The sequence below is a fragment of the Pseudophryne corroboree genome, chromosome 5, assembly GCF_028390025.1.
Source record: "Pseudophryne corroboree isolate aPseCor3 chromosome 5, aPseCor3.hap2, whole genome shotgun sequence".
NCBI classification, from domain to species: Eukaryota; Metazoa; Chordata; class Amphibia; order Anura; family Myobatrachidae; genus Pseudophryne; species Pseudophryne corroboree.
This window is the reverse complement of record NC_086448.1, coordinates 244,947,791-245,091,969: the sequence shown is the minus strand read 5'-3', so window position 1 is coordinate 245,091,969 and position 144,179 is coordinate 244,947,791. Positions and strand designations below refer to the sequence as shown.

At 45.2% G+C, this 144,179-nt stretch overlaps 1 protein-coding gene across 2 annotated transcripts; it reads right to left on the bottom strand.

Annotated features, from left to right (window-relative positions):
- Positions 1–58,417: 58,417 nt before the first annotated feature.
- On the bottom strand, positions 58,418–126,743 carry NR1D2 (nuclear receptor subfamily 1 group D member 2). 2 transcript variants are annotated; one of them, XR_010177673.1, is made up of 9 exons: positions 126,351–126,743; positions 84,276–84,584; positions 82,384–82,472; positions 81,220–81,364; positions 69,989–70,665; positions 69,447–69,632; positions 65,275–65,485; positions 61,697–62,048; positions 60,256–60,338 (listed from the first exon to the last, which is right to left on the bottom strand). XR_010177673.1 is itself a non-coding variant. In XM_063922217.1 (8 exons), exons 1-8 carry the CDS (start codon positions 126,364–126,366, stop codon positions 60,142–60,144), a joined length of 1,830 nt encoding a protein of 609 aa, XP_063778287.1. In that variant the 5' UTR covers positions 126,367–126,742; the 3' UTR covers positions 58,418–60,141. The 2 variants fall into 2 exon arrangements, 1 of the variants encoding a protein (XP_063778287.1); XM_063922217.1 differs by lacking the exon at positions 61,697–62,048 and having other exon boundaries at positions 58,418–60,338; positions 126,351–126,742.
- Positions 126,744–144,179: the final 17,436 nt, after the last annotated feature.

Sequence of the window (144,179 nt, the reverse complement as noted above, 5' to 3'; positions counted from 1 at the left end):
TCCACCTGTAAAGAAAATATTTTTAAAAAAACACTACACATACTTTAAAAAAAACCTTTATTAAACAGGGTCTTCACCTGGGGGCGGCGGCCTTTAAGCTCTTTTGCGTGGCCGCCGCCTTCCCAGGGCTTCTGGCATCTTCACCTGGGGGGGCGCCACCTCCCCAGGGCTTCTGGCGTCTTCCTCCGGCGTCTTCACCTGGGAGGCAGCGGCCTGTAAGCTCTTTTGCATAGCCGCCGCCCATCCAGGACTTCCGGCGTCTTACGGTCTTCAGGAGCGCTTCTCAGCTCCTCCTCCGCCGTCGGACTGACAGCCGCTGCCTCACGCTGACTTATATAAGTCAGCGGAGGGGGCGGGGCGATGACGCGGCGAGCCATGATTGGCTCGCGGCGGCCATCTTGAATTTAAAAAATTACGCTGAGGCGCCATTTTTGAAATGGGTACCGCTTCCGCTGCCAAACTCTGCTGAACTGTACGTACTGCCGCGTCCCGCCGCCGCTACTGCCGCCCGCATCACCGCCGCCAGCACCTCCGCCGCCCGGCCCACCGCATCCCGCACCTCCGCCGCCCGCACCTCCGCTGCCACCGACGCCCACACAGTGATTGACAGCGGATCCAGTGACGGATCCGCTGGCCAATCACTGTGGCCTCACTGACAGGGGACGTGCTTTCATAGGTTGAAAGCACGTCCCTGTAGGAAAGCGGCACCTCTAATGGTGCCGCTTTCCCATACAATTTCAATGGGCTTTTCCTGCCCATTGCTAGGCCCCGCCCGCGCCCGCCCCCTGCTCCCATATCTTTTATCAATCACTACGGGAGGCACCACGATCGGTGCCTCCCAAACTGATTTTACACAGTTTAATCATGAGTAAAATAATAAAGAAGATACTTATGTGTCATAAGTATCTTCTTTGTATTATTTTACTCATTAATGACAGGGGAGGCACTGCCTCCCCTGCCTCCCCTGACTGCACGTCCCTGTCACCGAGGCGCCAAGGACTGGGGGGAACCCTGACCGAGGTGATGACCCAATACAGACATGGGGTCTAATTCAGACCTGATTGCTCCTACGTTCGCATAGTCGCCGCCCACAGGGGAGTGTATTTTAGCTGTGCAAGTGTGCAATCGTATGTGTAGCAGAGCTGTACAAACAGATTTTGTGCAGTCTCTGAGTAGCGCAGGACTTACTCAGCTGCAGCGATCACTTCGGCCTGCCCAGGACTGGAATTGACATCAGACACCCGCCCTGCTTGGGAATGCCTGCGTTTTTCCAAACACTACCAGAAAAGGGCCAGTTGACACCCACAAACGCCTTCTTCCTGTCAATCTCCTTGCAAACGCCCATGCAAATGGATATTTCGCACAAACCCATCGCTGAGCGACGATCCATTTTGTCCCTGTGCAATGTGCCTGCGCATTGCGGTGCATACACATGCGCAGTTTAGACCTGATTGCCTGCTGTACGAAAACACAGCCTAGCGATCAGGTCTGAATTAGCCCCATGGTGCTGCGTGATCTGACCACACAACCGGCAGAATGGAAGCCTTTGAAATCTGCTGTAATACCCATTTATCAGAGATAGCCAGATCAATACGGGAGTAAGAACCATGAACTGGAGAATAAAAAGTATAATCCTGTGTCGACGGGTTTTTGCTTTCCAGACATCGTACAAATCATATTCACATGGGATCCGTTTGAATGCAGAGGAAGGGTCATGAGTGGGTCGTTTACCAAGCCTAATGCCACGTAAAGATTTATCAAGGGGTGGGTCGAGAACCATATTAAAATTGGAAATTAGAAATTCATAGAATGATAATAGTTTTCATCCCTTTATAACCTGTCCATATCATGTGTTGGCCAATATAGTACATGTGTACAATCTATTGCACCTAAAATATTAGGAAATTTTGCAATTGAATAGAATCCTTTTTTACATCCTGTAATTTAGATGCTGTTTTGGGGAAAAAAATATTATTTACATGCATTAGCATTGCATAAATAACTTCTTTAAAAAACCTGCAAAAAGTAGACTGAGACTAGCCTCTAACAACGGATGCAGCAGGTTGAAAATACCCAGTGGCAGAGTAGGTTGAAAAGACCCAGTGGCAAAATAATGAAATGTGGCCAACAATTTAGAGATTCCAGAAATTACATGTGACCTCTTTGCTTTGGGTGCAATTTTATCCTTTATAATTTGATAGATATCCTATATTTCTCTTCTGGGCAATCTATATCATTTAGTTATTTCTTCCTCTCTTTGCTCTTCAAGCGTCTGTGACTTCCTACAAATTCTTTCCTTTGTTTTCCTTCTTATGTGAACAGAGGCTTTGCTATTGATTGTCTAGATTTGAATTAGGGCCAGATGAATATGTTAATAATAAAATAATTCTCATACAATCCAAGTGGTTACGGGTCAATAGATCTACAGTAAGAAGGTCTACAATCAATAGGTCAACACCAAATGGTCGACAGTGAAAAGGTCTACATGGACAAAAGGTGAACATGGTCATTAGGTCAACCTATGAAAGATCAACACTGGAAAAGTTCGGCAGGTACAAAATGTCGACACAGAAAACAGTTGACACAGAAATATGTTGACACACCATTTTTGCATGTTTTTGGTGTTATTTTTGCTCTCTCATCACGTGGACCCTCAATTAGTGTATTGCGTCCCCTCACATGGATTGCTTTGTAGCCATGCTTCGTTCAAGGTGCCTCACTCGGATACCTCTGCACTCGGCACAGGTTACTATTCCCAATCATACTCCACATGGATGGTAAAGTAGGAAAAAGTTGAAAAAGAAAAGAAAAGTCATGTTGACCATATGTGTGTCGATCATTGGCATGCTGACCATATGTACCTGTCGACCTTTTGTACCTGTCAACCATAAGCACTGTCAACCTTTCATAGGTCGGCCTAATGACCATGTTGATCTTTTGACCATGTCAACCTTTTCACTCATATGGTGTCGACCTATTGACTATCTAACTGTAGATCTATAGACCACATACCATCCAAGCCAACCTCCATTTTGACATAAGTTATATGAAATCTGTTTTGAGTTTATCTATGGAAAATATTTTAAAATACAATATATTAGAAAAAAATATTTAACAAACATATTTATTATAATAAATACTAATAAATCAAACAAAAAAGTTTTTTTTTTAAATTTTGAAACATTTCATTATGCTTAAATAAATATATTATAAACCATAATTCAAACCAATCTACCTAATCCCACATTTCATGAAATTACATCTAACACATGCTAAGTAATAGTAGTTTACTCTATATATTAACTTCCAGTACACGGGTCTGTTGCAGTCAACGTATCAGATGTTACTCCTTTATCAAGACAGACAGAAAACACAGAGAAATAATACAGTGGCTTACCTAAATAGGTCTACACAGGAAGGGGATCCATGTGAACGATTCCATGGCCAGGTCCGGGACGTCCTCCGCTTCCAAGTGCGCATCATTACTGAAAATGCTCGTCCGCAGCTACACGGGACTCCACCAGGTGGAAGTGTGGCTATGGTATCCAGGCAACTAGGCACATAGACGTCACTATAGAAACCCAGAGGATTTAGAATCCGCAACACACCAACCATCGGTAGATACAGCAATGATTTTTGCAGGAGATGGGTGGTGGTCCTTAATAATTACTCACTTGACCTCATTACGCTTGTAATAGAGGAATCAGCGCAGGAACTATCTGTAATAAAAGACGAAATTGATCAATATGAATCTCTGCACATTGGCACTTTAATTAAGGACAACTCATGTAATTGGATAGACAAGCTTGCACAACAGATTGCTGTATATAAGAAATTCTTATAAAGATTCTTTATGGAACTTTCTTGAAGTTATTTGATCAAAGCCTTATACCAAATTCCTCTGTTATGCAACCTTTACATATATTTATGAACATTCTGTCATACAAACAGATTAATCAACTAAACTGAAAGGAAATATTCATCAAATTATTAAAACTAGATTTGCTTACATATCTTACAGAGAAGTAGATAATATTTCAGTGAGTACATCTTCATCGCCAGTACTCTAATAGTGACATCTTGTGGCCATCTTTGGAGGGTGTCTAAGTGAATTCTAACATTTTTTCGTACAGTCACTGAAATTTTACACACAGTGGAAGCTGCCTATTAGGAGTTAAACATTATTCACAAAGAAACAGTAACAACAGTGATGGAAGCCTCTGTGATGTCACCGGCTCTTAAAGAATATGCAGGCTGCATTACATGAATTGTTCAGACTCCAAAATGGCTGCAGCAAATGTTATTATGCCGTATATCTGAAACATCAACAAATTATGCAGCACTATACAATTAATATGAGGTTCACAGACCTAACATGCTAAAACCAGAGACTATAAGTCATATGAGAATTTAAAAAATATGAAAAACACAGTGGGGCTGATGAGGAGTTAAATGCAAGTCGGCATTGTGTGCATCGGCTCCTCATCCTGTAACATACACCTTGTTGCATTCATTTTTTGGGTGTAACTGAGCATCAGACCTCTGTTCACCTAGGGCATGGCACTACCCAACGCACTTCATCAATTGCAGCAGCAGTGATAGAGTGCCCCCTCAACCTCCCCATGTCATCTACCCCCAACTCGACCCCCATGGACACTACGACCCATGCGTGGGACAGCAGGACAGTGCCACAAAAGCATGGCAGATGGGAGGTATGTAGTTATGTACATGGTTTTATATTATTATCAGAGTGCTCTTGCCCCAATAATATACTAGATGACATGATCAGTCTGAAAACAGTAGTATTTAGCATTCCTTACAACAGGCATGTCAAACTCAAAATCCCAACTGGGCCGAATGATCAAGGTCTAAGTTTTGTGTGGGTCGCAAGATAAATAAATATATAACATATATATTTAACTGTCTCGCCTATTTAAGCAAAGTTGCTGTGAGCTTTAGACCAGGTAGTATACCCAAAGCTTAACACTAATGTGATAGCTATTTTCATGATAATTATTTTGAGCAATAGCGTAGGACCTGCAGTATAATGGGGTCCCTTGCCGGGGCCTGCAGGCTTAAATGCATTGATCAATACATGAACTAAAACTCCACAGTTTTCTCCAGTATTCCTTGTCCAAAATGATTGGGACCAGAATCATTTTGGATAATGGATTATTCCTTATTTCAGAGTATTTGTATTTTTATGCCCCAACTATAGTGCCAGTTATACATAATGCCCCCAGTATTGTGCCAGTTACACATGTCTCCCAGTATAGTGCCTGTTACAAATAATGTCCCCCAGTTTAGTGGCAGTTACACATAATGTCCCCCAGTATAGTGCCAGTTACACATAATGTCTCCAAGTATAGTGCTAGTTACACATGTCTTCCAGTATAGTGCCTGTTACACATAATGTCCCCAGTGTAGTGCCAGTTAAACATAATGTCTTCCACTATACTGCCAGTTACACATGTCTCCCAGTATAGTGACAGTTACACATAATGCCCCATTATAGTGCCAATTACGCATAATGTCCCCCAGTATAGTGCCAGTTACACATAATGTCTCCAAATATAGTGCCAGATACATGTCTCCCAGTATAGTGCCAGTTACACATAATCTCTCCCAATATAGTGGCAGTTACACATTATGTCCCTCAGTACAGTGCCAGTTACACATAATGCCTTACACTATACTGCCAGTTATACATACTGTCTACCAGTATAGTGCCTGATATACATAATTCCCCCATTGCACCCCTATCCTCTGTGCAGCATGCCCCAGTGACTTACATTTGCAGGATGATCCTTCGTGGGCATGCTGCTCCAGGGGTCTAGGCTCTGGCTGTAAGGGCTGCACTTTAAGGGCTGTGGTGGCTGTGGAGTTTCAGAGGCTCCTTAATGGCTGCTTCATACCGCTGCTGGCCATGACTCATGGGTGCCAGTGGGCGGTGCAGATGCTGAGGTAACGTCATTGTAGGTGGACAGAGGCGGAACGCCGGGGATGCAGTTCTGCCCCAAGTTAACCCCTGCCAATGTGGCCGCAAAAGGTATCCTGCCTGTGGGCTGCAAAAGGATGTGGTACAGTCTGATCTGTTATGGTATATCTCGCCCTCAGCATCTGTTTTAAATTTATTGCTCTCCTCACTACCCCTCAGTGGGTGATGGGTAGTGAGGTGTGGCCTTAATCAGGGAAAATTCAAACACTTGGTATTTGGTCTACATATTAAGGGATACAAGGCTGACATAACCTGGCTGACATAGGCAGGGTGTAGAAATCAAAGTGTAGAAATCAAAGTGTTTTTCAGCCTATGCTTATCCTGTATTTAAACTGTACGAAAACTGAAAGAAAACATAAAGCACCTAAAACAACTACAAATTAACTTTTTTGCAACTTCTAATGTATGTATATATTACTGTGCAACCCTCACTTTGTGATCACTATGCAATCTATGCTTAGCAACTTTTGCTATATCATGATTTCCATGAAATTATAATACTTGTACTCAAATTTTACTTATTAATCCATACTTATTGAAGGTCTATATGGCTGTTGTTTGCCTAGTCCAATACAGTGTAATCTATCGCCTTTCATCAGCATCACATTTTTCTCATTGGTAGCCTGTATCAATTAGCCATAGTATTCATTACATGCATTCTAGGGTCAGCTGTGCTGGACAATGTGCATTCACATTCATAAGGTGTTTGTAAATGAACAGCTGAACACCAGTAATCAAGTATTTGAATGTTCAGCTTAAAAACTTGCAGATACATTCATGCTCTAGCCTAAATACCTTCCTTCACACACACACCATGCACCTCAAATTGTTGTACTTAATTGCACTCCATGGTATTCTCTTCAAAGCAAATACATTGTCTACTCTCCCTGCAACCAACCCCTCTGTACACATTGTTGCCTCAATTATCCACACACCTCTTATTAACACTAATGAACTTTTTACTCATCTTTGTACTTTAACAATAACATCCACAACTGGACACCATAAAAAACATTCACAAACCTCATACAACTATATCTACTTCTCTCTCCTACTGCTATTAGCTGGTGACATTTCGCCTAATCCAGGCCCCAAACACCTGGCCCACTCACATTCACCTGATTCACAGCAATATAGAAATACAGCTTACCTTATAAACATCACGTCTCCCATCACCCTCCAAATCACTAAAATGTGGCTTATGTAATGCACAAACTAACATCTGTTCATGACCTCTTCATATCTAACAACTTCAACCTGCTGGCTATTACAGAAATATGGCTCACACAACCAGACACGGCCTCATCTGCGGCACTGTCACATGGTGGTCTCCACTTCTAACCCCCCTCCCCCCCCCAGACCTGCTAACAGTAACGGAGGTGGGGTTGGATTATTACTATCCCAATCTTTAGCATACACAGTTCTGCAACAGGTTCCATCACTCACATTTACATCATTTGAAGTACATTCTATCAGAATTTACACTTCTTCTCTGCGTGTTGCAGCTATTTCTCGCCCACCTGGGCAACCCAAAAATTTTTAGATGATTTTTCTGCCTGGCTCCCTAACTTCTTATCCTCTGACATCTCCACCATTATCATAGGAAATTTCAATATTGCTATTGATAGTCCAAAATCCGCTGCTCATGCCTCAAATCTACTCTCTCTAACCTCCTCTCTCGGCCTCTCACAATGGACTGACTCCTCTACTCATCAGGAGGCCCACTGCCTTGATCTAGTATTCATCGGATTATGCTCAGTTTCTGATTTCACTAACACGCCTTTCCCTCTCTCAGATCACAACCTTATCATCTGCGTGCTCTCCTCTAATACTTCAAACTCAGTGTCGCTGACATCCTCCAATCCTCCTCAAACCCGCTGAAATATTAATGCAATTAATCTTCAAGAACTTTCCACCTCACTGCAACAACTGCTTTCACCTATTTCTGCATTCACTTCTCCTGAGATGGCTGTATCACATCTAAACCAGACTCTATAGATAGCCTTTGATGAAGTGGCTTCAGCTACCCAGCACACTCCACGTAGGCCTAGATGTCAACTATGGCACTCCAAAGTAACAAGACATCTACAAAAACTGTCACGTAAAGTTGAACGCCAGTGGCATAAATCTCGTATTCCAAGTGACTTCCTCACATATAAGACTCTCTACCATTCTTATCGTAATGACCTGGAAACTGCCAAACAAACATATTTCCAAACTCTCATCTCTGCTCAAGCCTCTAACCCCAAACGACTTTTTAATACATTTAAATCACTTCTCAACCCTCCATCACCCAACCCACCAGCCACTATCAAGGCGCAAGATCTTGCTTCCTACTTCAAGGACAAGATTGATAAGATCCAAGATGAAATGGTGTGCTCTTCCTCAACCTGTGACCTACTCAATTACCTACCTGAACCCTCTGGCACTTTCTCTTCATTTGATCCCACAAGTGAAGATGAAGTATCAACACTCTTCTCATCCTGCTACTCTACTACCTCTCCTCTTGATCCTATACCCTCACAAATAAGTAAAGCTCTGTCTCCTATGCTCATCCCAACCTTAACAAACATCTGTAATCTCACTCTCAACTGGTATCTTTCCTTCACTGTTCAAGCATGCAGTGATTACTCCCATTCTGAAAAAAACTAAATTCTGACCCTAACTCTCTCTCAAACTACCATCCCATCTCTCAGCTCCCATGTCTCTCCAAGCTACTTGAGAAACTTGCCTACACTCGCCTCACACACTTTCTTAACTCATACAACTTATTGGACCCACATCAATCAGGCTTTCGCTCCCAACACTCCACAGAGACAGCACTGACTAAAATAATGAATGATCTGGTCACTGCAAAGTCTAAAGGTCATTACTCACTACTTATTCTTATAGATCTCTCTGCTGCTTTTGGCACTGTTGACCATTCTCTTCTCATACAAACGCTGCAATCCCTAGGTCTTCAGGACACAGCCATCTCTTGGTTCTTATCCTACCTATCTAATTGCTCTTTCAGTGTCCATTTCTCTGAATCTACCTCATCTTCGCTACCTCTTTCAGTTGGAGTACCGCAGGGCTCAGTCTTAGGTCCTCTGCTTTTCTCAATCTATACCTCATCTCTTTGGAAACTAATCAGCTCTTTTGGATTTCAGTATCATCTGTACGCAGATGATACTCAAATCTCTCCTCCCCTGATTTGTCTCTATCTGTATTGTGCCGGGTAACTGAGTGCCTCTCTGTCGTTTCATCTTGGATGTCATCTCGCCACCTCAAACTTAATATTTCTAAAACAGAGTTAATTATATTTCCACCGGCCAATAGCAGTTACCAACCTGATACCTCTATCACTATTGAGAACTCTACAATCAACCCTACACCACAAGCTCGCTGCCTATGTGTCATACTTGACTCTGAACTGTCCTTTGCTCCCCACATTGAATCTGTCTCAAAATCATGTTACATACATCTAAGAAACATATCCAAAATACGATCATATCTTACACAAGACACTGCTAAAACTCTAATCCATGCTATCATTATCTCCCGCATTGATTATTGCAATAGTCTTCTTACTGGTCTTACTAAGAAGAAACTCTCACTATTATAATCCATTCTGAATGCAGCTGCGAGGCTAATATTCCTCGCTAGATGTACATCGTCTGCAGACCTACTATGTCAGTCCCTCCATTGGCTACCTGTATTCTATCATATTCAATATAAAATACTGTTTCTTACACACAAGGCAATTAACCATATTACACTAACAAACATCTCTTTACTTATCTCAAAATATCTCCCAACCCGCCCCTTTGCTCTTCACAAGATCTACGTCTCTCATCCACACTCATTACTTGCTCCCATGCAAGATTACAGGACTTTCTTCGGGCTGCACCCACTCTGTGGAATGCCCTACCACATACATTAAGACTCTCCTATAGTCTCCTCTAGTCTTCAAACCTTCAAGCGTTCCCTGAAAACTCATCTATTCAGACAAGCTTATCAAATTCCAGAACCGCTCATATTACCGTCATAGCTTTCCTATCCAATTATATCCCCACAGTACAGTCCAAACATATCCCCCACATATTTAATTCTTCACTCTCAGTTCCTCTTGACCCTTGTTCATCACTGCTGTGATGTGCTATCATGCAGCCCACCATGAACCTTTGCAATCTGGTGGACAACCATGCAATATATAGCACCTATCCTTGTGTATAAATGCCTATTTCCCCATAGATTTTAAGCTTGCAAGCAGGGCCCTCCTACCACCCATGACTGTTTGTTTTTACCCAGTTTTGTCTTCTATTTGTGTCCAGTTATAAAGCGCAATGGAATTTGCTGCGCAATATAAGAAATTGTTAATAAATAATAAATATGGTAGGGGCCGCAAGTTTGACACCCCTGCCTTACAACTATGCAGTCATTTGGATGACATGTCCTCACTGAACATTGTTTACATGAGAGTGCCCCATTACAGCTCACTTACACTAATTCAGTAGAAAATGGAGATACAATGAATTACACACACCCTTTCATCAACTGGAATTGCAAAACATGTAAAAACATTGTATATATTGATAGAAAAGACATAAAAATTAAATTCTATAAAATTCATAAAAATAAAATTGATAGCAATTACAGTTAGCAAAAATATAGTTTAGAATGTGTGTATGTTTATGACTGTGTTGTATGAATGGGTAGCGCCTTACAACAAAAACTATTAAAGGGTCCTCTACACGGGAGAGATGTGTGCTGAGCGAACCGCTCAGCACACATCTCTCCCCCAGCTCAGCACAGCGCAATGTGTGCTGAGCGTGCGGGGAAGGATGGGGGGGCCGCTCTTTTCACGCAGGTGAAATGAGCAACGTGCTAGATTGAGCCTGCATGCAGGCCAATCTAGCACCGGCAATAGCGATGCGTGGGGCCACGCATCGCTGTGGGGGATACACACGAGTGATCTGTGCTTAAAATCTAAGCAATCTAGTCAGATTGCTTAGATTTTAAGCATGGACCTCTCCGTGAGTACCCCCCTTTAGGGTGGTATACAATCTTTAGATTCTCAATGGGGTCGATTCTATTCGGCAACTAATGAATAGCGCCGGGAATTAGCTCCCGACGCTATTCAATTCAGCAACTAATTACCTGCAATTGTCGGGAATTCTTCTCTCATCCCCGGGGGATGAGAAGAGAAACCCGACAAAAGTGCTGCCTCGCGGCCGGCGCGAGGCTGATTCTGTCGGGAATCAGCCTCGCGCCGGGGAGTTAAGTCGGAGAATGCCCGTTCTCCCGACAATTCAACCTGTTTTGTCGGCGAGAACGGGCCATCGCCGACGTAACTAGTTGCTGAATTGAATAGCGTCGGGAGCTAATTCCCGGCGCTATTCATTAGTTGCCGAATAGAATCGACCCCATTGTATATCAGGACTTCACAGATAACAAATATCTCCCTATTTGAGTTTCTTTGTTACTGCAGAAAATGAACTTAGACATATTTATTTTGAACGTAAAACTATGGTTGAGGTACCAAAATAAATGTCTTACCCTGTAGATATGCCAGTTGGAGAGAAAAATGAGATTGTGGCAAGGTCCAGCCAACACAGAGCTGCAAAGTTCCCATGTAAAGTCTATGGGAGAAACATGCGTGAGCAATGTAAACATTTGTTCTACTGCTAGATCCAAATATACACTTTATTTGTTTACCATGTGAAGGGGAGATGGCGGTCATTAGGTCAACATGAGTTAGGTCGACATACATTTGGTCGACCACATTTGGTCGACGTGGTCATTAGGTCGACATGGAAAAAGGTTGACATGAGTTTTTCACCTTTTTTTTTTATTTTTTGACCTTTTTCATACTTTACGATCCACGTGGACTACAATTGGGAACGGTAACATGCCCGAAGCATGGCGAGCGAAGCGAGCCATGCGAGGGGACACAGTGCACTAATTGGTGTTTCCCATCACTTTTCGAAGAAAATGACACCAAAAAAAGTAAAATAACTCATGTCGACCTTTTTACATGTCAACCTAGTACACGTATACATAATGACCATGTCGACCTAGTGATCATGTTGACCTAATGTGGTTGACCTAATGTATGTCGACCTAACTCATGTCGACCTAATGAAGGACACCTGTGAAGGGGATCATTGCCCTTATCTATATAATGAGCTCAGTTCAGTATCTCAGTATCAGACATGGTGTGTGCAGGGTGTTGTGTGATCAGTCCTAAAGTAAATACTTTACTGCATACTTACCCCTAACAAAATGTCTCCCCCGCAGCAGCAGCACCCCCCCAAAGAAAAGAAAAAAAACACCATAAGAGTCTTAATGGAAGGCATGAGCCTTTTAAAAACTAATCGTCTATTTCGATGGGTTTCCACTAGTTTAGATTCTACTTCTAGAGAGGCAACTGGGAGGGACATCAGAATAGGGGCCCATGATGCAGCAGTATGGAGAGACATGCTAAGCAGTCAGTGACTTGCAGAGAGAAGTAAATGAAATAGTACATAAAATATACTAATAACAAATGTGCCATACTGCAAGCCAACCTGAAGGCAGGGCAAAACATAGCCGCTTTCTAACGGCAGGTATTGTATACATTGGAAGTGACTTGCCTGGTTAAATACCTGTACATATGTATCTATATCTGCAGTGATCTCATGCAGTGAAACTACATACATGGGACTTGTAGTTCCACAAACATATTTCTGAGTATATGAAGTATACAACACCGGGCATATAGAAAAATTGGATTATTCCCAGCACAAAACCACATAGTTAATGGTAGAATTTATTTTAGAAGGGCTGAAAATTGCTTTTATATACAGGTTGAGTATCCCTTATCCAAAATGCTTGGGACCAGAGGTATTTTGGATATGGGATTTTTCCGTATTTTGGAATAATTGCATACCATAATGAGATGTCATGGTGATGGGACCTAAATCTAAGCACAGAATGCATTTATGTTGCATATACACCTTATACACACAGCCTGAAGGTAATTTTAACCAATATTTTTTATAACTTTGTGCATTAAACAAAGTGTGTCTACATTCACACAATTCATTTATGTTTCATATACACCTTATACACACAGCCTGAAGGTAATTTAATACAATATTTTTAATAACTTTGTGTATTAAACAAAGTTTGTGTACATTGAGCCATCAGAAAACAAAGGTTTCACTATCTCTCTTTCACTCAAAAAAGTTCGTATTTCGGAATATTCCGTATTTCGGAATATTTGGATATGGGATACTCAACCTGTATAACGTCTTCTTAAGAGTATAAATGAAATATATTTATTATTGTGATAATATACTAATAGAGTACTACATTTTTCTATATCATTTTTTTCACTGAATCTTGATTTTCTTCAGCTACTGTATATTGGCGTGGTAATTCTAAATAGCCATGGTCCATTTTTTAATAAATTGTCTTTTTTGTCCAAGTGTACCTTATTGCACTAATCCACAGTTGGACTGCAACATCTTAAAAAATGAAAGTATAAATGGATTATATATATTAAAACATTCAGCAGCCAATTATGTGTGTGTTCTGAGCAATTGATATGGTGGATAGACCCTCTGGCGGTACTCGTAGTGTACTGCAGTGGGGATAGTTTGTTGATTGGGTGGCCATTTAACAGAGTAACAGTTATCGATTTAATGAGAGCATGAACTAAGACTTTGATGGTTTTATGTGCCAGAAATAGGCTTGTATAAGTGAAAAGGTCAGGAGTTGGTCATCCACCTGTGGATCTTTTAAAATGTATCAGTGAGTAATGAATACACCTGTGCACTTGCTAGGTGACCTGGAAAATGTGAACTGTGTGGGGTCCTGAGAACCAAGTTTAAGAACTACTGTCCTAGATCAGTGAGTTTCAACTCCAATACTCAAGTGTTCCCGTTAGGTCAAGTTTTCAGACTTTCTTTAATAATCCAATGGTGAGTTATTCTACTTTGCTTGGTCAGTACTACTGACAGACAAACTGAAATCATGAACTGTTGGGGAAACTTAAGTATTGGAGTTTAAAAAAAAAACCTATCCTAGATTGAATTTATGCCAGCCCTGGCTTTTGCTGTATTCCTGACTCTGCTTGTGCCTGCTAATATTGTACTCAGGTATCTGACCTGATACCTGAATGTGGTTTAGTATGAGACGTCTGTTTGCCTAATGCGTAATGATTGTCTCCTCCTCCTTTTATCCATACTCTAATCCTGAGTTGTAAACACTAGAACTTCTATGGTGCAACAGAGTACCAGTGCATTAAGTACATTCCAGAGTACATTCAGCTACAGGAAAAGGTGTAGAGCACAAGTAACCTGATTGTTAGTGTTTAGAGAAATAAATCTGCGGATCTGACCTTGGTGGACATTGCATGTGACCTAGACATCCAAACAATGATGGTAGGTAAGAAATCAGTAATATGACATAGGAAGCATGGGGAGCACAGATAGGAATTTCAGCATGATTAGCAGAGATGTGGTACTGGTTGGAAGCACAGATTCATAACAGAAGGGAGTATGGGACAGACCATCGATGTGATGGGAATGTGGGAGAATTGTTTGTATGCACCAAGCACACTTTACAACAGGTTTACGTTTATAATTGTTTTCACTTTTTTAGATCATCAGACCAATTATTATTCTCTCATTAGAGTGTCATTTTGAGTATGCAATTATATATTCTCATCTTGCTAGCATGTTATAATATATGAGGAAGGGGGCTTGGACTGCACACCCCTATTTCTATACATAATGAGAGGTGCTACCATGCTAAGACTTGTAGTCCCACATATAAAAAAGAGGGGACCCATGCTTTAAAATTGAACCTTAGGAATGTTAGGACCCACTAGATAAGGTCACCTGGTTGCGGTTGGTGGGCCTTATTTTTGGCCAAAATTATGGTAAGCACCTCAGTTTTATTCTATGTTGTATTGCAGAGTTATTATAATTATTCTGATTAGCAGTGTTCAGTACTACAGAGAGCGCATTTTCTCTTTTTTTCTAGCATCTTATAATGACATACGTATGCCCAATGATCTTATAGTACAGCTTTGTTATTTATTACATAATCACTAAGGGACCACCATGTATTTAAGAAATAGACAGATGGAAAATCTTTTTTTCGGGGCATATTTAAAAAAAAAAAAAAGAATTGCAGAACATCTCAGTGATATTCCGCTAACAAGCAATTCTGGGTGGCAACAGTAAGAGTTTACCACATTGCCATCCAGAATGCATTTTGCACATGCTGTTATGATTCCCGTACTCCAGACCAGAGGAGATCTTATGGCAGAGGTCTGAGTACTGGAAAGATATACTGGTTGTGGGAGCAGGAGAGCCTAGTAACCCCTGGCGCCCTAACTCCGTTGTCTCGCCCGTGTTATCAGAAATCCCCTGCGAGACTATGGTTGCTTGAGCCCATGGCAGCCGCGTTCGAAGGGCGGATTATGTCTGCCCAACCCCGATGCCCCCTCAGGTCTTAATGGGAGACAAAGGGAAATCCGAGACAGGGTGATAACAAGGGGCCCTCTGACTAAGCAACCAGGCCAGGGGTTACAAGCTAACTAACTAAACCAAAAAGTATGTGCGGACTAGCCGCCAGGGAAAAGGACAACCAAAGATCCACTGATCCGTAACTCCTATCCAGCACCGCTGGATACCAGAGTGGATCAGGGGGAGCGGAATCCTCCGCAAAAGCTCCAGAACACAAAGATACAAAATAATAAACAGTAAGCGGTCAAGCCGCAACACACGGCTACGCCGCGACTCACGAACACCACAGGATGTTAAAGGTGCTCGGTCAGACTCCAGGAACAGATGACAACTTCCGAGTACAGGATCACTGAGGACAGGAACAACCGGATTGAGCAGGACTGGAACTCTCTGTAACCGACACAGGCAAACAGGAAGCTATCACCGGCGTCTGTGAGAAGTCCAAAGGGTGCTTATAACTGTGAGCTCCCCAATCAGGAGCCAGACTGGGTAATCACAAGTAATGCCGTGCAGCTTGCATGCTGCACGGCCAGCACACCATTATACAATTAGAAAAGACCCAGCAACGGGGAACGCGGCCCGAACGTGGCGTCCCCGTTGCTAGGGTCTGAGCGGCTCCGTGCGCCCGGCGTCTAGCGTTGCCAGGGAGCCGGCGGCTGTACGCGCACGGCGTCCCTGGTTGCTAGGCGCCGGGCCGCACCGACGAGCGGACCCCGGCGCCTAACAGTACCCCCCCCTTGAGGAGGGGTCAAGGAACCCCTAAAGCCAGGTTTCCGAGGAAATTCTCGAAAAAATGCCCTCTTGAGCCTCGGGGCATGGAGATCCTTATCCAGGACCCAAGACCTTTCTTCTGGACCATAACCTCTCCAATGCACCAAAAAATAAAGCCGACCCCGGGACAACTTGGAATCGAGAACCTTCTCCACCAAGAACTCCTGCTGACCCTGTACAACTATTGGTGATCTCTCCTGAGATATCTTACGAGGAAATCTACTGGACGAAACATATGGTTTCAGTAATGAGCAATGGAAAGTATTTCCGATCCGTAAAGTTTTTGGTAAACGTAACCGGAAGGCAACTGGATTGACTTTTTTGATAATGTGAAATGGTCCAATAAATTTAGGACCCAATCTGGCTGAGGTTTGTCGAAGTTTAATGTTGCGAGTCGACAACCACACCCTATCTCCTAATTTAAAAGTGCACGGCCGCCGGAGCCTGTCAGAAAATCTCTTTTCCTGAAATGCCGCTTTTCTGAGAGCCAGGTGCACTTTTCTCCAAATGAGCCTAAGATGAGAGGTCAAGGTCAGTGAGGAAACAGAGGAATGTTGAAAAAAGGAATTAGCTCTGGGGTGAAAACCAAAAACTGCAAAAAATGGAGACACATTGGTGGAGGAATGACAGGCATTATTGTAAGCGAACTCCGCCAATGGAAGAAACTCAGACCAGTCATTTTGGAGTTTGGCCGAGTACAACCGCAAATATTGTTTTAGTGATTGGTTAACTCGCTCAGTCTGCCCGTTGGATTGGGGATGGTAGCCTGACGTTAAAGATAATTTCATCTTCAATGAGACACAAAAAGATTTCCAAAACTGTGCAATGAATTGTGGACCCCGATCGGAAACAATATCAGTGGGTAACCCATGGAGTCTGAAAACATGGCGGAGGAACAAGACTGCCAATCCCTGGGCAGATGGCAATCGGGGAAGAGCAATGAAATGGGCCATTTTACTAAAACGGTCCACTACCACCCATATGACTCGGCATCCGGCTGACAGAGGGAGGTCCACCACAAAATCCATGGAGATATGAGACCATGGCCTAAGAGGAACATTCAAGGGCATAAGCTGACCGATAGGCAAAGAACGGGGAACTTTATGCTGTGCACAGACCTGACATGAAAAAACAAACTCCTTAATGTCTTTGGAAAGACCAGGCCACCATACTGAGCGGGAGACTAATTCCAAAGTCTTAGCGATTCCCGGATGCCCGGCAACTTTGCTATCATGAAACTCCGTCAAAACAGTTGCTCTCAAAAACTCAGGGACAAAAAGACGACCAGCAGGAGTATTTCCAGGAGCCTGATGTTGAAGCAGCTTTAACTGGGTAAATAAATCCTGTGTGAGGCCTGCCCGAATGACTGAAGACGGAAGTATGGGAGTAACAGGACTGTTGTCTTGAACTGGAAGAAAACTGCGTGACAGGGCATCTGCCTTGGTATTCTTGGAACCTGGCCTGAAGGTGATAATGAATTTGAAACGAGTAAAAAATAAAGCCCAACGAGCCTGCCGGGCATTCAGTCGTTTAGCTGATTCAATGTATTGAAGATTTTTGTGATCAGTCAAAACTGAAATGATATGAGTCGCTCCCTCAAGCCAATGCCTCCACTCCTCGAAAGCCCATTTAATAGCCAGCAATTCCCGGTTACCAACATCGTAGTTGGATTCAGCAGAAGAGAATTTCCTGGACATAAAGGCACAAGGGTGTAATTCAAGGGAATCCGGATCCTTCTGAGATAGGATAGCCCCTACTCCAACCTCTGAGGCATCAACCTCAACAATGAAAGGCAATTCTGGGTTGGGGTGTCTGAGGACAGGGGCTGAGACAAAGGCTTGTTTCAAGGCCTGAAAAGATAGCTCGGCTTCACGTGACCAATTGGTAGGATCCGCTCCCTTCTTAGTCAGTGCCACAATGGGAGCAACTAGGTCAGAGAAAGAGTGAATAAATCTTCTATAGTAGTTCGCAAACCCTAAAAAGCGCTGAATTGCTTTTAAGTTGGTGGGTTGCGCCCAACTAAGAATGGCTTGGAGCTTCTTTGGTTCCATACGGAATCCCCGAGGGGAAATAATGTATCCTAAAAAGGATACCTCCGTGACATGAAATTCACACTTCTCCAGCTTGGCATATAGGTGATTTTCACGTAATTTTTTTAGAACCTGACGCACCTGGGTAACATGTTGTTCTACAGAGTCAGAATAAATCAAAATATCGTCTAAGTAGACTACAACGAATTTTCCAAGAAATTCACGGAGCACATCGTTAATGAGATCCTGGAAAACTGCCGGAGCGTTAGACAGGCCGAATGGCATAACCAGATACTCATAGTGGCCTGACTGAGTACTGAATGCCGTTTTCCACTCATCCCCTGACTTGATTCTGATGAGGTTATATGCTCCTCTCAGGTCAATCTTGGAAAAAATCACAGCCGAACGTAGCTGATCAAAGAGGACAGAGATCAGTGGCAGAGGGTAAGTATTTTTTACTGAGATTTTATTCAAGGCTCTAAAGTCAATGCAGGGTCTGAGTGAACCATCCTTCTTCTCTACGAAGAAGAAGCCTGCACTTAAAGGGGATTTAGATGGCCTGATAAATCCTTTCCCTAGGCTTTCTTTAACATACTCATTCATGGCCACAGTTTCAGGTCCGGACAATGCATATAACCTTCCCTTAGGCAAAGTGGCACCAGGAATTAGCTCAATAGCACAATCATAAGGCCTATGGGGAGGCAGAATATCCGCATTGCCCTTGGAAAAAACATCAACAAAATCCTGGTATTCCACAGGAATGGGTGCGGGAATGGCAGCAGCTATTCTGATGGGAAGCGTAATACATTCCTTATTACAGATGGTACCCCATTGTGAGATCTCCCCCGACTGCCAATCAATGATGGGATTATGAAAGGCCAGCCAAGGGTGACCCAGAACCACTGGAACTGCTGGGCAATGGGTGAGGAAAAACTAAATTTTTTCAGAATGCAGAGCTCCTACCGAGAGTAGAACAGGAGGTGTACAGAGAGAAATAACCCCATTGGACAAGGGACTCCCATCTAAACCATGCATGGTGATACACCTACCCAAGGCTAACTGAGGAATACCTAAGGTCTTGGCCCATGTTAAATCCATAAAGTTCCCTGCAGCTCCACTGTCCACAAAAACAGAGACCGAGGAACAGAGGCTGCCAAAGGAAACTTTAGCTGGGACTAACAGTGAATTATTTGAGGAGATAAGCTGCAGACCAAAGTGAACCCCCTCACAATTCACTTGGTCGAGACGTTTCCCGACTTGTTCGGACAACTACGGGCAAAATGTCCCTTACCTCCACAGTATAAACAAAGACCAGAATTTTGCCTTCTGGTTCTTTCTTCAGGAGACAGTTTGGAGAGACCTATCTGCATAGGCTCCTCTATGTCCACAGGGATGGAAAAAACACAAGGAGTTGACCCGACAGATGCTCCTTTTTCAGCCCTCCGCTCTCTGAGCCGACGATCAATCTTAATAGAGAGCTCCATGAGTTTATCGAGAGTCTCAGGAGCGGGATACTGAAGGAGACTGTCTTTTATAGACTCAGATAAGCCGAGGCGAAACTGACTGAGCAGGGCTGGGTCATTCCATCCACAGTCGTTCGACCAACGGCGAAACTCCGTACAATAAATCTCTGCGGGATTCCTACCCTGTCTGAGAGCACGCAACTGACTCTCGGCGGATGCCTCTCTATCAGGGTCGTCATACAATAGCCCTAAAGACTTTAGAAAGGCGTCTACAGAAAATAAAGCCGGATCGTCTGTCTTTAAACCAAAAGCCCAGGTCTGAGGATCCCCCTGAAGCAGAGAAATAATAATTCCAACCCGCTGAGCCTCCGTACCTGAGGAGACTGGTCTCAAACGAAAATAAAGTTTACAAGACTCTTTAAAATTAAAAAACTGTTTTCTATCCCCAGAAAAACGGTCAGGCAGATGCATTTTTGGTTCAGGAATGACCCTCGGGGAAGTCCGTAACAGATCTTCCTGTGACCTCACCCGAAGGGACAGATCCTGAACCATCTGAGTAAGTTCTTGAATCTGGCTAACTAGAAGCTGGCCAGGATTTGGCCCGACACCGGTGGGATTCATGAGGCCGACAAATCTCCCAACTGAACAAGGGAAAAATTAACTCCTGTTTAATTTTAAATTTTAGTCTGGCCGGTGATAATGTTATGATTCCCGTACTCCAGACCAGAGGAGATCTTATGGCAGAGGTCTGAGTACTGGAAAGATATACTGGTTGTGGGAGCAGGAGAGCCTAGTAACCCCTGACGCCCTAACTCCGTTGTCTCGCCCGTGTTATCAGAAATCCCCTGCGAGACTATGGTTGCTTGAGCCCATGGCAGCCGCGTTCGAAGGGCGGATTATGTCTGCCCAACCCCGATGCCCCCTCAGGTCTTAATGGGAGACAAAGGGAAATCCGAGACAGGGTGATAACAAGGGGCCCTCTGACTAAGCAACCAGGCCAGGGGTTACAAGCTAACTAACTAAACCAAAAAGTATGTGCGGACTAGCCGCCAGGGAAAAGGACAACCAAAGATCCACTGATCCGTAACTCCTATCCAGCACCGCTGGATACCAGAGTGGATCAGGGGGAGCGGAATCCTCCGCAAAAGCTCCAGAACACAAAGATACAAAATAATAAACAGTAAGCGGTCAAGCCGCAACACACGGCTACGCCGCGACTCACGAACACCACAGGATGTTAAAGGTGCTCGGTCAGACTCCAGGAACAGATGACAACTTCCGAGTACAGGATCACTGAGGACAGGAACAACCGGATTGAGCAGGACTGGAACTCTCTGTAACCGACACAGGCAAACAGGAAGCTATCACCGGCGTCTGTGAGAAGTCCAAAGGGTGCTTATAACTGTGAGCTCCCCAATCAGGAGCCAGACTGGGTAATCACAAGTAATGCCGTGCAGCTTGCATGCTGCACGGCCAGCACACCATTATACAATTAGAAAAGATCCAGCAACGGGGAACGCGGCCCGAACGTGGCGTCCCCGTTGCTAGGGTCTGAGCGGCTCCGTGCGCCCGGCGTCTAGCGTTGCCAGGGAGCCGGCGGCTGTACGCGCACGGCGTCCCTGGTTGCTAGGCGCCGGGCCGCACCGACGAGCGGACCCCGGCGCCTAACACATGCATGACCAGGCATTGCTAGGTCACACATACACATTGCAACGAAAACCCATTTTTTAGTTAAATATAATTTTAATAAGAAGGACAAAATGCTTTATTTCAATAATACACCATTTTTTCTTGTTTATCTAATCTGTTATTGCCAACCTAAAATGGCAATAGTATAGGACAGCTGGCAGTACAAGTACAGAAGAGACCCGGTGGTAACTATCGCCTGCAGGCTTAATAAATAAATATTAGCCCCAAAGCTCTTTCGGCCTGTATAAATAGGTTGGGTATGGGTGGCCGGCGTTTTGGATCCTGCTGGTCACCTTACCGACACTGGAATCCCGTGGTTTAGAATGCCGGTGGGGGAGGGGAACGAAACTCCTTGCGGGCTCGCTGTGTTACTCCCCAAAGTATTTGCTGGTATTGGGTGAAAACTCTGCCAGCATCGGGGCTAATAAGGTAGCCACTGGAGATCCTATTAGCATTGGGAAAGTACCGCTGCTAGTAGGATACCGCCCAAAGACAGCACTGTCATAAATAAGACCCTATATCACTCATCAAACAATCACATTTTATTTTAGTATTAGTAAAATGGACTTGGCATATGCTGCAACTTTAGCATGTGGTTCCCCCAACAGCTCCACTGCACATATCGGAGAGATGACAGACATCCACTATTATTATATAGATAAGTAAATCACAGTGCAATAATTACATTTTACTTTAATAATACACTTTAATGAATTGCAGGGTATTTTTCTATAAGGTCTATATAATCAACAATTATAGATTTATAACTTTTGATAACAGTTTCCCTTTACAATGTATTTAGTACATTTATAAAAAGTATTAGAATGTATCACTGATAAACCAGCCCTTGTGTATTGGCCAGTCCAAAATAATTAAAATATTTATTTATTATTTATTAACAGTTTCTTATATAGTGCAGCAAATTCCATTGCTCTTTACAATTGGAAATACCAATGATATAACAAAACTGGGTCATGCTGGATAGTAAACCTGATCCAACGAGAAATTGTCTGCTTAGAAGCAGGACACCCAACCTTGTTGGGATCATAAAGGACGAATAAAGCGTCCAACTTCCTGTGACGAGAGGTTCTCATCACATAAATTTTCAAAGCCCTCGCCACATCCAAGGACTTTGAGGTAATTGAGGAGTCAGTAGCCACTGGCACCACAATAGGTTGGTTGATATGAAAAGCTGACACAACCTTTGGAAGAAACTGCTGACGCGGTCTGAGCTCAGCCCTATCTTCATGGAAAATCAAATAGGGGCTCTTGCATGACAATGCGCCTAATTCGTCTAGCAGATGCCAATGCCAACAGTGTGACCGACTTCCAAGTAAGAAACTTGACGTCCACCTCCTGCAAAGGCTCAAACCAATCTGATTGCAGGAACTGCAGCACCACATTAAGATACCAAGGTGCCGTAGAAGGCACAAAGGGTGGTTGGATGTGCAGAACCCCTTTTAAGAACGTCTGAACCTCAGGGAGGGCAGCCAATTGTTTCTGGAAGAAAATGGACAAGGACGAAATCTGGACTTTTCTGGAGCCCAAGCGTAGGCCCACATCCACACCTGCCTGCAGAAAGAGGAGAAACCATTCCAGTTGAAACTCCACCATTGGAAACTTCTTGGATTCACACCAAGACACATACTTTTTCCAAATTCGATGGTAATGTTTAGACGTAACTCCCTTCCTAGCCTGAATTAGGGTAGGAATGCCCTTTTTCGGAATGCCCTTCCGAGCTAAGATCTGGCGTTCAACCTCCATGCCATCAAACGTAGCTGCGGTAAGTCTTGATAAGCAAACAGCCCCTGTTGAAGAAGGTCCTCGCAAAGAGGAAGAGGCCTCGGATCCTCCAGGAGTAATTATAGAAGATCCGCATACCAAGCCCTCCTTGGTCAGTCCGGAGCAATGAGGATCCCTGAACTCTTGTTCTTTTTATTAGTTTGAGAATCCTTGGGATGAGTGGAAGTGGAGGGAACACATATACTGACTGGAACACCCACGGAGTTACCAGTGCGTCCACTGCCACTGGCTGTGGGTCTCTTGACCTGGAACAGTACCTGCGAAGCTTGTTGAGGTGAGAGGCCATCATGTCTATCTGAGGTATGCCCCACCGGCTTGTCACCTCTGTCAACACTTCCGGGTGGAGGCCCCATTCTCCTGGATGGAGATCGTGTCTGCTGAGGAAGTCCGCTTCCCAGTTGTCCACTCCCAGAATGAAGATTGCTGATAGCGCCACCGAGTGCTTTTCTGCCCAGAGGAGGATTCTTGTTACCTCTGACATTGCCGCTCTGCTCTTCGTTCCGCCCTGTCGGTTTATGTACTACACTGCCGTTACATTGTCCGACTGAACCTGAATGGCCTGATCTTGCAGAAGATGTGCCGCTTGTAGAAGGCCGTTGTATATGTCCCTTAGTTCCAGAATGTTTATCAGAAGGATGGATTCCAGACTTGACTACTTTCCTTGGAAGTTTTTCCCTTCGGTGACCGCTCCCCAACCTCTGACACTTGCATCCGTGGTTAGAAGGATCCAATTCTGAATCCCGAACCTGCGGCCCTCGAGTAGGTGAGAAGTTTGCAACCATCAGAGGAGTGAAATTCTGGCTTTTGGTGACAGGCATATCCGCTGGTGCATGTGAAGATGTGATCCCGACCATTTGTCTAGGAGATCCAGTTGGAAGGACCTCACATGGAATGTTCCGTACGGAAGAGCCTCGTAGGAGGCTACCATCTTCCCCAGAAGGCGAATGCACTGATGAACCGATACCCGGGCCGGCTCCAGGACTTCCCGTACCATTGATTGGATCACCAACACTTTCTCTACCGTTAGAAACACCCTCTGCACCTCCGTGTCGAGTATCATCGCCAGGAAGGGCAGTCTCCTTGTCAGCTCCAAATGTGACTTTGGAAGGTTCAGGATCCATCCATGATCCTGGAGTAGTCGAGTTGAGAGAGCAATACTCTGCAACAACCTCTCCCTGGAAGATACCTTTATCAGGAGATCGTCCAGATATGGAATTATATTCACTCCTTGGGGGAAATTTACTAAGATTCGTATTTTCCAGAATCATGTCCAAGTTCAATCACGAATGACATCGACAGTGTAAAATTGCAACTTTTTGAATTGATTACGACTAATTTACTAAGCTGTCGTATTCGTGTTTTTCATTTGTTCCGATGTCGATGTCATTCGTGCTTTTCTGCTGTAGAATGCGGCCGCGTTTGTTGTTTCGCGGCCGCGTTTTTTTTTTTTTTTACGACTGCGTCACATGTCTGTTACGGCAGTGATTTAGAAATTGCTGCCGCGTTTTTAGTCCTAAGTTTCGTTTTCGTCACGCGTCCGTGATTGGTTGTATTCGTGAAGGAGGAGTGTCTGTGCATATTACTATAAAACCGCCCCAAACACACCGCACCTCGTGGGTTTAGCTAGTGGAGAGGAGAGAGGAAGGTGTATTTGGAGTTGGTGAGTTTGGTGGATTTTTTGTTGGATTTGGAGAGGAGTTTGGTGATTGTTGAGTGCTGTACTGTGTGTGTAAGTAGTCTTGTCATATTTGTAGTATTGTGTTTTCTCAGTTTGTCTACTTTTTTGTCCTTGTATTTTTTTTAAAGTCTTTTGTCATTGTTTGTGAGTGAGTGAGTGAGTGAGTGAGTGAGCGTGTGTGTTGGCTGTGTGGTGTGTAGTAGTAGTAGTAGTGGAGGAGTGTGTTTTGTGTTTTGATTTTTCAGTGTTTTTTGTCGTTTGTCATGTCTGACTCAGAGGTCAGTGTGGTGGCGGAGGTTAGTGAGGTGGAAGCTGGTAGTGAGGTGGAGGCTGGTAGTGAGGTGGAGGCTGTTAGTGAGGTGGAGGGGGGTAGTGAGAGGGAGGAGGTTAGTGAGGAGGAGGAGAAGGGGGTGCCTGTTGCTGTATTCTCCAGTGATAGTGATGGTGTTGTGGCTCCGCAGCCACGCACCACTACCAAGACTGGCAGGAATATTAAGTTCAGCTATGCTGAAAACATGGCGTTGGTGCGTGAGCTGATGAAGCACCATCGCCAATTGTTTGGGCAGGATGCTGGCAAGGTGTCCTCCCGCAGGAAGTCTGTCCTGTGGGGGCAAGTAATAGTTGCCGTCAATAGTGAGGGTGTGGTGAGGCGGACTGAGGACACGTGCCGCAAGAGGTTCTATGATATAAAGCGGCGTGTCAAGGCCAAGATGGCCAAAGAGGCTAAATCTGCACGAAAAACCGGAGGTGGCCCCCCTTTCCGGGCAACCTATCGGGACTGGGAGGAGCCTGTGCGGGCATTGATTCCTGCAGAAGTGGTGTCTGCTACTCATGTCCGGGATTCGGACCGACCCACGCAGGATGGTGAGTTTGAATTGTTATATTTTTATTTAAATGTCCTCTACATTTTTTTACAAACATTTTTTAAGGGTAAAGGATGCATAAATTGTGGGTCAGATATTGCAGGCCTATGCACCCTTAAGGTGTGTTTGTGTTTAGAATTTGCTTTTTCCATCTTGCATTGGCTGTTTTGTAAAATGAATTAGGCGTTAAAAATGGTGCAATGCCTGCTGGTATGTGTATGTGCATTATTTTTTTTGCAATATTGATTGGACATCGGTGTTGTATTTTTTTTTAAAAATTAAATTTTGAGTTATTTACTTCAGAAAAAATGTGCAATTATTTCAACATTACATTTTGGGAACATTTGCAAGTAGTCAATCTCTGCAATATCTGACGCATAATTCACAAATGTAACATATTTATTTTGTGCAACACCATGTACATTTTGATATACAACACAAATAAATGAAGCTTGAAGATCTTAATCAGAAATTAATTGTTTATCCAATACCTAATAGATGGTTACAGTACACTTTGGCTTTGCAGTGGTTATTTTTACACAAAGCATGGTAATAATGTTTGCTCCACTTTTTCATCAGTCCCACAGACCAGCCGGCCAGACAGGCCTCAGACAAGTCAAGATGAGGCTGGGATTGCAGGTAAGACTTCACTGTAGTCACATATTCTGAAAACACATAGAAGTACAAAATATTAATGTTTATATTTTCACATAGGTTCTGCTTCTGTAAGCCGACCTCCTGTAAGGCGCCCATCACAGGGCTCGGGCCACTTACCCAGGAGGCCAAGTAAGACACGGCGTCTTGGCACGGAATCTGCGGCTCCATCTTCCCCACCCAGGCGGCGCATTTCTGCAGTGTCACCCCAGCCACCACTGGCACTATTGGCGAGTTCACAGAGTGATGAGCCCCGATCACCTCAGTTATCTGGTGAGTCAAAACAGAAAATAAACACATAGCCAATAATCTACACAGTACAGTTAATATGTTGTGAGTTGGATTTGAGATTACATGTTTGCCATAACCAGCAATGTGATGTTACGTCTTCAATTGCTAAAGGTCAAAATGATTTATTTTTCAAGGTCTTAGTGGTTGATCTCGCCAACATCATTTTTGCAAAAAAAAAAAAAAACATTTGTAATAATTTAGGCCACACACATGCACATTTTTAAAAAAAAAATAAAAAAAAATAAAAAAAAACACCCTCCACAACATTATAGTGTTCACACATCTCCCCTGTCCAGTATGTAGACTGCTTACTTGCTCCGCTCCTCTGGACTATCCAGGTAAGCAGTCTATATCGTGGTCAGGGGAGGTGACATAACACTGTAATGCTGTGGATGGGAGGTAGTTAGGTGAGGATTATGCAAATCTGTCTATGTGGCCGCCTGTGTTGGTATATATGTTTTTGCAGACAAAAAACATTATAAGTTTAGAAAAACTACTCCAAAAACTATACAAATGGAGTATTATGAATGTAGTAATGTGTAGAACTAGCAAAAAAAAATTTGAAAAAATAAACATTGCATGTTGGCCACCCCATACAGAGCCCAGCTTGATGGCCGACGTGGACCAGCAGGGACAAGACCAACAAGCAACCATCACACTGCAACTTACACCTGTTGACCCAAGCCAGCCAATACAGCTGCAGGATATCCCCCAAGCATCCATCAGTCCACAACTGGCACAAGCTCCACCCCAAAGCCAAATACCAGATGACTTTTGGGCCAGTTGGACAAGCCAACAGGCACAAAGCAATGCCAGCCTGACCGCACATACCCAACACCTTGCCAGTCTGCCCCATCATCTACCGCGCATTAGTCGCAACTCGGGCAGACTGATTGTACAAGTAGGCCGAATGGCTACCTCGATGGAGCAAATAAGGGCTGACAACAGCCAAATGCTGGCTCTTTTAACACGCATCATAGATGAGCAACAGCGCCATCAGCAGGCACTCGTTCAGCTCATTCAGCACAACCAGGTTGTGAATGAGTCGTTATCCCGGATTGTAGCCAGCCACACTGCAACCAACACTCAACTGATTGCTAGCCTTAATAATTTGAGCAACAACATTACATTGATGGCAGCTCAACAAGTAACCTCCAGCTCGGGGACCACGACCCCTATCCAAACGCCAGTAACCTCCCCTGTTCGGCGTTCCTCCAGAGCACGTGCCAGTGAGCCAGCACAAAGCACAGCACCCAGCACACACAAGCGGAAAAAATAAAAAATAACACCAATGTGATTTTCACAATAAAAATTTGGATTTGAGCAACACACAACTTCCTGTGTCTGTCTCAAACATTGTAGAAGCTGCTATGTATGTATGTATGTTTTTCATGGGTAATGACTGAAAATGTATTGATAACATAAACTAAGTACAATGTACACACCACTATAAACAACAAACAGTAAGTAACAAAACACACAATAGAAAGTAGTGCAAAGTGTTTAGTCAAGGATAATTAAATCCTACTAAAACTTACCAGAAAAATAGCGCAGGATCACTTCTTGCCGTACCTGCCTCCCTACATATGTACTCACACTGTCACCAGATGGTTCTAACTCCTCTGCTTGCTGACTGCTTTCTCCCTCATCATGTGCCAGATGTTGGGTTAAACACAGATTATGGAGAAAACAGCAGCAGAACACAATTCTAGTCACCTTTGAGGGACTATACAACAAAAGGCCAGCAGATTTATCCAGACACCGAAACCATGACTTCAGCACACCAAAACATCTTTCTATCACATTCCGCGTAGCCTTATGTGCATGATTGTAACTGTGTTCAGCAGGAGAATCAGGTTGGGACAATGGAGTAAGGAGCCAAGAGTAGCAGCCGTAACCCCCATCACCTGAAAAACAGAAATAGTCAACATTAGTACATGTGTTAGATTATTCTTTCACCTACTCAAAACTAGAGTTTGTGGTTAAAAGACATACACACAAAACATTTTAAACATACCCAACAGCCAGCCATCAGGCATTTGTCCGTCCTCAAATTTATCGAAGAGCGATGACTGACTGAGGATGAAGGAGTCATGGCAGCCACCAGGGTAACCTGCAACAACACTCATAATTTTAAAGTTTGCATCACAGACCACCTGGACATTAGTTGATTGTGCCAGATGTCTATTCGTATATATATATTGACGGCCCCTAGGTGATCTCAGCTGAACGTGTGTGCAATCTATGGCCCCCAGCACATTGGGCATGCCAGCAAGCTCATAGAAAGCTACCCTGACAGCACGCCACTCCGACTCCTCGGTAGGGAAGCAGATTGAGGCATTAATGTGTGGCTCCAACACATCCAAAACCTGAGTGGACATTAAACAAGCTAAGGTGAGTGTCATGTTAGGTATTCTATACAATACTGTGTTGTTTGTACTTACAGAAGCAACACTTAGACATAACCGCCTATGTATTTTTAGACTCACCTGAATCAAATATCTTGAAAAGGTGGGCTGTGAGATACCAATGACGTCGCCTGCCACAGCCTGGAAGCTCCCAGTAGCCATAAAGTGTAACACAGCCAGGAGTTTGTGTAGGCCTGAGACAGAGCGAGAGCGTGCTGTCTCAGGGTCTAGGCCCAGTTTGACAAGGTCATACAGGTGGAAAATGTTGGGTCTATTTAGGCGGAACATCTGTATGACCCTATCATCGGACAATGCGTTTAAGTTTAAACGCCCTCTAAAAAAACGAGGCTGGCGCAGCCTCCGCGGCACCTGGACAACCTGTTGACCATGTTCACTTACCTGGGCCTGATTCCTGGAAGCCTCATGGAGCAGTCTAAGGTATCCCACAGCAAACAAAAATTCATTGGCACACACCACAGCCGCCATTTCAGAGTGAGAGAACTTCAAAATGTGCCTGGAACACTTTTATAGGGCCAAACATTCAGGTGTGAGTAATGGATAATTGAGTACACATGTAAACACGCTTTTCAAATGCTGGCGCGTTTTTTTTTAGGACAAAATTACGATTTGTAATTTTTCCCGGCCGCAAATGCATTTTCACGGCAGCAATTACTATTACGAATGGTTAGTAAATGACCGAGATTCATATCTAAACAGGCGTAATTTGACCGATGGTGTATTCATTCGTAATTTTTCACATGAACTTCCAAAATATTACGAATGCCCTCATCTCTGCCGTGATTTGAGTTTAGTAAATGACCGAGATGACACTTTGAAGAAAAAACGGCATCTCGGTCAAAATCGGGAGCTTAGTAAATTTACCCCCTTGTCTGCGGAGGAGTAGCATCATCTCTGCCATGACCTTGGTGAACACTCTTGGTGCTGTGGAGAGGCCAAATGGCAGTGCCTGGAACTGATAGTGACAATCCAGCAGCGCAAATCTGAGATAAGCCTGGTGAGGCGGCCAGATCGGAATGAGAAGCTACGCATCCTTGATATCCAGGGATACTAGGAATTCCCCCTCCTGCAGACCTGAGATCACCGCTCTCAGAGACTCCATCTTGAATTTGAATTTCCTTAAGTAGGGGTTCAATGACTTTAGGTTTAAAATCGGCCTTACCGAACCATCCGGTTTTGGCACCACAAACAGGTTTGATTAATAACCCTTGTGGTATAGGTGAGGTGGAACTGGGACAATAACATCTGTTTTGACCAATTTTTGAATGGCTTCCTGTAGGATAACACTTTCTGTCAGTGAAACTGGTAAGCCTGAATTGAAGAATCTGTGAGGTGGGAGTTCCTCAAACACCAGTCTGTAGCCCTGGGTAACAATGTCTGTCACCCATGGGTCTAGGCATGATGACGCCCAGATGTGACTGAAATTTTTTAGTCTCACTCCCACCTGCCCGATCTCTAGGCTGGGAGGTCCACCGTCATGCTGAAGATATTGGGAAACAGAACCTGGTATCTGTTCCTGAGAACCTGTTGGTGCAGGTTCATTGGATTATCCCCGACCACTCCTAAAGAAAGTGGAAGGGGATTTGGATTTTTAAAATTTTGCGGTCCGAAAGGACTGCAGTGTGCATGTAGGATAAGATTTCCTAGTTGGTGGAGCTGCTGAGGGGAAAAAGGTTGACTTACCTGCAGTTGCAGTGGAAATCCACGCATCCAATGCATCCCCAAACAGAGCCTGACCTGTGCAGGGTAGGTTCTCCACACTTTTCTTAGATTCTACATCCGCAGTCCATTGGCGTAGCCAGAGTCCTCTGCGTGCTGAGACTGCCATGGAAGTAGCCCTTGCATTCAGCATTCCAAGATCTTTCATGGCCTCCACCATGAACCCAGCAGAATCCTGTATGTGATGCAAAAACAAATCAATGTCACACCTATCCATAGTATGTAAGTCCTCTAGTAATGTGCCTGACCACTTTACTATGGGTTTAGAAATCCACACACAAGCAATAGTGGGCTTTAAAGCCACGCCTGTAGCAGTGTATGAGATTTGAGCGTAGTATCAATCTTGCGGTCAGCCGGCTCCTTTAGGGCTGTTGAACCAGGTACAGGTAAAACTACCTTTTTAGACAACCTAGATACAGAAGCATCTACTATAAGTGGGTTTTCCCATTTCTTTCTATCCTCTTCAGGGAAAGGAAAAGCAATGAGAATTCTTTTAGGGATCTGGAATTTCTTCTCTGGGATTTCCCAGGATTTTTCAAATAAAGAGTTCAGCTCTTTAGAAGCAGGGAAGGTGAGGGAGGATTTCTTATTTTTCGTAAAATAAGATTCCTTTTCCGTCTCAGGTACCTTCTCAGTAATATGCAAAACATCCCTAATGGCTTCAATCATCAACTGCACATCCTTAGCAAGGGATGCAACCCCCCCTGCATATCACCGTCCCCTGTATCAGAGTCGGTATCAGTGTCAACTTGCATTATTTGTGCAAGTGTACGTTTTTTAGGGTACATAGGTGGGGTATTTGAGGGAGTAGGAGCTGAATGATGCAAACCCTCTACAGACTCTCTCAAAAACTGCGTCTTTCTCATTATGTGACATCCGTGATGAAATCTGTAATATCATTCCCCTTAAAGCAGGGGTGGGGAACCTCCGGCCCACCCGCTTCTCCCAGTGAGACACGCTGCCGCTCAGTCCGGCGGCAGCGTGTCTCAGCTGTCAGTGTCAGGACAGGGAGGAGAGCGCGGCGGCGGCGGCGTGTAGAACTTGAAACCAGCCGCCGGTTGTGAGCCAATCAGAGCTTGCGGACCGGCAGCCAATCAGGAGCCGCGGCTGCCGGTCCGCGAGCTCTGATTGGCTCTCGAACCGGCGGCTGGTTTCAAGTCCTACACGCTGCCGCCCAACATAGCCGCGCTTTCCTCCGTGTCCCGCCGAAAGGAGCGGTAAGTAGCACGGAAGGGGGGGGGCACTGTGGGGGCATCTGTATACCTGGCACTGTGGGGGACATCTGTATACCTGGCACTGTGGGGGCATTTGTATACCTGGCACTGTGGGGGCATCTGTATACCTGGCACTGTGAGGGGCATTTGTATACCTGGCACTGTGAGGGGCATCTGTATAGCTGGCACTGTGGGGGCATTTGTATACCTGGCACTGTGGGGGCATCTGTATACCTGGCACTGTGGGGACATCTGTATACCTGGCACTGTGAGGGGCATTTGTATACCTGGCACTGTGAGGGGCATTTGTATACCTGGCACTGTGAGGGGCATCTGTATACCTGGCACTGTGGGGGTATCTGTATACCTGGCACTGTGGGGGGGCATCTGTATACCTGGCACTGTGGGGGCATCTGTATACCTGGCACTGTGGGGACATCTGTATACCTGGCACTGTGAGGGGCATTTGTACAACTGGCACTGTGAGGGGCATTTGTATACTTGGCACTGTGGGAGCATTTGTATACCTGGCACTGTGAGGGGCATCTGTATACCTGGCACTGTGAGGGGCATCTGTATACCTGGCACTGTGGGGGCATCTGAATACCTGGCACTGTGGGGGCATCTGTATACCTGGCACTGTGGGGACATCTGTATACCTGGCACTGTAAGGGGCATTTGTACACCTGGCACTGTGAGGGGCATTTGTATACTTGGCACTGTGGGGGCATTTGTATACCTGGCACTGTGAGGGGCATTTGTATACCTGGCACTGTGGGGGCAATTGTGGATCTGGCACTGCACTATTGGGGGCATATGTGTATCACGTCCCATTTTAACTGGCCACACCCATTTTTTAGGCGCGCGCACCTCCAGCGCGCACACACAGTACCTCTATGGGGCAGACCTGCTGGGGGGGCAGGGTAATTTTTTAAGTTGAGAATTTTTGTATGTCCCCCGAAGGATTTTATAAATATCCAAATGGCCCTCGGTAGAAAAAAGGTTCCCCACCCCTGCCTTAAAGAATCCACCCATGAGGGTTCGGATTCGGTAGGTTGGGAAAGCACATTGCAGTCCTGAGTTCTAGACTCTTGAGAAGAAGATACACACTCTGCAGCACAGGACACAGAGCCCTTAGACATGGTAATGTGGATATATACACATACATGAAAATGTCAGACACAGTTTCCCCCAGAGTACCTTCAGAGAGTCACAGAGTATAAGGAGCCAGCCACATAGCGCCCCAGTGAGCAGTTATTATGATGTGCAGACTAAATAACCTTAATAGGTTAAATAGTACGAACTACATTCTCCCCCCTGTCCATAACTCCCTGGTACCACAGTAACTGGAGTTATGTGGAGGGTCAGCGCTCCCTGTCAGTGTGTCTCAGCGTTCTGCAGGGAGAAAATGGTGCAGGTGAGTGCTGGATCCGCTTTGAGGAGAAGCCTCGCCCCCTGAAATGGCGCGCGGCTTCCCGCACACTAAGATTATACTGGTCTGAGGTCTTCAGTGCTAACAGTGGGATTAGCCCCTGTTAGCTACATTACCAGTGTCAGGGTGATCGCGCTGGCCCAGGATGCCCCTCAGCCGCGTCTACATCAATATGTTGCTGAGCCTTCATAAAGCGCAGCCTGACAGAGCTGCGCTCCCACCTTTGTGCCGCTATTCCCGCCGGCGACCCACTAACCAGGCCGCCGGCGCTGAACTCACCACTCTTCTTTCTTCTGGCTCTGTTAGGGGGTGGTGGCCATGCTGCGAGAGTGAGCGGTCACCTCGTGGGCTTGCAGTCAGCACCCTCAGGAGCTCAGTGTCCTGTCAGCGGAGATAGAGAACCATTAACTTCAAGAGTTGGTTCCTACTCCCCCCCCCCTAAGTCCCACGAAGTAGGAAAGCTGTTGCCAGCAGCCTTCCTGTACCTAACAACTCTTAGAAAAACAATAAAACTAGAAAAACTCCTAGGAGCTCACCTAGCTGTGACCGGCTCCTCCGTGCACATATTCTAAACCGAGTCTGGTAGGAGGGGCATAGAGGGAGGAGCCAGCCCACACTATTAAATTATTAAAGTGCCAGTGACTCCCATAGGACCCATCTATACCCCATGGTAGTAAATGGAACCCCAACATCCTCTAGGACGTAAGAGAAATATAATTAACTCTGTTTTTGAAATATTAAGTTTAAGGTGGCGAGATGTCATGCAAGATGAAATGGCAGAAAGGCATTCAGTGACATGGCCCAGATAGAGACAAATCAGCGCACGGATGATACTGAAATCCAAAACAGCTGATTAGTTTACCAAGACATGAGGTATAGATTGAGAAAAGCAGAGAACCTAAGACTGAGCCTTGCGGTACTCCAACTGAAAGAGGTTGCGAAGATGAGGTAGATTCAGAGAAGCGAACACTGAAGGAGCCATTAGATAGGTAGGATAGGAGCCAAGAAAGGGCTGTGTCTTTAAGACCAATGGATTGTAGTGTTTGTATGAGAAGAGAGTGGTCAACAGTATCAAAGGCAGCAGATAGATCTGGAAGAATTAGAAGTGAGTAATGGCATTTAGACTTCGTAGTGACCAAATCATTAACCACTTCAGTCAGTCCTCTCTGTGGAGTGTTGGAAACGGAAGCCTGACTGAAGTGGGTCCAATAAGTTATGTGAGTTGAGAGAGTGCATGAGTCCAGTGTGGGCAAGTCTCTCAAGAAGCTTAGAGAGACAAGGGAGCTGAGAGATAGGGCGATAGTTTGAGAGAGAGTTAGGGTCAGAATTTTGTTTTTTTCAAAATGGGACTAATCACTGCATGCTTGAACAGTGAAGGAAAAATGCCAGTAGAGAGAGCGAGATTATGATGTTAGTTAAGGTAAGGATGAGCACCGGAGACAGAGCTTTACTTATTTGTGAAGGTAAAGGATCAAGAGGAGAGGTAGTAGAGAAGCAGGATGAGAAGAGTGATGATACTTCATCTTTATTTGTGGGAGTAAATGAAGAGAATGCCAGACGGTTCAGGTAAAGAACTGAGCAGGTCACTGGCTGACGAAGAGCATACCATTTCATCTCGGATCTTATCAATCTTCTCCTTGAAGTAGGAAGCAAGATCTTGTGCCTTGATAGTGGCTGGTGGGGTAGGTGAGGGAGGATTCGGAAGTGATTTAAATGTATTAAAGAGTCGTTTGGGGTAAGAGGCTTGAGCAGAGATGAGAGTTTGGAAATGTTTGTTTGGCAGTGTCCAGGTCATTTCTATAAGAGTGGTAAACAGTCTTACATGTGAGGAGGTCGCTTGAAATACGAGATTTACACCACTGACGTTCAAGTTTATGTGTTTGTTTTTGTAGATGTCTTGTTAATTTAGAGTGCAATGGTTGACATCTATGCCTACGCTGAGTGTGATGGGTAGCAGGAGCCACTTCATCAAGGGCTATTTCTAGAGTCTGGTTCAGGTGTAATACAGCCATCTCAGGAGAGGTGAATGGAGAAATAGGTGAAAGCAGTTGTTGGAGTGAGGTGGAAAGTTCTTGAAGATTAATGGTGTTCATATTTCTCCAGGTTTGAGGAGGATTGGAAGAATTCAGCAATACAGATCGCATGCAGGCAATAAGGTTGTGATCTGAGAGGGGGAAAGGAATGTTAGTGAGTTCATAAATGGAGCATAGTCTGGTGAATACTAGATCAAGGCAGTGGCCCTCCTGATGAGTAGAGGAGTCAGTCCATTGGGAGAGGAGGTTAGAGAGAGAGTAGTTTGGAGGCATGAGCAGCAGATTTTGGACAATCAATAGCAATATTGCAATCACCTATGATGATGGTGGAGATGTCAGAGGATAGGAAGTGAGGGAGCCAGGAAGAAAAACTTCCAGAAATTTTTTGGGATGCCCAGGTGGGAGATAGCTGCAACACGCAGAGAGAAAGGAGGGTAAACCCTGATGGCATGTACTTCAACTGATGTAAATGTGAGTGATGGAACCTGTGGTAGAACAGTGTATGAGAAAGACTGGGAAAGTAATAATCCAACCCCACCTCCTCTATGGTTACCAGGCCTGGAGGTGTGTGTGACGTGGAGACCACCATGTGACAGTGCTGCAGGGGAGGCCGTGTCTGATTGTGTGAGACATGTTTCTGTTACAGCCAACAGATTGAAGTTGTTATAAATGTATCTGACAAATTACTCCATGATGTTTAAAGGAGATGAATATAAAGTAAATGGCCCTTCACTCTCTTCTAACGCCCTCCCTTATATAAACATAATAAACCACAGGGATTTCACTTTGATAAATGATCCTTTAAAATAAAAATTTACCCCTTTTTGTAACAGCTGTATTTTGTCCATTACTGATTTAAAATATGTGCAATCTAGTTAGAATCTAGGAAGAGTGGCTGGTTCTTTTTTAAAAATATAATCATGTACACAATGTAATATAAAATGTGAATGTAGGAAATTAAGCAAGTCAATCATAAAAAATGTTATGCATATTGACAGTGTATCTATAAAAACAGCAGCTTTCTACTGACAAGGTTGTTCAGTGAACAGACCCATGGAAAACCGTTTCTCATATGTACAAGACATTGGTGCAAAGTTTATGGTGATATTCAGTAACATGCTCCAGTTACCATGTTGACATTAATAATGTCAACACCACAATGTCGGCATAGTTCAAATTGTCAACAGGCACAATGTTGACGACCTCACATTGTTGACTTCTGAAATGTTGCCATGTGAAATGTCGACATCCTAATAAGGAGGTACAGTAATCCTATGTATTTAGATGGTACTTAACCACTTGCCTGGCATGGTTGCATCAGATGCGACCACACCAGGCTGCGCTTTACGTGACATGGTCGCATCTGATGCGAAAAGTCAAAGTGCCCACTGTGCAGCAGCAGGAAGCAAAGCTTCCTGCAATTGCTGCTGTCAGAGGGACCTCAGGTCCCCCTGCTTCCTGGTTCCCTCCCCCCACTGCCCCCTGTGCTGCCGATCACTGCTGATCGGGCAGCCCAGCAGTACCCCAAACACTAGCAGCCGCTGGAGAAATGTTAAAAAACAGCCCCTCACCTTACCGAGGGGCTCCGTGGCAAGCTGAGAGGAACTGCTGTTTAAAAATGGAAGTCGCGATGTTTCGACCATCGATGTTTGCTCCGATGTTTTTTTTTATTTTAAGAAAATAGTTTTGGTCAATGTATATTTAAATATTAACCTAATTCCATCATAAAAAATTACAATTTCTGAGCGTTTTTTGGAAAAAATATTAGTCAGTTAAGTGGTTAATTAAGGGACGAAAATAATTTACAAATATATTTATATGAGCGCAATTATTTAATTAATCTATTATTTGGGGCAAATTCATAACAATATCAAAATAATATTCTATTAAGAGTACTATATAATATTTAATAAATGTTAAGAAGCCAATATTATTAATTAAATAGAGGGGCAATAAAACTTATTTATTGAGGACATATTAAAGAATTAGGGAGGCACATGTAGTGTCCCAAGTGCTGATTTTTGAAAATTATTATTTATTAAATTATTGTGCCTTTTAAATATATTACTTGTTTTGGCTCCATAATTAAGTATTAATTATTAACTCCTTAATACATAATTTATGTTGGCCATCTCTTTTATATTTGACAACTTTCAGCAGGTTGGGTAGCTTTTTATGAAATCGCAGCTTAAAAAATCTGATTGTAATCAGAATATTAAAAAAAAAAGGTATATCGATTTGCGGTAGGTTTTATTAAAAATGTGGGATTTTCCTGGTAAACATGAAAAAAATAAGATTTTAAACCTACCGGTAAATCTATTTCTCCTAGTCCGTAGAGGATGCTGGGGACTCTGTAAGGACCATGGGGTATAGACGGGCTCCGCAGGAGATAGGGCACCTAAAAAGAACTTTGACTATGGGTGTGCACTGGCTCCTCCCTCTATGCCCCTCCTCCAGACCTCAGTTAGAGAACTGTGCCCAGAGGAGATGGACAATACAAGGCAGGATTTAGAAATCCAAGGGCAAGATTCATATCAGCCCACACCAATCATACCATGTAACCTGGATCATACATAACCAGTTAACCGTATGAACAACAACAGTAACGGTCCAAGACCGATTTCAACTGTAACATAACCCTTATGTAAGCAACAACTATATACAAGTCTTGCAGAGTTTCCGCACTGGGACGGGCGCCCAGCATCCTCTACGGACTAGGAGAAAAAGATTTACCGGTAGGTTTAAAATCTTATTTCTTCTTACGTCCTAGAGGATGCTGGGGACTCCGTAAGGACCATGGGGTTTATACCAAAGCATCCAATCGGGCGGGAGAGTGCGTATGACTCTGCAGCACCGACTGAGCAAACGCTAGGTCCTCATCAGCCAGGGTATCAAACTTGTAGAATTTAGCAAAAGTGTTTGACCCCGACCAAATCGCCGCACGGCAAAGTTGTAATGCCGAGACGGCTCGGGCAGCCGCCCAAGAAGAGCCCACCTTCCTAGTGGAATGGGCCTTAACCGAATTTGGTACCGGCAATCCAGCCGTAGAGTGAGCCTGCTGAATCATATTACAGATCCAGCAAGCAATAGTCTGTTTCGAAGCAGTGCGCCAATCTTATTGGCCGCATACAGGACAAACAGGGCCTCTGTTTTCCTAATTCTAGCCGTCCTGGCTACATAAATCTTTAAGGCCCTGACTACGTCCAGGGATCTGGAATCCTCCAGGTCACTTGTAGCCACAGGCACTACAATAGGTTGATTCACATGGAATGAAGAAACCACCTTAGGCAAAAATTGCGGACGTGTCCTCAATTCAGCTCAATCCACATGAAAAATCAAGTAAGGGCTTTTGTGTGACAAAGCCGCCAATTCTGATACTCGCCTTGCCGATGCCAAGGCCAACAACATGACCACCTTCCAAGTAAGAAATTTCAACTCAACCTTGTTCAGCGGTTCAAACTAGTGTGATTTTAGAAACTGCAACACCACGTTGAGGTCCCACGGTGCCACTGGAGGCACAAAAGGAGGCTGGATGTGTAGCACTCCCTTTACAAACGTCTGGACTTCTGGAAGAGAAGCCAATTCCTTCTGAAAGAAAATCGAGAGGGCCGAAATCTGAACCTTAACAGAGCCTAATTTCAGGCCCATATCCACTCCTGTCTGTAGGAAGTGGAGAAAACGACCCAGATGAAAATCTTCCGTAGGTGCATTCTTGGTCTCACACCAAGACACATACTTTCGCCAGAGACGGTGATAATGCTTAACCGTCACCTCCTTCCTAGCCTTTATTAAAGTAGGGATGACCTCTTCCGGAATCCCCTTTTTCGCTAGGATTCGGCGTTCAACCGCCATGCTGTCAAACGTAACCGCGGTAAGTCCTGAAATACACAGGGCTCCTGTTGCAACAGGTCTTCCCTCTGAGGAAGAGGCCAGGGATCTCCTGTGAGCATCTCTTGTAGATCTGAGTACCAGGCCCTCCGAGGCCAGTCTGGGACAACGAGTATCGTCTGTACTCTTCTTTGCCTTATGATCCTCAACACTTTTGTAATGAGAGGAAGAGGAGGAAACACGTAGACCGATTTGAACACCCACGGTGTTATCAGAGCGTCTACTGCCACTGCCTGAGGGTCCCGAGACCTGGCACAATACCTCCGAAGCTTTTTGTTGAGGCGTGACTACATCATGTCTATTTGAGGAGTTCCCCAAAGACGTGTTATGTCTGCAAAGACTTCTTGATGAAGTCCCCACTCTCCTGGATGGAGATCGTGTCTGCTGAGGAAGTCTGCTTCCCAGTTGTCCACTCCCGGAATGAAGACCGCCGACAGAGCGCTTTCATGATTTTCCGCCCAGCGAAGAATCCTGGTGGTTTCCGCCATCGCGACTCTGCTTTTTGTCCCGCCTTGGCGGTTCACATGAGCCACTGCTGTGACATTGTCTGATTGAATCAGAACCGGTAGGTTTCGAAGAAGACTCTCCGCTTGTCGAAGGCCGTTGTAAATAGCCCTGAGTTCCAACACATTGATGTGTAGACAGGACTCCTGGTCTGACCAAAGTCCCTGAAAGTTTTTTCCCTGTGTGACTGCTCCCCATCCTCGGAGGCTCGCATCCTTGGTAACCAGGATCCAGTCCTGAATCCCGAACCTGCGACCCTCCAGCAGGTGAGCACTTTGCAACCACCACAGGAGAGACACCCTGTCCCCAGGGGACAGAGTTATTTTACGTTGTAAGTGCAGATGGGACCCGGACCACTTGTCCAGAAGGTCCCATTGAAAAGTCCTTGCATGGAACCTTCCGAAGGGAATGGCCTCGTAGGCTGCCACCATTTTTCCCAGAACTCGAGTGCATTGGTGAACTGACACCCTTCTCGGTTTTAGCAGGTCTCTGACCATGTTCTGGATGTCCTGGGCTTTCTCTATTGGGAGGAAGACCTTAATTTGTTCCGTATCCAGTATTATACCTAGGAACGGTAGTCGAGTTGTCGGAATCAACTGTGACTTCGGTAGATTTAGAATCCAACCATGTTGCTGGAGCACTCTCAGAAAGAGTGCCACACTGCTCAGCAATTTCTCCCTTGATCTCACTTTTATCAGGAGATCGTCCAAGTATGGGATAATTGTGACTCCATGCTTGCGCAGGACCACCATCATTTCCGCCATTATCTTGGTGAAAATCCTCGGGGCCGTGGAAAGTCCAAACGGCAACGTCTGAAATTGGTAATGACAATCCTGTACAGCGAATCTCAGGTATTCCTGATGGGGGGCATATATCGGGACATGAAGGTACGCATCCTTTATGTCCAGAGACACCATAAACTCCCCCTCCTCCATGTTGGCTATTATCGCTCTGAGTGATTCAATTTTGAATTTGAATCTTTTTATGTACAGGTTTAGGGATTTCAGATTCAAAATAGGTCTGACCGAACCGTCCGGTTTCGGGACCACAAATAGGGTTGAGTAGTAACCTCTTCCCTGCTGGTGCAGGGGAACCTTGATTATCACTTGCTGTATACACAGCGTTTGAATTGCAGCTAACACTACATCCCTTTCTGATGTGGAAGCTGGTAGGGCCGATTTGAAAAATCGGCGCGGGGGCACCTCGTCGAATTCCAGTTTGTACCCCTGGGAAACTATTTCCAGCACCCAGGGATTCAGGTCTGATCTGACCCAGGCCTGACTGAAAAGCCGAAGACGTGCCCCCACCGGTGCGGACTCCCTCAGGGGAGCCCCAGCGTCATGCTGTGGGTTTTGGAGCAGCCGGGGAGGACTTTTGTTCCTGGGCACCTGCCGAAGCAGGTGCTCTTTTGCCTCTGCCCTTACCTCTGACGAGGAAAGAGGATCCCCGACCTCTTTTGGACTTGTGCGACCGAAAGGACTGCATCTGATAGGGCGTTACTTTCTTTTGCTGTTGGGGAATATATGGTAAAAAATTTGATTTACCTGCTGTAGCTGTGGAAACCAGGTCCGTCAGCCCATCCCCAAACAATACATCACCCTTATAGGGTAGTACTTCCATATGTTTTTTGGAATCCACATCACCCGTCCATTGGCGAGTCCATAAGGATCTTCTCGCTGAGACAGACATAGCATTGGCCCTAGAAGCCAGCAATCCAATGTCCCTTTGAGCATCCCTCATAAATAAGACTGCGTCTTTTATATGGGCTAGAGTTAAGAATATAGTATCCTTATCCATATTATCAAATTGATCTGTCAGCTCATCTGTCCAAGCTGCAATTGCGCTACACACCCATGCCGACGCAATTGTCGGTCTTAGCACAGCCCCCGTATGAGAATAAATACACTTTAAGGTAGTTTCTTGCCTGCGATCTGCAGGGTCCTTAAGGGCCGCTGTGTCAGGAGACGGTAGCGCCACTTTCTTGGACAAGCGCGTCAGGGCCTTGTCCACAGTGGGAGATGATTCCCAAATCTCCCTGTCCTGCTTAGGGAAGGGGTATGCCATATAAATTCTTTTGGGGATCTGCGGTCTCTTTTCCAGAGTCTCCCAAGCTTTTCCAAAGAAATCATTTAATTCATGAGATGTGGAAAAATTAATAATCTGTTTCTTTTCCTTAAACATGTGTACCCTTGTGTCGGGGACCGAGGGTTCATCCTCAATATGCAACACATCCCTTATTGCCACAATCATACACTGAATGGTTTTAGTGACCCTAGGGTGCAATTTTACTTCATCATAGTCGACACTGGAATCAGAATCCGTGTCGGTAGTAGTGTCTTGTGTTAAGGGACGCTTTTGAGACCCCGACGGGCCCTGTGAGTCGGTCCAATCCGAGGATTGACCCCCTGATGTCCCGCAAAAGAAGGGGATTTGGCACTGCGCTAACGGAAAGGTGCACTCACTTTACTAAAAATGCAGCTCAGGAAAAGGGTGCGGAATCACTACCTAATTCCGCTATTGGAGTTAGAAATACAGATGGTTTTTTCCCAGCGCAAAGTAAATAAAGATGAGTGACACACGTATAATAGAAAATGATTATTTTATTCTAAAAAGAAATTCCATGAATATATATATCTTGTAATGTTTGATATAAATGTAACAATCCTCTGTGATTGTCTATGACTGATGTATACTAAAAAGTGCCGTGTGGCAGAAACTGTATATGCAGTTATGGCTATTATTAAAACACCTATTTCCGGAAAACAAACAAACAAACTACATAAAAACACATAGAACACAAGACTAAGTGACTAGACATTCACCGTCTGTTAACATGAGCTGTGCATATATATGGCTCAGTATAACGTGAAGTTCAATGGAACGTGTTAATACAGAGAAAAGTGCACTTTTTAGCGGCTTACCCTCTCTGTTAAGGTTTGGAATTATTCTTTTGGAGTGGCAACTTCCAATAGATGCAGGGTTATATGTCCATATTTGGCTCAGTCTTATTAAGGTATATGATGTCAATTGTAATCGGCAAGAATTACATATGTTATTAGCCCTCAGAAGGCTTTGATAATACCTTATTGTCCCATGTAGCCAGAGTTCCTTGCTGTTGGAATAAGGATCCCAAATAGGATATCCCCCTAAGGCAGGTGAGTCTGGAGTCCGCCGGCGGAGATCCTGTATGAGCCGTTCCTCAGCGCTTAGCGGCAGAGAACAGGATCGATTGGATCTGTAATCGACGCGTTTCGCCTTCGATAAGGCTTCCTCAGGATAGCAGATCAGATCTAGCGCTGAGGAACGGCTCATACAGGATCTCCGCCGGCGGACTCCAGACTCACCTGCCTTAGGGGGATATCCTATTTGGGATCCTTATTCCAACAGCAAGGAACTCTGGCTACATGGGACAATAAGGTATTATCAAAGCCTTCTGAGGCTAATAACATATGTAATTCTTGCCGATTACAATTGACATCATATACTTTAATAAGACTGAGCCAAATATGGACATATAACCCTGCATCTATTGGAAGTTGCCACTCCAAAAGAATAATTCCAAACCTTAACAGAGAGGGTAAGCCGCTAAAAAGTACACTTTTCTCTGTATTAACACGTTCCATTGAACTTCACGTTATACTGAGCCATATATATGCACAGCTCATGTTAACAGACGGTAAACGTCTAGTCACTTAGTCTTGTGTTCTATGTGTTTTTATGTAGTTTGTTTGTTTGTTTGTTTTCGGGAAATAGGTGTTTTAATAATAGCCATAACTGCATATACAGTTTCTGCCACATGGCACTTTTTAGTATACATCAGTCATAGACAATCACAGAGGATTGTTACATTTATATCAAACATTACAAGATATATATATTCATGGAATTTCTTTTTAGAATAAAATAATCATTTTCTATTATACGTGTGTCACTCATCTTTATTTACTTTGCGCTGGGAAAAAAAAACCCTGATGTCCCCCCTAATTCAGCCTTATCAAGCCTTTTATGTAAAGATGCCACACTTGCATTCAACATCTGCCACATGTCCATCCAATCCGGAGTCGGCACAACCGACGGGGACACACCACTCATTTGCTCCACCGCCTCCTTGGAGAAGCCTTCTGCCTCAGACATGTCGACACACACATACCGACACCCCACACACACAGGGATTAACCTATAAGGGGACAAAACCCCAACCAGGCCCTTAGGAGAGACAGAGAGAGAGTATGCCAGCACACACCAGCGCTTAAAAACACTGGAATATATATATACCAGATAGCGCTTTTTATATATATAGCCTTAATCCCCACTCACTGCGTTCCAAAGTGCCCCCCTCCTCTTTTTTCCATCCTGTGAAGGTTCAGCAGGGGAGAGATCAGGGAGCCAGCTTTTCCTCGTGCAGTTTCTGTGGAGAAAATGGCGCTGGTTAGTGCTGAGGATCAAGCATCGCCCACCCGACGGCGGGCTTCGGTCCCAGTGAACTTATATAAAAAATGGCGGGGGATTTGTGGATTTACTGTGCCACAGCCTAATCCTGCTTATATTGCCACAAAATTAGGAATATTGCTGCCCAGTGCGCCCCCCCCTGCGCCCTGCACCCTTCAGTGCCTGCTTGTGTGTGAGTACTGGGAGCAATGGCGCGCAGCTTACCGCTGCGCGCTTACCTCATGAAGATCTGATGTCTTCTGCCGCCTGATGTCTTCTTGCCTTCTCATACTCACCTGGCTTCTATCTGCGGCATCTGTGAGGAGGACGGCGGCGCGGCTCCGGGACGAACCCCAGGTGAGACCTGTGTTCCGACTCCCTCTGAAGCTAATGGTGTCCAGTAGCCTTAGAAGCAGTGCCCAACTTAACAAGCCAGCTCTGTTTCTCTCTCCTCAGTCCCACGATGCAGGGAGCCTGTTGCCAACAGGACTCCCTGAAAATAAAAAACCTAACAAAATTCTTTAAAACAGAAAACTCTGGAGAGCTCTCTGCATTGTACCCTTTCTCCTCTGGGCACAAGATCTAACCGAGGTCCGGAGGAGGGGCATAGAGGGAGGAGCCAGTGCACACCCATAGTCAAAGTTCTTTTTAGGTGCCCTATCTCCTGCGGAGCCCGTCTATACCCCATGGTCCTTACGGAGTCCCCAGCATCCTCTAGGACGTAAGAGAAATTTGATTAATCTGGTTTTATTGTGCCTTGCCCCCCCCTCCCCCCCCAAAAAAAAAAAACATCAAAGCCGCCTGATTTGGCCAAATTACTGCTTGATAAATTCTCCTCTTAGTCTGTAGTTACAGTAATATTTATGAAAGAAAACCAGAACATATTCATAAAAGCTTATTAATCAATATATACATTAACACACTACAGGACAAATTCTGTTTTTAAGTAATATTTTTAAATGATTAGATTTAATTGGCCAGCTTTAGTGAGAAAGCATTAATGAATCCAGGGGGAGATGTATCGTGCCGCAACAGCTATTCCTGCTTCGCCTCTTTACCAAGACCAAGCAGGAAGCAGTACCAACAAGATGTATTAACATCTCGGTTGCTGGATTGGGGGAGTGAAAAATCCCCCTCTAGTGAACCCTGTCAGAGCCCACAGTGTTGATGTGCTGTGTCTCACTACCCGGCCCACTCACTGGGCATGAGTGAGATCTTGCAAGTATTGCAAGATCTCCCGTGCGGCCCAGAGCCAGCAGCTGCCGTAGCTAGGGAAAGTGACTGTGAAGGTGGCAATGACATCTGCAGCTGACGAAATCGTTAGCTGCAGTTGTCAGACCGATCAGTGCCACTGACCATTCCTACATGGGCTGGCACATCAGAGCGCATCACCATATTAATAAATTAGGAGAACCAGTAACTGCTGCACTTAATGCTTTCTCACCTATTGCCGCATAATACATCTACACCCTAGTAACTAATATTTCTGAATGTTCACTGTGATAAAAGTGACATGTTGACCATGCCTGTTCGATATGCAGAGAAATTAGAAGAAAACCATGCAATCGCACAGAGGTGTATAAAAGAAATAGAGTGCGCTGTCAAGAAGCTGCTGGTGTAGGGGGTGGTAATTCCCCAAAGAAATATATATGCAATACAAATAGTAGTCACCAGCGCTAAATTGTAAAAATTAAAAATAATACTCTAATTTAAAACAAATTCAGGACGGTAGGTTATGTTGAAAAAGGTATGTAATAAATTTAATAAAAATAATATCATAAAATCACAGATGCCTATATAGCATAATTAGGAGTTTAAATGATCATATAGAATGTCACATCCACATATTTCCTCAACACGTGTTAATTCATACCCCGGCTAGGACTTCCTCTGGAATTATGTCCATGAACTTATTGGAGAGTTGATGAAAGCAATGGAGTAAAGAATGTCCCTTTTAAGCATACCAATGCAAGCGTTTCAAGCAGATAGGGAAACCTCCAATTTCTCCGCAGATGGAAATGTCCAGGGAAATGCTGTCCAATTGATGCCGTGTGGGTAATGATGATGAAAAGATCCAGCAATGTTGAGGGTAGTTTTGAGGATGTGACCAGCAGTCTCTAACTCAACGCGTTTCGCTGGTGTTGACACCCAGCTGACCCTCTCCATGAGAGGGTCAGCTGGGTGTCAACACCAGCGAAACGCATTGAGTTAGAGACTGCTGGTCACATCCTCAAAACTACCCTCAACATTGCTGGATCTTTTCATCATCATTACCCACACGGCATCAATTGGACAGCATTTCCCTGGACATTTCCATCTGCGGAGAAATTGGAGGTTTCCCTATCTGCTTGAAACGCTTGCATTGGTATGCTTAAAAGGGACATTCTTTACTCCATTGCTTTCATCAACTCTCCAATAAGTTCATGGACATAATTCCAGAGGAAGTCCTAGCCGGGGTATGAATTAACATGTGTTGAGGAAATATGTGGATGTGCCATTCTATATGATCATTTAAACTCCTAATTATGCTATATAGGCATCTGTGATTTTATGATATTATTTTTATTAAATTTATTACATACCTTTTTCAACATAACCTACCGTCCTGAATTTGTTTTAAATTAGAGTATTATTTTTAATTTTTACAACTTAGCGCTGGTGACTACTATTTCAATCGCACAGAGGGCCTGATTCAGAAATGGGAGCAGTGTTTCTATATGCAGGAGCTGTGCAAAAATATGCAAATGTCACAGCCCCTGGGATTTGTATTAAGATACTCAGTGGAGGTGTCTAAGATCCACTGCTTGTGTACGAAGATGCAACCATGGGAACACATCAACCTTCTGAGCAGAGGCGTATCTAGGGTAGGGCGAGTGGGGCAAGTGCCCTGGGCGCCTTGGCAGGCCCAGGAGAGGGGGGCGCCGCCGGCGTCCAGGGCATCATGCCCCACTCGCCCCCGTCAACCCTAAATGTGAGGGGAGGAGAGCGCAGCGTCTCTCCCTCCCCTCACCGCCGCTGCCAGCACTAGCAGCGCTGCCAGCAGCGCTGCTGTGTCCGGTCTCTGGTGTTAGCCAATCAGAGCTTGCGGACCGGCTCCTGATTGGCTGCCGGTCCACGAGCTCTGATTGGCTAGCGAACCGGCGCCAGACAGCCGCCGGAGACCTGGAGCGGCGAGGGGAAGGAGAGGCGCTGCGCCGAGCTCTCCTCCCCTCACATAGCAACAAGAAGCCACCGGCCGGTAAGTGACGGGGGGGGGGGGGGGGTCCAGCGGCACAGTGGGGCATGTATCTGGCACCAACTGGGACCTGGCACTGTGGGGCATGTAACTGGCACCAAATGGGGCATGTAACTGGCACTGTGTGGGGCCTGGCACTGTGGGGATTGTATCTGGCACTGTGGGGCAATGTATCAGGCACTGTGGGGCATGTAACTGGCACTGTGGGGCAATGTATCTGGCACTGCGGGGCATGTAACTGGCACCAAATGGGGCATGTAACTGGTACTGAGTGGGGCCTGGCACTGTGGGGCATGTAACTGGCACTGTGGGGCAATGTATCTGGCACTGTGGGGCATGTAACTGGCACTGTGGGGCATGTATCCGGCACTGTGGGGCATTATATCCGGCACTGTGGGGCATTGTATCCGGCACTGTGGGGCATGTATCTGGCACTGTGGGGCATGTATCTGGCACTGTGGGGCAATGTATCTGGCACTGTGGGGCATGTATCCGGCACTGTGGGGCAATGTAACTGGCACTGTGGGGCATGTATCTGGCACTGTGGGGCATGTATCTGGCACTGTGGGGCAATGTATCTGGCACTGTGGGGCATGTATCCGGCACTGTGGGGCAATGTAACTGGCACTGTGGGGCATGTATCTGGCACTGAGTGGGGCATGTATCTGGCACTGTGGGGCAATGTATCTGGCACTGTGGGGCATGTATCCGGCACTGTGGGGCAATGTAACTGGCACTGTGGGGCAATGTAACTGGCACTGTGGGGCAATGTAACTGGCACTGTGGGGCAATGTATCCGGCACGGTGGGGCAATGTAACTGGCACTGTGGGCCATTTTCAGTGGCCACACCCCTTCTGGAGCGTGGCCACACCCCTTCTGGTGTGTGGCCACGCCCATTTTTCGCGCACATGCTTCTTTTTGTATGTTTTTTTTTTGGGGGGGGGGGCGCCATTTTCCATCTTGCCCTGGGCTCCGAAAACCCTAGTTACGCCTCTGCTTCTGAGTAATGTATTGGAGCAATGCCCTGATCCTCCAATGGCCGAGTCGGGGGATTGGGAATATTAAACCTATTTCAAAATCTGATCCCCCAATCCTGGGGAATCGGGCATTTTTAACATGAGTAATTTCCCAGAATCCCAGATGATTTTCCAATCACAGCTGGCTGCCAATCGGCAGTGGAGGTAGATCAGGGTATCAGGGCATTGCAGCCTGTGATGTATGGGTGCCATATTCATATAGTCATGCAGCATAGCTGTCGGAAGTAAGACACCGGAGCCATGTTAGGGATCGCAGTTGCAAGTTGTGGCACAACCCTGAAACGGTCATGAAACATCTGCTTTGAGTCACCACTCCTCAAGTTACCTTCCCCAATTGCACTCTGTCAATCACTTTGCAAATAAATCCTCACTGCGAGCACCATTACAAGTCCATCACGGCACATGCGAAGCGCAGACCAGCAATAATCATTTAACTGCAAAACATTGAGTTTGTGTATATATCTCTAAATCAGGTCCAATGTTTGTTTATTAATGTTTTTTAATGTTATTAATGCAAGCTCCATAAAACAGAACTGAGAGAAACACAAGCAATAAAGGAACCACTTTCAACATTACACATAAAAACAGCATTTTAAAGAGTGTGTGTGCAGTATCCCCCAATAGATTCAGAGAAAAGGAATTTACATTCATTTCAAAATCTAATTTTCCCCCTCATCCTATGTGGGACACTGGCCCACGTGGACGTTCCAAAGTTGTCTCTATGGGTGGTTATGCACAGAAGATGCGGTGAAAAAGCATCATCTGTCCTAAAATTTTGGAGGTCATTCAGAGTTTATCGCGCGCTACGTATTTTTGCAGCACAGCGATTATGGTAGAACGGGGTTAATCTGCGCATGCACCGCAATGCGCAGGTGCATCGTACAAGTACAAAGAGTTTTGTGGTTTTGCACTGGCGGACGCAAGGAGATTGACAGGAAGTGGGAGATTCTGGGTGTCAACTGACCGTTTTCTGGGAGTATTTGGAAAAACGCAGGCATGGCCGGGCGTGTATCTGACGTCAATACCGGGACCTTTGTCGCAGCAATCATCGCACAGAATAAGTAACACAGGGCTGGTCTTGTTCTGCATAAAATGTGTTTGCTGCCGCTCAGCTGCACAGGCATTCGCATGCCTGCAGAGCGAAAATACACTCCCCCGTAAGCGGCGACTATGCATTTGCACGGCTGCTAAAAGTAGCTAGCGAGCGATCAAATCGGAATGAGGGCCATTGAACCTGCAAATCTTTGTCAGCATATACAATGGGCTGGTGGTTGCCCAACATAAGCGGAGGCTCCCTGTTATGTGCCCTTGAGATGGTCACCGATATGGTAGATGGTGACCTGACATTTTCAGGAACAGGTCTCCCTACTCCAATGTAAACCTGTTGAAACACTGGAATCATCAATCTAGAAATAGTCTGTTAAAACTTGGGCCAACCTCTCTTGTGGCTTTATAGATGTACAAAAAAATCATTCATCTTGCAAAGGTCTCAGTCATTACAACAACCAATAAGTGCTGGGAAAATGCCCTTCTGAAGACCAACTATGATCTAAAACCAGAAAACAGACCATCTGAAAAGTGGAAATATGATTTTCTTTTCGTCTCAAACCAGTATATCCACCCAATTATGATTTTTAGCTATAACAAGATTTTCCAACCTTGAGCATTGTTAGAAAAAACATTTGTCTTAAGAATCATGGCCTCAACCACATGCCATTTAAGCCAGCCATTTACAACAATTTTATTGATCAGTCTGGTGCCACCAGAATTAACCAAATGCCTTGCCTTTATACCTTCTTTAGAACCGATGAACTGGCTGGTCAAGAAATGGTGTGACTTGTTCTATTTCAATACAATCGGAAATGCCCCTAGAAGAAACATGCAAATTGCTCCAACTCGAAGGTCAACACCAGCTAAGACTTACATGCAAAATACAGCAGAAGGCCAAAACTGTTATGAAAGTATATGGTCTTCCTGTTATAACACCTCAATCTGGGTAGGTATTATGTTGGAGCTTTAGTATTTGATAACCCGCCAAGAGAATGCTAGTCTAGGCTGTCACTTACAAATTATCCTGGAGCATGATCAAGGAACCCATCTTTATCAACAGATCTTCCAGGTAAATAATTATATTTAACCCCTTGGACCACAGAAAAGCAGTCATAACTGCCATGGTGGACACCCTCCGTGCTTTTGTGAGGCTGAATGGTAGATCATATGTGCTCAACATTTTGGTCTTTTTCATATTTCTGACTACAGGTGTTCCATAAGCTGCTCCGATCATTTTTCCACCATCTTGTTAGACCAAGCGGAGGCTATCATGGGCCTTAGAGAAACCTCAGCCACAAGATATAGACTTATGGTTTGACGGTAAATGTTGTCTGTGCCTTTCCTAACAACCACTGAAGGGGATCCATTTTGCCATATCCTTACTAATGAGAGTATACATGGTCTTCAGAGGTGGCAGTCAGGAAAGTGGTGTATCTGCCCCTTTGTGCACTCTAATTTGTGAATAATAACCAATCAGTGAACTACAGTGGCTGCAAACTGTAAGGCGGAGCACAATTGGAGCAGCTGGGCAGTATCTTGTCTATTAATCATCATGCACATCTTAGCAGTGGCTGACCACATGTAGCATATGCCTGCTAGGGGGTGATTGTCCCCCTCTGGATCTGCAATGGCTGCAGGTCTGACAAACATATCCCACCAGGTCCCAGACCCAACATGGCAATTATGCAAGAGAACAGCTCTGTAAATGAATGCCAGTGACAAGTGTCAAACTGTCATGGCCTGCATTCCCCAGCTGATCAGATCGGCACATACTCTTTCTGTACAGTGTAGATTTTGAATAAGGTATCAAGTGTCTGTCTGGGGCTCTATGTCCCCAAAAGTTTTCGGTCATCAACAGGATGACAGAGAAATCAGAAGTGAGATTTTACTTAGGCTATGTACACATTAGAAATGGGATATGATAACAATGTATAGTTTCCCTTGCTCTCCCGGACATGTGACATCTTATGTACACACTATACGATGTGACATAAGATCATATGATATCGTACGTTGTATTCCCATATACCCATCACCCAATATCTCACCATCAAGCCTTCATGCAAGACTATGCCAGGTGAGATCAACTGAGTGAGAGTCCAAACAGTGGTGTGGGATATTTCCAATGATGTGTCAATGATGTTTCAACAAATTCAATGCGTTTCGCTGGTGCCAACAACCCAGCTTACTCCTGAGGAAGCTGGGTTGTTGGCACCAGCGAAACGCGTTGAGTTTGCTGAAACATCATTGGAAGTCTCCCCCACCACTGTTTGGACTCTCACTCAGTTGATCTCACCTGGCATTAATTGGACGGCAATTCCATTGGATCTTTATTACGGACGGAGGAACCGGAGCCATCCCCACCTACATAAACGCTTATATCATTGTGCTTAACCAGGGACTCAATAGGACTCCAGTGCTCTACATTCACCACCTCCTACCACTTACCGTGGACATTATTCCAGAGGAAGTCCTAGCCAGGGTATGATCCAGTCTTTACTGAGGGGACAAATGATTGTGTCGTGATATATGAATGCCTTCTGCTAATCAATTTGGTTTTATGACATGTGTTTTAAAGTGAACGTATATATTAAATGTAATATTTTTAATTCTATAACCTACCGTCCTGGATTCATCTAGTTATACATTTATTTAAGCCACAATCCTACCATACAACTAGCGCTGGTGTATACTATCTTGTTTATATATGCTATACCTTAGGGGACTTTCCACCCCCTACACTAGCGGCTGTTGACAGCACACTCATATGCTCTAACAATACTTTTTTCTCGTTAAATCTAGCAACTGGAATGGTTTAAGATGCAATGGCTTTAAAAAGTGCTACATAGTAAGTTTACCATTCAGTCTGAAATGCATCTTTACAATACAGGAGCCAGATGGAACTTATTACTTCTCGGTCCAGGGCCAATTCAAATATGGATGCTATTGCATTGTGGCTTTGAACGCAGCTGCTGTACAATAATATGCTACTGCTGCAGGGGGTATTTTGTGTAAATAGACTGTTGGCTTCTGTGATCTGCTGTGTCTGAAGAAGCAGCATCGGATCATCTGTGTGAGCATCGGCCATTTGAGTGACTCTCCGGTTATGGCTGATGTTTTTACGCCACGAGGGCCGGTGAAACTGTATTTAGGGACAGCCACTGGCCTCAGCACACCCAGAAAATTGGTGACACCCCCATTTTCTAAAATATAGGCCTTCATTGCCCCCAAACGGCCACAGCATGTTAATCAAGCTGCGGCTTAGAGGACACTGCGACCATCACCGCAATCACAGATCCTGTACGCAGATCACTTACCATTGGTGTAAACGTAAACCATCGGATATACATACATCTCTGAAATGGGATCCGGTCTGAAGATCGACAGTGTCTAGGTCGACCACTATAGGTCGACAGTCACTAGGTCGACATGGATGGAAGGTCGACAGGGTTTCTAGGTCGACATGTGCTAGGTCGACATGAGTTTTTTACTTTTTTTAATTTTTTTTACATTTTTTCATATTTAACGATCCACGTGGACTACGATTGGAACGGTAAAGTGTGCCGAGCGAAGCGGTAGCGGAGCGAAGGCACCATGCCCGAGGCATGGCGAGCGAAGCGAGCCATGCGAGGGGACGCGGTGCACTAATTTGGGATCTCGGTCACTCTACGAAGAAAATGACAAAAAAAAAATAAAAAAATCCTCATGTCGACCTTTAGACCTGTCGACCTAGCACATGTCGACCTAGAAACCCTGTCGACCTTCCATCCATGTCGACCTATAGTGGTCGACCTAAACATTGTCGATCTAGACACTGTCGATTTGATGAACCACACCCCTCTGAAATAGGCCCCCAATTTGTAATGAAAAGAATAACAAATTGAAAGATTCATATACATGGGGCCTGAATCAGAGTCGCACACAGGTGCAGCTGCTTCTTTTGCACATCTGTATCTTTATGCTAATGGCGCAGCTAATTTTGTTAATAATTTGACGCCAACTTGCAAATCCACCTTGGTGTGTCTTTAGACCCATCATCGGACGCACCATCAAAACTTGCAGCAGCTTTATGGCAGGTGCAGTTTCTCCGTCTGGACATGGCATCTTGTGTGAGCGGTCTGCATCTTTATATGCAGTCACTGTCATACGACCCGCCACCCCCTTTACCTTCTACGAACACCCTCTAAAATTCACACCCTCTGCGTCCTTCGTTCTACACTCATCAAGCAAAGATATGACAAAAATATATCATTTTCAAAGTTGTTTATTCAAAAAAGCTAACAACACACACCGTGTACAAACAGCTCTGTAGTGGGAACACACAGCTAATGGGTCACATGTCCAGTCAAATCATTTAGTAGTTTTTTTCTTGGCACCAACCATACCTTCCATGCAGATGTAAAAGTGGTTCATTCAAACAGATATCATCTGTTACCTTTTACTTTATCATTTTCAGGAGCAATTCATCAGTCAGCACAGGCAGATCATCACATTATAGAAAATGATCTATAATCCATTCACCATGTCATAAAACAATAGTACCCATACTATATTTGGAAAATCTAAATCTATACATTTAGAAAGTGTTGATAATGGATATTTAGAGTTGCTGGAGGGTGCACAACAAGCACATGCCCACATGTAGCCTAGAATCACTTTACCCTTACATACATTTATAGAGAGACACTTGTGTTGAATCTTTGCTGGCAACAATGGTCATGTTTCTAAATTACAGTACATCGCTTTCAGAAATGCAGCGCGGAATTAGGTTGGACTTATTGTAGAAATGGAAATGACAGAGCACAGAAAACGCAACACAACAGGTTTCGTCCTTTGTTCTTTTAGAAAGCATCAGTAGCTTCTGACATCTCAGTATTTTTGTACCACCCATGATAACAGGTGAGTTTAATCATAGCTAGCTAGCTCTAAGGTCAGTTTGACTGGTGAAACCAATCTAGCAGAGCTACCAATATAACCTCGTTGTCTGCTTAACTTTGGACTGTACTGTATAGTTCGCATAGCCTGTTTAGTGACCAGTTTGTACCCTACAACTGACCTTAGGTTGTACGTAGGTGCTTACTGGATTCACAAAGACGTAATGAAAGAGACTATTGTATTTTCCCTGTTCATTTTATTACCTTTCTACTACAATATACACCCTGTTAATTTTATTATGTTTCTACTACAATATGCACAATTACATGTAGATAACATGATGAAAAACTATAGGTAAATGACAACTAGTATTCATTGTTGTTTTACAAAACTTAACTCACTGGTAACATCTCTCAGTAATCAATTAGCAAGCGGACGCTGGTCACTGGTGCGGCTTCATAGCAATGCTTTTGTACTGTTCTAAAACTTCTTTATGCAGCTTTTTGTAAACTTGTTCAATCACCAGCAACTACCAATAATTTGGTTTTCTCTAAACCCAATATAGCATGCAATATAGAGCTGGCTTCCATTATTGTACCATTTAGAGCAGGCCTGGCCAACCTGTGGCTCTCCAGCTGTTGTAAAACTACAAGTCCCATCATGCTTTGCTACAGTTTTGCTATTAGGGAAGGCTAAAACTGTGGCAGGGCATGCTGGGATGTGTAGTTTCACAACATCTGGAGAGCCACAGGTTGGCCAGGCCTGATTTAGAGTTTACAGTGAGCAGCCATTTCTTACCATGAGATTTTGGGATATGTTGTTGACATTGGAACAGTAATGTACGTTATGGCTATTAATACGGCGAGAGCTGATAATTTTTTTACTTTTAGCTACATGATTTTATCACTATTTGCCACATATATATGTATATACAGAAATATTTATGGATATATAGATAAATGTATGTATGTATGTATGTATGTATGTATGTATCTATCTCCATGTGAACACATTTGCGTGTCAGTTAATTAGGTAATATAAAAATATTCTGCTAAAGAAAAAAAAATGCCCACTTCAGTCCGAAATGGTTTACTGCTTTGATATATATCTCACACTTTTCTGGAGCCCTTCTGTTTTTTTTCCCTGTATGCACACAATCACATATTTTATCATTTAACATGTGCATGTTGCATTATATTGACAGTATATCACAGTTATATATGGACATTGAATGTGTTTTAGGGCCCATGTAAAAAAAAATAAGCACATACAATTATGGTACTTTAAGTGAAAACAAGCAATTCAGCGCCAGTATTTTAGCGTTTGCCCACTAATCAGCTGCATTTCCATTTATCTTGCTTCGAAGAGACATAAAAAAGTGTTCTAGCACCACTCTTACACATATGTACGCTCTATGAAGATAAAAGATACAGGAGCAGATGTATTAAACCTGGAGAAGTGATAAAGCGGAAGTTGATAACGCATGAGCCAGTCAGCTCCTGTCATTTTTCAAACCCAGCCTGTAACATGACAGTTAGGAGCTGACTGGCTGGTGCGTTATCTCTTTTAACTTTATCACTTCTCCAGGCTTAATACATCTGCCCCTAATAAAGTATTACAAAGGCTAGGGTCCACAGAAGGCCCCATAATAGTATAATAATAAAAACAAGACTGTAAAAGGTGAGAGAGGTAGGACAATAGTACCATGAAAGCAATAGAAATGCTGAGCTATCTTATGTACCAGACCAAAATGGCAGCAGTAAATACTATTAGAGAGATTAAAAGCAGCATGAGCAATATGAATGGTGTTATTGTAATGCTTAGCAGCAGTTACCATATTTATTTTCTCTTTATATCATGATTTATGGCGAGAGGTTTTTTTTTTTAAATGCAACTTTATCAATCTGATCTCTAGGCCTCTGGGTGACCAAATATTTCCTGAGATATCTTGTGGTGAGCTAGAAGTTAAACAACTAGGCATAGAGAGGTGAGAAATAATCTGTCTTTTATTATACCTTGTGCCAAAGTGTGGCAAATTGTATATGGAATGATGACAAAGAACTTCCCAGAAGAGGGGTCATATCAGAGGCTGTTTGGCAATGTAGGAACATGTATACACACAATGGAAGTAGTGGCTAGTGAAGAAGCCTCCATGATGTCAATGTGGATAAGCTGCAATCTTGCCAACATTGTCTGAGCCTACAAAATGGGTGCTACACCTTGTGTGCCATCAGGTGACATAGATTCTGTCTAAATAACACGATCATGAATCAGCTACAGTGGTCACACCTTGTTTAAGGCCAATAAAACTTGTCTGTCTTCTGTCTCATGTCTGAATGCTTCTTATAAAAGAAAAAAATGGCACCCTACCAATAAATATATACTGAAATAGTGTGATGTTTAGGATGAAAACTGCGCCATTTTAATGTCCCAAATCTACTAGATGCCTCCCCTCCCATACACCCTGCGCCCCAATGGTTTAATGTTTAAGAAAAGCAAATGTGTATTAAAATATAGAAGACTTTAGCTACTGTTGATGTTAACTACAGAATCTTGGTTATCAGAGCAATGAACAAGCTCTTAGATTAATGTAGGAGGTTACATATACAATAAATAGTGTACCTTGGTCTATTGGGTAAACATGACCAAACACTGCCTAGCATGGTATGCTATCTCTTTACTTCAGGTCATGATCACCCAGCATATTACAGTATAGAGGTGTATTCAATAGCGGTCGGGTCCTTTCCGACGGAAAAGACCTGACAGCTCTCTATTCAATGCCGGGCCAAATCCAACAGGTTTGGCCCGTTCACAACAGTGCCAATCCGACTTTTTTTTAAAGTCGGAATGACATTGTCGAAAATGGGGCTAAAACCTGTCAGGTTTGGCCCCGCTTCCGACAATACACGTGGCTCGGCAGCTGAAGCCGCCCATCTGGGTGTATTCCGACAGGCTTCTGACAAGTCAGATTTTCTGACTTGTCGGAAGAAATGGCTCGACTGAATAGGTTGGAACCCCTTCCGACCTCAATCAGTCAGAAACTGCCGTCTTTCCGACAAGACGGCAGTTTCCGACTCTTATTGAATATACCCCATAAGCATTGTATTTAAAGTGCATGCCATTTTGTGGAACAAACATCCATCACTTTTGTGGGAACCAATTCCATCACTGAGGCATATTAATAGACTGCACCTTTCACACCTGAGATATGTCCCTGGTCCTTATTTAGTAGGCTGCATTCTAATCAGCTTACAAAATGGCTGCCTTCACTGTGCAACAGAAACCGGTGCACCTCTAGTGAGCCAGGAAGGAATTATATTTACCTCAAATGGGTGAAAACTTTCACATTTACAGATAATCATAACATGCTGTATTAACTTTCTGTATATTTTAACAAGACTCTGATGATTTGAAGCATCAAAATATATTGCAGTCCTAAAATATGTGTATTGTATGTTTTACAGAATATATATATATATATATATATATATATATATATATATATATTTAAAGCACAGGAAACTTTTAAGATTAGAAAATATAGTCATTTTTGGATTTTTATGGCACTTGAATTAAGAGAGGAGAAACAAAAATATTATTAAAAAAAATTATATAAGAAACCATTGAGATTAGCTCACAAATGACTAATGATAATTTCAACATTACACTTCAATATCTTTGTAAAATATAAAAATTTCTAGTGCAACACATTCAATGTATCAAAGTATGTTCTGCTATTTTTAAACATGTATGGAACCAGTGCGTTTATTCCTAAAACCGGATCCTATGGGGAGACATTTTAAAAATGAAACTCAAAACTGTAGTCTTATGAGCCAGATTTGCATCATAATTTCTTTAATGTAATGCTGTTACCGAGCATTAAAAGCATTGTATACTGATGATGTAATAGAAAATTGTTATTATACAACACAAAAAAAGCCATTGGGAAAAGAAAGCATTAAAAATTATAGAATGCAGCGCCAAGAATGAATAGCCCTCTTTATTGGGTAGTCTGTGACCCCAATGGCTGCAAAAGAAATTATAAAAGATTTATACAGCAAGAAACACAAACAAAAAAAATTATAAAAAAAGTCCAAAAATTCACAGCAGATAACATTGATGATTCACTGGTATAATCTAACCGTTACTGCTGAGTAATGTCTCCCGTATTACAGCTTTGATTTTGTTTTGGTGAGATTTTTGCTTTTTCTGTTTAAGCAGCAAAGCTACGAAACACAACAGACCTTTAAAGATCAGCCCTATATTAAGCATAGCACTATTATAACCATTTCTATACAAAGTGTATACATCATCTACTCAGTTTTACAAACTGCCACAGTGTTAAGAAGTATTGGCAAAACAAATGATTTCAAATGCTGAATTTGGAGTTTAAAAGGAACGTGATAAGTGGGGTGCATCTCTAAGGTTTACCTGGACAAATGCTGTTACATGCGAAATCACTGAAGTTGCAGCTGGGCTGCAAAAGACCCAGTTTTACTGGGTGGATTCATTAAAGAAAATGTCTGCAGCATGAGACATTTTTCCATTTAAAATAAAAATAAAATATACAATTAGTCAATTTATCAGTAAGTTAATGTTTATACATTTTATAAATCTTATAATTTTTAACTATTTTTAGTAGACCCCTTCACAGGTTAAAATATTGCGAGGAAGCCAACATATATATTTATCTGTAACTCTCTAACTAGTAATATTTACAATCTCTAAACGTATACCATGTCAGTAAAAGGTACAGTATATAATATACAGATGAAATACAGAGAGAACACAACTCACACCTGCTAAGAATCTGTGTGACAGACAACAATCCAGATCTTGGCAGAGGCACATATTAATAGAATTCAGAAATGATGAGATACCGGCTTCTCGACCATTTATCTGATGTCTACCTATATACACTACCTACCTAAAATCATGTACTAAAAATGGATTTATTTACATTGTGATAAAGCAGGATGACCCGTGGAATATAACAAAGACTATCCCGAACAAACATATTTGGTGCAATAAAAATTTGGTTCTTATATCTTTAAATGTTGAAACCATTTTAGCACTAAGGGGAAGATTTATTGAACCTTATAAAGAGGACAAGCGGTACAAGCTATCATATTATACAATGTACTAGATAAATGATAGCTAGAATCTGGTTGCTATAGGCAAAACTTCCACTTGTACTCTATAATACATCTCCCCCTAAAAGTCTGCCATGTTTAGAGGTACAGCCACCATATTCTTGCATCTAAACATTTTACAACATTACTAAATCATGAAAAATAAGGCTTGAAAAGTCTGACTTACAGGCAGCCATCCAGTCGGACAATCCACTGGGAACTAATGTCTCAGTGATGTCACTAATTCCCAGTAAATTATCGCCTTCATTACAATCTGCATTGGAAAAATGGACACCTGCATGGAGTGTACTGTAATTATTGGGCACACTTTAAAAGGCATCTTATAGTTACCTTATGCCGAACATAACACTAGGAATATCTCATTACACAATATACAGTAGATAGAACACATCAGTCATTTATAGGCCTATGGGTGAATTTTGAAAGCCAGTAGCTCCTCTGAGTGCATGTTGTTAAGAGAACGCAGGTCTGCTAACTTCAGGAGGAGCCTGGTAAAGGTGGAGGCCTCGTTGGGATGGTTCTTCATGATTAAAGTCCTGAGTGCACGAATCAGTGTTTCTTGCAGTGCTTCAACAGAGTTCACATTTTCAATACCAGATCGATCTATTTTGTAAAGGACAAAAAAAAAAAAAAGTACTTTAATTTTTTTTACACGCACATATACAAAGGTTATTTCATTACAGAAATTATTGTAAGCACAATTCTATAAGAAAGGGAAGGTGTATAAGACATGTGTATTCCTTCTCTCATGACTAATCATAGGGAAATTGTGCACCAGAATATTTAAACAAAAGAAATAAAGATTCAGCCAGGTGATTAGAAACAGAAAAATATCGGGATGCACCCATACAATTCAATTCAAATTTAGGGGCATTTTAATTTCTAAACAGCTAACAAAAACATTTAATATAAAGGCTTAGGTTTTCACTATGTATTTATTGTTGTTGTTGTTGTTATTATTATAGTAATTTTTTCTGCAATTTCACTGGGAAAAAATCCCCCTATCTCCAGATTCTACAATAGGTGTAACATAAGATTCATGTGGCATCTTGTATGTACCACACTGAGCTTCACAACTACAGCACAAATAATTAAAGCTCCTTGTCACTTTGTAGCAGTAAGAGGATCTATTAAAATCTATGTGAATGATAATTTATCTCCCCCTCATCTGGTTACCTAAAGCTCTGCAATCCAGTGGTCTGAGAACCTCACCTTTATTTTTTTGTGTTTTTTTTTAAATTGACTAAGCATGCCACCAAGACATTCTCTAGAGGAGCTTAATATTTGGTAGGGGACATGCAGAGCCAGCAGTGAGTTACAGTGAGGGACACTGGGATGGTAATGACCCGGCTGTCACCAACCATTGGGCATCGCTTGTCTGCCATTGGCATGTGTCTGTAGCTAACAACTATAATGTGATGTTACTTTATATGATGGGAACTTGTTGTGCATTATGTGCTGCGAGTTTGCCGATACCATGTGCTGAGCACTTTCTGGGTAGATCTCCTGGTCATATGTAGTATACTCTGCAGTGGACAGATGATTCATTTTACAATGATATACACAATGAACAACTGGCCCATGTGTATGCTCCAAAAATAATCTTCTACTAATACATTTCACTGCTTGAGTCAAATAACCAAACACATAGGATTAGGGGCAGATGTATCAAACCTTGGAGAGAGATAAAGTGGAGAGAGATGTCAAACCCAGCCTGTAACTGGGTAAACACCGGCTGATATATAGCATTCTGACACGGTTCGAACGACTGCATGCAGGCAAATTCTGGGGTGTACCGATATCTCGCTTATATATTGTGCAATGTGTACGGCCGGAACATCGGTTGCTCTGTTGCTAGGTATAGTGTAGCATGTACCCAGCCTTAGACACTGAATGGTTGGTAATCTCTCTCCCCTATGGGCATTACAATAAAGCTGTAAAACATATATCTAAGTTCTTACCTAACACCTTATATAAGGTAAAGAAAGGAAAAATCTATTTTTCCCCACAGGATTATGTATTTTCTTTTTAATACATCATGGAAGAGTATGGGGGCCACCAGGTGTCTGGCTTTCAGTGAGTCTGAGAGGACATGAAGTGGCATACATGTAACGTGTTCTTTACGCCTCCAGAACATAATTAAGAAGCAACAAATAGTAATCTGTGTAATCTCTCCAGGGCAGCAGCACGATGGGGAGACTGAGCTCCCTCAGACTGGAAAGGGTCAGTTTGTAATAAAGCTTTGGTAGCTGTGGACGATCAGTTTTTCATTCATTTTCTATCCATATTTTCTTTTTTTTTTTTTTCACCCGACTCCATATAAAAAATAAATGAACAAAACCATATTTAGAAAATGGACAGCAAAATAAAAATGCACAGGACCAAAAACTAAAAAAAAAAAAGCACTGTATATTATTTTAAGGGAAAGCCTAATAGACTAACATTAATTGCATGTTTAATCCGTCAAAAGCATCACAAAGAAGGTAAAGAAGTTGTCAGGCTCATTAAATAGGGAGATCCTTTCCCCATAGCCCCTTTGCCCTGAAGCAAAGATGCCAGGTTGTGCTGCAGCTCACTCTACCAGAGGGAGAGGTTATATTAGGGTTGGGTGGTTTAAAAGTGGAGAACCCCTACAAAAGACACAAGCACCAAGATATGTGATTAACCCCCCTCTTACTAATGAATAATTTCTAACCAGCGATTCTAGACGGGATCCAGCCACAAGGTAGACTTTCATAATGTCAATCCTAGACTGTCGACGTGGTTCAACATGTTTCTGTATGAAATGTCAACATTCTCATAATGCCAACTGTTAGGGTTTGGCACTGCTGGAAGGGTTAGTGTTAAGTTGCAGGGGGAGGATAGGGCTGGGCACTAGGGAAGGGGGGCGGGGGTTAGGGATTAGGTGTAGGGGAAGATACAACATTGTTCCTTCACGGGGTCTGCACTGGAACTTCTGGCCCACCGGGACCCAGCAAGGGACGGTGGGTTGACATGTCATCCGTGTAGACATGATGAAGGCGACATGGTCAGTGTGGACATGCTAAGCGAAATAACAAGTGACTGGCCAGCGGCTACGGTAAAATTATATACGCATTAGTGTCAACCTGCACTATTCTTATACAAATGGAGCGCTGTGACAAGCCCATATCACGTTTCTTGTAATCTGCTCATAACGCCAGTACTATAGTACTAAAAAGAGCAACTAAGTTAATACAGTCCCTAGAATATTGAATTAAGGAAAACTATATTTATTTAGGGGGCTCCCCAGCCAGAGCACACTGAGGTCACTGGCTCTCCCTCTTATAAGCAGCAGAAAAAAATACCTGGCAGCCAGAATGGGAGCAGGAGAGTATGCAGTGCACAGCAGGACAGTGTGCAGTGCAGAGCAGGACAGTGTGCAGTGGTGAGAAAAGAAAGAGAAATACACCTGCACACTTGATAATCTAAATTAAAGATTTGATGGATCTACGGAACCCCAATGTGCGTGTGTCTTGAATTAGACTTTAAGCCTCTTTGGGGGTGCGACCCTGTTACAACCAAGGGATAACAACATGTACACGGAGCTAAAGAAGTGGTTGTAGAATTGGGTGCACAATATCAATTTTGTTGAATTGGTTATCAAAAATAAAACGTAGCTTTTATTGCTTCTATTTAATATTCAGAGGGTCCTTGTCATAGGACACATACAGCAAACTATAGAGGTTAAAAACATGTAATGCAAGCAATCAGCTTTTTCAACAGTGATATATGTGTGTGACCCACAAAGACAACAGTGTGTTATATATTGATAGAGTAAGAGTTGTCATTGAGGACGACTCTAATACTGGATATACCAGTGAAGCATCATATTACAATTTTTCACTCTATCTCTTGTACCTGCATTGCAACAATTGTTGCGTTTATGCAACACTAAGGACATTTAGCAACTTCTCACAACAGTGTGGACTGAAGTGGATACAATTTGCAACCATATTTCTAAACAGCTATAAATTCCAGTCTTAAGTTAAATGTGAGTGCCTCTCATGTGAATACTGCATGAGCATCCTAGAACCTGTCATTGCCAATTTATGACAAGCACTTTAATTCATAGTGGTCCTAGTTCATTTAGAATTAGCACGTAAGGAAATACACAGTCCAATGTAATACAGGGCACTAGTGGCACATTTCCCACAATGTCCTAACCACCAGTGACACTGAAGTCAATGTTATCTACTCAAGAGAAACTTACCTGCATTATCCCTAGGTGGGAAAGAGGTCTCAGTCGTGATAGTCCATATATCCTACTGCATCTTTATACGAGATGCAGTAATAACATTAAAGTTGGTTCAAAATGATAGATATTCATCTAATATAACCAGAGACGTGTAAATCCTATTTAGTTTGTGTCCTGAGTGGTTTCTGTTTCACACAGAAATTAATTATACTAGTTGCAGGAGTCATTGTGGTGATCCCACTTTTTAGAATCTATCTCACTTAACTTTCTTTTCTATATCACGTATATGTTTGTATATGTCATGTTTTTAACCTCTATATTTTGCTGTATGTGTCCTATGACAAGGACCCTCTGAATATTAAATAGAAGCAATAAAAGCTACGTTTTATTTTTGATAACCAATTCAACAAAATTGATATTGTGCACCCAATTCTACAACCACTTCTTTAGCTCCGTTTACACAGTGTGCAGTGGTGCAGGGACACAGGAGCATCAGGCTTCACGAACTACTGATGGAGCTTCCGGACCAGGGGAGAGATAGTAGGGGGGGAGAGGGCTGTCAGTGTCCCAGATGCTGCACATCAAACCTTTACGACATCACTAGCAACAACATGTATACTAATGAAGGACGGAACAGTAATCGCTCATTGTGTACCCAGGTTGATATGTCGGCCGGGTACACATCGCTCTAGTGTGTACCCAGCTTAAAGATAAATGCTTTTCTTCCACAATAGAATATCGGTGGGCTGAGTCTGCTGGGACTGTAGCCGTTAACTCACTGGTCTCATACCTACTGTTAGTGGAGACCCCTGATGGCAGGCTTCAATAATGACATGTCAGTTCTGAAGTATCCACTGCATGGATAGAAAGGACATTTGGATAGTGACTTCATGGCCCCAGTACTTTATTTGTCAGGTCTTGGCTGCTTTTCTTATCCATGCATTGGATCCATCCCCTCCAGCTGTACTCAGCTAGAAGTACTAATTGCTGCAATGTACAAGTGTGAAAGGAGGGTTCTTAATTTTAAAAGGTAAAAAACTAATTTGCTCCATGTGATTTAGACAATGGTTGTTTTCTGTTGGCAGCTGAGGAAGATGGTTATGCAGAAATCATAACTTCATAGATGAACATCATGAAAATCCTGCACCTCACATGTGAGAGAATCGGAGTATATAGAATAGGATTTTCCCCTGATTAAGCCAACACTACGATTACTACATTTGTAACTATATGGGCTGAAAAAGAAATCGTTAGCAGTTAGTGAGGTTCTAGATCACGATATATGAGAGATATCACAAGAATACAGTTTCCTTCTTTTCTTACCAGCAGAGATGAGGACAACTGCTGTAAACAAGCTCATCTCCTCCTCACTAAGCTGCAGAGCACTAAGCTTCTCGCTGAATTCAAATACAGAGTTCAGTAGTTCCCCAGCACCCATAGAACGCAACTCATCCACACTGTACTTCTTCCCACTAAGAAAGGTGACAGTACGCTCCTTTGCGTCAAACAGTGATGCAAAGCGTACCATCAGTACCTGGAAAAACAAAAGAGAAGATGGTAATATAATTTTTCACATAAGAGTAAAAAATGTCACTTTTGATCACTGTGAAAGAAAATCCGTAGAAAATGTTTCACGCTTTTCATTACATTATTGTGCAAAGTAAACCTTAACAGAAGTACAGTACTTCCCACTGCAAACCCGTCAATCTGCATGTACAGATTTGTCCTCCTCCATCCTTGCTGCCGCTACGGAAACGCCACAGCATGCATGCCGCGAGAAAGTGCTTGCCAGCAGGTGAATGCACTGCGCTCACACCCACCCACGAGCCTATTGAATTGCATGGTGCGTACGGTGCCGCAGCACGCCATACTGTTGCCCACGTGCGCGCTAATTTGCATTTGCCAGCAAAGATGGAAGAGGACACATCTGTAACTGTATTAGATGCAAGAGAAGCAGATGACAGATAAGGATGCCGATAATTGCTGCTATTTTCTTTATCATAGAATTTGTCGTCAGATAAGAACCACTTGGCCCATCTAGTCTGCCCCTTTTTTTTTTTTATATATTATTTTTTTTTTATCACTAACCTTATTTGTTCCTTATTTCTTTGTAAGGATATCCTTATGTCTATCCCATGCATGTTTAAATTGCTCTACTGTCTTAGCCTCTACCACCTCTGATGGGAGGCTATTCCACTTGTCCACTACCCTTTCTGTGAAATAATTTTTCCTCAAATTTCCCCTGAACCTCCCCCCCTCCAGTCTCAGTGCATGTCCTCGTGTCCTATTGCTTCTCTTCATTTGGAGAATGTTTCCCTCCTGGACTTTGTTAAAACCCTTCATATATTTGAAAGTTTCTATCATGTCCCCCCTTTCTCTTCTTTGCTCCAAACTATACATATTGAGATTTCTTAGTCTTTCTGGGTATGTTTTGTGATGTAGGCCATGCACCATTTTAGTTGCCCTCCTTTGTACAGTTTCTAATGTATTAATATCCTTTTGAAGATATGGCCTCCAGAACTGAATACAGTATTCTAGATGAGGCCGTACCAATGACCTATACAGTGGCATTATTACTTCTTTCTTTCTGCTGCTGATTCCTCTCCCAATGCAGCCAAGCATCTGACTAGCCTTCCTCATTGCCTTGTTACATTGCTTACCTGCCTTTAAGTCATCTGAAATAGTGACTCCTAGATCCCTTTCCTCCTCAGTAGTTTCCAGTATAGTGCCATTAATACTGTATTTAGCTTTAGGATTTTTGAGACCCAAGTGCATGATTTTGCATTTTTTGGCATTAAACTGTAATTGCCAGACTCTTGACCATTCCTCTAGTCTACCTAGATCCTCAATCATTTGTTTTACCCCACCTGGTGTGTCTACCCTGTTGCATACCTTTGTGTCATCTGCAAAAAGGCATACTTTCCCTTTAATCCCATTTGCAATGTCACCAATAAAGATATTGAAAAGCACTGGTCCAAGTACAGATCCCTGGGGTACTCCACTGGTAACATTTCCCTCCTGTGAATGCACTCCATTTACCACAACTCTCTGTTTTCTATCCTTCAACCAAGATCTTATCCATTCAATAATCCTAATATCCAATCCCAAACTTTCAAGTTTATTTAGCAGTCTGCGATGTGGAACTGTGTCAAAAGCCTTACTAAAGTCAAGATAAGCTATATCCATGGCTCCACCTTTATCCATCACTTTAGTCACACAATCAAAAAAGTCAATAAGATTTGTTTGACATGATCTTCCCCCAGTGAATCCATGCTGTTTGGGATCCAGTAAATTGCCGGATTTGAGATGATCTACAACTCTTTCTTTTAAGAGTGTTTCCATCAATTTCCCTACTACTGATGTAAGACTCACTGGTCTGTAGTTGTTTGCCTCTTCCTTGCTTCCACTTTTGTGCAGTGGGACTACGTTTGCTCTTTTCCAGTCCCCTGGAATTTCTCCTGTAGCTAATGACTGGTTGAATAATTCTGTCAATGGTGCTACCAGCACCTCTTTAAGTTCTTTTAGTATCCTTGGATGTATCCCATCTGGCCCCATAGATTTGTCCACTTTCAGCTTTGAGAGTTCTGTTAGGACCTTCTCCTCTGTAAATGTACTTGTTTCATTTTCCTGAATATCCCTGCAACTTAACTGTGGCCCCTTCCCCTCCCTTTCAGTAGTAAATACTGAGCAAAAATAATCATTAAGATGATCTGCTATTAAATTGTCTCCCTCAACAAGATTCCCAGTGTCCGTCTTTAGTTTTATAATTCCGCCTTTTGTTTTTCTTTTTTCGCTTATATACCTAAAAAAAGTTTTGCCTCCTTTACCCACTGACTGGGCCATTTTCTCCTCAGCTTGTGCCTTTGCACATCTGATTACCTTCTTTGTCTCCTTCTGTCTAACAAGATATATCTTTTTGTCTTCTATCAAGATATATCTTATCGTTGAGGTAGTGACCTTATGGCTTAATCAATATTCAGAATTAATTTTATTAATTCAGTAATCTGTAGTCTGGTCTCTTGTGAAATGCATTTAAAGAAGATCGGTTCAGACCACAAAATGGCTGCCTCTGGTAAGTCTAAATAACAGATGCATTTTAATTCCCAGTACAAATTCTATATATTTTAACATACAAAAAAACTGCTAGAAAAGAAATGGTATAAGCTATTTCAAATTTTAGTACGTAGTCTAAAAGTTAATGGAATACAGTTTATTTTCAATTGGTTTTGAATATGATATTGTCATTTCTTGGCGTACAGCAGTCTTCAGTTCAGTAATGGTTCGGAGTTGATGTTTGTAGACCTCAGCTTTCAGATGGCCCGTTGGCTAAGTAGAGGCCTTTCATGAAGCTGATGAGGATTGTTTTCCACCCAGTAATGAAAATCCTGCTTAACATAGCCAGACAAATGAAAGTGAGATTCACCAAGAAATTGCAGCGATAACGTCGGAAATGACCGCCGAGTGATGCAAATCTTTAGAAATCTACTAGAAATGTGTATCACGAATGAAGCCCACCATCTGGATAATATCATATTCAAAACCATTTGAAAATAAACTGTATTCCATGCAATTTTAGATTATGTACTAAAATTCTGAATAGCATTTACCATGGCTTTTTTGTTAACCTTTTAAAATGGGGGCGTTTTTTTTTTTGTTTTGTTTTTTTTGCCTCATCCTGTATATGCTTCTATATTCACATAAGTAACAAATACATCTATTTCTACTAACCCCAAGTAACAACTACATCTATTTCTACACATAATTAAGTCCAACCCACAGGGTCCTATCACCAAGAATAACAGTATCTGTAACATGCTGAATCACAAGTCTTGAGATTTGCAGATGGCCAATGTCTGGCTGGTGATCATGGTAATTGCAGCGTGACAATTGCTATACAATGAAATTGTGCTCTTTATGGAAAACAGGCCGTCTGGGCCCCATTATACATATGGATACAATATATTTAAAAATATGATAGAACCGAGATACTATATATAATATATACTCATATTTTTACATTTCACAACACAAAAGCTACTTTCAGATATTCAGTCTTTCTGACTCTGTAATATGGTATATTTGGCTAAACTGTAACATTACTAAAACACTGGGGCAGATGTATTAACCTGGAGAAGGGATAAAGCAGTGATAAGTGGAAGGTGATAACGCACCAGCGAATCATTACGGATTTGAAAAATGACAGGAGCTGATTGGCGGGTGCTTTATCACCTTGCACTTATCACTTCTTTATCCCTTCTCCAGGCTTAATACATCTGTTATGGACCTCTATTTGGACATGAAGCCGATAGATCATGCATGGCCTACCTGAGGCTCTCCAGCTGTTGTGAAACTACATATCTCAGCATGATTTGCCAAAGGTTTAGTATTCCCTAATAGCAAAACTGTTGCAGGGCATGTTGGGATTGTAATTTCACAACAGCCGGAGAGCCACTGGTTGGCCAGGCCTGCGATAGATCAAAGGTTTATATTCTCACCTCGAATGTTCCAGCCTTCAGCAAGTTGACCTGATCGTACTGGGAAAGGTCTTTAAATCCTGGAATGCGCTTGGCAAATTCTACCACCTCTTTCACAGCTGGGGCGAAACTCATGGAGAACTCCTCCCAAATCTGAGGTCCCGATTTATTTAGGTCCATGAATGGAGTTTTACTCATTGGACAGACCTGCAAAATGTATTAAAGACCCGGTAAGTACACAGTCTGGGGAGAATTCTAGACCCAATATTACAGATATACATATGATAATTGCAAAAAACTTGTTAATGTTGGTGCCTGTCTCAATATATAACTCACAAGTTATTAACCAATGCCAATACAAAACATAATTCAACTGCTATATAAAAACAATTTAAGTGTAATTTTAATTTAATGAACTAAAAATAGTTTTAGTTCATTTAATCATATTTCCTATGGGACATATTAATGGCAGAAACTGCATAATGTGATCAGACATTCAGGGGTTTAATAAATGCAGACTGATGGAAATGAAAACAAAGAGAATAAAAGGAACAGCTTTATACCAGATGCATTCGCCTTCCTCTATTGCAAGCGTAGCCATTCATGTGGTCAGCCTGAGATACATCGAACATGGCTGCTTTATTGCATCCCTTGTAGAAGAAACCTTTAGAAATGTTTATATTGTGTTCATTAGGGTAACAAACAGCATGGACGCTTGCATAGCCCATGGTGTTATTCCCCCTGTGCTGTCCATTCATATAATTCTGTCTTTCATTAACAGGACAGCGAGCGATCGTGTAACCATTATTGAAGTGGACACTGTTATTATTGTTAATGTGTTTTACATTATTCATTCTTCCTTCAATCAGATGGCTTGCTTCGACTTTAATTTCAGAAGGCTCCTGGTTGTACATGAAGGTCTCTCTGTGAGCTCTAGTTACCGTACCAATGACATCTTCTTTTTTAACATCTGAAGACAGAGGATGTGGCGTGGGAGAAGGAGGAGGACGAGGAGGGGGGGTGGGTTTTTTTTCTGAATATTGCTGAGCCTTGTTCTCCAATTTCTCTTGAACCGAATGGGGCATGGGTGGCACAATGGCTGGTGAAGCTTGGTAATCTGGAAGTGCTTCTTGGTGTCCCGAGCTGCCAAACTGGCTGTTCATCATGGTCTTCATGGCAGACTGCATTTCCATCAGCATTCGCTGCTTTTCACGCTTTGGAATGCGACCAAAACGAACAGCTGTCAAAGACGGGACAGGACAAAGTGAGACGTGACACAATGAGAGGATTACTTTAGTGACATGCCTGAAATATGATAATGTCACTTAAAATTGTAAGAAAGCTCCTTCTACAAATTATGTGCCTTTGGCCTAGAGGGGATGATGTTTATTATAAACTGATCTAAATTAATCAAGAACACGTTTAAAAGTGACTCTGACAAAGCTACATATATTGTTCTAAGGAACATTTACATTTTATAGGATCAAGTAAGAATATCACAATGCCTCACATTGTATATAGTGATTGCGTAATTCTTATGCCTATATAGTTTAGCTCCTCTGCTAGCTATAACCACATCCACTCGCATGTGAGAATCCAATTCTCCGTGATGTGCTGCCATGATGTCTGACTGCGCACATTACAACGTATTACATAATTAATCATTGCTCATTTCCCTGTGTGCCTCTATGGAGTGCGAGGAAATGTACACAAAAATATATCCCCACAGTGTGACTGCGACCAGTGTCCAGTGTTAATTTTGACAAGGATTTTCAATTTAGTTTTAGTCAGTTACTTAGAATTGTAGTTGGTTTAAAGACACATTTTAGTCTTTTCTTTTGCTTAATTTTAGTCAAGATTTATTCAGTGGATCTCAGTTTTCATTTTAGTCTAATTTTAGTTAATGTTTTAGTCATTAAGGGCCCTACACACTAGAAGACATGACCAATGTGAAAGATGAAGAATGTGGAAGATGAGCAATTTCCCTTGAACTTCCCAGAGCCCTGATAACTGAAATTGAGTGTACACACTAAGCAATTTTTCAAACAATTTGAAAGACGAAAGATATCTTTAGAATTGGCACCTTTTTTACATATTTTAATATTGGGGAGGCATTTCTGGGTGTGTGGGCAGGGCTGTAGAAGGGGGAACCAATGAAGGGGGTAATTCCAAGTTGATCGCAGCAGGAAAGTTTTTAGCAGTTGGGCAAAACCATGTGCACTACAGGGGAGGCAAATATAACGTGTGCAGAGAGAGTTAGATTTGGGTGGGGTGTGTTCAAACTGAAATCTAAATTGCAGTGTAAAAACAAGCAGCCAGTATTTACCCTGCACAGAAACAAAATAACCCACCAAATCTAACTCTCTCTGCAAATGTTATATCTGCCCCCCCTGCAGTGCACATGGTTTTGCCCAATTGCTAACAAACTTGCTGCTCTGATCAACTCAGAATTACCCCCGAAGTTTTTTATCACCCACTGCCCCACAAATTTCCACTGTGCCACCAACTTAATAAACAATTAATTACAACAGGTTCATATATATATATATATATATATATATATATATATAAATAAATAATCGAATGAAGCCCTATTTCTGCACTAGTGGTGAGCTTCACCCTGGGAGGTACCTCCTGTTAAGTGAGGAACAAGAACAAAAAGATCAACACGGGGATTCCCAAGGGAGCTAGTACATTGTTAAAATTTCTTTCAATAAGTCTTCAAACTCCTTTGACCACAATCATATAGGTAAAATACAATTTTTATTCACATATATAATGGATCCCAATTCATGTAAATACTGCGTCAGCAATACATATAGTATATCCACAATATACATACAATTTCTTTAAAAGTATACGCAACACAATTATTTGTGGGATCTCTGATCCAAATGCTTCTCTGAGTTACATTAATAGACGCATTATGACTTCAAATCTGTACGAAACAACCCAACGCGTTTCGTCCAATGGACTTCATCAGGGGTCTGAGTCAAGGATCTAGATGTCAACAAAGTCGTCGAACGCACCTTATGCGATAAAATAGGATTTTGGTACTTACCAGGTAAATCCTTTTCTTTGAATCCATAGGGGGCACTGGAGTACTCTTGGGGATATGGACGGCTTCCACCGGAAGAAGGCACTGAATAAATTAATTTTTGAGACTACTCCTCCCCTCCATATCCTCGAGCACCTCAGTGTTTTTTACTGAGCCGAACAGGATCGATAGAGAGATTGACAAAGGAGAATTACATATAACCTCACGGACAACAATAAAGTTGACACAAAACGTAACCGACAACTAAAACAGTTGACACCATAACTGATTAACATTTATTAAATTTAAACCAGTCGTGAAAGTGTGTTACCATAAGAACCACTGAACTTACTCGAAAAACAGGTAAACTGCTCTGGGTGGGCGTCCAGTGCCCCCTATGGATTCAAAGAAAAGGATTTACCTGGTAAGTACCAAAATCCTATTTTCTTTTTCATCCACTAGGGGTCACTGGAGTACTCTTGGGATGTACCAAAGTTTCCCCCGTGGGCGGGAGAGCTGTTTGGCACCTGTAACACCAGGCGGCCAAAGCTAGATGCTGGTGCCGCAAACGTATCAAACTTGTAAAAGCGCACAAACGTGTGCACTGAAGACCAAGTAGCCGCACGGCAAAGCTGTGTCGTAGAAGCCCCACGACTCGCTGCCCATGATGTTCCCACAGAACGTGTGGAATGAGCTGTTACTGATGTAGGTGGCTGTAACCTAGCATGAAGGTAAGCCTGACGTATGGTCAGTCTAATCCATCTGGATAAGGTCTGCTTAGAGGCTGGCCAACCCCTCTTGGCCGCATCATAGAGAACAAACAACGTATCCGTCTTACGAACTGTAGACGTTCGGGATACATAAACGCGTAATGCGCGAACCACATCCAACGTTCCGGAATTTTCTGTTAATACCGGAACTACTATTGGTTGATTGATGTGAAAAGACGACACTACCTTTGGTAGGAAAGCGGGATTCGTCCGAAGTTCCGCTCTGTCATCATGAAAAACTAAATACGGTGACTTGCACGACAAGGCACCCAAATCTGAAACACGCCTTGCCGAAGCTAAGGCTAAAAGAAAAATCGTTTTCCAAGTGAGAAATTTAATATCCACTTGTTGTAAGGGTTCAAAGTAAAAGGACTGTAAGAAATCTAAAACCAGATTCAAGTCCCATGGCGCTGTAGGTGGAATGAATGGAGGCTGTACCCTCAGTACACCCTGCAGAAACGTGTGTACCGACGGCAACAAAGCCAATTTCCTTTGAAAGTAAATTGACAATGCCGATACCTGCACCTTTAGTGTGGATAGACGTAGTCCTCCATCTAACCCCCTCTGTAAAAATAACAAAAAACGGGATAATTTAAAGGATGATGTCGGAAACCTCCGAGCTTCACACCAACCTATATAAGTACGCCAGATTCTGTAATAATGAGCTGCCGTAACCGGCTTCCTAGCTCGTATCATGGTTGGAATAACAGACTCAGGAATGCCCTCTCTTCTCAAGATGGCTTTTTCAACAGCCACCCCGTCAAACGCAGCCGCGCTAAATCGGGGTAAAGGAACGGACCCTGTTGTAACAGGTCCGGACGTAGTGGGAGTGGCCAAGGATCGTCTGCGAGTAGTCCGAGGAGATCCGAGAACCAAGTTCTCCGAGGCCAATGAGGCGCTATTAGTATGACTGTGACGGACCCTCTCTTGATCCGTTTTAGCAACAGCGGGAGCAGCGGAAACGGTGGAAACAGATACACGAGGCTGTACGGCCACGCGGCTGTGAGAGCATCCACCGCCACTGCCTTTGGATCTCTCGTTCTGGACACATATCGTGACACCTGATGATTGTGGCGGGATGCCATCAGATCCACCTCTGGATCAACATCTGAAACACTTCTGGATTTAATGCCCACTCTCCTGGATGAAAATCCCGACGACTGAGAAAATCTGCCTCCCAGTTGTCCACTCCCGGAATGAACACTGCCGACAATATCACCTGGTGATATTCGGCCCATCTGAGGATCCGAGCTACTTCCCGCATTGCCATGCGGCTTCTCGTTCCTCCCTGTTTGTTTATGTATGCGACCGCCGTCGCATTGTCTGACTGCACCTGAACAGTCTGAAAACGAAACATGTGCACTGCTTGTCTTAGTGCATTGTAAATCGCCCGGAGTTCCAGGACATTTATAGATAGCAATTTCTCGTGATCTGCCCAGAGGCCCTGGAGCCGGAGAGGCCCTGGAGCCGATAACTCTGAACTACAGCTCCCCAACCTCTGAGACTCGCGTCTGTTGAAAGAATTATCCAATTCCCGACGCCGAACCGTCTCCCTGCAGATAGATTGTGTATCTTTAGCCACCAGAGAAGAGACACCCTGACCTGTGGCGACAATCTCACCCTGTGGTGAATCTGCAGATGTGAGCCCGACCACTGTGCTAGCACCTCCAGTTGAAACGGACGTGAGTGAAATCTTCCGAACTGAAGTGCTTCGAAAGCCGCCACCATTGTGCCTAAAAGGCGAATGCACAAATGTACTGAGACTGTGCGTGGCTTGAGCACTAATTGTACCAGATGACGAATGACCTGTACTTTTTGTTGTGGTAGGTAAATTTTTTGATTTACTGTATCGAAAATCATCCCTAGGAATTGAAGTCGTTGAGACGGAATTAGCTGTGATTTCTTGAAACTGACTATCCAACCGTGCTGAACTAGTACATTGTACGTTAGCAACGCATGCTGGAGAAGCATCTGTTGAGACGGAGCCTTGATGAGTAGATCGTCCAAATACGGAACAATTATTACTCCTAGAATGTGTAAGTACGCATCTTTGAGATCCAGCGCAATCATGAATTCCTGTGGCTCTAAACCTGCAATTACTGACCTGAGAGATTCCATCTTGAATCTGTAGTAAGTGACGTATTGATTGAGACCCTTTAGGTTCAATATTGGCCTGACTGAGCCATCTGGTTTTGGTACCACAAACAGACTGGAATAATAACCCTGCCCCTGTTCCTGCACAGGGACCGGAATCACGACTGCAGCATTCAGCAGAGACTGAATGGCCACCTGCAGAACTGCATTCTTGTCGTCCGACACAGGCAGTCCTGTCGTGAAAAATCTCCCTGACGGAAGACAATCGAACTCTATTTTGTAACCCTCTAACACTAAATTGCGGATCCACCCATCTGTGGACGTCTGAAGCCACGCCTCCTGAAAGCTCTGAAGGCGTGCTCCCACAATTGGAGATCCGAGATGGGCTGGGAGCCCGTCATGCCACTGGCTTGTTAGTGGTCTTAGCGTCTTGACGACGTGCATTGGATTGTCGGGCACCACGTCCCCGACCTCTTCTACCAAGCGTGACCGCTCCTGTGCCCCGCCCACGAAAGGGCTGAGTTCTAAAGGATTTGAACGCCGGACCAGAATATTTCCGTTTAGGTACAGTTGTAGGCGATGGAAGAAACACAGACTTTCCTCCTGTAGCCTCCGAAATCCATCTGTCCAATTCGGGACCGAAAAGCTTCTCGCCATCGTAAGGCAATGCCTCTATACCTTTTTTAACCTCCGCCTCCGCTTGCCAAGAACGTAGCCAAAGTGCTCGTCGTGCTGTGACTAGCGATGAAGAAAGGCGAGAAGTAAGCTGACAGACGTCAGTAGAAGCTGTACATAGATATTCAGCAGCTTCCCAGATTTGATCCGCGAGAAGTATAAGCTGGTCATCCTGTAGAGCCGACTTGAGCTCTTTTATCCATACCATTAATGCTTTAGTAACCCAAATGCCAACCAACCCAGGTCTCAGCAGCACTCCTGCTGCTGTATACATGGACTTTAGCATAGATTCTATTTTACGATCTGCAGGGTCTTTAAGCGTAGTAGCAGTTGGTACTGGTATGGTTAACTTCCTTGTAAGTTTAGATACGGACGAATCCACCAATGGTGGGTTCTCCCATGTAGCTGTCATGGACTCTGGAAACGGGTAACTCGATTTAAATCTACGAGGTATAGAAAACCGTTTATCCGGATTCTTCCGTGTTTCCAGTAACATTTTATTAAGAGATTCCGAAACAGGAAAACACATCGGAGATCTCTGTCGTTTAGTAAAGACTACCTCATCGTTCGTCAGGGGCTCCTCAGTTTCCGTAAACTCCAGCGACTGACGCACTGCTCTGATGAGATTATCAATGCCTGGGCTGTCGAAATCGTCACTATCTGACTGTTGGTCTATTTCGCCCTCCTCATACTCACGTTCAGTGAGGTCTAGCATCGCAGAAACTGGCAAATTATTAGGAAAAGAAACCTTATCCTTTCCACCAAAGGTGGACCTTTGACCAGATTGAGACTCCTCTGGTAACTCAAACGGTCTCATTTTAAACTCAGATCTTGCCGCCTCCCTCTCTTCACGAGAGGCGGCCAACTCTGATTGCAAACCAACTAATACATTTGCAAGCATAGCCCATGGAGGGTCCGGAGACGAACCTGGCTTTAATTCTGGAGTGGAAATCGTATTTGTAGCTGTATTAATAACACATACTGTACATGTGGTGGATCCATCAGGCAACACACTTTTACAGACATGACAGGAAAATTGTTTCTTAGATTTTGCTGGTGTCTTACTCATTATGAAGACAGACAATACAAACTACCCACAGACAGTTTGCACGACTCAGTAATAACACTAAGGTTCTTTGTATATTATCAGGCAAGTGCAGTGCACGCCAGCAAAAAGAAAACTGATCCCCAAATTCCCCTAATACCCCTCTTAAGTAGAGATGTAATATAGGAATCCTGGAACAGACAGGAGAAACATTAAGTATGTTAATACCAAATTTTCCTTTAAAGCTTAATACTGCTAATGTGTCTCCCCCCCACCCCCACGACCCCGTGTATAGCAGCGGGTCGGAGGCACCGTGGGACACACCGCATAGAGCCGTGTGAGCGGCCTATACCTGCGTAGCCAAGGCAGCGGGGAACTCATCGGCCGCAGCGGGGAACTCATCGGCTGCGGCGGCGCTGGGAGCGGCGGTCAGCGGGAGCAGAGAGCGTACTGCATAGAGCCGTGGAGCGGCCTATGCACACGCGCTCCAGGTCCAGAACACACACAGCATAGAGCCGTGGAGCGGCCTATTCCTGTGTAGACAGGCAGCGGGGAACACTCGGCTGCTGCGGCGCTGGGAGCGGCGGTGAGCGGGAGCAGAGAGCGTACTGCATAGAGCCGTGTGGCGGCCTATGCATACGCGCTCCGGGCCGTAGGATAACACACAGCATGGAGCCGTAGAGCGGCCTATACCTGTGTAGAGGCAGCGGGGAACTCATCGCTGCTGCGGCGCTGGGAGCGGCGGTCAGCGGGAGCAGAGCGTACTGCATAGAGCTGTGGGGCGGCCTATGCACACGCGCTCTGGACCGCAGGATAACACACAGCATGGAGCCGTAGAGCGGCCTATACCTGTGTAGCCAGGCAGCGGGGAACCATCAGCTGCTGATGTGCTGGGAGCGGCGGTCCGCGGGAGCAGAGAGCGCACTGCATAGAGCCGTGAAGCGGCCTATGCACACGTGCTCCGGGCAGCGGCAATGTATCTAGGATGCGGCGCTGGTCCTCCATCAACCCCTAGCGTGATAACGCTCAGTCCCCAATACAATCACTCAACAGTGGGGCGGCAGCGTAAGCTGACCGCCCCTCTCAACATACCTGGACAGTAACAAGGTCTATGACGGGGCTTTTCATTCAAGCTCCGTCCAGCTTCTTGCAGGCAGCCAGCACGTGGTGTGAGGGAGCTCTTTACAGAGAGGTCCGACACTCACAGCTGCTCTCAGCAGCTTCCACAATCCCTGACCCACGCCTCTCAGAAGGGGGGAAAGGATGTGGCAATCATTTAAGAAAAAAGAAATAAACTTAGAAAAAAAAAAAATTCCAAGACCTGTGGACGAACTCCACTATGCCTTCTAACTGTGTCGAGCACAGAAAAAACACTGGGGTGCTCGAGGATATGGAGGGGAGGAGTAGTCTCAAAAATTAATTTATTCAGTGCCTTCTTCCGGTGGAAGCCGTCCATATCCCCAAGAGTACTCCAGTGACCCCTAGTGGATGAAAAAGAAATAATAGTACGGCTAAAATGGTCCCACAGTCCTGTGTGTGTGTATATATTTATTTATATACACACATATACATATACAGACCAGAGTGCCTGGCTCTCCCATTAAGACCGCGTTACTGCACCGGGTTCCTCCAAATAATAGTCACATAAAGTCCAAAGGTGCGGCACTCCTAGCGGCTTGAATAAAGGACAACAGCAGGGCATGCGTGTAGACAACGTTTCAATGCCTTTATTGCGGCAAAAAAGACCTGATGAAAATGCAGCAATAAAGGCATTGAAACGTTGTCTACACGCATGCCCTGCTGTTGTCCTTTATTCAAGCCGCTAGGAGTGCCGCACCTTTGGACTTTATTTTTTATATATATACATATATATATATATATATATATATTATATTGAACCCTAATTAATTTTTAATTACGTTGGTGGCACAGTGGAAATAGAATTGGTGGGCCAGTGGGTATAAAAAATGTAATTGGTGGGCAGTGGACGGAGACGCTGAGCTCCCGTCAGCAGCTCAGCTAAAAAGCCGCTGGCGGGATAGAAGCCGCTGACGGGGAAGAAGCCGCTGCCAGGGAGGAGGAGCAATGTCACATTGTGAACCTCGCATATCGCGGCTCCGCACACACATGCCATGATGAGCGATGTCACAAGTGACATTACTCACATTGAGCATGCAGCACCTCCGACTACCGACCTGCAATCAATAAGCGCGGGTGTGCGCATCGTTGATTGCTAGGACCATACACACTAGACGATGTGAATGATATATTGTTCACAATCGTCGGTATCGCCCATATTGGTCAAAATAATCGTCTAGTGTGTATGGCCCTTTACTTTTGCAAACAGTTTAATGATACTGTAATGGATTTTGCTTAAGAACATTTCTCTAAAGCTCCCTTGAGAAGTTTGCATACCTTTATCTGTTTAGCAATCTAGGCTCAGTAGGCTGAGAAAGTGTTACATACTGAGTCAACGTACCGTAGAGCTCCCATATATAATATTCAAATTAATGCCTTAAGTTTGTTAGAACAAACAAGTGCAATACACAATCATATATCCTTTACAGCAGGTCATACTTATTTTCTGCAAATATCTGGAACACATAGTTGTTCTTTAAAAATGTAAAACCCTACTTACAGTGTTAATTTTGATACGGATTTTAATTTTAGTTTTATTCTTAGTCGCTTTTTAGTTAAGATTTAGTCAGTGGATCTCAGCTTTCATTTTAGTCAAATTTTTGTCCTGAAATAAACTGTAGTCGACGAATACTTTTAGTCAAATTTTCGTCAACAAAAATTAACACTGACTGTGACACACAGTCACATCACACAAAATACAATTGCCCCCTACTTCGTAAAGTGTGTTCAAGTCATGAGAGGAAACATGAATGGTAGATTTATTTTTTACACTTATGGTGCAAAGTTCTGCGTACTTCATTATACTGTAGCACATACTGTGTGACTTTACAATGTTGTCTTTCATTAAGATTTTAAAATAACATTGGGGGTAATTCAGACCTGATTGTTGCAGCAAATTTGTTAGCAGTTGGGCAAAACCATGTGCACTGCAAGGGGGGTAGATATAACATGTACAGAGAGAGTTAAGAGTTGGGTGTGGTGTGTTCAAACTGAAATCTTAATTGCAGTGTAAAAATAAAGCAGCTAGTATTCACTCTGCACAGAAACAAAATAACCCAACCAAATCTAACTCTCTCTGCACATGTTATATCTGCAGTGCACATGTTTTGCCCAACTGCTAACAAATTTGCTGCTATGATCAGGTCTGAATTACCCCCATTGTGTGTAGGCAAAAGAAAGCAGAGAGAAAGAATGACAAATATATAGGCAGATCAAAGGTCTGTGTCAGAGTTGTACGCACACCCGATTATTTCTCAGCTGAGAATTATCGACTGACCGCAGAAAGTACATGGCACAGTGTATTGAACCATAAGTAGTGATTAATATAATACATTAAATGCATCAATTCACCATTGTGTAAATATTCAGCAGATATTTAATAAATCTCAAGCAATAAACAGAAACGATTGAGCATATAAATGATATATGTTAATAATATCGTGACAGCATAGATTGCAATGTAATCAGTCACAAGGAGAGTGTCTGCAGGTTCCTGGGCAACCATTTGGCCTCTGTGCAGACCGGTGTGTGGGAGATGGGTGTTCACAATGGAAAACAAGAAAACCTCTAGTGTAAGATGCCAGCGTATGAGAATACTGTTAGATGATTCTCGGAGTATAAATTGGCAGGGATCCTGGCCCCTTTAGCTGTAGGGTCACTCTATCCAAAGTCAGTGAGGAGAGATAGGAATCAGATATCTCAGGTGTACCCCAAAGGTGAATCAGTCTGCACCTGCGATCCCGTACGCTTCCTACGACTGATCTGCAAGCGATGCTATGCCTGTGTACTCGCCCAGCCGCCGGTGGGCGTGTCAATACCAACTGAGGTGGATGCAACATCTGCATAATTTCACAGTCACTGCGAGCACGCTTCGCAACTGCAGCAGCATTGGCGCACAACTCTGAATCAGGCCCTGTGTCATAAAACAATAGGCACAAATACAGCTAGAAATCTGAATCATTTTAGTGGCCTAATTGTATTTTTAGAAGATAACAAGGGCCAAACACATGTAACAGAGGCCTTACGTCTACATACCATCTCTGGACATGCCGACAGACAGACACTTCTTGAAGCGGCATTGCTGGCAGCGGTTGCGGTTCATCCTCATGATAGAGCAGCTCTCATTCTTGAGGCACTTTTTGTATTGGATGTTCTGCTGTATGCTTCGTCTGAAAAATCCCTAAGAGCACATCATCTTGTTATTAAATATTTGTACTAAACAATGCACTTAAACAGCATAGCCCAAATAGATTATTTTAAAACAAATGATAATTTATCTAAACTTAAAATTGATTAGGTCTGAAATGGCGGTGACCCCCTAGCTTCTCCCCCATGACATTGGGCATATTGCTGTCCCTAAAAGTCTGTTCCACTACTTTTGGTTTTTGTAATTTTGTTTTACTTTTTGTTTTAGTAATTTTGTATAAGTAATTTTGTTTTACTCTTGGTTTTACTTTTTGTTTTGGTAATTTTGTGATCTTGACCTTGCCTGTTTCCTGACCATCCCTGACTGCCAATGACCCTGTTTTGCAATTCATTTGAACCTGAGCTGCCTGTCCTGATCTTTGGCACGTGTTCAACTTCATGTGTGTCTTGTCCCTTGTACATGGGGCGCACAACCTGTGCAAAGTCCATCACCTCCTTGTGAAGGTCCCTGGTGAAGACTGAGATGGAATGAGATTCCATGACTAAGGTAAGAGAGTGCCAACACACTCCCAGCCTGTTACAGAGACCTCAAGCTGTGACCTCTCCCAAAATATGTGACAGTGTACAAAGAAGTTTGCATGTATATAATTAATATTTTTATAATTATATTATTCATATGGCACTATAATGGCCCCGCGGCACCTAACAGGGTACATAAACAGGAACAGTATGAACAAAACAAGAAAAAAAGGTGCCTTACAGCACAGAACAATGTAGGACATGGAATTGGTTTATAAACATTGCTGTATCAGCAGTCATAACACCCAAACAAGCAGCAGGGCCGCAGAACCCAAGGGTTAGGTGCCGCTGTAGACAGTGGGGAGAAGAAAACGGTATAAGTGAGGGAAAAGCATGATGGAAGAGGGCCCATACATATATTATATGTTTTTAAACTGCAAAGCATATTATGGAGGTCAGAAACTGCTATGTTTTTGGAAGTATGGTTTGAAATGGAAAACAATAAATAGCATAGAATAGGGATGAAGTGGTTACCTTACAGCCTTCACAGGCATGGACTCCATAGTGGAAGCCAGATGCTACATCCCCACACACTTTGCAAAGGAGTATCATTCCACTGAACTCTAAAATATCAATGCATCATCGTGAGAAATATTATGGGCAGTTTGTGCTCAAACAGTACTTATACAACAGCAAATAATGGGAGAACCACAATGCAAGTAATCCCTCTAGGACTATACGCAAGCTTCTGCCAGTCAGAAATATATGGAAGTCTCCATACTAAGCCAGGTATTTAACCATTTGTACAACTACAGTCCCCTGTTGTCAGATAATTCTATAAATATATGCAGGGATGTTCCAAGTAACTATTTCTACAACGTAATAATCATTTTTAAACTTTTAATTTAATGAGTTTTATGGTGAACTAAAATATAGTAGTGCACATACTTTAAATGCAAATTATTTTGTTGATTTGTTTGCTTACTCTTTTCTTACGGTACAGCAACACTGTAGATTACTCTGTGCACCTCTATGGGCTGTGAGAAAAGATCTGCAATGTTGGTGGATGCGAGGCGCCAAAGAACAGTTGGACCGCCGGAACCTTGCAGCTGAGCCATCATCGCTAACTGAATACTGCCCAAGAATTATTAACACTTACTTATATAGTGCTAGCATATGTAATTGCGCTTTACAACTGTTAGCAAAACAGTAATAGAACCGTAATAAAGCAAGACCAGGTAGTAAATGACAGGTAAAGAAGTAAGAGGGCCCGAAAGATTAGAATGTGTATAAAACTGAAATATGAAGGAAATTACCACTATTAGACTCTTATTCATTCTGTGGGTTTGGAAATAGATCAGTAGAGTAAATATTCTCCTTTATGAACAAATCTTTGAGAGCATTTGCTCAGAAGCAGGACTATACCAAAGAATTATTCTTATTATTATTATTATTCCCTCTTCTATACTATCGCTTACATTAGTTATACAATAAATGAATCCAGTAATGAGATGAAATCAGAGATATATTATGGGTGAGATTCAATCGTACATGAGCTGCTGCGGGCTGCTCACACTGGCCCAAATGTACTAAGACTTAAAAAGTGATAAAGTGGAGACATACAGAGCGAAATTAAAATGTTTATCTGCCGGCAGCCACTAGATGGCGCCCAAGCCGAGCAATTCAATTGTGGCTCTGTTCAGGCGCGATGGCTGCTGGCGTATGCATTTCAGGGGGTGGCGAGCTGAAATACGTGAAAAGTGACCTGTTTGGATGCCCAAATTGCAATTTTTGCGATTGCGCCCAGCACTTTGGTCGGGTTTAGCTGCTTTACGCAGCTAAACCCGACCTCTATGGGCGCAATTAACGTGAAATAATTAAAAATCACCCCCACGATCTCCCATAACTTTAGAAGGGAGATCGGGCACGATAATCAATTGAATATCGGCCAAAGAGTGATAAAGAACCAGCCACTCAGTTCCTGTCATTTTTCAAAGACATCCTGTAACATGGCAGTTAGGAAGTTGATTAGCTGGAATTTTATCACTCTTTATCAGTCTCCACTTTATCACTTTTTAAGGCTTAATACATTTGGGCCACTGTGCCAGTTACTGTAGGCTGATCTCTACTTTATGGGCTGCAAGGTTACATATGCCGCAAAGTTGCCAGAATCCGTGGCATCTACACTTGTATGCAATTGATCAGTCACTATGTGCACACTTCAGCCTTCTACTGTGGCAGTAATTCAAAGTTGCCAGAATCCGTGGCATCTACACTTGTATGCAATTGATCAGTCACTATGTGTACACTTCAGCCTTCTACTGTGGCAGTAATTTTTTTTATTTCTTTTTTTGTAACATTTCAATTAAAATTAGCAAAACCAGACATAAAAAAATTGACTATTAAAAGTTTGCAGAAGCACTTACTAGAGGTGACTCCTGCATGGCATTTGGTTAGGATTTCTGCACTTGTATAAGTTGTTTTTATGCACAGTGTGTCCACCTGCTGGTTCCTTGGAGTTTCCTCAAGGCTGGAGTTGAGACATCCATTGGAAAGGTCACTTCTGCTGCTATTCCCACTGCTGCCACCATTACTCCCCTCAGAAGCAGAGCTGCTCGGGGAGGATGGCAGAGAGGAGGAGGGTGAAGACAAGAAACTGCTGTTGGAGCTCTCGCTGTGGCAGGAGGAAGGGCTGGAGACTGAGCTTGAAGAACTGATGTATGCAATGACACCACCTAGGCAACACAACACATAACCAATTCTTAAGTCCAGGTGGTCATATATCAAGTTTAAATTGTTTAAAGCTACAAATCCACTTGCATCAAAATGCATGCATTTAATAGCAGACCTAAAGATAGAACATATGTAAAACAATTTAAATTTAACATTCACATTTGTAATTGCATTAGATGTAAAGGACATGTAGGGAGGTCAGAGGAAATATGGGTTGGGGTGTGTGTGATAGGCATGTAAAAGGACATATAGACAAAATGCATTTGGGGAGGTCTAAGGGGAGTAGGAAGAGGTCTGAGGGGCATTGGAAAAGGTCTGAACGTAACACAAATTATGTGGGGTTTATGATGGGGATTTAATAGGCATGCAAAGAGATCTGATGGTAACTTGGGCTGTCTTACAGGCACGGTGGTAAGGTCAGATGGGCAAACTGGGACATGTCAGAATATATATGGGATCTGAAATCTTGTAGGGTCTCTGGGGCATGCAGGGAGGACTGAGGATAATTTGGGGGGTTACTGAGGCACATGTGGGGGGGCCTGATTGGAATATAATAAGTTTGTGGGGAGAGCTAATAGCATCTGGAGAAGTCTGATGGGCATGTAACGAGCATGTGAGAAAGTCTGTTGACACGTGGAGCCACCTGCTGGGAATGGGAGGCTCTGAAGGGAATGTAGTTTAGTGTAAGGGGACTATAAATGGCATATGGGGTGGTCAGGGGGGCGATCTGATGGGCTTCTATTGCACATGCATGGAGCTCAGAGTGACATATGCAATAGTCATGTAAAGGGGCATGTAGGGATTGATTGGCATGTGGAGAGGTGTGAGGAGACTTTAAAGTGCATTTGATGTCTGATGGCATGTGGTGGAGCCATCTGATCGGTATGCAAGGGGGGGAGGGGGGGGGGGGGGGGGGGGAGTCTGGAATTAATGTTGCACCTGAAGGCTTGTGGGATCCTTGGAATTTTCTGAGAGCGTGTGGGAGGTCTTACTGGCATGTGGGTTGTTACTGAGCAAATAGCAAAGGATGTAGGTGACCTGCGGCCTTTCTGCCATTTGCACTGGGCCTAACAATTTTTGATGGCAGACTTAGTTCCATGAGTGGGAATCAGCACAAGAAACGTCTCAGAGGCAGGAAGGAGTGATAGTTTTCATACTGGTCATTCCTATACAACTTATAACTATTATTAATATGTACTAGATATGACTTATCAAACTCTAATTTCAATTATTACCGAAAATACTTAAAACAGTTGCCTAGACACAGTTGAAGCAGTTATTTTGTGGGCTGAATTCAGGATAATGTAGAGTATTAAATCCCTATGAACAAGTAACACTGCGGCAAAAAGAATCACAGCACACATCAGCAGCTTTGTGATTATACCGGCAGATTCTCAAGGCGATCAGATGGCAAAACTATGGCACTACTTAATTGAGCACTATAACCTTATCAGTATAATTTATAAATGAGCAGTGTATCATGGTAGGTTATATTATAATTTGATACAATTATACAGGTGTAACTTTTAAGTACAATGCTGTACTTGACAACACAATTTCCTGGAACCAATTTCACACCAACCTTACGTCACCGCACTGTGTTGTTACAATTGCGATGTTTAAAATCCTTTTAAATATACTGGGATCTCCTGGGCAGGTAATAATACACTGCCAAATCAAGGGGACCCAATATTCCCCTGAGGGTGCCAGGAGAAGTCTCAGCCATTTCCAGTGCAGGGCTGGTAGCCATTGTAGTGTGGGGGCATTCTGTGCTTGTGAGGGCTGGTTCCACTATGACAGAGGGTTGCCCCATGCTGCAGGTTTCACTGTTAATAATGGGTAAAAACTCAAGCTGCCTGTGGATGGTTTCCACTTGAGCATCCCCCACTGATCATTGTTCCTGTCATACTCCCTAGTGGAAACCAGCGCAAGCTCAATTTTAATTTTTATTCATTTATTCTTAACATATGGAGGGTCACCAATTTATTTTAGGTTAACTTATTTGTGCATTGTTATGCAAAAATTGGAGCCTGTAACACATATCCACCTTCATTCTGAACTAGATTTGTAAGTGTATCCGTGAAATAACACCATCATGTACTCTGCAATTGACTTTGTGTTAGCGGATGTTTGATACAACAGCATATGCTTTCTCCCTTAGCGACTTTGTTCTTATCTCAGGTTACATAATTCCCTAGGGGCAGTCCCCCTCCCTCCCCATGCTAAAAACACATGTTTCATTTAGAATGTCCTTGTGTTTCCTTTAAGTGTGATCAAAGCCACTGAAACACGTGTTTGCTGCACCGCACTGTATCACCAATAATCTATTCTGTAACTTGTACTCTAGAAAGCACATGTACATATATTATGTTCTTATATTGTTTCACGGTTATCTTCTCAAACACTAATACAAACAGCTCCTATCTTTAAGCATTCGTAAAACAAAGGCCCTAACTGTGTGAATTATTAGCAGAAAAGGTTTACTAAAAATAAAGTACAGTTTACTGAGTGTTAACATTTTGGATGACTGATGGTATAAAAGCTTTAATGGAGAAATCGGAGAAGGAAATAAAATCTGCAAAAAAACTTTACAATTTGAAAATTTGTGTCAAGAACCTGCAGAATTAGAGGGGAATTAAATTGTCCGCGATGTGGTAATTTATTGTGGATCAATTTTTTGCGCATATCGGCCCTCATTCCGAGTTGTTCGCTCGTTGCCGAGTTTCGCTATATTGCGATTAGTCGCTTACTGCGCATGCGCAAGGTTCGCAGAGCGCATGCGCTTAGTTATTTGACTCAAAAGTTAGGTATTTTACTCACGGCATAACGAGGATTTTTCATCGTTCTGGTGATCGTACTGTGATTGACAGGAAGTGGGTGTTTCTGGGCGGAAACTGGCCGTTTTATGGGAGTGTGCGAAAAAACGCTGGCGTTTCTGGGAAAAACGCGGGAGTGTCTGAAGAAACGGGGGAGTGTCTGGGCGAACGCTGGGTGTGTTTGTGACGTCAAACCAGGAACAAAACTGACTGAACTGATCGCAATGGCTGAGTAAGTCTGGAGCTACTCAGAAACTGCTAAGAATTTTCTATTCGCAAATCTGCTAATCTTTCGTTCGCAATTCTGCTATGCTAAGATACACTCCCAGAGGGCGGCGGCTTAGCGTGTGCAATGCTGCTAAAAGCAGCTAGCGAGCGAACTCGGAATGAGGGCCATCATGCAAAAAGTACTGCAAACATGGCTTTTTACCAGTATGCGTGCTGCGGTTCTTTAACTTATTTAATTGCAAATGTATCTAATGTGCGAAAATGGGATTTGTGTGATAATTCTTGCCTGCCTGTATCACCCCAAAAATGCCAAAATAATATAGGATAACAGTATAGAAGTGTATTAGTGGTCATAATAAAAGTATTTGAGATACTTTAATCGGGTGAAATAGCTGTAACATGCACTTTTTTTTTTTTAAAGTGAAGAAATGAAAGCAAGTGATGTTCAGCAAATTAAGTGCTCAGATTAAATTAGGGGTGCATACAAATATGATTTTGGTCATTTTAAGCCACTTTTTAAAAAAAAAAAACTTCCCAAAAAAACTATTACTCCTACCTGCAAGCCCAAAATCATTTGTCCTACTCATAAGGCACCCCAATATACCTGTCCCATACCTTGTACCCCAATTTCCATAATTTTGCACCCCAAAAATGACAAGCAATTATTAGCCAATTACAAATAATTTACAACTTCTAAGTGCCAAATGAGATATTAAGGGGGGTGTCCCAGTGGTTCTGAACCAGGAGCCTCAATCAGTATGGATCACATCAGAGATGCGATCACTTACTGAACTATTAATTCCCAGTGCGCATGCGCAGCAGCCGTACTGCAAGTGAATACACAGTGAGATGCAATCATATCTCACTTATGCGAACGCCTCTGCCTGACTGACAGGCAGAGGCATTCGCGGGGCAGAACAGGGTGGTGATGCGGCGACTTAGCGTTGGGTGGGCATGTCGTCAGAATCAGGGGGAGGGTTTGTGGTAGCCGCTTGAGCTCACAAGCGGCCGCTGTGGCCCAGAAAATGGCCACCCTGCGCCTGCCTTTGCAGTCAGCTGGCTGCGGAGGCAGGGGGCATCCACAAATCAGCGAAGCAATTATAATTGCATTGCTGCCAGGTATTTACATGCTGGGTGGCCTTGCCCTGAGCTGGGTGGCCCCCAGCATGCAGTCACAGCCAGTTGCAGTTGTGCTAAAATAGCAAACCTGCAGCTGAAGCTGATTGAGGGTGCAAATCCCAACATTTCTACCTTAAAATAGGGATTTTTCTACAACTTTTTACCTGCTCAGGAGGTGCTAAAAAATTTTTTTTACGTTAAACCTATGGGTAATTATCTCTGGTCATTTTCCACGGACAATTGAATAGCGGCTTCTCACAATTTGCAATAAAAGCCCAGTTTTTATCGCTAAAAGACAGGATTTTGTGGACAGTTGAATTCCTCCTTAAGCTGCTACATGTTTTTAAGACCTTGACAAATGGCACTAAATATAATCTTCTGGCTATCTGAAATGTTCAGTGCTGCTATTAATAGTCTAATGATCACGTGGGTCCGACTCACTTGTTCATACATGACACTTGTCCCTGAGATGTCACGAATGTCTTTGTGTACCTTTAGCTGTGATCAAAGCTGCTAAAACACGTGTTTTCTGCTCAGCATTGTAATATTGATAATCTATTGTGACTGGAAACGTGGGACTCCTTCAGTTCTAAGCACATGCACTCTCTCCTTATTCTATTGCACTGTTTCACATTGATAGATGAATTCCATTTCTGATGCCTTATTTGAGCACAAGAACAGTATGAATCACATGCATTATCAAAAGGATTTTAGACATGTTTAAATGAAGTTAAACTGATGTTATGTAAGTGTTACAGAACAAATAACAAAGAGGAAATAATTATAAAATCCCAAAAGCTCTAAATTTTATCATAATAATCATAATTTATAGAGATTTCCAATGTCTAGATTTGGGCGTTTTGTTTCTGACTTTCTGTAGAACATCAATAGCACAATCGTTTAGCAATATTAAACTGAACTTTTTTAAAAAAAAAATTCTATCTGCAAAGTTCGCAGAATTGTAAACTTTGAAATTGTAAAAATTGCTGTCACGATTCCTCAGACTTAGGGGGATATCTAATTACCCCCGATAAGCCGGCGCATGCTGCGGCTTATCTGGGAGTTTGTTTCACCTGCCTTCACCTGTGTGTTTTCGGGAGAAAGGGTTTTTTTCTACAGGCGATCAATCTGGATAGCCTGTAAAAATAAAAAAAAATAAAAATTGGTGAAACATCGGAAAAAAGTCAGAAAAACTGCAGTTTTTCGGAGCCAATGTTTTACCGGGGATATTTGGATATCCCCCTTAGATGCACATTTCACAACGAGTGATCGACTTATTACTCTAACTAATCTTAAATGGTGCTTCAACCAATCAGCTCCTGCCAATAATACTCATTGTTAAATATGCCGCTTAACATGGATGCCCGACAAGACCATAAAGAAGATCTCCACTTAAGTTTTCCAAATAAAACCCCCTGACTAGCATAACCACAGAGTTCCTGTATCCTGGACCCCTAAAAGTCATCTCCTGGGTCTTTAAAAGATTACAGCAAACAGTGCAAACATATGGTGCACTTTGACTGTAAGAGATGTCGAACAATCAATGGCCGAAATGTATTAACCCTTAACAAGAGATAAAGTAGAGATGGATTATGGGGTCTATTTACTAAACCTAGGATGGAGATAAAGTGGACGGAGATAAAGTCATAACCAACCAGCTCCTAACTGTCATTTTTCAAACCCAGCCTGTGACATGACAGTTAGGAGCTGATTGGCTGGTACTTTATCCCTGTCTACTTTAGCTCAGTCCAAGGCTTAGTAAATAGACCCCAAAGAGTGATAAATGACCAGCCAACCAGCTCTTTTCTGTCATTTTTCAAACAAAGTCTGTGACATGGCAGTTAGGGAGCTGATTGGCTGGTCATTTATCACTCTTTATCCATCTCCACTTTATCTCTTGTTAAGTCTTAATACATTTGAGCCAATGTTCTTGATACACTTCCAATCTACTATAGAAAAAGACCAACCACACAGGTTATCTTGACACTCTTCACTGTTACTTTGAATTTGAATATGTAGTGGTGCTACCTATTACCACAGTGTATATACACAATCCAAAGAATAGATACAGGGTAATTGCAAGGTGCACTGGTCAATTTATAATATAAAACATAACTTACATTAATGACTAATAAAACCCTAGAAAACCCCACAAAACAAACCCATACAATGGTGAAATATTGGTTAAAACAAAATGTATGCAAAAGAAAGAAATATTGTTTAAAATAACCAGGTACTATATAATGTCACAATACGTAGAGGCTCAAAGCTTAATTGTACCACATGGTATTGAATAAATCACTCACATTAACATAACATGCACATATGTATTTAAATTACATATAGACCAACTAATAAAAGCTACAATCATTTGTTGTTTAAATACATTATATGATAATTGTCACTTCATTAACTCACACTAGGTACAGGTTGCACATTATTGACCCATGACATATTATGATATATTCACTATAGAATCAATGAATCATGAGTTATGTGAAAATACAATTCATTTGCCATTAATAATAGCCACGGAGAAATGTACATCCTGTAGCAGACTCAGCATCATACTGAAAAATTAGGATTTATTAAAACCCATAGCTACACAGATTTCTTCCAGTATTATGTTATAGTTATCCTTCAACACATATGCTGCAAAGATAGCAAAGGGGATTCTATTGAAATGCTGACAGCTGGGATCTTGGTAAGTATTTTAACCCTAAACCTCCTGCAGCCTAACGCCACCACCTAAGGCAGCTGATGAACTATGCAGTAATGGCTGATGGGGATTGCACCTACAAGATACATGCCCACCGCCATGGATACGTCTTCCGCCGAGTGCCGCTGATAGTGCAGAGATCCGGCCCAGCCGTCACGCACGGCTGCAGCATCTGTTGACCCTCTGGGTAGCTGGACAGTGCTGCTGATGCTGGGGACTTCTTAAATAATATAGCACCTCATAAAACCATATTAAGTATTCTCTGCTGTAACACATTAAACATTGTCCCGTCCTCCTGTTGTGCCCAGGTGTTATATAGGAATAATACACACACACACACACACACACACACACACACACACACACACACACACACACACACACACACACACACACACACACACACACATATATGTGTGTGTGAAACAAAATAACAAAACAATATAATACCCCCATGGTGGACACACACCTCTATACAAAAGAGCGCTTGTATACTTTTCCGCCCAGCGGAAATTCATTGTGGCTTCTGCCATCGCCGCTTTGCATTTCGTTCCGCCCTGACGGTTTATGTACGCTACTGCTGTTACATTGTCTGACTGGATCAGTACAGGCAGACCTCGAAGAAGATGTTCCGCTTGTAGTAGGCCGTTGTAAATGGCCCTTAGCTCCAGAACATTTATGTGGAGACAAGCTTCCTGACTTGACCATCTTCCTTGGAAGTTTTCTCCCATTGTGGTTGCCCCCCAACCTCGGAGGCTTGCATCCGTGGTCACTAGGATCCAGTCCTGTATCCCGAACCTGCGCCCCTCTAGGAGGTGAGAGCTGTGCAGCCACCACAGGAGTGATACCCTGGTCTTGGAAGACAGGATTATCCTCTGGTGCATGTGTAGATGGGACCCGGACCACTTGTCCAACAGGTCCCACTGGAACACCCTGGCATGGAACCTGCCAAACTGAATGGCCTCGTAGGCTGCAACCATCCTCCCCAGCAACCGAATGCCCTGATGGATTGACACTCTTGGTAGTTTCAGAATTTGTTTGACCAGACTCTGAAGTTCCAGAGCCTTTTCCACAGGAAGAAAGACTCTCTGTAATTCTGTGTCCAATATCATTCCCAAAAACGACAACCGCGTCGTCGGAATCAACTGTGATTTTGGCAAGTTTAGGAGCCAACCATGTTGTTGAAGAACTGTCATGGAGAAAGCAACGTTTCAAACCAACTGGTCCCTGGATCTCGCCTTTATCAGGAGATCGTCCAAGTATGGGATAATTGTGACTCCTTGCTTGCGAAGGAGAACCATCATCTCTGCCATCACTTTGGTGAAAATCCTCGGAGCTGTGGATAGACCAAACGGCAACGTTTTGAAATTGGTAATGACAATCCTGAATTGCAAATCTCAGGTAAGCCTGATGCGGAGGATAAATGGGAACATGTAAATAGGCATCTTTTATGTCCACTGACACCATAAAATCCCCTTCCTCCGGACTGGAGATCACTGCTCGGAGAGACTCCATCTTGAATTTGAATCTCTTTAGGTAGAAATTCAGGGATTTCAGGTTTAGGATTGGTCTGACCAAGCCATCCGGCTTCGGGACCACAAACAGGCTCGAATAAAAACCTTCTCCCTGTTGTGACTGGGGAACCTTGACAATAACCTGATTTTGATACAATTTTTGTATTGCGTCGCAAACTACCTCCCTGTCCGGAAGAAAAACTGGTAAGGCCGTTTTGAAAAACCGGCGAGGGGGGACGTCTTGAAACTCCAGCTTGTACCCTTGGGATACTATTTGTAAAATCCAAGGGTCTAGGTTCGAACGAACCCAAAACTGACTGAAGAGTTTTAGACGGGCCCCCACCGGTGTGGACTCCCGCACAGGAGCCCCAACGTCATGCGGTGGAATTGGCAGAAGCCTGGGAGGACTTCTGCTCCTGGGAGCCTGGACAAGGCTGGAGATCGTTTACCTCTTCCCCTTCCTCTAGTAGCAAGGAAGGAAGAACCTCGGCCCTTTCTGAATTTATTGGGCCGAAAGCATCTGATAATGGTGCGGTTTCTTTTGTTGTGGAGGAACATAAGGTAAAAAAGATGACTTACCCGCGGTAGCCGTAGATACCAAATCATCAAGGCCGTCTCCAAATAAGGCCTTACCTTTATATGGTAGAGATTCCATACTTTTCTTTGGAGTCAGCATCAGCATTCCATTGGTGAATCCACAACGCACGCCTAGCTGAGACAGCCATGGCATTGGCCTTTGATCCCAAAAGACCAATATCTCTCGCAGCTTCCTTAAGATATGCTGCAGCGTCCTTGATATAACCCAGCGTCAAGAGGATGCCATCCCTATCTAGGGTATCTATTTTAGATGACAAGTTATCTGCCCACTTTTCGATAGTACTACTTACCCACGCAGACGCAATGACAGGTCGGAGTAGTGTACCCATGGTCACATAAATGGACTTCAACGTAGTTTCTTGTATACGATCCGCAGGATCCTTAAGGGCCGCCGTGTCAGGTGACGGGAGAGCCACCTTTTTAAACAAACGAGACAAGGCCTTGTCCACGGTGGGGGGTGACTCCCACTTTTCCCTATCCGTTGAGGGAAACGGATAAGCTGCCATAATTCTTTTGGGAATCTGAAACTTTCTGTCAGGACCTTCCCAAACTTTTCAAATAGCGTGTTCAGTTCATGAGAGGGAGGAAACGTTATCTCAGGTTTCCTTTCTTTATACATACAGACCCTTTTATCAGGGATAGCTGGATCCTCAGTGATATGTAATACCTCTTTAACCGCCACAATCATGTACTGAATGCTTTTAGCCAATTTTGGGTCTAACCTGGAATCGCTATAGTAGTCCGTGTCGGTATCAGTGTCTGCCAACTGGGCCAACGTTCGTTTTTGTGACCCTGAGGGGACCTGACTTTGGAATAACATATCTTCCACAGCCTGGGTCTGCGACTCAGACTTATCTAGCCTCTTACTAATAAGAGCCACATTAGCATTCAAAGCGTTCAACACATTTACCCAATCAGGTGTCGGCGGTGCCGACAGGGTCACCCCCGCAGCAGTCTGTGTCCCTAATACAGCCTCCTCCTGGGAAGAGCCTTCAGCCTCAGACATGTCAACACTCCTGCACTAAACACCCACAGACACTCCGGGCATATAGGGGACAGACCCACAGTAAAGTCTGTCAGAGAGCACAGAGGGGATTTGCCAGCTCACAACTCTGCTCTGAGAAAATGGGTCTGAAAGCGCCAAGACAATGCTTCAGACCTATAGCGCTTTTAGCAAATATATATATTGCACCAATTATATGCCTCCCCCCTCCGTCTTGCACCCCTGGTACTTGTCTGAGGAGGACCAGCGTCTCTGCAGCTTGTGGAGAGGAAATGGCGCCGTGAGCTGTGAGGAAGAAGCTCCGCCCCCTAAATGGCGCGCTTCTATCCCGCTTTTCTCAATATTTATACTGGCGGGGGTTAGGACAGTGCAGCGGCACTAATGTCCCCTCTTGCCAGTGGGCTTAATGAGGATGTTTTTTCAGCTGCCCAGGGCGCCCCCTCCCTGCGCCCTGCACCCTGCAGTGCTGTGTGAGTGGGAGCTTGGCGCGCAGCGTCTGCCCGCTGTGCGGTACCTCATAAAATGCCGTCACTGAAGTTGAAGTCTTCTTTTCTTCGGTTACTCACCTGTCTTCTGACTTCAGGCTCTGAAAGGGGGTGACGGCAGTCTGTGGGAGCGAGCATCTGAGCGTACCCAGCGATCAAACCCTCAGGAGCTAATGGTGTCCTGTAGCCAGAAGCAGAGCCCTTGAACTCACTGGAAGTGGGTCATACTTCTCTCACCTAAGTCCCACGAAGCAGGGAGACTGTTGCCAGCAGCCTCCCTGAACATAAAAAAACTAACAAAAAAGTATTTTCAGAGAAACTCAGTAGAGCTCCCTGTAGTGCGTCCAGTCTCACTGGGCACAATTCTAAAACTGGAGTCTGGAGGAGGGGCATAGAGGGAGGAGCCAGTTCACACCCTTTTAAAGTCTTAAAGTGCCCATGTCTCCTGCGGATCCCGTCTATAACCCATGGTTCTAATGGTGACCCCAGCATCCTCTAGGACGTATGAGAAATTATAATACTAATTCTAAATTTTACCAAATTAATCTAGGTTAGAAGATATTCCTTATACAGGTAGCAACACGCTAACCAGCCTAGCCAATAACAATGTTATTCAGTAACAATATTTTAAAATCACAAAAAATAAGATTTTACTCACCGGTAAATCTATTTCTCGTAGTCCGTAGTGGATGCTGGGGACTCCGTAAGGACCATGGGGAATAGACGGGCTCCGCAGGAGACTGGGCACTCTATAAGAAAGATTTGGTACTATCTGGTGTGCACTGGCTCCTCCCTCTATGCCCCTCCTCCAGACCTCAGTTAGGACACTGTGCCCGGAAGAGCTGACACAATAAGGAAGGATTTTTGAATCCCGGGTAAGACTCATACCAGCCACACCAATCACACCGTATAACTCGTGATACTATACCCAGTTAACAGTATGAAATATAACTGAGCCTCTCAACAGATGGCTCAACAATAACCCTTTAGTTAGGCAATAACTATATACAAGTATTGCAGACACTCCGCACTTGGGATGGGCGCCCAGCATCCACTACGGACTACGAGAAATAGATTTACCGGTGAGTAAAATCTTATTTTCTCTAACGTCCTAGTGGATGCTGGGGACTCCGTAAGGACCATGGGGATTATACCAAAGCTCCCAAACGGGCGGGAGAGTGCGGATGACTCTGCAGCACCGAATGAGAGAACTCAAGGTCCTCCTCAGCCAGGGTATCAAATTTGTAGAATTTTGCAAACGTGTTTGCCCCTGACCAAGTAGCAGCTCGGCAAAGTTGTAAAGCCGAGACCCCTCGGGCAGCCGCGCAAGATGAGCCCACCTTCCGTGTGGAATGGGCTTTTACAGATTTAGGCTGTGGTAAGCCTACCGCAGAATGCGCCAGCTGAATAGTGCTACAAATCCAGCGCGCAATAGACTGCTTAGAAGCAGGAGCACCTATCTTGTTGGGTGCGTACAGGACAAAAAGCGAGTCAGTCTTTCTGACTCCAGCCGTCCTGGAAACATAAAGTTTCAGGGCCCTGACTACATCCAGTAACTTGGAATCCTCCAAGTCCCCAGTAGCCGCAGGCACCACAATAGGTTGGTTCAAGTGAAAAGCAGATACCACCTTAGGGAGAAACTGGGGACGAGTCCTCAATTCTGCCCTATCCATATGAAAAATCAGATAAGGGCTTTTACAAGACAAAGCCGCCAATTCTGACACACGCCTGGCCGAAGCCAAGGCTAATAACATGACCACTTTCCACGTGAGATATTTCAGATCCACAGTTTTAAGTGGTTCAAACCAATGTGATTTTAGGAAATTCAACACCACATTGAGATCCCAAGGTGCCACGGAAGGCACAAAAGGGGGCTGAATATGAAGCACTCCCTTTACAAAAGTCTGAACTTCAGGCAGTGAAGCCAGTTCTTTCTGGAAGAAAATCGACAGGGCCGAAATCTGGACTTTAATGAAACCCAATTTTAGGCCCATAGTCACTCCCGACTGTAGGAAGTGTAGAAAGCGACCCAGCTGAAATTCCTCTGTTGGGGCCTTCTTAGCCTCACACCACGCAACATATCTTCGCCAAATACGGTGATAATGGTTCGCGGTTACTTCTTTCCTGGCTTTTATTAGCGTAGGAATGACTTCCTCCGGAATGCCCTTTACCTTTAGGATCCGGAATTCAACCGCCATGCCGTCAAACGCAGCCGCGGTAAGTCTTGGAACAGACAGGGCCCCTGCTGCAGCAGATCCTGTCTGAGCGGTAGAGGCCATGGGTCCTCTGATATCATTTCTTGTAGTTCCGGGTACCAAGCCCTTCTTGGCCAATCCGGAACCACGAGTATCGTTCTTACTCCTCGCCTTCTTATTATTCTCAGTACCTTTGGTATGAGAGGCAGAGGAGGGAACACATAAACCGACTGGTACACCCACGGTGTCACTAGAGCGTCCACAGCTATCGCCTGAGGGTCCCTTGACCTGGCGCAATATCTCTTTAGCTTTTTGTTGAGGCGGGACGCCATCATGTCCACCTGTGGCCTTTCCCAACGGTTTACCAACAGTAGGAAGACTTCTGGATGAAGTCCCCACTCTCCCGGGTGTAGGTCGTGTCTGCTGAGGAAGTCTGCTTCCCAGTTGTCCACTCCCGGAATAAACACTGCTGACAGTGCTAGTACGTGATTTTCCGCCCATCGGAGAATCCTTGTGGCTTCTGCCATTGCCATCCTGCTTCTTGTGCCGCCCTGTCGGTTCACATGGGCGACTGCCGTGATGTTGTCTGACTGGATCAGTACCGGCTGGTTTTGAAGCAGGGGTCTTGCCTGACTTAGGGCATTGTAAATGGCCCTTAGTTCCAGAATATTTATGTGTAGGGAAGTCTCCTGACTTGACCATAGTCCTTGGAAGTTTCTTCCCTGTGTGACTGCTCCCCAGCCTCGAAGGCTGGCATCCGTGGTCACCAGGACCCAGTCCTGTATGCCGAATCTGCGGCCCTTTAGAAGATGAGCACTCTGCAGCCACCACAGTAGAGACACCCTGGTCCTTGGAGACAGGGTTATCATTTGATGCATCTGAAGATGCGATCCCGACCACTTGTCCAAGAGGTCCCACTGGAAGGTCCTCGCATGGAACCTGCCGAATGGAATTGCTTCGTATGAAGCCACCATTTTTCCCAGGACTCGTGTGCAGCGATGCACCGATACCCGTTTTGGTTTTAGGAGGTCTCTGACTAGAGATGACAGCTCCGTGGCTTTCTCCTGCGGGAGAAACACTTTTTTCAGTTCTGTGTCCAAAATCATCCCCAGGAACAGTAAGCGAGTGGAAGGAACCAGCTGTGACTTTGGAATGTTCAGAATCCAGCCATGCTGTTGTAGCACTTCCTGAGATAGTGCTACTCCGACCAGTAACTGCTCCCTGGACCTCGCCTTTATAAGGAGATCGTCCAAGTATGGGATAATTAAAACTCCCTTTTTTCGAAGGAGTATCATCATTTCTGCCATTACCTTGGTAAACACCCTCGGTGCCGTGGACAGTCCAAACGGTAGTGTCTGGAATTGGTAATGGCAATCCTGTACCACAAATCTGAGGTACTCCTGGTGAGGAAGGTAAATAGGGACATGCAGGTAAGCATCCTTGATGTCCAGGGATACCATGTAATCCCCCTCGTCCAGGCTTGCAATAACCGCCCTGAGCGATTCCATCTTGAACTTGAATTTTGTTATGTAAGTGTTCAAGGATTTCAAATTTAAAATGGGTCTCACCGAACCGTCTGGTTTCGGTACCACAAACAGTGTGGAATAGTAGCCCCGACCTTGTTGAAGTAGGGGTACCTTGACTATCACCTGCTGGGAATACAGCTTGTGAATGGCCTCTAGCACAGCCTCCCTGCCCGATGGAGTCGTCGGTAAGGCTGATTTGAGGAAACGGCGGGGGGGCGGCGCCTCGAATTCCAGCTTGTACCCCTGAGATACTACTTGAAGGATCCAGGGATCCACCCGTGAGCGAGCCCACTGATCGCTGAAATTCTTGAGGCGGCCCCCCACCGTACCTGGCTCCGCCTGTGGAGCCCCACCGTCATGCGGCGGATTTGGAAGAAGCGGGGGGAGGACTTTTGGTCCTGGGAACCTGCTGTGTGTTGCAGCTTTTTCCCCCTTCCTCTGCCTCTAGACAGAAAGGACCCGCCTTTTCCCCGCCTGTTTTTCTGGGGACGAAAGGACTGTACTTGGTAATACGGTGCTTTCTTAGGCTGTGAGGGGACATGGGGCAAAAATGCAGACTTCCCAGCCGTTGCTGTGGAAACAAGGTCTGAGAGACCGTCCCCGAATAACTCCTCACCCTTATAAGGCAAAACTTCCATGTGCCTTTTAGAATCTGCATCTCCTGTCCACTGCCGAGTCCATAAGCCTCTCCTAGCAGAAATGGACAAAGCACTTATTCTAGATGCCAGCCGGCAGATCTCCCTCTGTGCATCTCTCATGTATAAGACCGAGTCTTTTATATGCTCTATGGTTAGCAATATAGTGTCTCTGTCTAGGGTGTCAATATTTTCCGACAGGGAATCTGACCAAGCAGCAGCAGCACTGCACATCCAGGCTGAGGCAATAGCTGGTCTCAGTGTAACACCAGTGTGTGTGTAAATAGATTTTAGGATAGCCTCCTGCTTTCTATCAGCAGGTTCCTTTAGGGCGGCCGTATCTGGAGACGGTAGTGCCACCTTTTTAGACAAACGTGTGAGCGCTTTATCCACCCTAGGGGGAGTTTCCCAACGTGACCTATCCTCTGACGAGAAAGGGAACGCCATTAGTAATTTTTTTGAAATCACCAATTTTTTATCGGGGAAAGCCCACGCTTCTTCACACACCTCATTCAATTCCTCAGATGGGGGAAAAACTATAGGTAGTTTTTTCTCCCCAAACATAATACCCTTCTTTGAGGTACCCGGGTTTATATCAGTAAGGTGTAATACCTCTTTCATTGCCTCAATCATGCCACAAATGGCCCTAGTGGACATTAAATTTGACTCATCGTCGTCGACACTTGCATCAGTATCCGTGTCGACATCTGTGTCTGCCATCTGAGGTAGTGGTCGTTTCAGGGCCCCTGACGGCCTTTGAATCGTCTGGGCAGGCACGAGCTGAGAAGCCGGCTGTCCCGCATTTGGCATGTTGTCAAATTTTTTATGTAAGGAGTCGACACTTGCACGTAATTCCTTCCATAAATCCATCCACTCAGGTGTCTGCCCCGCAGGGGGTGACATCACATTAATAGGCATCTGCTCCGCCTCCACATAAGTCTCCTCATCAAACATGTCGACACAGCCGTACCGACACACCGCACACACACACAGGGAATGCTCTTACAAGGAGACAGGACCCCACAAAAGCCCTTTGGGGAGACAGAGAGAAAGTATGCCAGCACACACCAGAGCGCTATAATAATACAGGGACTAACTGAATTATGACCCTTTATAGCTGCTTATTATATTAAACTGCGCCCAAATTTAGTGCCCCCCTCTCTTTTTTACCCTTTCCGTAGTGTAGACTGCAGGGGAGAGTCAGGGAGCTTCCTTCCAGCGGAACTGTGAGGGAATAATGGCGCCAGTGTGCTGAGGGAGAAGGCTCCGCCCCTTTTTCGGCGGCCTTTCTCCCGCTTTTTTCTGTATTCTGGCAGGGGTAATTACCACATATATAGCCTCTGGGACTATATATTGTAGTTATTTTGCCAGCCAAGGTGATATTATTGCTGCTCAGGGCGCCCCCCCCCCCAGCGCCCTGCACCCTCAGTGACCGGAGTGTGAAGTGTGTATGAGGAGCAATGGCGCACAGCTGCAGTGCTGTGCGCTACCTTGGTGAAGACTGAAGTCTTCTGCCGCCGATTTTCCGGACCATCTTCATGCTTCTGGCTCTGTAAGGGGGACGGCGGCGCGGCTCCGGGAACGAACACCAAGGACGAGTCCTGCGGTCGATCCCTCTGGAGCTAATGGTGTCCAGTAGCCTAAGAAGCCCAAGCTAGCTGCAAGCAGGTAGGTTCGCTTCTTCTCCCCTTAGTCCCTCGATGCAGTGAGCCTGTTGCCAGCAGGTCTCACTGTAAAATAAAAAACCTAATTTAAACTTTCTTTCTAGCAGCTCAGGAGAGCTCCTAGTGTGCAACCAGCTCGGGCCGGGCACAGAAATCTAACTGAGGTCTGGAGGAGGGGCATAGAGGGAGGAGCCAGTGCACACCAGATAGTACCAAATCTTTCTTATAGAGTGCCCAGTCTCCTGCGGAGCCCGTCTATTCCCCATGCTCCTTACGGAGTCCCTAGCATCCACTAGGACGTTAGAGAAAAGAGTTTGGAAATCTCTTCATACTATTCATAATTCTAATTTCTAAAGAAAAAATAAATCTCCCCCACCCCCTCTCATTCGGAAGGCCCACTGCAATGCAATTGCTCATAGAATGAATGGGAAAATCTCCGCCAATCACAGTCAGTGCTTAGCTGCTGCTTGTAATCATGCCAGCAGGCACTAGCATCCAGTCCTACTGAAAACAAAAGCTCCTGTAGCAAAGCAATATTATGTGTAACTGTCCCAATATTAATGTGGAACTGTCCCAGCATGCTTGTGCTAACAGGGTATGCAGGCATTTGTAGTCCTGTGACTCCTGGGATTTGTAGTACAACAAGTGCCAGTTTATACAAGCAGTCAATGGCTTGCTGAAAAATTTAGCTTTGCAACAGTATTTTTTAAAATCATTTTTAACATTAAACATTTATGTGTACTTACTATAACTGAGGATTTGCCCAGTGACACAGACATAAACAGAGCCCCTTTTACACATTACGGTGGACAGATTCCCCTTTTTCCACATTACGGCAGACATCGTCCCCATTTTCCACATTATGACAGAGTCCCCTTTTTCCACATTAACGGCATACAGCGTCCCCTTCTTCAACATTTACGGCAGACGGTGTACCCTTTTTCCACATTACGACAGACAGCGTCCTCCTTTTTACACATTACGGCAGACAGACAGACAGACAGAATAGATAGATAGATAGATAGATAGATAGATAGATAGATAGATAGATAGATAGACAGACAGACATACAGTCAGAATAGATGATACTTACGGTCTCTCCGCTGGCTCAGACAGTCAGGTTCCTCGGTGCAGCAGCTGCTGGTAGACCCCAGGCAGGCAGGGAAGGAGGGAGCAGCAGCGCACTGTAATTGGTGGCGCCGCTGCTGCAGCTGTCCCTCTCCTTCCACACTGGCTGTCCGCCGCCGCTGTGAATGCTGGGATGAGGGAAGCGCATCTCGGCATTCACAACAGCGGCGGCCAACCAATGTGGAAGGAAAGGGACATCTGCAGCGGCGCCGTCACCAATTACAATGGGCTGCTGCTACTCCCTCCTCACCCATCCCCGGAGCTGCTCCTCTCCTCGATTCGGCACACACAGGCGGCTTGTAATGAGTCAATTTGACTCATTACAATGCTGCTGACTTTAGGGAATGCAGGCAGTTGCGCCCTCAAGGCGACTGCGCTGTGTGCCAGGCACACACGTAGTTACAGCCCTGGCTCTAATATTAGTAATAAGATCACCTAATGAGTAGGCAGCTAAAGTTTGGTATATAGGCGCTGCAGAACACTTGTGGCACCATATAAGCGAAAATAATAATATATATCAGAGACCTGCATACATGATCTATTTTAAAAGGGTTATAAATGTTTTAGGGGGAGATGCACTAAGCAGTGAGCTAGTGGAGAGGTTGACCATTGCAACCAATCAGCTGCTCTGTATAATTTTATAGTATGTAAACTGTGATACTTCAATGCTGATTGGTTGCCATGGGCAACTACTCCACTGGCTCACTTCTCCACTCTTTTCACTGCTTAGTACATCTCCCCCTTACTCTTATTTTTCAATAAGCTGAAATACTTTAGTTCAGGTGAATGTAACTGTAAAACCAGTGGGTTAATTTGTAGTGAAACATTATCACATTGTGAAAATGTAAACGATCTTGAATATGTCTGCCCACCTTGTGACATTTTAGTAAATTTATTATTATTATTATTATTCTTTATTTATATGGCGCCACAAGGGTTCCGCAGCGCCCAATTACAGAGTACATAAATAATCAAACAGGAAAACAGCAACTTACAGTTGATGAAAGTATAGGACAAGTACAGGGTACATAAACATAGTCACATCAGCAGATGACACTGGAATAAGTATCAGGTGGCAGAAGACTGCTGGATGTGGTACAGTTGAAGATTATTAAAGTAAGACAAAGGATAAGCACATGAGGGAAGAGGGCCCTGCTCGTGAGAGCTTACAATCTAAAGGGGAGGGGTAGACAGATAGGGGTGACACAGATGGGGTAAATAGAAAATGTGGAACAGAGGGTTAGGGGGAGATTTGGCTGGGTTTGGTGAAGAAGTGGATCTTGAGAGCCCGTTAGAAGTTTTGTAGAGAGGTGGAGAGTCTGAGGGGGAGAGGTAGGGAATTCCAGAGACGTGGTGCAGCACGTGAAAAATCTTGGAGGTAGGAGTGGGAGGAAGTAATCCGTAGGCAGGAGAGTCGTCGTGCATTAACAGAGCGAAGAGGACGGGTGGGAGTGTAAAGGGAGATAAGATCAGAGACGTAGATGGGAGAGGAGTGGGTGAGGGCTTTGTAGGCGAGTGTGAGAAGCTTGAAATGGATTCTGAAAGGGAAGGGGAGCCAGTGAAGGTCTAGTAGGAGAGGAGAGGTAGACGTAGTGCGTTTGGTGAGGAAAATGAGCCGGGCAGCAGCATTGAGGATAGATTGGAGTTGAGAGAGGTGTTTGTCAGGAATGCCAGTCAGGAGGAGATTACAGTAGTCCAGTCTGGAGATGACCAGTGAGTGGATAAGATTCTTAGTAGCATCCTGGGTCAGAAAGGGTCTGATCCTGGAAATATTTTTTAGATGAAAACGGCAGGTTTGTGAGAGGTGCTGAATGTGTGGTTTGAAGGAGAGGGCGGAGTCAAGGATTACTCCAAGACAGCGCACTTGGGAGCTAGAGGAGATAGTAGTGCCATCAATAGATAATGAGATTGTAGGAGGTGAGGTTACGCGGGAGGGAGGGAAGATGATCAGCTCGGTCTTAGACATGTTAAGTTTAAGAAAGCGCTGGGACATCCAGGAAGAGGTAGCAGAGAAACAGTTGGAGATACGAGTGAGGAGAGCAGGGGAGAGGTCTGGAGAGGAAAGATAGATTTGGGTGTCATCAGCATAGAGATGATATTGGAAAACAAAAGAACTAATGAGTTTACCTAGTGAGGATGTATAGAGAGAGAAGAGAAGAGGACCAAGGACAGAACCTTGGGGTACACCTACAGTTAGTGGAAGTGAGGGGGAGGTGGAGTCATGGACAGAGAATGAACGGTCAGAGAGGTAGGAAGACAGCCAAGAGAGGACAGTGTCACGCAGACCAATGGAGTGAAGGATTTGCAGTAGGAGAGGATGGTCCACAGTGTCAAAAGCAGCAGAGAGATCAAGTAGAATAAGTATAGAGTAGTGTCCCTTAGATTTAGCAGTATGGAGGTCATTGCATACTTTTGTAAGGGCAGTTTCAGTGGAGTGGAGAGGACGGAAGCCAGACTGGAATGGGTCAAGTAGTGAGTGTGAGGAAAGAAAGCAAATAAGGCGGTTGTAGACAATACGCTCAAGGAGTTTGGAGGCAAAAGGGAGGAGAGAGATGGGTCGGTAGTTGGAGAGAGTGTTTGGATCAAGGGTAGGTTTTTTAAGAATAGGAGAGATGAGTGCATGCTTGAAGGCAGAGGGGACAGTGCCTGATGAGAGGGAGAAATTGAGAAGGTGGGAAAGATGGGAACAAGCAGAAAGAGAGAGGTAGAGGAGGAGGAGGCGGGAGGGGATAGGGTCAAGTGGGGAGGTGGTGAGGGAACAGGAACGAATGAGGGCCATGACTTCCTCTCCAGATGCATTGGAGAAAGATGTCAGAGTTGGTGGGAGGGATGGTAAGGGATGGGAGAAAGCTGGTTACTGATGGTCTGGTGTGATGTGATGTCCTTACGTATGGAGTCAATTTTGGATGTGAAGTAAGTGGCAAAGTCAAGAGCAGAGAGTGAGGAAGGGAGACAAGTTGGAGGTGGGCAGAGGAGTGAGTTGAGAGTGGCAAAGAAGCGCCGGGGGTTGGAAGACTGGGAGGAGATGAGGTTCTTGAAGTATGACTGTTTAGCAAGAGAAAGGACAGCACTGAAGGATAAGAGCATAAGTTTGAAATGGAGGAAGTCTGCCTTAGAGCGTGATTTCCTCCAGTGTCGCAGTCAATGGCTGCTGTTGCATACCTATTGCGCGGTCAGCCATACACACAGCCACACTGTGCTTCAGAGCCAACACGATATGGCTGCAAAAGACTTCATTCACAGACATACTGTATCAGCTGTACACACGACCCAATGTACTCGCAATATATCGTTCATCAGTGTAACAAACTATATATCACGTAATGTGTACCCAATTTTGGATAGCTATCAAAGCCTAAAGGGGGGTACACACGGAGAGATCCGTGCATAATTTCTAAGCAATCTGACTAGATTCTCTTAGAAATTAAGCACGGATCTCTCTGTGTGTATGCCCCATAGTGATACGCGGCCCCGCACGTCGCTATCGCCGGTACTAGATTGCATGCAGGCACAATCTAGTACATCACTCACTTCACCGCTGTGTGAAGTGAGCGTTCCTCAAACCCTCCCTCCACAGAGCCACGTCATAGTTCTCCAATGGAAATCATAAACTCACTGAAAGCGAATTTTTCTATAATTCAGGACACTAACAAAATTAGCAAGACAGTTATGAACATATTCCTGTAACCACTGTGACTTATTTGATGAAAAACAAAAAGTCTTTGGTGTCTTTATTTCCTGAATACATTACTAAGCATCCTAGATTATAACGTCCCATTTAAATAACTATTGCAGTTACCAGGCTGGAAATCACTTGCAAGAGCATTGTATTTATATAGCAATTAATTCAGGTAACCAAAAAAAATAAGAATTTACTTACCGATAATTCTATTTCTCGTAGTCCGTAGTGGATGCTGGGGACTCCGTCAGGACCATGGGGTTTAGCGGCTCCGCAGGAGACAGGGCACAATAATAAAAGCTTTAGGATCAGGTGGTGTGCACTGGCTCCTCCCCCTATGACCCTCCTCCAAGCCTCAGTTAGGATACTGTGCCCGGACGAGCGTGCATAATAAGGAAGGATATTGAATCCCGGGTAAGACTCATACCAGCCACACCAATCACACCGTACAACCTGTGATCTGAACCCAGTTAACAGTATGATAACAACGAAGGAGCCTCTGAAAAGATGGCTCACAACAAGAATAACCCGATTTTTGTAACAATAACTATGTACAAGTATTGCAGACAATCCGCACTAGGGATGGGCGCCCAGCATCCACTACGGACTACGAGAAATAGAATTATCGGTAAGTAAATTCTTATTTTCTCTAACGTCCTAAGTGGATGCTGGGGACTCCGTCAGGACCATGGGGATTATACCAAAGCTCCCAAACGGGCGGGAGAGTGCGGATGACTCTGCAGCACCGAATGAGAGAACTCCAGGTCCTCCTCAGTCAGGGTGTGCCCCTGACCAAGTAGCAGCTCGGCAAAGTTGTAAAGCCGAGACCCCTCGGGCAGCCGCCCAAGATGAGCCCACTTCCTTGTGGAATGGGCTTTTACTGATTTTGGCTGTGGCAAGGCTGCCACAGAATGTGCAAGCTGAATTGTACTACAAATCCAGCGAGCAATCGTCTGCTTAGAAGCAGGAACACCCAGGACGTCAGGCCTATAAGGACGTTGCAGTGGCTAGTGTATAAAGTGGCTAGTTATTAAGTGGCAGCTAATATCAATAGCAGTGTTATACCTGTGTTTCATTGGTTGCATCTTCAACTGATATTTGGAATTGACTCCTGTCTCTCCTTTTCACCAACAGGTAACTACAGCAGAGAGCTGATCACTGTGTGTTTATTGCTAAAAAGATATATTTGGTAACTACAGCAGAGAGCTGATCACTGTGTGTTTATTGCTAAAAAGATATATTTGGTAACTACAGCAGAGAGCTGATCACTGTGTGTTTATTGCTAAAAAGATATATTTGGTAACTACAGCAGAGAGCTGATCACTGTGTGTTTATTGCTAAAAAGATATATTTGGTAACTACAGCAGAGAGCTGATCACTGTGTGTTTATTGCTAAAAAGATATATTTGGTAACTACAGCAGAGAGCTGATCACTGTGTGTTTATTGCTAAAAAGATATATTTGGTAACTACAGCAGAGAGCTGATCACTGTGTGTTTATTGCTAAAAAGATATATTTGGTAACTACAGCAGAGAGCTGATCACTGTGTGTTTATTGCTAAAAAGATATATTTGGTAACTACAGCAGAGAGCTGATCACTGTGTGTTTATTGCTAAAAAGATATATTTGGTAACTACAGCAGAGAGCTGATCACTGTGTGTTTATTGCTAAAAAGATATATTTGGTAACTACAGCAGAGAGCTGATCACTGTGTGTTTATTGCTAAAAAGATATATTTGGTAACTACAGCAGAGAGCTGATCACTGTGTGTTTATTGCTAAAAAGATATATTTGGTAACTACAGCAGAGAGCTGATCACTGTGTGTTTATTGCTAAAAAGATATATTTGGTAACTACAGCAGAGAGCTGATCACTGTGTGTTTATTGCTAAAAAGATATATTTGAAGGACTGCATTACAACCTAAAAACTCTGGAACTTTATGTGGCCTCTCCTCGCCTCAAACATGAGAACACCAAGACCAGGCTTACCACCTCTCTGGCTGAGAACATCAAGTCTGCCCCTGGGCCTAACCATCAAGATGAACAGGGAACTGTGGGGGCAGAGCACCAGGACCAGGATCAGCAGGGACATCCCCATTGCGTCTGAGTATGCCCCCCTCATTCTCCTACCCACCCGAACTAAGATCTGATCAAAATGTTATCCCACTCCTACTTCTGCCACTAGTTACCTGCTATTATGTTTTTTTTTCTTTCCATTGCTCGCTTCACCCCACCATGTGTTTTTCCTGTAATGTTTACCTCCAGTGATTGCACACTTTGCCATTGTGCCCTACATGCAGGGTACATCATACTACTACATAAGCATCAGTTTTCCCATATATGAACTTGGCCCTTGTATGGCTCACCTCCCACAGTGTAACCTTCAAAGTGCGCCCAACATGGCTGCCCCATATGGTACACTTGTGGATGGGATGAAAAATACATGGACCTTGTGGTTTTGTTGGAACCCTACTCTAAACTGTAGGACTCTGAAATCACCCCCATTTTGTGTCATCTCTTCTAGGGGTGGACTATTCCACCCTGGGTAATCCTACGCTTAGCGCCCAAGACGGCTGCTGCACTTGGTACCTATAAGGGTGGAATACACAACCCTTGGAAGTTATTACCCAAAATGCCTGCACCAATCCTGCGTTATGCTTTCTGTGGGCTTAAGGTTTTCTTTTATGTCTGTGTTGCTTGTCTATTGTTGTATTACTCAAATCCTCTGTATTATGTGCATTGTTTTTGATGTCTGTAAAGCGCCTTGAGTCCTGTTGGAGAAAGAGCGCTATATAAATAAAAATTATTATTATTATTATTATCTTGTTGGGTGCATACAGGCTAAACAGCGAGTCAGATTTTCTGACTCCAGTCGTCCTGGAAACATATATTTTCAGGGCCCTGACAACGTTAAGTAACTTGGAGTCCTCCAAGTCCCTAGTAGCCGCAGGTACCACAATAGGTTGGTTCATGTGAAAAACAGAAAACACCTTAAGGAGAAATTGAGGACGAGTCCTCAATTCTGCCCTGTCAGAATAAAAAATTAAGTAAGGGCTTTTATATGATAAAGCCGCCCATTCTGACACACGCCTGGCTGAAGCCAGGGCTAATAGAATCTTCACCTTCCATGTGAAATATTTTAATTCCACAGTGGTGAGTGGATCAAACCAATGTGACTTTAGGAAACTCAAAACAACATTGAGATCCCAAGGTGCCACTGGGGGCACAAAAGGAGGCTGTATATGCAGTACCCCTTTTACAAACGTCTGAACTTCAGGCACTGAAGCCAGTTCTTTCTGGAAGAAATTCGACAGGGTCGAAATTTGAACCTTAATGGACCCTAATTTTAGGCCCATAGACAGTCCTGTTTTCAGGAAATGTAGGAAACGACCCAGTTGGAATTCCTCTGTAGGGACCTTCTTGGCCTCACACCACGCAACATATTTTCGCCCAATGCGGTGAAAATGTTTTGCGATTACATCCTTCCTGGCTTCGACCAGGGTAGGGATGACTTCATCTGGAATGCCCTTTCAGGATCCGGCGTTCAACTGCCATGCCGTCAAACGCAGCCGCGGTAAGTCTTGGAACAGACAAGGCCCCTGCTGGAGCAGGTCCTCTCTTAAAGGTAGAGGCCACGGTTCTTCCGTGAGCATCTCTTGAAGTTCCGGGTACCAAGTCCTTCTTGACCCATCCGGAACCACGAGTATCGTTCTTACTCATCTCCTTCTTATGATTCTCAGTACTTTTGGTATGAGATGCATAGGAGGGAACACATACCCTGACTGGTACACCCACAGTGTTACCAGAGCGTCCACCGCTATTGCCTGAGGGTCCCTTGACCTGGCGCAATATCTGTCTAGTTTTTTGTTCAGGCGGGACGCCATCATGTCCACCTTTGGTTTTTCCCAACGGTTTACAATCATGTGGAAGACTTCCCGCTGAAGTCCCCACTCTCCCGGGTGGAGGTTATGCCTGCTGAGGAAGTCTGCTTCCCAGTTTTCCACTCCCGGAATTAACACTGCTGAGAGTGTTATCACATGATTTTTCGCCCAGCGAAGAATCCTTGCAGTTTCTGCCATTTCCCTCCTGCTTCATGTGCCGCCCTGTCTGTTTACGTGGGCGACTGCCGTGATGTTGTCCCACTGGATCAATACCGGCTGACCTTGAAGCAGAGGTCTTGCTAAGCTTAGAGCCTTGTAAATTGCCCTTAGCTCCAGTATATTTATGTGGAGAGAAGTCTCCAGACTTGATCACACTCCCTGGAAATTTTTTCCTTGTGTGACTGCTCCCCAGCCACTCAGGCTGGCATCCGTGGTCACCAGGACCCAGTCCTGAATGTCGAATCTGCGGCCCTTTCATAGATGAGCACTCTGCAGCCACCGCAGAAGAAAACACCCTTGTCCTTGGAGACAGGGTTATCCGCTGATGCATCTGAAGATGCGATCCGGACCATTTTCCCAGCAGATTCCACTGAAAGGTTCTTGCGTGAAATCTACCGAATGGGATCGCTTTGTAAGAAACCACCATTTTTCACAGGACCCTTGTGCAATGATGCACTGATACTTTTCCTGGTTTTAGGAGGTTCCTGACTAGCTCGGATAACTCCCTGGCCTTCTTCTCCGGGAGAAAACATCCTTTTCTGGACTGTGTCCAGAATCATTCCTAGGAACATTAGACGTGTCGTCGGAAAAAGCTGCGATTTTGGAATATTTAGAATCCACTCGTGCTGTCGTAGAACTACTTGAGATAGTGCTACTCCGACCGCCAACTGTTCTCTGGACCTTGCCCTTATCAGGAAAGCGTCCATATTTCTTTTAGGAAGAATCATCATTTCGGCCATTACCATGGTAAAGACCCGGGGTGCCGTGGACAATCCAAACGGCAGCGTCTGAACTGATAGTGACAGTTCTGTACCACGAACCTGAGATACCCTTGGTGAGAAGGGCAAAATTTGGACATGTAGGTAAGCGTCCCTGATATCCAGTGACACCATATCGTCCTGGTTCGCTATCACTGCTCTGAGTGACTCCATCTTGATTTGAACCCTTGTATGTAATTGTTCAAATCTTTTAGATCTCACCGAGCCGTTTGGCTTCAGTACCACAATATAGTGTGGAATAATACCACTTCCCTTGTTGTAGGAGGGGTACTTTGATTATCACCTGCTGGGAATACAGCCTGTGAATTTTTTCCCAATACTGCCTCCCTGTCGGAGGGAGACGTTGGTAAAGCAGACTTCAGGAACTTGTGAGGGGAAGACGTCTCGAATTTCCAATGTACACCTGGGATACTACGTGTAGGATCCAGGAGTCCACTTGCGAGTGAGCCCACTGCGTGCTGAAACTCTTGAGATGACCCCCCACCGCACCTGAGTCCGCTTGTATGGCCCCAGCGTCATGCTGCGGACTTGGCAGAAGCTGTGGAGGACTTCTGTTCCTGGGAATGGGCTGCCTGCTGCAGTCTTCTTCCCTTTCCTCTAACCCTGGGCAGATATGACTGGCCTTTTGCCCGCCTGCCTTTATGGGTACGAAAGGACTGAGACTGAAAAGACTGTGTCCTTTTCTGCTGAGATGTGACTTGGGGTAACAAAAGTGGATTTTCCAGCTGTTGCCATGGCCACCAGGTCCGATGGACCGCCCCTTTATACGGCAATACTTCCATGTGCCGTCTGGAATCTGCATCACCTGACCACTGTCGTGTCTATAAACATCGTCTGGCAGATATGGACATCACATCTACTCTTGATGCCAGAATGCAAATATCCCTCTGCGCATCTCGCATATATAGAAATGCATCCTTAAAATGCTCTATATTCAATAAAATATTGTTCCTGTCAAGGGTATCAATATTTTCAGTCAGGAAATCCGACCAAGCCCCCCCAGCGCTGCACATCCAGGCTGAGGCGATTGCTGGTCGTAGTATAACACCAGTATGTGTGTATATACTTTTTAGGATATTTTTCAGCTTCCTATCAGCTGGCTCCTTGAGGGCGGCCGTATCTGGAGACGGTAACGCCACTTGTTTTTATAAGCGTGTGAGCGCCTTATCCACCCTAAGGTGTGTTTCCCAACTCGCCCTCACTTCTGGCGGGAAAGGGTATACCTCCAATAATTTTCTATCGGAGGAAACCCACGTATCATCACACACTTTAATTTATCTGATTCAGGAAAAACTACAAGTAGATTATTCCCACCCTACATAATACCCTTATTTGTGGTACTTGTAGTATCAGAAATATGTAACACCTCCTTCATTGCCCTTAACATGTAACGTGTGGCCCTAAAGGAAAATACGTTTGTTTCTTCACCGTCGACACTGAAGTCAGTGTCCGTGTCTGTGTCTGTGTCGACCAACTGAGGTAAATGGGCGTTTTTACAAGCCCCTGACGGTGTCTGAGACGCCTGGACAGGTACTAATTTGTTTGCCGGCCGTCTCATGTCGTCAACCGACCTTGCATCGTGTTGACATTATCACGTAATTCCTAAATAAGCCATCCATTCCGGTGTCGACTCCCTAGAGAGTGACATCACCAATACAGGCAATTTGCTCCGCCTCCTCACCAACATCGTCCTCCTACATGTCGACACACACGTACCGACACACAGCACACACACAGGGAATGCTCTGATAGAGGACAGGACCCCACTAGCCCTTTGGGGAGACAGAGGGAGAGTTTGCCAGCACACACCAAAAACGCTATAATTATACAGGGACAACCCCTTATACAAGTGTTTTCCCTTATAGCATTTTCACATATGTAATCATATCGCCAAATAAGTGCCCCCCCTCTCTGTTTTAACCCTGTTTCTGTAGTGCAGTGCAGGGGAAAGCCTGGGAGCCTTCCTCACAGCAGAGCTGAGCAGGAAAATGGCGCCGTGTGCTGAGGAGAATAGGCCCCGCCCCCTAAAACGGCGGGCTCTTCTCCCGGAGTTTGTGAGATCTGGCAGGGGTTAAATACATCCATATAGCCTCAAGGGCTATATGTGATGTATTTTAGCCATAAAAAAGGTATAATACATTGCTGCCCAGGGCGCCCCCCCCAGCGCCCTGCACCCTCAGTGACCGCCGGTATGAAGTGTGCTGACAACAATGGCGCACAGCTGCAGTGCTGTGCGCTACCTTATGAAGACTGAAAGTCTTCTGCCGCCTGTTTCTGGACCTCTGGACCTCTTCAACTTCGGCATCTGCAAGGGGGGTCGGCGGCACGGCTCCGGGACGAACCCCAGGGTGAGACCTGTGTTCCGACTCCCTCTGGAGCTAATGGTGTCCAGTAGCCTAAGAAGCAAATCCATCCTGCACGCAGGTGAGTTTACTTCTCTCCCCTAAGTCCCTCGTAGCAGTGAGCCTGTTGCCAGCAGGACTCACTGAAAATAAAAAACCTAACTTAAACTTTTATTCTAAGCAGCTCAGGAGAGCCACCTAGATTGCACCCTTCTCGGCCGGGCACAAGAATCTAACTGAGGCTTGGAGGAGGGTCATAGGGGGAGGAGCCAGTGCACACCACCTGATCCTAAAGCTTTTATTATTGTGCCCTGTCTCCTGCGGAGCCGCTAAACCCCATGGTCCTGACGGAGTCTCCAGCATCCACTTAGGACGTTAGAGAAAATAAGATTTTACTTACCGATAAATCTATTTCTCGTAGTCCGTAGTGGATGCTGGGACTCCGTAAGGACCATGGGGGAATAGCGGCTCCGCAGGAGACAGGGCACAAAATAAAAGCTTAAGGATCAGGTGGTGTGCACTGGCTCCTCCCCCTATGACCCTCCTCCAAGCCTCAGTTAGGATACTGTGCCCGGACGAGCGTACATAATAAGGAAGGATATTGAATCCCGGGTAAGACTCATACCAGCCACACCAATCACACCGTACAACTTGTGATCTGAACCCAGTTAACAGTATGATAAACGCAAAGGAGCCTCTGAAAAGATGGCTCACAACAATAATAACCCGAATTTTTGTAACAATAACTATATACAAGTATTGCAGACAATCCGCACTAGGGATGGGCGCCCAGCATCCACTACGGACTACGAGAAATAGATTTATCGGTAAGTAAAATCTTATTTTCTCTGACGTCCTAGTGGATGCTGGGACTCCGTAAGGACCATGGGGATTATACCAAAGCTCCCAAACGGGCGGGAGAGTGCGGGTGACTCTGCAGCACCGAATGAGAGAACTCCAGGTCCTCCTCAGCCAGGGTATCAAATTTGTAGAATTTAGCAAACGTGTTTGCCCCTGACCAAGTAGCTGCTCGGCAAAGTTGTAAAGCCGAGACCCCTCGGGCAGCCGCCCAAGATGAGCCCACTTTCCTTGTGGAATGGGCTTTTACTGATTTTGGCTGTGGCAATCCTGCCACAGAATGTGCAAGCTGAATTGTACTACAAATCCAACGAGCAATCGTCTGCTTAGAAGCAGGAGCACCCAGCTTGTTGGGTGCATACAGGATAAACAGCGAGTCAGATTTTCTGACTCCAGCCGTCCTGGAAACATATGTTTTCAAGGCCCTGACAACGTCAAGCAACTTAGAGTCCTCTAAGTCCCTGGTAGCCGCAGATACCACAATAGGTTGGTTCATGTGAAATGCAGAAACCACCTTAGGTAGAAATTGAGGACGAGTCCTCAATTCCGCCCTGTCAGAATGAAAAATTAAGTAAGGGCTTTTATATGATAAAGCCGCCAATTCTGACACACGCCTGGCTGAAGCCAAGGCTAACAGCATCGACACCTTCCATGTGAGATATTTTAAGTCCACAGTGGAAAATGGTTCAAACCAATGTGACTTTAGAAAACTCAACACCACATTGAGATCCCAAGGTGCCACTGGAGGCACAAAAGGAGGCTGTATGTGCAGCACCCCTTTTACAAATGTCTGAACTTCAGGTACTGAAGCCAGTTCTTTCTGGAAGAAAATCGACAGGGCCGAAATTTGAACCTTAATGGACCCTAATTTTAGGCCCATAGACAGTCCTGTTTGCAGGAAATGAAGGAAACGACCCAGTTGAAATTCCTCTGTAGGGGCCTTCTTGGCCTCACACCACGCAACATATTTACGCCAAATGCGGTGATAATGTTTTGCGGTTACGTCCTTCCTGGCTTTGACCAGAGTAGGAATGACTTCTTCTGGAATGCCTTTTTCCCTCAGGATCCGGCGTTCAACCGCCATGCCGTCAAACGCAGCCGCGGTAAGTCTTGGAACAGACAAGGCCCCTGCAGTAGCAGGTCCTTTCTTAGAGGTAGAGGCCACGGTTCGTCCGTGAGCATCTCTTGAAGTTCCGGGTACCAAGTCCTTCTTGGCCAATCCGGAACCACGAGTATAGTTCTTACTCCTCTCCTTCTTATGATTCTCAGTACTTTTGGTATGAGAGGAAGAGGAGGGAACACATACACTGACCGGTACACCCACGGTGTTACCAGAGCGTCCACAGCTATTGCCTGAGGGTCCCTTGACCTGGAGCAATATCTGTCCAGTTTTTTGTTGAGGCGAGACGCCATCATGTCCACCTTTGGTTTTTCCCAACGGTTTACAATCATGTGGAAGACTTCTGGGTGAAGTCCCCACTCCCCCGGGTGAAGATCGTGTCTGCTGAGGAAGTCTGCTTCCCAGTTGTCCACTCCCGGAATGAACACTGCTGACAGTGCTATCACATGATTTTCCGCCCAGCGAAGAATCCTTGCAGCTTCTGCCATTGCCCTCCTGCTTCTCATGCCGCCCTGTCTGTTTACGTGGGCGACTGACGTGATGTTGTCCGATTGGATCAACACCGCCTGACCCTGAAGCAGAGGTTTTGCTTGACTTAGGGCATTGTAAATGGCCCTTAGTTCCAGAATGTTTATATGAAGAGATGTTTCCATGCTTGACCACAAGCCCTGGAAATTCCTTCCCTGTGTGACTGCTCCCCAGCCTCTCAGGCTGGCATCCGTGGTTACCAGGATCCAATCCTGAATGCCAAATCTGCGGCCCTTTAGTAGATGAGCACTCTGCAGCCACCACAGGAGAGACACCCTTGTCCTTGGCGACAGGGTTATCCGCTGATGCATCTGCAGATGCGATCCGGACCATTTGTCCAGTAGATCCCACTGAAACGTTCTTGCATGGAATCTTCCGAATGGAATCGCTTCGTAAGAAGCCACCATTTTTCCCAGGACCCTCGTGCACTGATGCACTGAGACCTGGCCTGGTTTTAGGAGGTTCCTGACTAGCTCGGATAACTCCCTGGCCTTCTCCTCCGGGAGAAACACCTTCTTCTGGACTGTGTCCAGAATCATTCCTAGGAACAGTAGACGTGTCGTTGGAATCAGCTGCGATTTTGGAATATTTAGAATCCACCCGTGCTGACGTAACACTACCTGAGATAGTGCTACTCCGACTTCAAACTGTTCCCTGGATCTTGCCCTTATCAGGAGATCGTCCAAGTAAGGGATAATTAAAATGCCTTTTCTTCGTAGAAGAATCATCATTTCGGCCATTACCTTGGTAAAGACCCGAGGTGCCGTGGACAATCCAAACGGCAGCGTCTGAAACTGATAATGACAGTTTTGTACTACAAACCTGAGGTACCCTTGGTGAGAAGGGTATATTGGGACGTGGAGATAAGCATCTTTGATGTCCAGAGACACCATATAGTCCCCTTCTTCCAGGTTCGCTATCACTGCTCTGAGTGACTCCATCTTGAATTTGAACCTTTTTATGTAAGTGTTCAAGGATTTCAGATTTAAAATTGGTCTCACCGAGCCGTCCGGCTTCGGTACCACAAACAGCGTGGAATAATACCCCTTTCCTTGTTGCAGGAGGGGTACCTTGATTATCACCTGCTGGGAATACAGCTTGTGAATGGCTTCCAAAACTGCCTCCCTGTCGGAGGGAGACTTTGGTAAAGCAGACTTCAGGAACCGACGAGGGGGAAACGCCTCGAATTCCAGTTTGTACCCCTGCGATACTACCTGTAGAATCCAGGGATCCACTTGCGAGTGAGCCCACTGCGCGTTGAAATTCTTGAGACGGGCCCCCACCATATCTGAGTCTGCTTGTAAAGCCCCAGCGTCATGCTGAAGACTTGGCAGAAGCAGGGGAGGGCTTCTGCTCCTGGGAAGCGGCTGCATGGTGCAGTCTTTTTCCTCTTCCTCTGCCCCGGGGCAGAAAGGAGTGGCCTTTTGCTCGCTTGTACTTATGGGAACGAAAGGACTGAGTTTGAAAAGACGGTGTCTTTTTCTGCTGATGTGAAGTGACCTGGGGTAAAAAGGTGGATTTTCCAGCCGTTGCCGTGGCCACCAGGTCCGATAGACCAGCCCCAAATAACTCCTCCCCTTTATACGGCAATACTTCCATGTGCCGTTTGGAATCCGCATCCCCTGACCACTGTCGCGTCCATAACGCTCTTCTGGCAGAGATGGACATAGCACTTACTCTTGATGCCAGGGTGCAAATATCCCTCTGTGCATCACGCATATATAGTAATGCATCCTTTAAATGTTCTATAGTTAACAAAATATTGTCCCTATCCAGGGTATCAATATTCTCAGTCAGGGAATCCGACCATGCGACTCCAGCACTGCACATCCAGGCTGAGGCGATTGCTGGTCGCAGTATAACACCAGTATGTGTGTATATACTTTTTAGGATATTTTCCAGCCTTCTATCAGCTGGTTCTTTGAGGGTGGCCGTATCAGGAGACGGTAACGCTACTTGTTTAGATAAACGTGTGAGCGCCTTATCTACCCTAGGGGGTGTTTCCCAACGCGCCCTAACCTCTGGCGGGAAGGGATATAATGCTAATAATTTTTTAGAAATTAGCTGTTTTTTATCGGGGGAAACCCACGCTTTATCACACACCTCATTTATTTCCTCTGACTCAGGAAAAACTATTGGTAGTTTTTTCACACCCCACATAATACCCTTCTTTGTGGTACTTGTAGTGTCAGAAAGGTTCAATGCCTCTTTCATTGCCGTGATCATGTAACGTGTGGCCCTACTGGACATTACGTTTGTCTCGTCACCGTCGACACTAGACTCAGTATCTGTGTCAGGGTCTGTGTCGACCCACTGAGGTAACGGGCGTTTTAGCGCCCCTGACGGTGTCTGAGACGCCTGGACAGGCACTAATTGATTTGCCGGCTGTCTCATGTCGTCAACAGTTTTTTGCAAATTGCTGACATTATCACTTAATTGTTTAAATACAATCATCCAGTCAGGTGTCGACTCCCTAGGGGGTGACATCACCAACACAGGCAACTGCTCCGCCTCCACATCATTTTCCTCCTCATACATGTCGACACACGCGTACCGACACACAGCACACACACCGGGAATGCTCTGATAGAGGACAGGACCCCACTTAGCCCTTTGGAGAGACAGAGGGAGAGTCTGCCAGCACACACCCAGCGCTATATATATATACAGGGATAACCTTATATAAGTGTTATTCCCTTATAGCTGCTGTTATTATCGTTATTTGCTGCCAAAAATGCCCCCCCTTCTCTTTTTTACCCTGATTCTGAAGCAGGACTGCAGGGGAGAGTCAGGGAGCCGTCCTTCCAGCGGAGCTGTGAGGGAAAATGGCGCTTGTGTGCTGAGGAGATAGGCTCCGCCCCTTCACGACGTCCTTATCTCCCGCTTTTTTGTGTAAAAATGGCAGGGGTTAAAATACATCCATATAGCCCAGGAGCTATATGTGATGTATTCTTTTTGCCACCTAAGGTATATACTGTTATATTGCGTCTCAGGGCGCTCCCCCCCAGCGCCCTGCACCCTCAGTGACCGGAGTGTGAAGTGTGCTGAGAGCAATGGCGCACAGCTGCGGTGCTGTGCGCTACCTTAGTCTGAAGACAGGATGTCTTCTGCTGCCGATTTCACCGGACCTCTTCGTCTCTTCTGGCTCTGTAAGGGGGACGGCGGCGCGGCTCCGGTGACCCATCCAGGCTGAACCTGTGATCGTCCCTCTGGAGCTAATGTCCAGTAGCCTAAGAAACCCGATCCACTCTGCACTCAGGTGAGTCCGTTTCTTCTCCCCTTAGTCCCACGATGCAGTGAGCCTGTTGCCAGCAGGACTCACTGAAAATAAAAAAACCTAAACTAAACTTTTATTCTAAGCAGCTCAGGAGAGCCACCTAGATTGCACCCTTCTCGGCCGGGCACAAAAATCTAACTGAGGCTTGGAGGAGGGTCATAGGGGGAGGAGCCAGTGCACACCACCTGATCCTTAAGCTTTTATTTTGTGCCCTGTCTCCTGCGGAGCCGCTATTCCCCCATGGTCCTTACGGAGTCCCAGCATCCACTAGGACGTCAGAGAAAAGTAAATGGACTGGGAAATTTGGTCTGGGCCATTTTGTACTGAACGGAAGGGATATACAGATATAGATATATAGATATATTTCTCTATCGTTCTAGTGGATGCTGGGGTTCCTGAAAGGACCATGGGGAATAGCGGCTCCGCAGGAGACAGGGCACAAAAGTAAAGCTTTCCGATCAGGTGGTGTGCACTGGCTCCTCCCCCCATGACCCCCCCCAAGCCAGTTAGATTTTTGTGCCCGGCCGAGAAGGGTGCAATCTAGGTGGCTCTCCTAAAGAGCTGCTTAGAAAAGTTTAGCTTAGGTTTTTTATTTTACAGTGAGTCCTGCTGGCAACAGGATCACTGCAACGAGGGACTTAGGGGAGAAGAAGTGAACTCACCTGCGTGCAGGATGGATTGGCTTCTTGGCTACTGGACATCAGCTCCAGAGGGACGATCACAGGTACAGCCTGGATGGTCACCGGAGCCTTGCCGCCGGCCCCCTTGCAGATGCCGAAGTAAGAAGAGGTCCAGAATCGGCGGCAGAAGACTCCTCAGTCTTCTAAAGGTAGCGCACAGCACTGCAGCTGTGCGCCATTTTCCTCTCAGCACACTTCACACGGCAGTCACTGAGGGTGCAGGGCGCTGGGAGGGGGGCGCCCTGGGAGGCAAATGAATACCTATTTTGGCTAAAAATACCTCACATATAGCCTCCGGAGGCTATATGGAGATATTTAACCCCTGCCAGAATCCGTTAAGAGCGGGAGACGAGGCCGCCGAAAAAGGGGCGGGGCCTATCTCCTCAGCACACAGCGCCATTTTCCCTCACAGAAAGGCTGGAGGGAAGGCTCCCAGGCTCTCCCCTGCACTGCACTACAGAAACAGGGTTAAAACAGAGAGGGGGGGCACTAATTTGGCGTTAGAAATATATAAAAAAGATGCTATAAGGGAAAACACTTATATAAGGTTGTCCCTATATAATTATAGCGTTTTTGGTGTGTGCTGGTAAACTCTCCCTCTGTCTCTCCAAAGGGCTAGTGGGTCCTGTCCTCTATCAGAGCATTCCCTGTGTGTGTGCTGTCTCGGTACGTGTGTGTCGACATGTATGAGGACGATGTTGGTGAGGAGGCGGAGCAATTGCCTGTAATGGTGATGTCACTCTCTAGGGAGTCGACACCGGAATGGATGGCTTATTTAGGGAATTACGTGATAATGTCAACACGCTGCAAGGTCGGTTGACGACATGAGACGGCCGACAAACAATTAGTACCGGTCCAGACGTCTCAAAAACACCGTCAGGGGTTTTAAAACGCCCGTTTACTTTAGTCGGTCGACACAGACACAGACAGGGACACTGAATCCAGTGTCGACGGTGAATAAACAAACGTATTCCTTATTAGGGCCACACGTTAAAGGCAATGAAGGAGGTGTTACATATTTCTGATACTACAAGTACCACAAAAGAGGGTATTATGTGGGATGTGAAAAAACTACCGTAGTTTTTCCTGAATCAGATAAATTAAATAAAGTGTGTGATGATGCGTGGGTTCCCCCCGATAGAAAATTATGGGCGGTATACCCTTTCCCGCCAGAAGTTAGGGCGCGTTGGGAAACACCCCTTAGGGTGGATAAGGCGCTCACACGCTTATCAAAACAAGTGGCGGTACCGTCTATAGATAGGGCCGTCCTCAAGGACCAGCTGACAGGAGGCTGGAAAATATCATAAAAAGTATATACACACATACTGGTGTTATACTGCGACCAGCGATCGCCTCAGCCTGGATGTGCAGAGCTGGGGTGGCTTGGTCGGATTCCCTGACTAAAAATATTGATACCCTTGACAGGGACAGTATTTTATTGACTATAGAGCATTTAAAGGATGCATTTCTATATATGCGAGATGCACAGAGGGATATTTGCACTCTGGCATCAAGAGTAAATGCGATGTCCATATCTGCCAGAAGATGTTATGGACACGACAGTGGTCAGGTGATGCAGATTCCAAACGGCACAAAGGTGTATTGCCGTATAAAGGAAGAGGAGTTATTTGGGGTCGGTCCATCGGACCTGGTGGCCACGGCAACTGCTGGAAAATCCGCCGTTTTTACCCTAAGTCACATCTCTGCAGAAAAAGACACCGTCTTTTCAGCCTCAGTCCTTTCGTCCCTATAAGATCATATCTGCCCAGGGATAGAGGAAAGGGAAGAAGACTGCAGCAGGCAGCCCATTCCCAGGAACAGAAGCGTTCCACCGCTTCTGACAAGTTCTCAGCATGGCGCTGAGACCGTACAGGACCCCTGGATCCTACAAGTAGTATCCCAGGGGTACAGATTGGAATGTCGAGACGTTTCCCCTTCGCAGGCTCCTGAAGTCTGTTTTACCAAGGTCTCCCTCCGACAAGGAGGCAGTATGGGAAAAAATTCACAAGCTGTATTCCCAGCAGGTGATAATTAAATTACCCCTCCTACTACAAGAAAAGGGGTATTATTCCACACTATATTGTGGTACTGAAGCCAGAAGGCTAGGTGAGACTTATTCTAAAAAAATTTTTGAACACTTACAAAGGTTCAAATCAAGATGGAGTCACTCAGAGCAGTGATAACGAACCAGGAAGAAGGGGACTATATAGTGTCCCGGGACATCAGGGATGCTTACCTCTATGTCCCAAATTTGCCCTTCTCACTAAGGGTACCTCAGGTTCGTGGTGCAGAACTGTCACTATCAGTTTCAGACGCTGCCGTTTGGATTGTCCACGGCACCCCGGGTCTTTACCAAGGTAATGGCCGAAATGATGATTCTTCTTCGAAGAAAAGGCGTCTTAATTATCCCTTACTTGGACGATCTCCTGATAAGGGCATAGTCCAGGGAACAGTTGGAGGTCGGAGTAGCACTATCTCGGATACTGCTACAACAGCACGGGTGGATTCTAAATATTCCAAAATCGCAGCTGATCCCGACGACACGTCTGCTGTGCCTAGGGATGATTCTGGACACAGTCCAGAAAAAGGTGTTTCTCCCGGAAGAGAAAGCCAGGGAGTTATCCGAGCTAGTCAGGAACCTCCTAAAAACAGTGCATCATTGCACAAGGGTCCTGGTAAAAATGGTGGCTTCCTACGAAGCAATTCCATTCGGCAGATTTCACGCAAGAACTTTTCAGTGGGATCTGCTGGACAAATGGTCCGGATCGCATCTTCAGATGCATCAGCGGATAACCCTATATCCAAGGACAAGGGTGTCTCTCCTGTGGTGGTTATAGAGTGCTCATCTTCTAGAGGGCCGCAGATTCGGCATTCAGGATTGGATGCTGGTGACCACGGAGCCCAGCCCGAGAGGCTGGGGAGCAGTCACACAAGGAAAAAATTTCCGGGGAGTGTGATCAAGTCTGGAGACTTTTCTCCACATAAATATACTGGAGCTAAGGGTAAATTTATAATGCTCTAAGCTTAGCAAGACCTCTGCTTCAAGGTCAGCCGGTATTGATCCAGTGGGAAAAACATCACGGCAGTCGCCCACGTAAACAGACAGGGCGACACAAGAAGCAGAAGGGCAATGGCAAAAACTGCAAGGACTTTTCGCTGGGCGAAAAATCATGTGATAGCACTGTCAGCAGTGTTTCATCCCGGGAATGGAAACTGGGAAGCAGACTTCCTCAGCAGGCACGACCTCCACCCGGGAGAGTGGAAACTTCATCGGGAAGTTTTTTCCACATGATTGTAAACCGTTGGGAAATACCAAAGGTGGACATGATGGCGTCCCGTCTGAACAAAAAACGGGACAGGTATTGCGCCAGGTCAAGAGACCCTCAGGCAATAGCTGTGGACGTTCTGGTAACACCGTGGGTGTACCAGTCGGTGTATGTGTTCCCTCCTCTGCTTCTCATACCTAAGGTGCTGAGAATTATAAGACGTAGAGGAGTAAGAACTATACTCATGGCTCCGGATTGGCCAAGAAGGACTTGGTACCCGGAACTTCAAGAGATGCTTACAGAGGTCTTATGGCTTCTGCCGCTAAGAAGGGACTTGCTTCAGCAAGTACCATGTCTGTTCCAAGACTTACCGCAGCTGCGTTTGTCGGCATGGCGGTGGAAAGCCGGATCCTAAGGGAAAAAGGCATTCCGGAAGAGGTCATTCCTACCCTGGTCAAAGCCAGAAAGGAGGTGACCGCACAACATTATCACCACATGTGGCGAAAATATGTTGCGTGGTGTGAGGCCAGGAAGGCCCCACAAAGAAATTTCAACTCGGTCGTTTCCTGCATTTCCTGCAAACAGGAGTGTCTATGGGCCTCAAATTGGGGTCCATTAAGGTTCAAATTTCGGCCCTGTCGATTTTCTTCCAGAAAGAATTGGCTTCAGTTCCTGAAGTCCAGAAGTTTGTCAAGGGAGTATTGCATATACAACCCCCTTTTGTGCCTCCAGTGGCACTGTGGGATCTCAACGTAGTTCTGGGATTCCTCAAATCACATTGGTTTAAAACCAGTCAAATCTGTGGATTTGAAGCATCTCACATGAAAAGTGACCATGCTCTTGGCCCTGGCCTGGACCAGGCGAGTGTCAAATTGGTGGTTTTTTCTCAAAAAAAAGCCCATATCTGTTTGTCCATTCGGACAGGGCAGAGCTGCGGACTCGTCCCCAGTTCTCTCCCTAAGGTGGTGTCAGTGTTTCACCTGAACCAGCTTATTGTGGTGCCTTGCACCTACTAGGGACTTGGAGGACTCCAAGTTGCTAGATGTTGTCAGGGCCCTGAAAATATGTTCCAGGACGGCTGGAGTCAGGAAAACTGACTTGCTGTTATCCTGTATGCACCCAACAAACTGGGTGCTCTTGCTTCTAAGCAGACTATTGCTAGTTGGATGTGTAATACAATTCAGCTTGCACATTCTGTGGCAGGCCTGCCACAGCCAAAATATGTAAATGCCCATTCCACAAGGAAGGTGGGCTCATCTTGGGCGGCTGCCCGAGGGGTCTCGGCTTTACAACCTTGCCGAGCAGCTACTTGGTCAGGGGCAAACACGTTTGCTAAATTCTACAAATTTGATACCCTGGCTAAGGAGGACCTGGAGTTCTCTCATTCGGTGCTGCAGAGTCATCCGCACTCTCCCGCCCGTTTGGGAGCTTTGGTATAATCCCCATGGTCCTTTCAGGAACCCCAGCATCCACTAGGACGATAGAGAAAATAAGAATTTACTTACCGATAATTCTATTTCTCGGAGTCCGTAGTGGATGCTGGGCGCCCATCCCAAGTGCGGATTATCTGCAATACTTGTACATAGTTACAAAAATCGGGTTATTATTGTTGTGAGCCATCTTTTCAGAGGCTCCGCTGTTATCATACTGTTAACTAGGTTTAGATCACAAGTTGTACGGTGTGATTGGTGTGGCTGGTATGAGTCTTACCCGGGATTCAAAATTCCTCCCTTATTGTGTACGCTCGTCCGGGCACAGTACCTAACTGGCTTGGGGGGGGGTCATGGGGGGAGGAGCCAGTGCACACCACCTGATCGGAAAGCTTTACTTTTGTGCCCTGTCTCCTGCGGAGCCGCTATTCCCTATGGTCCTTTCAGGAACCCCAGCATCCACTACGGACTCCGAGAAATAGAATTATCGGTAAGTAAATTCTTATTATCTCCCCATGATGAATTGGTGGCACTCAATCGGGTCTTGTAGCAGCGGAGGAACAAAGAGACTGAGGTTCTGACGAAAGTTTAATATAACTAAAAGGTAAAAACACAGCTAAGAGCTCAGTCTCTCTTTGTTCCGCCGCTGCTGCAAGACCTGATTGAGTGTCGCCAATTTATCACGGATATATATGCCAGGAAGGCACAAGGGCAAGTACTTAGGAAGCATTGAGGTCCGGTAAAATAATTCCTGTGTCCTCGTATAAGAAAACAAGCGGCACTCACCAGACTTCGTTCAAAAATTATTTGTATTAGTGCACAGCAAAACATCAAAGTTTACAGCATGTAGTGCTGTAAACTTTGATTTATTGCTATGCACTATTACAAATATTTTTTGAAAAACGAAGTCCGGTGAGCGCCACTTGTTTTTCTTATACAAGGACACAGGACTACTCCGTGTGTGTGTGTGTGTGTGTGTGTGTGTGTGTATATATTATTTTTTTCTTAAACGAGGACACAGGAATACTCTTACTGTATAATAATCTTCTAAAGAGGACACCGCCAGCAGCTGTGACACAAAGTGAGTGCCGAATAGTATACATAGTTATTACATATATAGGTCTGATAGAACTGTGTTAAATTTAAAACATACGAAAACAAGTAAGAGCACCAGATGGCTAAAGGGAATGGCAGCTCCACATAATGATAGCAAATTAAAATGTTGCGTACGTATAGTTTATACAGTCACACACGTATTGCTAGAATACTTGGATGTATGACGAGTAGAATGACAGACACACAACTATGTAAGTTCCCGCAGAACCCGCCGTCCCGGAGACAGTTACACAACAACTGCGGCTGCCACTGCCAGCACAGGTAACATTAGGCCGGGTGACAAGGAGGTGGGCACTGTGTGACACGCTGACATCAGTGCAGTGAGCACAAAGGCGCCCCCGCCAGGCACAAGGCAGGACGCATGGCCGCAGCTATAGAACACGTGGGCGCTCAGTACACCAGACTTAACGCCACCGTCTTCTGGCCTGCTGCCAATCAGCGGCTGCCGGTAGCTCCCATAGAAAGCAGAGGGGAGGGGCTTTCAAAGCGTCATCCCGACACTGATTGGTTGGGAGCCGCGAGTCTGGAATCCACGTGTTTGAGAAGAACTCCCCCTACAGAGGCGGCCTCACGTGTTGTGCCGCCCGGGAGCCCTCCTTCATTATGTAATAGCTACGTCACGAAGCAGGCCGGCCAATCAGGAGCCGAGTTGGCCAGAACGTAAACAGTGTCTGCACATGGCTAGGGCGCCGGGTCCATGTGAGAGCAGTACGTAGTGCGGGAGGAGAGCCGGCAGAGAGCGGCTACGGCAGGAACGTAGGTCAACCCAGTCCCGCACCCAGCCCTGGTCACATCCATGCACTACACTGACGGCACCATTGAGATCAGCCCGCTGCTGCCAGGCATGCTGGGACAGTAGCCGGAGAGCAGTCACACACACCCGGCGCACAGTGTCCCCGCAGTGCCGCAACCCTCCAACCAACACATACTTCCCAACGTAATACCAGCCATTATATGTGCTCACCTGCGCTGCTCTCCATGGTGCGGGACTGGCCGTGTGCTCGGTGCTGTTGCTGCGGTGTGCTCCTCTCTCCCTGCGGCGTCCTCCTCCTTCCCCTCCTGTCCTCAGCTGCTCATTCCGCCGACAGAGTAGCCCCGGTGGGTGCCCTGCATGCCCGGCTTTCTCCTAGCTGCCTTGGCGTCCATACACTCCTGTGCGGGCAGTGGGCAGGTGTATGCAGCGCTGTGTACCCCACTGCCCCGGCCGCTATCTGCCCCCTGCCCTGGTCTCCAGCTTCCTCCTATACCAGCGCAGCTGCTACTGCTGCAGCCGTCCTCCTGTATGACAGGCGCAGCCTCCCCCAGCCAGGGGCGGATCTCTGCCCTGTGTCACCCAGCACTGCCGCCCCCCTGTCCCCGCAGCTGCCACCCCCGCCTCCTGGCTGCCACTTACACCCAGCACTGCAGGTGCCAGCTTCCTCCTGCTCATCACAGGCCGCTGTCCTTCCTACAGAGCCGCCTATTTACATACAGTGAAATAGACCATCTTCCCCCATCGCCACTGTTTTCGCATTACTATTCAATTCTCATTGTAAGACGTACTTCTGTGCACTGTAATAATCAGGGCTGTGGTATAGAAGAGATACAGTTATTAGAAAGACACCATATGGTCGACAGGTATAAAAATAAAAAGGTAGTACAAAAGGTCGACAAGTTTTCTCTGACGTCCTAAGTGGATGCTGGGACTCCGTAAGGACCATGGGGAATAGCGGCTCCGCAGGAGACTGGGCACAACTATAAAGAAAGCTTTAGGTCTAACTGGTGTGCACTGGCTCCTCCCACTATGACCCTCCTCCAGACTTCAGTTAGAATCTTGTGCCCGGCTGAGCTGGATGCACACTAGGGGCTCTCCTGAGCTCCTAGAAAAGAAAGTATATGTTAGGTTTTTTATTTTCAGTTAGATCTGCTGGCAACAGACTCACTGCTACGAGGGACTAAGGGGAGAAGAAGCGAACCTACCTGACTGGAGATAGTTTGGGCTTCTTAGGCTACTGGACACCATTAGCTCCAGAGGGATCGAACACAGGACCCGACCTCGATCGTTCGGTCCCGGAGCCGCGCCGCCGTCCCCCTTACAGAGCCAGAAGCATGAAGATGGTCCTGGAAATCGGCGGCAGAAGACTTCGGTCTTCAACAAGGTAGCGCACAGCACTGCAGCTGTGCGCCATTGCTCCTCATGCACACCTCACACTCCGGTCACTGATGGGTGCAGGGCGCTGGGGGGGGGGCGCCCAGAGCAGCAATATTAAGACCTTGGCTGGCAAAACATCACAATATATAGTCCCAGAGGCTATATATGTGATAAATACCCCTGCCAGAATCCATGAAAAAAGCGGGAGAAAAGTCAGCCGAAAAAGCGGCGGGGCTATCTCCCTCAGCACACTGGCGCCATTTTTCCCTCAGCTCCGCTGGAAGGATCGCTCCCTGGATCTCCCCTGCAGTTTCAAGCACAAAAGGGTAAAAAAGAGAGGGGGGGCACTAAATTTAGGCGCAGCAAATATATAATATAAGCAGCTATAAGGGAAAACACTCAATTATAGTGTAAATCCCTGTGTTATATAGCGCTCTGGTGTGTGCTGGCATACTCTCTCTCTGTCTCCCCAAAGGGCTTTGTGGGGTCCTGTCCTCTGTCAGAGCATTCCCTGTGTGTGTGCGGTGTGTCGGTACGGCTGTGTCGACATGTTTGATGAGGAGGCTTATGTGGAGGCGGAGCAGATGCCGATAAATGTGATGTCACCCCCTGCGGGGTCGACACCTGAGTGGATGGTTCTGTGGAAGGAATTACGCGACAGTGTCGACTCCTTGCATAAAAGGTTTGACGACATACCAAATATGGGACAGCCGGCTTCTCAGCCTGTACCTGCCCAGGCGTCTCAAAAGCCATCAGGGGCTCTAAAACGCCCGCTACCTCAGATGGCAGACACAGATGTCGACACGGATACTGACTCCAGTGTCGACGACGATGAGACAAATGTAACTTCCTATAGGGCCACACGTTATATGATTGAGGCAATGAAAAATGGGTATTATGTTTGGAGAGAAAAAACTACCAGTAGTTTTTCCTCCATCTGAGGAATTAAATGAAGTGTGTGAAGAAGCGTGGGCTTCCCCCGATAAGAAACTGGTAATTTCTAAAAGGTTACTAATGGCGTACCCTTTCCCGCCAGAGGATAGGTCACGTTGGGAAACATCCCCTAGGGTGGATAAAGCACTCACACGCTTGTCAAAGAAGGTGGCACTACCGTCTCCGGATACGGCCGCCCTAAAGGAACCTGCTGATAGAAAGCAGGAGGCTATCCTGAAGTCTGTATATACGCACACAGGTATTATACTGAGACCAGCTATTGCTTCAGCATGGATGTGCAGTGCGGCAGCGGCGTGGTCAGATTCCCTGTCGGAAAAATAAGAATTTACTTACCGATAATTCTATTTCTCGTAGTCCGTAGTGGATGCTGGGGACTCCGTAAGGACCATGGGGAATAGCGGCTCCGCAGGAGACAGGGCACAAAAGTAAAAGCTTTAGGATCAGGTGGTGTGCACTGGCTCCTCCCCCTATGACCCTCCTCCAAGCCTCAGTTAGGATACTGTGCCCGGACGAGCGTACACAATAAGGAAGGATCTTGAATCCCGGGTAAGACTCATACCAGCCACACCAATCACACTGTACAACCTGTGATCTGAACCCAGTTAACAGCATGATAACAGCGGAGCCTCTGAAAAGATGGCTCACAACAATAATAACCCGATTTTTGTAACAATAACTATGTACAAGTATTGCAGACAATCCGCACTTGGGATGGGCGCCCAGCATCCACTACGCACTACGAGAAATAGAATTATCGGTAAGTAAATTCTTATTTTCTCTGACGTCCTAAGTGGATGCTGGGGACTCCGTAAGGACCATGGGGATTATACCAAAGCTCCCAAACGGGCGGGAGAGTGCGGATGACTCTGCAACACCGAATGAGAGAACTCCAGGTCCTCCTCAGCCAGGGTATCAAATTTGTAGAATTTTGCAAACGTGTTTGCCCCTGACCAAGTAGCAGCTCGGCAAAGTTGTAAAGCCGAGACCCCTTGGGCAGTCGCCCAAGATGAGCCCACCTTCCTTGTGGAATGGGCAATTACAGATTTTGGCTGTGGCAGGCCTGCCACAGAATGTGCAAGCTGAATTGTACTACAAATCCAACGAGCAATCGTCTGCTTAGAAGCAGGAGCACCCAGTTTGTTGGGTGCATACAGGATAAACAGCGAGTCAGTTTTCCTGACTCTAGCCGTCCTGGAAACATATATTTTCAGGGCCCTGACAACATCTAGCAACTTGGAGTCCTCCAAGTCCCTATTAGCCGCAGGTACCACAATAGGCTGGTTCAGGTGAAACGCTGACACCACCTTAGAGAAAAACTGGGGACGAGTCCGCAGTTCTGCCCTGTCCGAATGGAAAAAGAGATATGGGCTTTTGTGAGACAAAGCCGCCAATTCTGACACTCGCCTGGCCGAGGCCAGGGCCAACCGCATGGTCACTTTCCATGTGAGATATTTCCAATCCACAGATTTGAGCGGTTCAAACCAATGTGATTTGAGGAATCCCAGAACTACGTTGAGATCCCACGGTGCCACTGGAGGCACAAAAGGGGGTTGTATATGCAGTACTCCCTTGACAAACGTCTGGACTTCAGGAACTGAAGCCAATTCTTTCTGGAAGAAAAACGACAGGGCCGAAATTTGAACCTTAATGGACCCCAATTTTAGGCCCATAGACACTCCTGTTTGCAGGAAATGCAGGAATCGACCGAGTTGAAATTTCTTCGTGGGGGCCTTCCTGGCCTCACACCACGCAACATATTTTCGCCACCTGTGGTGATAATGTTGTGCGGTCACCTCCTTCCTGGCTTTGACCAGGGTAGGGATGACCTCTTCCGGAATGCCTTTTTCCCTTAGGATCCGGCGTTCAACCGCCATGCCGTCAAACGCAGCCGCGGTAAGTCTTGGAACAGACATGGTACTTGCTGAAGCAAATCCCTTCTTAGCGGCAGAGGCCATGGGTCCTCTGTGAGCATCTCTTGAAGTTCCGGGTACCAAGTCCTTCTTGGCCAATCCGGAGCCACGAGTATAGTTCTTACTCCTCTACGTCTTATAATTCTCAGTACCTTGGGTATGAGAAGCAGAGGAGGGAACACATACACCGACTGGTACACCCACGGTACCTGGGTTGCTGCCCAGGGCGCCCCCCCCAGCGCCCTGCACCCTCAGTGACCGTTGGTGTGAAGTGTGCTGAGAGCAATGGCGCACAGCTGCCGTGCTGTGCGCTACCTTAAGAAGACTGGGAAGTCTTCAGCTGCCGATTTCTGGACCTCTTCTCTCTTCAGCATCTGCAAGGGGGTCGGCGGCGCGGCTCCGGTGACCCATCCAGGCTGTACCTGTGATCGTCCCTCTGGAGCTAGTGTCCAGTAGCCTAAGAAGCCAATCCATCCTGCACGCAGGTGAGTTCACTTCTCCCCTAAGTCCCGCGTTGCAGTGAGCCTGTTGCCAGCAGGACTCACTGAAAATAAAAAACCTAACAAAACTTTTACTCTAAGCAGCTCTTTAGGAGAGCTACCTAGATTGCACCCTTCTCGGCCGGGCACAAAAACCTAACTGAGGCTTGGAGGAGGGTCATAGGGGGAGGAGCCAGTGCACACCACCTGATCCTAAAGCTTTTACTTTTGTGCCCTGTCTCCTGCGGAGCCGCTATTCCCCATGGTCCTTACGGAGTCCCCAGCATCCACTTAGGACGTCAGAGAAATATTGATACCCTAGACAGGGACACTATATTGCTAACCGTAGAGCATATTAAAGACGCAGTCTTATACATGAGATGCACAGAGGGATAATTGCCGACTGGCATCTAAAATAAGTGCAATGTCCATTTCTGCCAGGAGAGGGTTATGGACTCGGCAGTGGACAGGTGATGCAGATTCTAAAAGGCACATGGAAGTTTTGCCTTATAAGGGTGAGGAGTTGTTCGGGGATGGTCTCTCGGACCTCGTTTCCACAGCAACAGCTGGGAAGTCTACATTTTTACCCCATGTTCCCTCACAGCCAAAGAAAGCACCGTATTATCATGTACAGTCCTTTCGGCCCAATAAGGGCAAGCGGGTTAAAGGTGCGTCCTTTCTGTCTAGAGGTAGAGGGAAAAAGCTGCAGCATACAGCCAGTTCCCAGGAGCAAAAGTCCTCCCCCGCTTCCTCTAAGTCCACCGCATGACGCTGGGGCTCCACAGGCGGAGCCAGGTACGGTGGGGGCCCGTCTCAAAAACTTCAGCAATCAGTGGGCTCGCTCACGGGTGGATCCCTGGATCCTTCAAGTAGTATCTCAGGGGTACAAGCTGGAATTCGAGACGTCTCCCCCCCGCCGTTTCCTCAAATCTGCCTTACCAACAACTCCCTCAGGCAGGGAGGCAGTGTTAGAGGCAATTCACAAGCTGTATTCCCAGCAGGTGATAGTCAAAGTGCCCCTACTTCAACAAGGACGGGGTTACTATTCCACAATGTTTGTGGTACCGAAACCGGACGGTTCGGTGAGACCCATTTTAAATTTGAAATCCTTGAACACATATATAAAAAAATTCAAGTTCAAGATGGAATCACTCAGGGCGGTTATTGCAAGCCTGGACGAAGGGGATTACATGGTATCACTGGACATCAAGGATGCTTACCTGCATGTCCCCATTTACCATCCTCACCAGGAGTACCTCAGATTTGTGGTACAGGATTGTCATTACCAATTTCAGACGTTGCCGTTTGGTCTATCCACGGCTCCGAGGGTATTTACCAAGGTAATGGCCGAAATGATGATACTCCTTCGAAAGAAGGGAGTTTTAATTATCCCGTACTTGGACGATCTCCTGATAAAGGCGAGGTCCAGGGAGCAGTTGTTGGTCAGGGTAGCACTATCTCAGGAGGTGCTACAACAGCACGGCTGGATTCTAAATATTCCAAAGTCACAGCTGGTCCCTACGACACGTCTACTGTTCCTGGGGATGGTTCTGGACACAGAACAGAAAAAAGTGTTTCTCCCGGAGGAGAAGTCTAAGGAGCTGTCATCTCTAGTCAGAGGCCTCCTAAAACCAAAACAGGTGTCGGTGCATCACTGCACGCGGATCCTGGGAAAGATGGTAGCTTCCTACGAAGCAATTCCATTCGGCAGGTTCCATGCAAGAACTTTTCAGTGGGACCTGATGGACAAGTGGTCCGGATCGCATCTTCAGATGCATCGGCTGATAATCCTGTCTTCGAGGACCAGGGTGTCTCTGCTGTGGTGGCTGCAAAGTGCTCATCTTCAAGAGGGCCGCAGATTCGGCATACAGGACTGGGTCCTGGTGACCACGGATGCCAGCCTTCGGGGCTGGGGGGCAGTCACACAGGGAAGAAACTTCCAAGGACTATGGTCAAGTCAGGAGACTTCCTTACACATAAATATTCTAGAACTAAGGGCCATTTACAATGCCCTAAGTCAGGCAAAACCCCTGCTTCAAAACCAGCCGGTACTGATCCAGTCAGACAACATCACGGCAGTCGCCCATGTAAACCGACAGGGCGGCACAAGAAGCAGGACGGCGATGGCAGAAGCCACAAGGATTCTCCGATGGGCGGAAAATCACGTGTTAGCACTGTCAGCAGTGTTCATTCCGGGAGTGGACAACTGGGAAACAGACTTCCTCAGCAGACACGACCTCCATCCGGGAGAGTGGGGACTTCATCCGGAAGTCTTTCAACTGATTGTAAACCGTTGGGAAAAGCCACAGGTGAACATGATGGCGTCCCGCCTAAACAAAAAGCTAGAAAGATATTGCGCCAGGTCGAGAGACCCTCAGGCGATAGCTGTGGACGCTCTAGTGACACCGTGGGTGTACCGGTCGGTTTATGTGTTCCCTCCTCTTCCTCTCATACCAAAGGTACTGAGGATAATAAGGAGAAGAGGAGTAAGAACTATACTCATTGTTCCGGATTGGCCAAGAAGAGCTTGGTACCAGAAACTTCAAGAAATGATCTCAGAGGACCCATGGCCTCTGCCGCTCAGACAGGACCTGCTGCAGCAGGGGCCCTGTCTGTTCCAAGACTTACTGCGGCTGCGTTTGACGGCATGGCGGTTGAACACCGGATCCTGAAGGAAAAGGGCATTCCGGAGGAAGTCATTCCTACGCTGATTAAAGCTAGGAAAGAAGTTACCGCAAACCATTATCACCGCATTTGGCGAAAATATGTTGCGTGGTGTGAGGCCAGGAAGGCCCCAACGGAGGAATTTCAGCTGGGCCGTTTTCTGCACTTCCTACAGTCAGGGGTGACTATGGGCCTAAAATTGGGTTCCATTAAGGTCCAGATTTCGGCTCTATCGATTTTCTTCCAGAGAGAAATGGCTTCACTACCTGAAGTTCAGACTTTTGTTAAGGGAGTGCTGCATATTCAGCCCCCTTTTGTGCCTCCAGTGGAACCTTGGGATCTCAACGTGGTGTTGGATTTCCTAAAGTCACATTGGTTTGAGCCACTTAAAACCGTGGAATTGAAATATCTCACGTGGAAAGTGGTCATGTTGTTGGCCTTGGCTTCGGCCAGGCGTGTATCAGAATTGGCGGCTTTGTCATGTAAAACCCTTATCTGATTTTCCATATGGATAGGGCAGAATTGAGGACTCGTTCCCAGTTTCTCCCTAAGGTGGTATCAGCTTTTCATCTGAACCAACCTATCGGGGTACCTGCGGCTACTAAAGACTTGGAGCTTCCAAGTTGTTGGACGTAGTCAGGGCCCTGAAAATCTATGTTTCCAGGACAGCTGGAGTCAGAAAGACTGACTCGCTATTTATCCTGTATGCGCCCAACAAGTTGGGTGCACCTGCTTCAAAGCAGACTATTGCTCGCTGGATCTGTAGTACGATTCAGCTTGCACATTCTGCGGCTGGACTGCCGCATCCTAAATCAGTGAAAGCCCATTCCACGAGGAAGGTGGGCTCTTCTTGGGCGGCTGCCCGAGGGGTCTCGGCTTTACAACTTTGCCGAGCAGCTACTTGGTCGGGGTCAAACACATTTGCTAAATTCTACAAGTTTGACACCCTGGCTGAGGAGGACCTAGAGTTTGCCCATTCGGTGCTGCAGAGTCATCCGCACTCTCCCGCCCGTTTGGGAGCTTTGGTATAATCCCCATGGTCCTTACGGAGTCCCAGCATCCACTTAGGACGTCAGAGAAAATAAGAATTTACTCACCGGTAATTTTATTTCTCGTAGTCCCTAGTGGATGCTGGGCGCCCATCCCAAGTGCGGATTGTCTGCAATACTTGTATATAGTTATTGTTTAACTAAAGGGTTATTGTTGAGCCATCTGTTGAGAGGCTCAGTTGTTGTCATACTGTTAACTGGGTATTGTATCACGAGTTATACGGTGTGATTGGTGTGGCTGGTATGAGTCTTACCCGGGATTCAAAATCCTTCCTTATTGTGTCAGCTCCTCCGGGCACAGTATCCTAACTGAAGTCTGGAGGAGGGTCATAGTGGGAGGATCCAGTGCACACCAGTTAGACCTAAAGCTTTCTTTATATTTGTGCCCAGTCTCCTGCGGAGCCGCTATTCCCCATGGTCCTTACGGAGGCCCAACATCCACTACGGACTACGAGAAATAGAATTACCGGTGAGTAAATTCTTATTTTTTTTATGGTGACATTCAGTATCATAATTTGTGACCCCAATTAGCGGAAACGTACACCCTCGCGGGCTTGCTTCACTTTCCATAGTTGTTATTCCCAGTTGTAGTCCACGTGGATGGTAAAACAGGCATAAGTTGAAAATAATGTCTAAAACCACAGAAAACTTGTGTTGACCATATGTGCGTCGATGATTGCCATGTTGACCTTTTGTACCTGTCGACCTGTTGTACTGTCTACCTTTTGACTCTGCTGACCTAATGTCTGTGAAACATGGTGTCGACCTATTGACTATTTAGACCAGAGCTGGCCAAACCAGTCCTCGAGATCTACCAACAGTTCACATTTTCCAGACCTCCTAGCTGGTGCACAGGTGTAGTCATTACTAATTAAGATGTGCTGCATTCATTCCTAACTGACAATTCTACAGATATCCAGGAGGCCTGGAAAACATGAACTGTTGGTAGATCTCGAGGACCGGTTTGGCCAGCCCTGATTTAGACAGTATGGGGGGTATTGTTTGAAAAGTAAAGTTGGGTGTCTTTTTCTCTAACGTCCTAGTGGATGCTGGGGACTCCGTAAGGACCATGGGGAATAGCGGGCTCAGCAGGAGACTGGGCACTCTAAAGAAAGATTTAGTACTATCTGGTGTGCACTGGCTCCTCCCTCTATGCCCCTCCTCCAGACCTCAGTTAGAATCTGTGCCCGGCCAGAGCTGGGTGCTCCTAGTGGGCTATCCTCCTGAGCTTGCTAGAAAAGAAAGTATTTTGTTAGGTTTTTTATTTTCAGAGAGCTTCTGCTAGCAACAGACTCTCTGCTACGAGGGACTGAGGGGAGAGAAGCAAACCTACTCACGGCAGCTAGGTAGCGCTTCTTAGGCTACTGGACACCATTAGCTCCAGAGGGATCGAACACAGGTACCTAACCTTGATCGTCCTTTCCCGGAGCCGCGCCGCCGTCCCCCTCGCAGAGCCAGAAGAACAGAAGCAGCAGAAGCATGAAGACATCGAAATCGGTGGCTGAAGACTCCTGTCTTCACTTAAGGTAGCGCACTGCAGCTGTGCGCCATTGCTCCCACAGCACACCACACCACACCACACACGGTCACTGTAGGGCGCAGGGGGGGGGCGCCCTGGGCAGCAATTAAGATACCTTTTGGCAAAATTATACATATATACAGTCAGGCACTGTATATATGTACGAGCCCCCGCCATTATTTTTACACAGAAACGGGACAGAAGCCCGCCGCTGAGGGGGTGGGGCCTTCTTCCTCAGCACTCACCAGCGCCATTTTCTCTCCATAGATCCGCTGAGAGAAGCTCCCCAGGCTCTCCCCTGCAATAGAAGAGGGTAAAAAGAGAGGGGGGGCATATAAATTTGGTGCAAAAACAATATATACAGCAGCTACTGGGTTAACACTAAGTTACTGTGTGATTCCTGGGTCATATAGCGCTGGGGTGTGTGCTGGCATACTCTCTCTCTGTCTCTCCAAAGGGCCTTGTGGGGGATCTGTCTTCAAATAGAGCATCCCCTGTGTGTGTGGTGTGTCGGTACGTGTGTGTCGACATGTCTGAGGTAAAAGGCTCCCCTAAGGAGGAGATAGGGCAAATATGTGTGTGAGAGGGTGTCTCCGTCGACAACGCCGACACCTGTTTGGATATGTGTAAGTGCTGAGGTGAATTTATTGCACAAAAGATTAGAGAACAGACAGGAAATCTACCCATGTCTGTCCCTATGTCACAGAGACCTTCAAAGTCTCTCAATGCTCACTATCCAAAATAATAAACACTGATATCGACACAGAGTTTGGCTCCAGTGTCGACTACGATAATGCAAAGTTACAGCCAAAATAGCTGAAAGGTATTCAATATATGATTATTGTAATAAAAGAGGATTTGCATAACACTGATGACTCATTTGTCCCTGACACAAGGGTACACATGTTAAGGGGAAGAAAGCTGAGGTAAATTTCCCTCCTCTCATGAGGAAAAAGAGCGGGAAACTCCAGACAAAAGACTGCAGCTTCCCACAAAAAATTCTCAAGCAGTATCCTTTCCCCACTAGGGCCAGGATGTGACGGGAATCCTTCCCCTAGGGTGTCCCGTTTGCCCAGAAGGTAGCACTAGCTATTCTCAGGGATCCTGCAGATAGCGTGCACATTCTAGTATACTACTCAGACCGGCGATTGTGTCGGCATGGGTTTATAGCGCTGTGGCAGCGTGGACAGGTACCTTATCAGCAGAGATTGAGACCCTAGTATGCATATAGATATATATATATATATATATATATATATATATATATATAGAAATATATATATATATTAAAGATGCTGTCTTAAGTGATAGGTATATATATATATATATATATATATATATCCAATATTTGAAGAAGGCACTCACCAGACTATAGTTGAACTGCAAAAAGGCGTTTATCAAGTTTCACATCAAAAGAATTAATGCATGGTTGGTCGACGTTTCGGTCCTAGCCGGACCTTCTTCCAGACCAGAATATACAACCGTCACAATCATATATCTAGTGACCAACAAAGTGGAGCTATATACCCAGCCAAAACCCGCCCTGTATTCTATGAACCAATAATAATACTACTTTAATTAGATAAATCGTATATATGACACACATGATCCAGACACTGTGCTTATACATATAAATATATATCCACAGTCCATACTGCCAAACAAGTCAATTGTACCTGTATAACGAAGCGCTATCCCTCTCCTCACAAATGCATGTATCGTCGGTGGAACGCACGCCACTGGTGACCCGCATATGACTTCCGCCTCAGTGAACAGATCAGTCACTTCCGGACTCGCGGTCATTCACTGAGGTTACAGTGGAACGCATCGCATGATTGACACGCAAGGCGCTTTCGCCTGCATGTGTGTTGTTGCTGGAAAGGGCAAAGAGCGCAACGGAATGGAGTAATTGAAAAAAAGACAACAGTAGTACACTGGAGGCATTGAGTGTCAAAAAATGAGTGCCAAAAAATGATGTGTGCCACAACAAAAAATAAAAATAAAATAAAATTGCTGACTTAAATTGAGGCGGCTTAGAGAGGTATTAATAGCTCCACATTGTAAATACAATAATGCAATCCATGAAACTATTGATAAAGAAAATAACGCACTAGGGAAGGAGGGTGGCATCATACGAGGCCATTCCCTTCGGCAGGTTCCATAACTTCCAATGGGACTTACTGTACAAGTGGTCCGGATCACATCTTCGGATGCATCGGTTAATCACCCTATCCCCCAGAGCAAGGGTGTCTCTACTGTGGTGACTGCAGAGTGCTCACCTTCTCGAAGGTCGCAGATTCGGCATTCAGGACTGGGTCCTGGTGACCACGGATGCAAGCCTCCGAGGGTGGGGGGCAGTCACACAGGGAAGAAATTTCCAAGGGCTGTGGTCAAGGCAGGAGACTTGCCTTCACATCAATATCCTGGAACTAAGGGCCATATACAACGCCCTAAGTCAAGCGGAGACCCTGCTTCGCGACCAACCGGTTCTGATCCAGTCAGACAATATCACCGCAGTGGCTCATGTAAACCGCCAAGGCGGCACAAGGAGCAGGGTGGCGATGGTAGAAGCCACCAGAGTTCTTCGCTGGGCGGAGAATCACGTAAGCACACTGTCAGCAGTGTTCATTCCGGGAGTGGACAACTGGGAAGCAGACTTCCTCAGCAGGCACGACCTCCACCCGGGAGAGTGGGGACTTCACCAAGAAGTCTTTACGCAGATTGCAAATCGACGGGAACTGCCACAGGTGGACATGATGGCGTCCCGCCTCGACAAAAAGCTAAAATGGTATTGCGCCAGGTCAAGGGGCCCTCAGGCGATAGCTGTGGACGCACTAGTAACACCGTGGGTGTTCCAGTCGGTCTATGTGTTTCCTCCTCTTCCTCTCATACCAAAGGTGCTGAGAATTGTAAGAAAAAGAGGAGTGAGAACAATACTCATTGTTCCGGATTGGCCATGAAGGACTTTGTACCCGGAACTGCAAGAAATGCTCACAGAGGACCCATGGCCTCTGCCTCTCAGACAGGACCTGGTGCAACAAGGGCCCTGTCTATTCTAAGACTTACCGCGGCTGCGTTTGACGGCATGGCGGTTGAACACCGGATCCTAGCGGAAAAAGGCATTCCGGATGCAGTTATTCCTACGCTGATAAAGGCTAGGAAGGACGTGACAGCAAAGCATTATCACCGTATATGGCGAAAATATGTGCTTGGTGTGAGGCCAGGAAGGCCCTACAGAAGAATTCCAGCTGGGTCGATTCCTGCACTTTCTACAGTCAGGAGTGACTATGGGCCTAAAATTAGGGTCCATACAGGTCCAGATTTCGGCCCTATCCATTTTCTTTCACAGAGAACTGGCTTCACTGCCTGAGGTTCAGACGTTTGTTAAGGGAGTGCTGCATATTCAGCGCCCTTTTGTGCCACCAGTGGCACTTTCGGATCTTAACGTGGTGTTGGGTTTCCTGAAATCCCACTTGTTTGAGCCATTTAAGACTGTGGAGCTAAAGTATCTCACGTGGAAAGTGGTCATGCTGTTGGCCTTAGCTCCGGCTAGGCGTGTGTCAGAATTGGCGACTTTGTCATGTAAAAGCCCCTATCTGGTTTTCCAGATGTATAGGGCAGAATTGCGGACTCGTCCGCAATTTCTGCAAAAGGTGGTGTCATCTTTTCATTTGAACCAACCTATTGTGGTGCCTGCAGCTACTTGTGACTTGGAAGATTCCAAGTTGCTTGACGTAGTCCGGGCTTTGAAGAATTAAGTTATACGGTGTGATTGGTGTGGCTGGTATGAGTCTTACCCTGGATTCCAAAATCCTTTCCTTGTAATGTCAGCTCTTCCGGGCACAGTTTCCTTAACTGAGGTCTGGAGGAGGGGCATAGAGGGAGGAGCCAGTGCACACCAGATAGTACTAAATCTTTCTTTAGAGTGCCCAGTCTCCTGCGGAGCCCGCTATTCCCCATGGTCCTTACGGAGTCCCCAGCATCCACTACGGACTACAAGAAATAGATTTACCGGTAAGTAAAATCTTATTTTTTCCCTGTTGAAGAGGAACAAACAGACACCCTACCGACTTTTCAAACATTTGTATTCCCTCCTATCTGTCCATAGTCCGGATACCAATAATCAAGAGACTGCTATTGCTAGTTTAGCATACTATGTAATTTGCCAATATAACAATGATCGTAACGTCTTCGTTAGCCAATACACACTATCAAAAATGTAATGATTGTAAACGTTTTCAGAAACTCCTAATTATAATGATTAAAAAGATTTATGTACAATTGAGGTGTATTAATCTAATCTGGCATGAAACTTGCATATATTTTCAGAATGTAGTAATATACTGAGAATACACCTGTTACTGCAATACCAGCTGCAGGCTACTGTACCTATGCATACAATGATGTTAAAATTGCGCGTTTAATCTGCAATTTAACAGCATATAAACAAACAAAATGTGCCAAGCGATAGCACGTGTTTTTTTATGTCAATTTAATGTGGGTTATTCAGCAGTGTATTTGCTCTCCTGCCTTCACAAGTGGCAATGCTGAGTGGTATTAAGTATGAAGCAACAGTCAATAATATGCATTACAACAAAATCATTGCCATTAGTGCATATCCCAGTAGCAGATGACTCATTATACACAGTGATATCATTTACACATCATGCAAACCTGTCCTACTTGTACTCAAGTGAACTAGTCTATTAGTAATGAAATCTATGCTAACATAATTATTTTGTTACATATGTTCAGTGTGCAGGACCATATATAGCTGTGTTTATAGAGTATGTGCTGATTTCTGGGCCTATTTATTAACATTATTTCTCTGACGTCCTAGTGGATGCTGGGGACTCCGTAAGGACCATGGGGAATAGACGGGCTCCGCAGGAGACTGGGCACACTATAAGAAAGATTTGGTACTACCTGGTGTGCACTGGCTCCTCCCTCTATGCCCCTCCTCCAGACCTCAGTTAGATTTCTGTGCCCGGCCGAGCTGGATGCACACTAGGGGCTCTCCTGAGCTCCTAGAAAGAAAGTATATATTAGGTTTTTTATTTTACAGTGAGACCTGCTGGCAACAGGCTCACTGCAACGAGGGACTAAGGGGAGAAGAAGCGAACCTACCTGCTTGCAGCTAGCTTGGGCTTCTTAGGCTACTGGACACCATTAGCTCCAGAGGGATCGACCGCAGGACCCGTCCTTGGTGTTCGTTCCCGGAGCCGCGCCGCCGTCCCCCTTACAGAGCCAGAAGCAAGAAGATGGTCCGGAAAATCGGCGGCAGAAGACTTCAGTCTTCACCAAGGTAGCGCACAGCACTGCAGCTGTGCGCCATTGCTCCTCATACACACTTCACACTCCGGTCACTGAGGGTGCAGGGCGCTGGGGGGGGGGCGCCCTGAGCAGCAATAAAATCACCTTGGCTGGCAAAATAACCACAATATATAGCCCCAGAGGCTATATATGTGGTAATTACCCCTGCCAGAATACAGAAAAAAGCGGGAGAAAAGTCCGCCAAAAAAGGGGCGGAGCCATCTCCCTCAGCACACTGGCGCCATTTCTCCCTCACAGTTCCGCTGGAAGGAAGCTCCCTGACTCTCCCCTGCAGTCTACACTACAGAAAAGGGTAAAAAAGAGAGGGGGGGCACAAATTTGAGGCGCAGTAAATATTATAGCAGCTATAGGGGACATAATTCAGTTAGTCCCTGCATTATATAGCGCTCTGGTGTGTGCTGGCATACTCTCTCTCGGTCTCCCCAAAGGGCTTTTGTGGGGTCCTGTCTCCTTTAAGAGCATTCCCTGTGTGTGTGTGCGGTGTGTCGGTACGGCTGTGTCGACATGTTTGATGAGGAGACTTATGTAGAGGCGGAGCAGATGCCTATAAATGTGATGTCACCCCCTGCGGGGCAGACACCTGAGTGGATGGATTTATGGAAGGAATTACGTGCAAGTGTCGACTCCTTACATAAAAAATTTGACGACATGCCAAATGCGGGACAGCCGGCTTCTCAGCTCGTGCCTGCCCAGGCAATTGAATGGCCATCAGGGGCTCTAAAACGCCCACTACCTCAGATGGCAGACACAGATGTCGACACGGATACTGATACCAGTGTCGACGACGATGAGTCAAATTTAATGTCCACTAGGGCCATTCGTTGCATGATTGAGGCAATGAAAGAGGTTTTACACCTTTCTGATATAAACCCAGGTACCTCAAAAAAGGGCATTATGTTTGGGGAGAAAAAACTACCAATAGTTTTTCCCCCATCTGAAGAATTAAATGAAGTGTGTGAAGAAGCGTGGGCTTTCCCTGATAAAAAATTGGTGATTTAAAAAAAATTACTAATGGCGTTCCCTTTCTCGCCAGAGGATAGGTCACGTTGGGAAACTTCCCCTAGGGTGGATAAGGCGCTCACACGTTTGTCTAAAAAGGTGGCACTACCGTCTCCGGATACGGCCGCCCTAAAGGAACCTGCTGATAGAAAGCAGGAGGCTATCCTAAAGTCTATATATACACACACTGGTGTTATACTGAGACCAGCTATTGCTTCAGCGTGGATGTGCAGTGCTGCTGCTGCTTGGTCAGATTCCCTGTCAGAAAATATTGACACCCTGGACAGGGACACTATATTGCTAACCGTAGAGCATATAAAAGACTCAGTCTTATACATGAGAGATGCACAGAGGGAGATCTGCCGGCTGGCATCTAGAATAAGTGCATTGTCCATTTCTGCTAGGAGAGGCTTATGGACTCGGCAGTGGACAGGGGATGCAGATTCTAAAAGGCACATGGAAGTTTTGCCTTATAAGGGTGAGGAGTTATTCGGGGATGGTCTGTCAGACCTTGTTTCCACAGCAACAGCTGGGAAGTCAGCATTTTTGCCCCATGTCCCCTCACAGCCTAAGAAAGCGCCGTATTATCAGGTACAGTCCTTTCGACCCCAGAAAAACAGGCGGGGAAAAGGCGGATCCTTTCTGTCTAGAGGCAGAGGAAGGGAAAAAAAGCTGCACCACGCAGCAGGTTCCCAGGAACAAAAGTCCTCCCCCGCTTCTTCCAATTCCGCCGCATGACGGTGGGGCTCCACAGGCGGAGCCAGGTACGGTGGGGGGCCGCCTCAAAAATTTCAGCGATCAGTGGGTTCGCTCACGGGTGGATCCCTGGATCCTTCAAGTAGTATCTCAGGGGTACAAGCTGGAATTCGAGGCGCCTCCCCCCCGCCGTTTCCTCAAATCGGCCTTACCGACAACTCCCTCGGGCAGGGAGGCTGTGCTAGAGGCAATTCACAAGCTGTATTCCCAGCAGGTGATAGTCAAGGTACCCCTACTTCAACAAGGACGGGGTTACTATTCCACACTCTTTGTGGTACCGAAACCGGACGGTTCGGTGAGACCCATTTTAAATTTGAAATCCTTGAACACATACATAAAAAGATTCAAGTTCAAGATGGAATCGCTCAGGGCGGTTATTACAAGCCTGGACGAGGGGGATTACATGGTATCCCTGGACATCAAGGATGCTTACCTGCAGGTCCCAATTTACCTTCCTCACCAGGAGTACCTCAGATTTGTGGTACAGGATTGCCATTACCAATTCCAGACACTACCGTTTGGACTGTCCACGGCACCGAGGGTGTTTACCAAGGTAATGGCAGAAATGATGATACTCCTTCGAAAAAAGGGAGTTTTAATTATCCCGTACTTGGACGATCTCCTAATAAAGGCGAGGTCCAGGGAGCAGTTACTGGTCGGAGTAGCACTATCTCGGGAAGTGCTACAACAGCATGGCTGGATTCTAAACATTCCAAAGTCACAACTGGTTCCTTCCACACGCTTACTGTTCCTGGGGATGTTTCTGGACACAGAACAGAAAAAAGTGTTTCTCCCGCAGGAGAAAGCCAAGGAGCTGTCATCTCTAGTCAGAGACCTCCTAAAACCAAAACGGGTATCGGTGCATCACTGCACACGAGTCCTGGGAAAAATGGTGGCTTCGTACGAAGCAATTCCATTCGGCAGGTTCCATGCAAGGACCTTCCAGTGGGACCTCTTGGACAAGTGGTCGGGATCGCATCTTCAGATGCATCAACTGA

Bases quoted from the DNA above. Each gene is read 5' to 3' on its own strand.
- NR1D2 (XM_063922217.1), bottom strand. The intron at 82,473-84,275 runs GTAAGTGCTTCT...TTGATATTTTAG, and splicing joins CCATGCAGGAGTCACCTCTA to AGTTCAGTGGAATGATACTC. The intron at 60,339-65,274 runs GTAAGAAAAGAA...TTTACAAAATAG, and splicing joins AGTTGTCCTCATCTCTGCTG to ATCGATCTGGTATTGAAAAT.